This window comes from Elephas maximus, chromosome 3, assembly GCF_024166365.1.
Source record: "Elephas maximus indicus isolate mEleMax1 chromosome 3, mEleMax1 primary haplotype, whole genome shotgun sequence".
Classification (NCBI taxonomy): Eukaryota; Metazoa; Chordata; class Mammalia; order Proboscidea; family Elephantidae; genus Elephas; species Elephas maximus.
In genome coordinates, this window is record NC_064821.1 from 135,838,179 (window position 1) to 135,968,311 (window position 130,133).

General features: G+C 37.1%; 1 protein-coding gene and 1 non-coding gene across 4 annotated transcripts; both read right to left on the minus strand.

The window, feature by feature from the left end:
• Window positions 1-38,996: 38,996 nt before the first annotated feature.
• On the minus strand, window positions 38,997-103,172 carry ODF2L (outer dense fiber of sperm tails 2 like). Of its 3 annotated transcripts, XM_049879676.1 has the most exons (17): window positions 102,986-103,172; window positions 95,314-95,483; window positions 93,046-93,178; window positions 92,225-92,353; window positions 88,300-88,362; window positions 88,097-88,168; window positions 87,375-87,491; window positions 76,346-76,531; window positions 71,005-71,114; window positions 69,728-69,863; window positions 55,417-55,527; window positions 54,070-54,174; window positions 51,474-51,632; window positions 49,972-50,057; window positions 49,728-49,890; window positions 46,401-46,526; window positions 38,997-44,016 (listed from the first exon to the last, which is right to left on the minus strand). In XM_049879676.1, exons 2-17 carry the CDS (start codon window positions 95,424-95,426, stop codon window positions 43,888-43,890), a joined length of 1,938 nt encoding a protein of 645 aa, XP_049735633.1. In that variant the 5' UTR covers window positions 95,427-95,483; window positions 102,986-103,172; the 3' UTR covers window positions 38,997-43,887. The 3 variants fall into 3 exon arrangements, with proteins under 3 accessions (XP_049735633.1, XP_049735631.1, XP_049735632.1); XM_049879674.1 differs by lacking the exon at window positions 51,474-51,632; XM_049879675.1 differs by lacking the exons at window positions 46,401-46,526; window positions 51,474-51,632.
• An 18,481-nt stretch (window positions 103,173-121,653) lies between these two features.
• LOC126074119 (U6 spliceosomal RNA) lies at window positions 121,654-121,755 on the minus strand. Its single transcript, XR_007516927.1, has one exon. It is a non-coding gene; the product is annotated as a U6 spliceosomal RNA (small nuclear RNA).
• Window positions 121,756-130,133: the final 8,378 nt, after the last annotated feature.

A 130,133-nucleotide genomic window follows, 5' to 3' on the forward strand; every position in this document is an offset into this window, starting at 1 on the left:
GAGCCCATCGTTGCAGCCACTGTGTCAGTCCATCTTGTTGACGGTCTTCCTCTTTTTCGCTGACTCTCCACTTTACCAAGCATGACGTCCTTCTCTATCTCTAGGGACTGATTATTCCTGATAACATGTCCAAAGTATGTAAGACGTAGACTCACCATACTTGCTTCTAAGAATTCTACCTGTACTTTTTCCAAGACAGATGTGTCCGTTCTTCTGGCAGTTCATGGTATATTATATATTCTTAACCAACACCACAATTCAAAGACATCGAATCTTCTTCGATCTTCCTTATTCATCTTCCAGCTTTTGGATGCATATGAGCCAATTGAAAACACCAAGGCTTGGGTCAGGCTCACCATAGTCTTCAAGGTGACATCTTTGCTTTTTAGCACTTTAAAGAAGCCTTTTGCAGCAGATTTGCCCAATGCAATGCGTCGTTTGATTTCTTGACTGCTGCTCCATGGTTGTTGATTGTGGATCCAAGTAAAATGAAATCCTTGACAACTTCAATCTTTTCTCTGTTTATCATAATGTTGCTTACTGGTCCAGTTGTGAGGATTTTTGTTTTCCTTATGTTGAGGTGATAATCCATACTGAAGACTGTGGTCTTTGATCTTCATCAATAAGTGCTTCAATTCCTCTTCCCTTTCAGCAAGCAAAGTTGTATCATCTGCATAACAAGTTGCTAACAAGCCTTCTTTCAACAGTGATGCCTAGTTCTTCTTCATATAGTCCAGCTTCTTGGATTATTTGCTCAGCATACAGATTGAATAAGTATGGTGAAAGCATACAACCCTGACATGTACCTCTGCTGACTTTAAACCACTAAGTATCACCTTATTCTGTTCAAAAGACTGCCTCTGATCCATGTGCAGGTTCCTCATGAGCACAATTAAGTGTTCTGGAATCCCCATCCTTTGCAACGTTTTGCATAATTTGTTATGAACCACACAGTCAAATGCCTTTGGATAGTCAATAAAAGACAGGTAAACGTCTTTCTGGTATTCTCTGCTTCCAGCCAGGATCCATCTGCCATCAGCAGTGGTATCCCTGGTTCCATGTCCTCCTCTGAATCCTGCTTGAATTTCTGGTAGTTTCTTGCCAATGTACTACTGCAGCCACTTTTGAATGATCTTCAGCAAAATTTTACTGGCATGTGATATTAATGATATTGTTCTATAATTTCCACATTCAGTTGGGTCACCTTTCTTTGGAATAGGCATAAATATGGATCTCTTTCAGTCAGTTGGCCAGAAAGCTGTCCTCCATATTTCTTGGCATAGATAAGTGAGCACTTTCAGCACTGCATCTGCTTGTTGAAACATCTCAGTTGATATTCCATCAATTCCTGAAGCCTTGTTTTTTGCCAATGCCTTTAGTGCAGTTCGGACCTCTTCCTTCATTACCATCGGTTCCTGATCATATGCTACCTCCTGAAATGATTGAACATTGACTAACTCTTTTTGGTATAGTGACTCGTGTATTCCTTCCATCTTCTTTTGATGCTTCCTGCATCATTTAATATTTTTCCTGTAGAATCCTTCAATATTTCAACTTGAGTGTTGGAATTTTTCTTCAGTTCTCTCAGCTAGAGAAGTGCTGAGCACGTTCCTCCCTTTTAGTTTTTGTCTTAGTTATCTAGTACTGCTATAACAGAGATACGAGAGGTGGATAGTTTTAACAAATAGAAGTTTATTCTCTCACAATCTAGCAGGCTAGAAGTCCATATTCAGGGTGTCAGCTACAGGGGAAGGCTTTTTCTCTCTGTTGCCTCTGAAGGAAGGTCCTTGTCATCAATCTTTCCCTGGACTAGGAGCTTCTCAGCGCTGGGATCCCAGGTCCAAAGGATACACTATCCTTTTGGCTCTTGCTCTTGGTGGTATGATGTTTCCATGTCTCTCTGCTAGCTTCTCTCTTTTATATCTCAAAAGAGATCGGCTCAAGACAAAATCCAATCTTGTAGATTGAGTCCTGCCTCATTAACATATCTGCCATTAATCCCATCTCATCGACATCATAGAAATAGGATTTACAACACTTAAGAAAATCACATCAGATGACAAAATGATGCATAATCACACAATACTGGGAATCGTGACCTAACCAAATTGATACACATATTTTTGGAGGACACAATTCAACCCATGACAGTTTTCTATCTTTAGGTCTTTGCACATGTCATTATAATACTTTTCTTTGTCTTCTTCAGCCACCCTTTGAAATCTTCTATTCAGCTTTTACTTTATCATTTCCTCCATTTGCTTTAGCTACTCAACAATCAAGAGCAAGTTTCAGAGTCTCTTCTGACATTGTTATTCGTCTTTTCTTTCTTTGCTGTGTTTTTAATGACCTTTTGATTTCTTCATATATGATGTCCTTGATATCATTCCACAACTTGTCTGGTCTTTGGTCATTAGTGTTCAATGAGTCAAATCTATTCTTGAAATGGTCTCTAAATTCAGGTGGGATATACACAAGGTCATACTTTGCCTCTTGTGGACTTGTTCTAATTTTCTTCAGTTTTGACTTGAATTTGCATATGGACAACGGTTGGTCTGTTCTGCAGTTGGCTTCTGGCCTTGTTTTGACTGATGATATTGAGCTTTTCCATTGCCTTTTCCCACAGATGTAGTCGATTTGGTTCCTGTGTATTCCATCTGGTGAGGTCCACGTGTATAATCACTGTTTATGTTGTTGAAAAAAGGTAACTGCAATGAAGAAGCTGTTGGTCTTGCAAAATTCTATCATGTGATCTCTGGCATCTTTTCTATCACCAAGGCCATATTTTCCAACTACTGATCCCTCATCTTTGTTTCGAACTTTTGTATTCCAGTCACCAATAATTACAATGCACCCTGACTGCATATTTGATCAATTTCAGACTGCAGAAGCCAGTAAAAATCTTCAATTTCTTCATTTTTGGCTTTAGTGGTTGGTGCATAAATTTGCATAATAGTTGTATTAACTGGTCTTCCTTGTAGGCATGTGGATACCATCCTGTCACTGACAGCATTGTAGTTCAGGATAGATCTTGAAATGTTCTTTTTGACAATGAATGCAATGCCATTCCTCTTCAAGTTGTTCTTCCTGGCACAGTAGACCATATGATTGTCCAATTCAAAATGGCCAACACCAGTCCATTTCACTAGATACTCAATAAATCCATTTTTTTTTAGTCAAATCAATTCCAACTCATAGTGACCCTATAGGACATAGTAGAATTGCCCTATAAGTTTTCCAAGGCTATAAATCTGTATGGAAGCAGACTGCCACATCTTTTTTCCACAGAGAGGCTGGTGGGTTCAAACTGCTGATCTTTCAGTTAGCAGATGAGCAATCAACCACTGTACCAGTAGGGCTCCTTAGATTTCAAGAGATACCATTATTGTGATAATAAAATCCGAACTCTGTGAGCGGCTTTCCCAGGTAACCTTTACATACAGATACACTGCCCAAAGAGAACATCAAAAAAGCAACACCCTCTTCCCCACAAACCTCTATTGAATTTCTTGGCCTCCATCTCCCAGGCTCCCACTTATCTATGTACCCATACAGTTGACTCACTCATCCACCCTCCACTCACCATCGATTCTTTTACCCTTCTAAAACTGACACTATCATAAGAGCTGGATTTCAATTGTTCACAAGACTCAATATTGAGTGATGGCTCCGTTTATCACATCCAGCTATTAATTAGACAAGAATTTACTCCAAAATAATGTTAGCTTAAAATCCGTATAAAACTTTCTCCTCAAAAAGTCACATCTACTTTGTAACAATCACAGGGATGGTAAAAATTTAGGTACATTTGAACAGGGGAATCACTGGGATGTGGGTATTTCCATGTGAGCTTCATCTGCCATATTAAATATTGATAAGAAATCTTTCTATACCTTTGCATGTGTCATTTCCTCAGCTTGGATTTTTTTTTTTTTTTTTCTCATTGAATTGATAAATTCGAGGCCCATTTCACATTTGTACTCCTGTTTGAAACTTCCAGGGCCCTAGATGACTGATCACACCTTCCTCATTGCCAACACTGGTCCTTGTGCACACCTCTGCATAGCACTTTCTACAGCGAATTGCAAAACAAAACAAAACAAAAACGCTTTGCCATCAATTTGGATTCATACTGATCCTATAGGACAGAGCATAACTGCCCCATAGGGTTTCCAAGGAGTGGCTGGTGGATTTGAACTGCCAACCTTTTGGTTAGCAGCTCAGCTCTTAAGTACTGTGCCACCAGGGCTCCCAGGACAGGAAAGGTACCTACTATTCTGAGCTTATATTTTAGTGGGCATAGTTCCTGCTCTAAAAGAGATTAAAGTAATGAACTCCATTGCATATTACTAAATGAAAAAATTCAAGGTGCAAAACTGTTGAGGGATAATTTGTATGTATTTTATGGTTAAAAATATACACATAAGTATTCTGAAAGGATAGCAAAAGACTATCAACAGTTGCCTCTGGGGAGGCATTCTTTTTTGATTAAAAAACAAAACAACTTAAGGGAAAAACAAAACATGTGCTCTTGATCTAGTATTCCAAGACGTACCAAACCCATTGCCGTCGAGTCCAACTCAGACTCATTGCGACCCTATAGGACAGAGTAGAACTGCTGTATAGATTTTGGAAGGAACACCTGGTGGATTTGAACTGCCATCATTTTGGTTAGCAGCTGTGGCACTTAACCTCTATGCCACCAGCATTCCAGGTCTAAGAATTTACCATAAAGAAACAATCAGCCAAAGATTTATATATAAGGGTGTACATTTCAGCCTTATACTTACTAGAGATCAATTAGAAATTAAGTATAAATAATAGGGGATTGATAAAGAATGTTTATATTTATTGGAGAAATCATGATGCAGCCATTAATTGAGGAAGAATATTTAATAACATGGAAATCATGTTAAGGGAGGGAAAACACTTCAAGGGAAGGTAAATGCTTTGAGATAAATGTTTTGACCGTTGGTCTGTTTGTTGGATGTTGGCTCTCAGCAACATTTCCACTCTTCTATGCTCTTCCCTCAATAGTCAGGGCCCAGAAGCCTGCACCTTCTTTCCCAGGCTCCCTTTCCATCTGTCTCTTAGAGAGAATTTTCCAGTGGGAGACACCGGCAGACTGGAGATCAGGAGTATTTCTCAACTTCTGCAAGTGTTGTTGTTGTGTGCTGTTGAGCGGATTCTGACTCATAGTGACCTGAGCTCTAACAAATGTGGCAGCAGTAGCAGGCAAGTCTGAAGCCCTGGAAAGTCTGTTTAGGCAACATGATTTTGGCAGCTGACACAGCTGCAGATGCTCCAACAACCTTAGCAGGATAGTACTCCTGGGATCCAACAATGATGGCAACTGACAGCTCTGGGTTCCTGAACCCCTGTAGCATAGGCAAGAGTGCTGACTCCCAGCTTCCTGTATAATAGTTGCAGCTGAGGTTCCAGCAGCCTCAGGTGCTCAGTGATTGGGGGCTCTGGGTAGCAGCATCTTCCTTCCACTTCTCCTACACTCAGCGTGGTGGTGGCTTTCACAGTTAATATTTATGTAAACATACCTTCCCTTTTTTGTTTCTCCAACCCTTCCAACATGTTTGTAACTGGTTTTCTGTATTACATTCCCTCTGTTGGTTCAAATTTCATGACTAGACATTAACTGATAGAACTGGCTACACCAGCAGAATACGGATGACAACTAGCATTCTCATGTGTAGAAAAGTCAAAGGAGCCATGATACTTATAAAACTGTGAATGCCGGCGGGGATGGGCCCCTTATGTTAAATAGGCCTACACATTGCAAATGCATGTACATTTCTACAGAAAAGAGGCCAGGAGGCTGTCCACTGACTAGAATATTTGCAGTGGTTTCTTCTGGTTGGGAGGATTACAGGTGATTTGTATTTGCGTTTTTATGTGGTAAGAAGTATACAAATACAGGAACCAGCCTACCTAAGCTCAGATCTCAGCTCTGCCACGCACTAGCTTTGGAGCCTTGGGAGAATTCCTTGACCTCTCTCTGCCTCTTTCTCCAAATATCAGATGATTGAAATAATATCTCAAAAGGTTACTGTGAAGAACAAAATGAGTTAATGAATATAAAGAATGTAGAGGAGTACCTGCATAATACTACATAAACCAAAAACCAAACCCATTACTATTGAGTTGATTCTGACTCATAGTGACCCTAAAAGACAGAGTAGAACTGCCCCATAGGGTTTTCAAGGAGCAGCTGGTAGATTTGAACTGATGACATTTTGATTAGCAGAAGAATGCTTAACCACTGTGCCACCAGGGCTCCAGTACTAAATAAGTGGCTTTAAGAATATTTTTCTTTATTTTTTGATAGTAAATGTCTTATATTTAATTTATATGAAATACCTAAAATAGGTGAAGGCATAGAGCCAAAAGTAGATTAGGGTTACCCAGGGCTGGGAGGAGTAGGGAATGTAAGTTATTGTTTAAGAGGTACAGTTTCTGTTTGGAATGATGAAAAATTTTGGAAACAAATATTAGCAATGGTTACACAACATTGTGAATATAATTAATGACAGTGTTTTAGGCTAGATTCTCTAGAGAATCAAAACCAGTGAAGCATGTGTGTGTGTTTGTGTGTGGGGGGGGGTGTGTAGAGAGAGAGAGAGAGATTTATCTCAAGGAAATGGCTCACACAGTTGTAGAAGCTGGCAAGTCCCAAGTCCATGGGTCAGGCTTCAGGCTGGAGGCTTCTCCTGACTTATGTAACTGCATGGGCTGACAAATCCAAGATCAGAAGGTAAGACAGGAGGCTGCTGGCTCACAGGCTGTGGAGGCCAACAAATCCCAAGATTGGCAGGCAAAACAGGAGGTGCTGGCTCAAGTCCAGAGTACCAGAGGTCAGATGATAACGAGCCGGATGCAGGATCCAGAACAAGCAAGCAAGCTTTGCCAGAACATTCATTTATATATTGGATGCAGGCCACGCCCCTGAGGAAACTCCACTTACAACTGATTGATCAAATCAGATTACATCATGGAGGATGACCACATCATTACATAACTGCCAAACTACATCATTACATAACTGCCAAATCACTGAGAATCACAGCTCACAACCAAGTTGACACACCTTAACCATCACAATCAAAAACATACTATTATTGACCAGAAAACATGCCATCTATAAAAAAGAAATATAAATTCTCTTAAAGTTACTAAGCTTGCTAACTTTTACACAGGACATTTTAACACAGGACTTCGAAGTCTCTTAAAAGAGAAACTAGACCCTCTCTAAATTTAAGCAAGGCTATTCTTTTACTTTCCTCAAAGAAATTTCCAGTATCCTGTCATGAAAATATTCATTTTGTTTAACCTAAATTCTTTTCACTATACCCATTTTTCCTTCTTACAAAATCATCAAATTAGGTTTGGAACACTTGATTGACATCAAAGGGTGGATTACCCAATAAGCAAGGTATGCATGGCCTTACTTGACCTTACTTATTAACATGTAGTGCACAATTTCACATGGGTTTCACCACATAAAAAATCCCATGTGAAATTGTGCACTACAGATTAGTAAGTGAACACAACTAAACCCGTGTGTACCTTGCTTACATTTTTTTTTTTTTATTGAGATCTTATATGTAACAATCTTCCCTATATTTAAACACTAAGCTGTATGTTTTCCTATCCACTGCCAGGAGAAATAAGATCATTCTACAGTCACTCACAAAATCTATAGTCACTCACAAAAGGTAAAAATTATATGAATGAATGAATTGGTGAATTAATGTGTTGTGTTAGGGAGAATATTTGTTTAAATTGGAGAAGCCTCCAGTAAGTATACCCCCTGGCCTCTCTGGCCCTCCTTCCTATCTCCCCATGGTGACGGTTGAGTCCCTTCCATGATAGATGCCCATGCGTCTCAGCCCCTTATCAGTCCCCTTAGGGATCTCCCTGTCTTCAGAGAGCATGTAGTTTTACGAGCTCACTCCCCTGAGGGAAAATGGAGGCCTGTGCATAAATTGGTTTTATTCAAAAGGACATGTAAGCAAACTTGTGCAAGTAGCTTCATCAGCAGTAAAGCCTTTGTTTTGCTCTCCATATATTTTATTCCTCCATCTGTCTCTTTCAACTTGTTCTAAAGTCAGGTGGGGAAGGGGTATTACATATTGACCCCCTCAAACCACAACACATTAAATCTTCTTAAAATTTCCCAGGCATTTTAGAACTCTCTATAAAGTTACTTCTATTTTGATGGCATCAAAGTTAGTAACAAACTAAAAATAAAACTTACACTTAAATTGATGGTTCCTTACCTCAGGTACCCTAGTGCGTGCACAAAATGGATGGGAAAAGCACGTCACATCTTTATTTTCACTAACTTCTAGCTGAAGTTTAGCCTTTCCTTCAATTATGAATGTCGATGGCAAATCATAGTAGTATCAGCAGTACATGTGATTTTGTCACCATAAAAATCACAGATATTTTCCATCACCATTAATTGCATTAAGAGTAGAGTTACACAGATGATTATTGTAATCATGCACAATAAGTTGTAAAAAGCAAAACTGGCAAAAGTTGTGTGATATATTTATAACAATGACCAAAAAAAAAGTAGTTGCCAAGTCTGCTTATGTACACCCAAACACCTCATGGGATTTGGTTTCTTGGTTTGGAGGTTTAGGGTAATGATTTCATGTAACATCCCAGTTAATTGGAGTAATAATATGTTTAGTGCTTCTGTTCTACCTCCTAGTTCATTTCGTAGTGCATGCAGTCTTAAAAGCTTGCAAGCGGGCACCCAAGGCACAATTGGTCTCTATTCACCTGGAGCAACAGAAGATTCAGAATGAGAGTCAGGATAGGAGGAGGATATGGAATGTGTGGCTAATTGCCTCCATGGACAACTGCCCTCTTTGCCATGAGTTGGAAGAATTGGATGGTGCCTGGCTACCATTACTGAATATTTTGATCAAAGATTCCACAAGGACCCTGATTAAAGGGGGAAAAATGCAGAACAGAATTTCAAATTCTCATGGGCTCCAGACTTTCTGGAGCCATGGAGGGTGGGTGAACCCCTGAAAGTATTGCCCTGAGATAATCTATAAACCTTAAATCAAAAATATCTTCCGAAGTCATCTTAAAACCGAAAAGGTCTGTTTTGAGCATTATGCTCTTTTAAGATCTACATGGGATCAAATAGACAATAGCAATTCTAAAGATTAGATAGGAACCTTAGGGGATGGTGAGTTTATGTTAATGAGAGAGGAACACCTCAGAAAAAGAGGGTGAGAATGGTTGCACGACTTGAAGAATTATAATCAATGTCAGATATTTTCATATCACCTTACTGTTACAGGTACCTTTTATCATTTATACTCATCACTATTTTGAAATGATCATAGTTATTAAGCTTGCCACTACATTGCACACAATTGCAGTCTTTGTCTTAAATACTTGTGTAAGGTAGCAGGCCTGGTCTCCTGAAACTCTGTGCCTAGTCATTGCTTAATCTCTTGTCAGTGAAGCCACTTCTCAGTTGGTGACCTGGACACCTACTACATCCCCTTCCAGTAGGTGAGCTGTTGTCATTCTTAGAATTTTGCAAAACTGGACTGCTTTCAAACGAGAATTCTTAACTCTCAGTAAGCGTGTGGAACCTTGTGTTAATTCAGCACACGGGCTGAATGCAGACCTGACAAGTTGGCATACATCTGACAGTTCAGATAACTGATGACATGTGAAGTAACTTGTTGTTGCTAACAGATGCCAGTCATACACAGCATTGTAAGGTCTTACCCAACAGAATTAGAATTCTTTCATTTGTGTCCTCTGTACCCCCCCTTTTTGTACACTATTATGAAGTAAAGGAACTCTATGGGACAGTTCTACTCTGTCCTATAGGGTCACTCAGAGTCGGAGTCGACTCGACAGCACTGGGTTTTTTTTTTTTTTGGCTATGAAGTAAAGGCATGTACACTCAGTGTATTGTACAAGTGGTGCTCCTGTCTTTGAAAATACCATGCATTTAAATAACTCCACAAGAAAACAATCACTAATCTCAGAAATGAGGAACTTTACCTCTAAAAAGACACAGAAAGCCACATGACTCTGAATCCTGGAGAGTGCTAAGCCAAGATGAACTTGAGATCCAAAATTCTATCAGTTTCTTTGAGAAGATAAATTTGCAAACACTTGGAAACTGTCCAGAACTCTTTCTAAAGCTACTTTGATTTGATAGCATCAAAGTTAAAGCACCATTATGAATGTTGCAGTGCCCTAAAACTCCACCCAGCCCTTTGTCTTCCAGAGCTAGACTCTCCAGTGCCATGATCTAAATATCATCGACAGGTTTTTATCTCAGCCCTGACTGTTCCCCTCAGCTTGACAAGATTTCATGGCCAATTAGGTTTGTTTGGAGAGCCTGTAATAAATTAGCCTGCCCTATGAATCTCTGAGAGATTGGTGATGACTCCTGCATTTCTTCCTCTAGCCCCAACCTCTTTTATAAGCAACATAGTCAAATATCCAGCTCAGCTTCTCGCATACAATCTTCATATGCAAATATCACAGATTATCTTGAAACCCAGAGGAATGCTTACTCTCAGCTCCCAAATACATAATCCTGTGAATTCTTCTCTGGCTTGTGAGTATATGTTCATCTACCCGGTTGCTTACACCAGATGATGGATGATGGGAATTTTCCTTTCTTGACACTATTCTGTCTCTTGCTGCCTTCCCAGATACACATTTCCAATCCATTATCAAGTCCCATTACTTCTACTTCCATAAAAAAAAAAAAACCATAATACAGCACAAATATGTACACAATTCTATCTCCACTGCCATTGCTGTAATCCAGACTAGAATCATCTCTTATCTGACTGACGCATTCATCCATTACACTTATTATACACTCATTTAGTTCTTGCTATCTGCCAAGTACAACTGTCTCTGTTTTCCTGCATCTACTCCTGCCCCATTATTCATCCTCCACCCCCCCAGCCCCAGGGATTATCTTAAACCTATGAAATCATGATGTAGCTTTGCTTAAAACTGTCCAGTGGTTTCCCGTTATACTTAGAATAAACAAACCCCACACTTACCACAGCCTACAAGGCCTTGGCTCCACCTATTTTGCTTCTTGTAAAAAGACGCCACCTTCAAGAAACCAGGCCCTCATCTCCTTCTCACTCACTATAGTCCAGCCACAGGAGCCTTCCTCTGACCCTTAAACAAGCTGAGAGTTCCCTCCTCCTTTGCACTCTCTTCTTCATCTGCCTGGAATAACTTTCACATTCTAACCACTCAGGTTTCAGTACAACTGTTACCTACTTAGAAAAGTCTTCCCTGATCACCCTCTCTAAAGTCCAGTCACCCTCACTCACTCCTTCATAATGGTTAGCCTTATCTGAAACTGTCTTATTTGTGCATTTTTTTCCTCTCACACTAGAGTAGCAGTTCCATGAAAGATGCATCCTTTCTGGTTTGTATAATATTTTTGTGTAAACTATTCAATGATTCAATAAGTAGCACTTAAATATTAAGGCCAAAAAAGTTTTAATAACAAACATATAAAGTCATATACTTTAATAAGAAAAATATTTATCAATATATGTATATCTATTTCCTGTACCAGAATGTGCTATCAAAAAGCTGTAAATTAAATATTTGTAAGTTGAGTGTTTTTAGAGAACTCCATTTGAAACGCTATAATGAATCCATTTGTTTGAGTTATAATCGACTCAAGGGCAACCAATAACAACATAGCTAAGTAATAAATTATCCCCAAATTTAGCAGCTTAAAATGAAAAACATTTATTGTCTTAAAATGGGAAACCCTGGTGGTGTAGTGGTTAAGTGCTACGGCTCCTAACCAAAGGGTCGGCAGTTCGAATCTGCCAGGCACTCCTTGAAAACTCTATGGGGCAGTTCTACTCTGTCTTATAGGGTCGCTATGAGTCGGAATAGACTCTACGGCACTGGGTTTGGTTTTGGTATCTTACACTGAGGGTCAGCAATCTGGGAGGGGCTTAGCTGGGTGATTCTGGCTCAGGGTACCTCACCAGGTTGGAGTCAAGCTGTTGGCTGGGGCTGCAGTCACCTGAAGGAACTACAGTATCTGCTTCCAAGACCAACCACACTGCTGTTGGCAGGAGGCTTCACTTCTTACCACGTGAGTCTCTCCATGGGTTTATTCACATACGAGGGGGTTACTGAGAGCAAGTAATCCAAGAAACAAAGAAAGCCCAAGACAAAATTCTAGTCTTTTTTAATCTAATCTTGGAAGTGACACATGATCGCTTTTACCATATCCTATTGATGACACAAACCAACCCTGGTAGCATGTGTGAGGGAACACACAAAGGTGTGAATGAGGCAGGGATTGTTGTGGGTCATCTTGGAGTCTGACACCACAATTTTGGATATGAAGACTTTTGTCATGTTTATTCCCAGATTAATTTTTATTCCTCAGTTAGTAATGCCTGCCGTTAAGAGTAACAGAAACCCCAGAAAATGGTGGTTGAAAGCAGGAAGAGGTTTATTTATTTCATGCCACAGGAAGTCCCAGAGTAAGCAGTCCATAGCAAATAGGGTGGGTCATGGACACCCTCAAGGACCCAGGCTCCTTCTGGCTTTCTGCTCCACTGCCCTTTGTGTAACAGCAGTACTTCCAGAGCACACTGGTAGAAAGGCCATGTGTCACCAGTGGATTTCTTTCCATCTCCTTGACCAGAATCCCATCATGCCATTTCTAGCTGCAAGACAAGCTGAAGGATGAGTTTTTTGAATTTTCTCCCTTTTTTTTTTATAATTGATAGGTTGCCATGAATTGGAATCAATTCAACAGCCACTATTTTTCCTTTTTAAATAATAGATGAAAGCAAGGGGAAACAGGTATTGACTATGCTTACAGTATCTGACACATTTCCTAAGTTCAGATTTTGGACACTGCATTTTCATAAGGTAGATTATGATGCAATAATTACTTGGAGCTACATAAAAAAAAGGTACCTGGCCTTACACATACTGGGTGCTCATTAACTATTTCCTGAATGAATGCAGGATGTGGTATTAGGTGCTTAGCATATCTTATAAGCATTAACCTCAGAAAAGGCTTTCTTAAAATGACTTTGTATTTTATTTTTTTAATTAGGAAAAACAGATTTTTCATTACAAGGAAGTAAAAATAGTAAAACAACAGAATGGTTCTATGCAGCTCATTTTTTCCCTAATTTTAGACTTGTATTCCAGGTTTCAAGGTGTGCATGAAATGCTGAGCTCAGTTACACTTTGGTTCTGTGGTTCCCCTCCCACTCTTATCCCCCTAATACCCGCTTTCTCTCCCCTCTACCATCTGATCTCACACATTTCTTCTACTTTCTAGAATAAGATAAAAATAAGGTGATATAGCGAGTTGATTAAATACATTCCCTTTATCAAAAAATTCATGTTACGAGAAGTTACTTTAACTTTGAAAAAGATACAACTCCAAAAATAAACTGCATTCTGAAAATACCATGAAATGCCAACATAGCATTTCTGTATTTCAAAAAAAAAAAAAGTCTTCAACTTTTAAGCCAAAATTGACTTTAAAATTGAAGCTGTTAAAAATACGCACTTAATTTAGAAGCTTTTAATTCACCGGGTCTTTTTCCTGGGTGGGGTTCCAAAGTGGTAAGTTGATTTTGCCACAGAGGAGTATACTGACTCTGTAAAAGTCAGACTTTTTACTAAGAATAGACTTGTGGGCTGCAAGATAATTAAAAAGTGCTTGGCATAATTGAAGTTCTGGTAAGGAGCTGATTAAAGTCATGGCCTTGCATGGTAAGTGTATACAAACTAATTTAAAACTTGGATATTGGAATGTACGGCCATACAAGGATTACATTAAGCTGAAAAACATAAAATACCACTGATATACCATACTTTCATTTTTATATAAAAGTAGATCACTACAATTACATATTGATTTCAAATGACTAGTGAAACATGCTATACCGATTAAGAATACATAGGAAAACATCTTTTAAAAAGGACAGCTTACGTCTTTACTCAAGACAATCAATGGAAAATAGATTACACAAAAACTTGACCATTTCAGCACCACTCAGAGAAAATCTTATTGTTTCTTAAGTCAATATCTCAAACAGTTCATATATTATTCAGTATCTCTGGTTTTGTGAATTACTAAAATTTAAAAGCATTGAAACAAAATTCTTGTTATTTTAGTAAAAACATCTGTTTACTTGGGAATCCCCAAATCACACTTTGAAGTACGGGGTTACAGAATTGCAGTTGGAGAGGGAATTATAACTGGATTCTTTTGCTTTGAACGATTTCAGGGTTGTTAATCAATTTCTGAACTATTTAGGATCAGGAAATTGTTGCAGCCCCAATCCAAGACTCATAAAATGCTAGTATGGGGGCCATAGCCTTTATCATTTCCTATGGCCTAGCCTCATTAAATATCGTTCTGCTTGCCTGATGCTCACTACTAAAATACATGCAGCAGCCCATCATTTATAAGGTTCCCACCACCGGGAGCAACCTGATGCCTGTAAGAGAGTCTAGAGAACCTCGTCATCCTGGATATTCCAATTACCCCAATCTAAGTATTTACAGGGATTGCATGGTCTGTTACACTCTAGCAGGAATTAATGCTGTAATATTAGGTCTTTGGTCTCTCTACATATTTATCATATCACAAAAGGGCATTACACTGAATCAGTTAACTTCTAATAATCTTTTGCTTCACCCCTTGGCTAAATGTCACAGTAAATGCCCAATTTATTATTGATTTAACATTTTATAAACTACTTTAAGTAAAGCATTTTGTGAACTAAACATATTTGTTATCTTCTGAGAACTGTAAAGAGAATCTGCATTCATCAAGTGTAAAGAACTCAGAAAATCATCCCCAGATTTGAAATAAAAAATAACTTAATAAAATTACAAATAAGCATAGCCTCAACTATTACATATCATTTTATGAAATGATTATATATCATCTTTCTTCAGCCATTCCCCCATTACAAATAATAACTTTATCCTATTTAGAGGCTGGAAACCCTGGTAGCATAGTAGTTAAGTGCTGTGGCTGCTAACCAAAAGGTCGGCAGTTCGGATCCACCAGGCGCTCCCAGGAAACCCTACGGGGCAGTTCTACTCTGCCCTATAGGGTCGCTATGAGTCGGAATCGACTCAACGGCAGTCGGTTTCTTTTTTGGGGGTTTTATTTAGAGGCCATACTACACTACACTTCACACAATGTAAACCATGTACTCCTCTGAACGAGAAAAATATGTATATATGGAGATAGATAGAACAGGAGAAAAAGTGAGGCAGTAAACAGGCTGACAAGATGCAAATTTCTAGACTACTCAAAATCTGTTATAAGAAAGCAGAAATGATGTGGATGGAATCAAGCTTTCAGGACCTTCATTTGCTGATGTGGCATGACTCAAAATGAGAAGAAACAGCTGCAATCATCCATTAATAATTGGAATGTGCAATGTATGAAGTATGAATCTAGGAAAATTGGAATTAATCAAAAATGAAATGGAACACAAAAACATCAATATCCTAGGCATTAGTGAGCTGAAATGGACTGGTGTTGGCCATTTTGAATCAGACAATCATATGGTCTACTATGCAGGGGATGACAAATTGAAGAGGAATGGCGTTGTATTCATTGTTGAAAAGAATATTTCAAGATCTATCCTGAAGTACAATGCTGTCAGTGACAGGATAATATCCATATGCCTACAAAGAAGACCAGCTAATATGACTCTTATTCAAATTTACGCACCAACCACTAAGGCCAAAGATGAAGAAATTGAAGATTTTTACCAATTCTGTACTCTAAAATTGATCAAACATGCAATCAGGATGCACTAATAATTAATGGTGATTGGAATGCGAAAGTTGGAGACAAAGAAGAAGGATTGGTCACTAGAAAATATGGCCTTGGTGATAGAAATTATGTCAGAGAACACATGATAGAGTTTTGCAAGACCAATAACTTCTTCATTGCAATTACCTTTTTTCAATAACATAAACGGCTACTATACACATGGACCTCGCCAGATGGAATACACAGGAATCAAACTGACTACATTTGAAGAAAGAGACAATAGAAAAGCTCAACATTATCATTCAGAACAAGGCCAGGGGCTGACTGTGGAACAGACCATCAGTTGCTCATGTGCAAGTTAAAGTTGAAGCTGAAGAAAATCAGAACAAGTCCACAAGAACCAAAGTATGACCTTGAACATACCCCACCTAAATATAGAGACCGTCTCAAGGATAGACGTGATGCACTGAACACTAATGACTGAAGACTAGATGAGTTGTGGAAAGATATCAAGAATAGCATACATAAAGCAAGAGGTTACTAAAAAGACTAGAAAGAAAGAGAAGACCAAAATAGATGTTGGAAGAGACTCTGAAACTTGCTCTTGAAGGTTGAGCACCTAAAGGAAAAGGAGGAAATGAAGTAAAAGAGCTGAACAGAAGATTTCCAAGAGGAGCTCCAGGAGACAAACTGAAGTATTATAATGACATGTGCAAAGACCTAGAGGTAGAAAACCAAAAGAGAAGAGCACACTCAGCATTTCTCCAACTGAAAGAACTGAAGAAAAAACTCAAGCCTTGAGTCGCAATATTGAATGATTCTACAGGGAAAATATTAAATGACATAGGAAGCATCAAAAGAAGATAGAAGGAATACACAGAGTCACTATACTGAAAAGAACTTGTGAATATTCAACCATTTCAGGAGGTAGCATATGATCAGGAACCGATGGTACTGAAGGAAAAAGTCCAAGCTGCACTGAAGGCATTGGCAAAAAAACCAAGACTTTAGCAATTGGCTAACTACCAACTGAGATGTTTCAACAAATGGATGTACACTAGAAGTGCAAACTTGTCCATACCAAAAAATCTGGAAGTCAGCTACCTGGCCAACCAACTGGAAGAGATCCATATTTATTCCTAGTCCCAAGAAAGGTGATCCAACCAAACATGGAAATTATCAAACAACATCATTAATATCACACACAAGTAAAATTTTGCTGAAGATCATTCAAAAGCAGCTGCAGCAGTATATCAACAGGGAACTGCCAGAAATTCAAGCCAGATTCAGAAGAGGATGTGGAACCAGGGATATCATTGCTGATGTCAGATGGATCCTGGCTGAAAGCAGAGAATACCAGAAGGATGTTTACCTGTGTTTTATTGATTCTGCAAAGGCATTTGACTGTGTGGATCATAACAAATTATGGATAATATTGCAAAGAATGGGAATTCCAGAACACTTAATTGTGCTCATGAGGAACCTGTGCATATATCAAGAGGCTGTCGTTCAAAAGAACAAGGGGATAGTGCATGGTTTAAAGTCAGGAAAAGTTGTATCCTTTCACCATACTTATTCAATCTGTACACTGAGAAAATAATCCAAGAAGCTGGACTATATGAAGAAGAACAAGGATGACTCATTAACAACCTGCGTTACGCAGATGATACCACTTTGCTTGCTGAAAGTGAAGAGGACTTGAAGCACTTACTGAGGAAGATTAAAGACCGCAGCCTTCAATATGAATTACACCTCAACATAAGGAAAACAAAATTTCCCACAACTGGTCCAATAAGCTACATCATAATAAACAGAGAATAGATTGAAATTGTCAAGAATTTCATTTTACTTGGATACACAATCAAAACCCATGGAAGCGGCAGTCAAGAAATCAAAAGATGCCTTCATTGGGCAAATCTGCTGTAAAAGTCCTCTTTAAAGTGTTGAAAGCAGAGATGTCACCTTAAAGACTAAGGTTTGCCTGACCCAAACCATGGTGTTTTCAACTGCCTCATATGCATGCAAAAGCTGGACGATGGATAAGGAAGATCAAAGAACTGACGCCTTTGAATTGCAGTGTTATGTTAGTGAATAATCTTGAATATACCATGGACTGCCAAGAGAATGAACAAATCTGTCTTTGAGGAAATACAGCCACAATGTTCCTTAGAAGCGAGGATGGTGAGCCTATGTCCCACATACTTTGGACATGTTATTAGGAGGGATCAGTCCCTGGAGAAGGACATCATGCTTGGTAAAGTAGAGGGCCAGTGAAAAACAGGAAGACCTTCAACAAGATAGACTGACACAGTGACTGCAACAAAGGGCTCAAGCATAACGATTGTGAGGATGGTGCAGGACCAGACGGTGTTTTGTTCTGTTGCGCACAGGGTTGCTATGAGTCCGAAAGGACTCAGTGGCTCCTAAAAACAACAACAACACAGGATACTGGCCTACTTACATATCATCTTGGATTCAAAGGCATCTGAAGTTAGTACCAGTTCTCGCCAAGGAGAAATCAGAAGATGTTCACAGGGTCTTTTGTAAGAGAAAGGATAGAACATAAAGGGAAATTCTAGCAATGAATTTCTTAAGGCAAAGATTCCTAACCAGTGCCATGAATGAGTTACCAATGTGGAGAGATACTGATTTTCTCAATTCTTAGAGTGGCCTAGGCAAGACCTATGCTGACTAGAGTCTGGGGTGAGAAACTTCAGGCTAGAAGAATCCCCTTGTATTTACCATAGTGTGACCTAAAACATATTATTTTCTATGTGTTTCATGGTTTAAAGAGGTTAGGAAGCACTGTTGTAAGGGAAGGAAAGAGGTCTTAATCATCTCTGTATGTTCATTATCTAGTAAAGCATCTAGTACATAATGAATCCTCATGGATGAATGACATAGGCCTTCTTAACTCCTCATTCATATTTAAATTGATTAAAAAGAAAGAAGTCACGATTTCTAACTGTGGCTTATAATCCACAACTATAACTTAAAAATAGATTTAAACCAGCAATTCTGCCATTTTACCTCAATTTGCTCTCTATTTTTAAAAAAATCTACCATGACAATTTGAATATGCAATAAGCAAAGCCACAAATTATCTTATTTTGTTTCATTAATCATCTTAATGACAGCCAACAATTTACTTTCACTATACCCATCAGTTGAAAGGGATTAAGAATTAGCATTTCTTCCCCTTGCCTAAGAGTATGCTGCAATATGAGCAACACTTTCAAATGCTGTAATGGGCATTGTTTTTTTTTTTTTTTTTTTAACTAAACTTCTACTTCTGAGTCGGATGAAGAGGTGTATGGCAGTCCAGCACTACCGCAAATTTTTCCATTGATTAACCATCCTGATTTGCCCAAAACTGTCCTAGTTTTAGCACTAAAAGACTCACATCCTGGGAAACCCCCCAGTTCCAGGTAAACTGGGATGGTTTTTCACTCCATGAGAATAGCAATAAAGGCCAGATCAAATAAAAAATCTTTTTAAAGGTACTAGTGAACTATGGAAGCAGCAAAGAAGAATTAAATTTCAGAGTGCGCTGAGAATTTTTATTTGCATTTTCCTAGAGAGGCTAGATGGTGAGAATCTGGGTGTGGCTTAGCCAGACGGTCAAAGCTGGGGCTCAAACATACTGGCAGAGCCTTTGGAGGTCTCACATGGCTGGAGTGACAACATTGGAGATGGAGAGGAGTTAAACACATGGCTGGTTTATCCTTCAAGATACCTGTCAAATTCTGAAGCTGTGTAAGGTAAGAGACTAAACAGCTAAATAGAAACCCTCTGAAAAGCAAAGAATTTCATGCAGACTCATGCATTATTAAAAAGACGAACCAAAAACCTGTTGCCGTTGAGTTGATTCCAACTCATAGCAACCCTATAGGACAGAATAGAACTGCCCCATAGGGTTTCCAAGGAGTGACTGGTGGATTCAAACTGCCAACGTTTTGGTTAGCAGTCAAGCTCTTAACCACTGTGCCACCAGAAACCCAAAAAACCAAGCCCATTGCCACCAGGTCAATTCAGACTCATAGTGACCCTGTAGGACAGGGTAAAACTGCCCCATAGTTTCCAAGGAGCACCTGGTGGATTCAAACTACCAACCTTTTGGTTAGCAGCCATAGCATTTAACCACTACGCCACCAGGGTTTCCAAAGGCTTTGCTGAAAGACAAAGACCTACCGAAAGGAGGATCCCTTGAGCAAAAGGCAGGCAAAAGTTGAAGGGTCTGGAGGGAGTGGTGAGCTCACACTAATAATGTGCAGCCACTTTTTCTGAGAGGGCAGTTACCAATTCTGGACATGGCTAGAAGGTGAGAATCTAGTCTCGGCCCATGGCAGAAGGCCACTGCTGGGGATCAGAGAAACCAGCAGAGTTTTTAGTGATCAGGTGGTAAATGGAGGAAAAAACTGGAGATTAAAGGGTCTCAAACATGGAGCGTGTTTCCCATTCAGTTATATCCTGAACTCTGTGTGAGGCAATTGGCTAAAATATTAAACTGAAAACCAGTGCAGAAAAGGGCAGAATTACCTGCGGCCATTCAATGCTGAAGAGAAAAAGACCCTCAGGCTCTCCATTCAAAGCCCAAAAGAGATATGCATATCGAAATAGCAGAGACCAGAGGTAGACCAAGTCTTTTCAAAACACTCATCTAGCCTCGAATCAGCTGATTGGATTAAGACGAGCAGACCTTCCTCACTCAATCTGCTTAACAGATAAAGGGTAGGCCCTCCCTGGTGAAAGGTAGGCCCTCTCTAGTGAAAGATAATGTTACCTAGAGCTACATTTTTTTTTAATAGAAGGGAAAGTGGGAGAAAAAATATTTGATCAGAAGAGGAATCAAAGAAGAGAAAAGGGAATATAAAATGAGTGGGTCAAAGAAAAAAATTAGTAAGAAGATAATATAAATCTAACTATGTTAGAAATTACATTACATGTAAACTGGCTGAACATTCTAATTAAAAGAGATTGCCAACTGAAAAAAACAAAATAACAACAGTATGTGACTTACAAGGGATACACCTAAAATATAAAGCCACAGAAAGGCTGAAAATAAAATAGTGGGAAAAGATATACAATGCAAGCACTAAGCAAAATCTGGCATGATTCTGGTATATTAATATCAGACAATGTGGGCTTTAAGACAAGAAGCGTTATTAGAGATAAAGAAAGACAATAATGATAACAGGATCAGCCCTAAGAAAAATATCACTATTTTAAATCTGTATGGATACAAGAACGTAAATCAAAATACATATAGGAAAAACTGACAGAATTTAAATGAGAAATAGAAAAAATACACCACCATAGTGGGATATTTTTATACAACTTTACTATTCAGAAATTTGCTTCCACTGTGGGACACACAGACAACTGCTCTCCAGCCTTAGACCTCCACACCCCCCAACTCTAACCCAACACACAAACACACACACACTGATACAAGGCAAAATTTGGCTGCCATGGGAAAAGAGGAGAAGGAACACTGAGAAACTCTCACCCATGAGGAATGAGATAAATGAATGCCAGAGACTGAGGCTAGACCAGCAAAATTGAGAAAGCCCCTTGCCCTTATCACATGCCTAGCACTAACAAACAACAATCTCAGGGCAGACAAGAGAGTGGAGAAAGACCCTCCCCACTGGTGCAGGTATGCAGGGACTAATGAAAGCTGAGAACAGAAACACTGAAAAAAACAATTTTCCATTCCAAGTTCCACAATAAGTACAAGATAACTGCTGCACGTATCTGAAATCTGTGGTACTCTGAAGGTAAGGATAGCAATAATGAAACCCTGCTGACTAGACTGGTTCACTCCTCCACACTAATGGCCTGACCAAAGAAGAGATGTACCCAAATTTGAGCATAAATACTATTTACATGTTCACTGTTTTTCTGTGCACAATGTTCATCATTCAATCAAAAATTGTAAGATGCACAAGGAAAACAAGACTGTCGAGAGGTAAGGCAACAAAATTGGACCCAGAGATAACCCAGATGTTGGCACTAAAATGAAAACCAAATAATTTTTCAGAAAAAGAAAAGCTGAGAGAATTTATTTCCAGCCTATCTGCAGTACAAGTAAGGTTAAAAGAAGTTTTTTAGGCATAAGGAGTATTATACCAACCGGAAATACGGACCTAGAAAAAGAAGTAAGGAATGCCAGAAATAGTAGGAATAAGGACAGTTATAAAATATATTTGTCTTGTTTTTAATCACTTTGGAAGATGAATGTCAACCAAAAATAGTAATATAGTTGTATTGTGAAGTTTATAACATATGCAGAAGTAAATGTTATGACAACAATAGGAAAAAGGATCAAAGGAAAGCAATAGAATTATACCATTGTAAAGTCCTTAGATTGTATGCGAAATGGTATTATTTTAAGGTAGATTGTAATGACTTAAACACATATATTTTAAATCCTAGAACAACCACTATATACAAAAAAAAAAAGGAAAATACACTACTAAACCAATAAAACCAAGCCACTGCCATCAAATTGATTCCAACTCATAGAGACCCTAAAGGACAGTGTAGAATTGCCCCATAGGGTTTCCAAGGAGCACCCAGCGGATACAAACTGCTGACCTTTTGGTTAACAGCTGTAGCTCTTAACCACCAGAGTTTCCACTAAGCCAATAACTAATAGTGGGGATAAAAATCAAATAATAAAAAATATTTACTCTAAAAGAAGGCAGCAAAAAAGGAAAATAAAAAAACATTGAGACAAAAAGAAAACAAGATGGTAGATTTAAATCCAACCATATCATTAATTATATTAAATGCAAATGATCTAAACACCCCTTAAAAGGCAAAGATCATCAGATTTTTCTGTCTATAAGAAACCTGCTTTAAACATAAAGACATAAATATGTTAAAAATATGGAAAAATTACAGCATACAATCACTAATTAAAAGAAAACTGGAGTGGCACTATTAATATCAAGGAGAGTGGATTACTCAACAAGGAGTATTACCAGAAATGAAGAGGGACATTACAAAATGTGAAAGGAGTCAATTCACAAAGAAGACATAACAATCCTAATTGTGTATACACATAACAATGTTGTTAGGTGCTGTCAAGTTGGTTCTGACTCACAGCAACCTTATGTACAACAGAATGAAACACTGTCCGGTTCAGTGCCATCCTCACAATCGTTGCTATGTTTGAGCCTACTGTTGCAGCCATTGTGTCAGTCCATCTCACTGAGGGTCTTCCTCTCTTTCACTGACCCTCTACATTACCAAGCATGCTATCCTTCTCCAGGAACTGGTCCCTCCTCATAACAAGTCCAAAGCACGTAAGATGAAGTCTCACCATCCTTGCTTGTAAGGAGCATTCTGGATGTACCTCTTCCAAGAGAAATTTGTTCCGTTTTTTTGGCAGTCCATGGTATATTCAATATTCTTTGCCAACACCATAATTCAAAGGCATTAATTCTCCTTTGTCTTCCCTATTCATTGTCCAGCTTTTGCATGCATATGAGGCAATTGAAAATGCCATGGCTTGGCTCAGGGGCATCTGTCCTCAAAGTGACACTGATGCTTTTCAGCACTTTAAAGAGGTCTTTTGCAGCAGATTTGCCCAGTGCAATACATCCTGACTGCTGCTTCTACGGGCACTGATTGTGGGTCCAACTAAAAGGAAATCCTTGACAATTTCAATATTTTCTCCATTCATCATGATGTTGCTTATTTGTCTAGCTGTGAAGATTTTTGTTTTCTTTATGTCAGTTTGTTGTACCATGGTGGCTTGTGTATTGCTGTGATGCTAGAAGCTATGCCACTGATATTACAAATACGAGCAGTGTCATTAATGGTGGACAGGTTTCAGTGGAGCTTCCATACTAAGACAGACTAGGAAGAAGGACCTGGAAACCTACTTATGAAAAAATTAGCCAGTAAAAACCTTACCAATAGCAGTAGAACCCTGATATGGTGCTAGAACATGAACCCCTCAGGTTAGAAGGCACTCAAAAGATGTCTGGGGAAGGGCTACCTCCTCAAAGAAGAGTTGACCTTAATAATGTGGATATCATAAAGCTTTCAGGACCTTCATTTGCTGATGTGGCATGGCTCCAAATGAGAAGAAGCTGCTGCAAACATCCATTAATAATCAGAACATGGAATGTATGAAGTATGAATCTAGGAAAATTGGAAGTTGTCAAAAATTAAATGGAATGCATAAAAATCAAGATCCTAGTCATTAGTGCACTGAAATGGACTGCTATTGGCCATTTTCAGTCAGACAATAACAGGTTCTACTATGCTCAAAATGATAAATTGAAGAGGAATGGCATCACATTTATTATCAAAAAGAGTATTTCAAGATCTATACTGAAGTACGACACTGTCAGTGATAGGATAATATTTATATGCCTACGAGGAATACCAGTAAACATGACTATTATTCAAATTTACACACCAACCTCTAAGACCAAAGATAAAGAAATTGAAGATTTTTACCAACTTCTGCAGTCTGAAATTTATCAAACATGCAATCAGGATGCATTGATAATTACTCGTGATTGGAATGCAAAAATTGGAGACAAAGAAGGACTGGTAGTTGGAAAATATGGCCTTGGTGACAAAAATGACGCTGGAAATCGCATGATAGAATTTTGCAAGACCTATGACTTGTTCATTGCAAAAACCTTTTTTCAACAATATAAATGGCGACTATACATGTGGACCTCGCCGGATGAAATACACAGGAATCAAATTGACTACATCTGTGGAAAGACACGATGGAGAAGCTCATCTGTCAGAGCAAAGCCAAGGGCCAAATGCAGAATAGACCATCAATTGTTCATACACAAGTTCAAGCTGAAGCTGAAGAAAATTAAAACAAGCCCATGAGAGCCAAAATCTGACACATACAAATACAGCTTCAAAATACATAAGGTAAAAACTAATCAAACTGAGAGGGAAAACGGAAAGATCCCTAATTATATTTCGGGACTTCAACACTTCCCTATTGAAACAAGCAGACAGAAAATCAGGATACATTGTAGTTACAGAGCCCTGGTGGTGCAACAAACAGTTAAGCTCTCAGCTACTAACCAAAAGGTTGGTGGTTCAAACCTATTCAGCAGCTCCATAGGAGAAAGACCTGGTGATCCATTCCCCTAAAGTTTACAGCCTAGAAAACTCTATGGGGCAGTCCTACTCTGTCACACAAGGTCACTATGAGTCAGAAGTGACTTGGCACGATCATTGGTATTAAGAATTGTTGGTAATAAGGATACAGAAGACCTGAAAAATATAAACTAATTTGACCTAAAACAAATTTCAATTCATTTAAAAGGATTAAAATCATATACGGTGTGATAGTTAAGGTTGTGTATCAACTTGGCTGGGCCATGATTTTCAGTGGGGGGCAGTTATGATGTAGTTTGGCAGCTATGTAAGGATGTAATCACTTCCATAATGAGATCTGATATAATCACCTCCATGATGAGATCTGCTATGAGGAGCCAGTTCGTTGAAAGGGAGTTTCCTTGGGGGTGTTGCCTGCATCCAATATATGTGGACTTTCTGGAAAAGCTTTCTGGCTTTTGCTGCCTCTGGATCTTGCATCTGACTCATCATTTGACCTCTGGTTCTTGGGACTTGAGCTAGCAGCTGATCTGTCACAGCATGTGAGCCAGAGGTCTGTAGTCTGACCAGCCAATCTTGGGTTTGTCAGCCCCTGCAGGTACGTGAGTCAGAAGAAGGTTCCATCCTGACAAATGGACTTGGGGCTTGCCAGCCTTTACAACGATGTGAGCCATTTCCTTGATATAAATCTCTCTTTCTATTTATCTATATCCTTTTTTTTTTAAAATGTATGTATGTGCTTCACTAATTTTGCTTCTCTAGGGAACTCAGCCTAAGATACAAGGTATGTTCTCTGACCACAAAAGAATTAAACTGGAAACCACTTACGAAAAGATATCTAAAAACTCTAAATGTTTAGAAATTAAAAAGATAGTAAGAACATCCCCAACTGCCTGGAAATTAAAAACCCACTTCTAATAAGCCATGGATTAAATATGAGATCAAAACAAATCTAAAAACATTTTGAACTGAATGATAATGAAGACATGACATGTCACAATTACTTTCGAGATGTAGCTGATCAGTGTGTAGTGGGAAATTTATAGGCCTGAAAATTAATGTCCTAAGATTCTACCTTAAGAAGCTAGAAAAAGAACAGAAAAATCAAGCCAAGATAAATAAAAAGGAAGGAATATTGAAAAGCAAAAATGAATGAAATTAAAGAATATACAAAGAAAAATAAACAAGTGAAAAGTTGATTATATGAAGGTTAATAAATTCATTAAGAAAAACAGAGAAAACACTATCAATATTCAGAATGAAAAGGGGATGTCACCATGTCTTACAGATGTTAAAAGATAACAAGAAGAGATTTTGAACAACTTTATGATAACAATTTTGAAAATTTAGATGAAACCCACTAAAGACATAAAAATTGTTATTAAGAGTTCCCCCCTCTACCAGTAAAAACCCAGACTTTACTGGTGAGTTTTTATAAAGACATAAGCAAAAAATAACATCAATTTTACATAAACCCTTCTAGAGAACAGAAGAGAGGAAATGCTTCTCAATTTTTTTATGAGGTCAGCATAACCTCAATAGCTAAAACATGACCAGGACATTTTTTAAGAAAGAAAAACTACAGTCTAATTTCTCACATTAGCACAGATGTAAAAACCCTAAACAAAATATTAGCAAATTGAATCCACCAATATATTTAAAAGGATAATGTGGAATGATCAAAAAGAGAGAAAAATTATATATATTGAATCATTGTGATATATATTCTAAATAGTATTTCATAAAATTCAATATCCATTTATAATGAAAAATCTTAAACTAGAAATAAAGGAGCATTTTTTAATCTGATAGAATATTTACAAAAAACCTAAAGCAAATAGCATATTTAATAATAAACTACTGAAAGCTCTCCCCCAAATTAGGAACAAGACAACAATATCTGCTCTCCTTATATCTATTCAAAATTGTATCAGAAGTCCTATCCGGTGCAATAAGAAGGAAAAAGAAATGAAAAACGTAAGAATTGACTGACCTTGTATTCAGATACGTTGATAAATTCACTTATTTAAAAATAATACCATTGGCACTAGCATCAAAAAAAAAATGAAATACTAGCATTAACAAATATGTAAAAAGCATTTACAATGAAAACTATAAAACACTGTTGAGAATTTTTAAACTATAAATGGAAAGACATGCTATACTCATGAATTGTAAAGTTGTCAGTCAACTCTCCCAAACTGATCTATAGTTCAACCAAATTACAATCAAAAGCCCAACAGTTTCATTTTTAGATGGACAATGACAACATAATTCTTTAAAATTTGCATTTACTATGGAAAGGCATTTGACTCTGAGGATCATAACAAATTACGGATAACATTGTGAAGAATGGGAATTCCAGAACACTTCACTGTACTCCTGTGGAATCTGTATATCAACCAGGAGGCAGTCGTTGGAACAGAACAAGGGGATGCTGTGTGGTTTAAAGTCAGGAAAGGCATACGTCAGGGTTGTATCCTCTCACCATTACTTTTATTCAATCTGTATGCTGAGCAAATAATCTGAGAGTTCAGGCTATATGAAGAAGAATGGGGCATCAGGATTGGAGGAAGACTCATTAACAACTCGCAGTATGCATGTGATGCAACCTTGCTTGTGGAAAGCGAAGAGGACTTGAAGCACTCTCTGATGAAAATAAAAGACTACAGCCTTCAGTATAGATTATACCTCAACATAAAGAAAACAAAAATCCTCACAACTGGACAAATAAACAATATCATGATGAATGGAGAAAAGATTGGAATTGTCAAGGATTTCATTTTTCCTGGATCCACAACCAATGCCCATGAGAGCAGCAGTCAAGAAATCGAACAACGTATTGCATTGGACAATCTGCTGTAAAAGACCTCTTTCAAGTGTTAAAAAGTAAAGATACGCTCTCAGGGCTAAGGTGTGCCTGATCCAAGCCATGGTATTTTCAATCGCCTCACATGAATGTGAAAGCTGGACAATGATTAAGGAAGACTGAAGAATTGATGCCTTTGAATTACAGTATTGATGAAGAATACTGAACATACCATGGACTGGAAGAAGGAACAAATCTGTCTTGCAAGAAGTACAACCAGAATGCTCCTTAGAAGCAAAGATGGCAAGACTTCGTCTCACCTATTTTGGACATGTTATCAGTAGGGACGAGCCCCTAGAGAATAACATCATGCTTGGTAAAGCACAAGGTCAGTGATAAAGGGGGAGCACCCTTAACAATATGGATTGACACAGTGGCTGCAACAATGGGCTGAAACACAGCAACGATTGTGAGGATGGCACAGGACTGGGCAGTATTTCGTTCTGTTGTACAGTGTCTCTATGAGTTGGAACCGACTCGACAGCACCTAATAACAACAACATAATGGCTAAACCGACTCACGGCGACCCTATAGCACAGAGTAGAACTGCCCCATAGAGTTTCCAAGGAGCACCTAGCGGATTTGAACTGCCAACCTTTTGGTTAGCAGCCGTAGCACTTAACCACTACGCCACCAGAGTTTCTATGAGTCAGAATCAACTCGACAGCAGTGGGTTTGGTTTTTGGTTTTGGTAATGGCTAAACCAATCTTGAAGAACAAAACTGGAGGACTTAGACTACAAGCCATCATTAACATAAAGCTATAATTAAGACAGAGTGGTATTAGGCCAAAGATACACAAATAGAACAGTGGAACAGAACAGAGCTCAAAAAGAAACTCAGACATATAATTTATGACATTTGACTTGTCGGACTCATGACAAAGGTGACACTGCAGTACAGTGGGGGAATATATGGATTTTCAATAAATGGAACCATGTCAGTTGGATATCCACATTAAAAAAAAAAAAAAAAAGAACCTTAATGCTGCTTCCTACAACATGCAAAATGTAGTCAAGATTAGTTGCAGATCTAAATGTGATAACACAGGAGACCATCTTCACTGGCCTGGATCAGGCAGATTTCTTAAACAGGATACGAAAGGTGCTAACCATAAAGTAAGTAATTGCTAAATTGGACTACATGAAAATTAAGAACTTTTAATTATCAAAAATTACAACTAAGAAAGTGAAAAAGCAACCCACAGAGTGGTTAAAAAAATATTATATATATGTGTGTGTGTGTATCCAACAAAGTTTCATCCAGAATTAATTTTATATCAAGTAGGACCCACCTTTTAATTTTTAACAACATAGGATAATCTTAATATAAATGGATAACCAAATAAACACATGTAGGAGAAAATACACCAGCTTCAGGTATTGCTTGAACTGCCATCAATTAAATTTTAATGAGAGAATACAGCAATACTGAAATTATGAATGAACTATTAATAAAGATTTATAATTTCAGAATTCTTTATAGTTTTCAAAGCATGTTCACAGTTAAAACTACAATTGAGAAGATTATCACTTGACCAAATTGAAATTCATTGGAATGTTATATGATTTAATTATTCTCACTAGGTTCCAGGCCTAGTGAGAAATAATGGAGTGGCAGAACAGAAGGGGTCCCTGCCAGCAGCTAATTATTACTTTAGGATAAATGCCTAACTTGCAAATTATTGTAGCAAATGGCATGAACAATCCTGTGTTTCAGGAGCCTCAAAATTTTTCATGCAATTGGATACGATAATTCACATGTAGGTATTTATCCTAAAGTGATCATTAGATGCAGACAGGGATTTATGTATGAAGATATTCACTGCAAAATTATGTATAAGAGAAAACATGAAAACAATCCAGCTATCCAACAATAAAGCAGTAGTTAATATATTATGGTATATTCAGATAATGGAACAATAAGCTCCATTGGTAGTGTATGTGATTTCTTAATTTACTCCATCTTTTCAACAACAGGAATTACCTCCTTAAAATTATTGTAGGGAAAAAAAATAGTTTTAATTTACATTTCTTTATTAGTAAATCTTAACATCTCATAGGCATGTTTTTTGGCCACTATTAATTCTTTTCTTATTGTTAGTTCTTATCATTTAGCTTATCATCTTTTTCTGTTGGACATTAATATTTTATTAATTTGTAAGAGTTCTTTATACATTAAGCAGGAAAAAAAGGAGAGAAACCTTTGAATGTTTATTGTACTATCAAGTATTGTGCTTGATGTTTTAACATGAGTCAGCTCATTTGAAATTAAAATTCTTATTTCTTGAAATGCCTCAATTGCCACATGAATACTATCAGAAAGACTCAATGCTTAGGGGACACTGAGCTTCTCTTCTGTTAGAGGTGATGGTATAATTTGGGACTGGTAAGGAAGATGGTTGAGCACCACGATAAACATGTCAGTGAACTGCACATACGAAGATTGCTGAAATGTCAAATATTTTGTTACATATGTATCTATAGAATTAAAAAAAAAAGGCTAAAATATAACTCTTCAAATAAGCTCAGAATGGCAAAAACCAAACTAGACTTCTAGACTGAAAATGCAAATTTAGCGATCTTTAAGGTAATGAACTGTGTTTATCTGTAAAATTTTTCCTTATCCTTATTACAACAAAATAATTATATAACATAAATCATTACACATGCCTCTCCACCTTTGTTTTAGTTCTTAAAAACAAAACAAAACGAGCCTTTTTTTTTTTTTAATTCTAGGAAAAAATATCTACAAAAAGTTGTGAAAAGTAAACTTTAGGTTTGCAAAAAGCTGTCACCAGTGTACACGTAAAATGTTCCTAACAAAATAATGTATGATAGTTAAGCAGAGGTTTAATATTAATAGTTTCAACAGTAACCTAACTGCTGTCAATATTAACTTCATCTACTAACAAGCCCCACAAGTCTGTCAGTTTGTTGTACTGTGGGGGGCTTGCGTGTTGCTGTGATGCTGGAAGTTAAGCCACCAGTATTCAAATACCAACAGGGTCACCCACAGTGGACAAGTTCCAGCTGAGCATCCAGGCTAAGACAGACGAGAAGGAGGACCTGGCAGTCTACTTCCGGAAAGAATTAGCCAGTGAACCTTACGAACAGCAGTAGAACACTGTCTGATACAGTGCCGGAAGATGAGCCCCTCGGGATGGAGGGCACTCAAAATATGACTGGGAAACGATTCTTCCTCTCCTTACCTCCTCACCCCACCGTGCCAGAGTAAAAAGAAAACAAGATACTTTAGTTATTTAAAAAAAAAAAAAAGCCTAAACCTTACAATGTTAATTAAATGTTATATTAAATTTTAAGCAAAATGCTATTATTATTATTTTACTTTTTTTCTATTGTGGAAGTATTATCTGAAAGTACCACAACTAGTTGTAATGTTAAATAAAACAAAACCACACAAGTTAAACTTGAAATTGAAATGCCTTCCCCAACTTAGTAGTACCAAAGACAAGAAGACAATACATGGGATTTTTATGAATTCTTAGACAAGAAAAAAAAAAATTCCTCTTAAATTATCTGAAGCTAGCAGCTGTAAGGAAAACCATTCCACTTTCCTGACTCACCCTCCCACAAACTCCCTCACATTTTCCACTGGCCTCTGAACACATGACTGATTATAAACAAACTCGCCTGCACCCTGAACCTCTTCTCTGCCTCTCCTCTGCCTGAAAGGAAACCCGACTGCTCCCCAAGAAAATTGTCATCCATATAGCCCTCAGCAGTGAGAGACTCATTCTCCCAGACTCTGTATAATTTCTCCACCTTTCTCAGGCAAACCTTCTCCCCTCTCTTTGAAACTGAGAACCAACTGTAATGTCACCATTCGTCTGTCTAACCATCCAACAAACATGTATTTAGTATCTGATATGGATTCTTGCAGAGCCCTGGTGGTGCAGTAGTTAAGAGCTTGGCTGCTAACCAAAAGGTCAGCAGTTCAAATCCAACAGCCACTCCTTGGAAACTCTCTGGGGGCAGTTCTACTCTGTCCTACAGGGTCGCTATGAGTCAGAATCAACTCGACAGCTCACAACAACAACATGGACTCTTAAGTACTTAACATCCTGGACTCCAGTGGCCTCCATCTACACCTCTAGCAGGCTTCTCTTCGCTTTTTCCTGGTCCAAAACTTCCACATTTGAAAATCAAATCCAATATTTCATACTTGGACCATAACCTCTCACCAATCCCATTCTCCCAACCCTAATACCTATTATGCCTGTCCTCCAACCTTAAAAAATTGTATTTATCTAATTAGAAAAAAAAAATGAAAGTAAAACAATCTCATTAGAATGAGTAAAGTAAAATAAAGGCATACGCATGAGAAGTTATTACTATTTCTCCTGTACACACCAAAGTATATAGACTTCTACACTTTTCTCCATGCTCATACCAACACATGTGAACTTACAGAAACACAGGTGTTTCTTTTTTATTACAAAAATGAATCATACCCAAAACCCCCAGTGCCCTCGAGTCAGTTCCAACTCATAGCGATCCTATAGGATGGAGTAGAACTGCCCCATAGATAGACAAGTCCGTGGCTTTTTCACCTAAAAATAAAAATCATGAACAAATTTCAAGCCAGATGATATAAATCAAATTCATTCTTTAAATAGCTGCACACTATTCCACCTACAGACCCTGCATGCTGACTCAGAAAATCTTGAGGGGACTTTCCAGTGGAGTGAAGTGCTCTTAATCTCTGTAGCTGGGAAAGAACTGCTGCGTGCTATTGAAAATGTCTGGGAGCAGAGTGGTTCCTCATGGGATCTCGGCAGAGCGTAACAACAGATCTCAGAGGTCTCTGACCACTTGGTTTGCTTTGCCCAAGGAATGTGCAAGGCAGACTACTGGCAGGTACTGAGGGAACCACAATCATGAGCAGGCAGGGAAAATTAAATTTAGGAGGCCCCGAAGGAAAGACAGCCTGCTGAACAGAAACAGGAGATGCCTACTGAAATAGAACCAATGGAAGGGAATGAAAATAATTTTAATGAAATTAGAGTATTAAATAAAAGACTTTCAGGAATTAAGAAACATAATTTCTTAATTAAACATTCAACAGAAAAAGAGAATGGCTGCCCTTGAGAACCACATTAGTGGTGAGAAAAATCAGGCGGAAGAAACATTTCACAACATCGAGCAGAAACCCAACAACAGATACCCTGAGTGAAAAGGTAAGTCACATGGAGGTCAGATCCAGGAGACCAAATGAGGAAGAGAAAAAGGAACATGTAGAGAAGTTATAATCACACAGATAATGGAAAAACATTCCCAGAACTAAAGAAAGTCTTGAGGCCCTGAGTATCGAGCATAAAGGGAAAATCCTGCAAGCCTTTTAGTACTGTGGGGAAAAATTATAATGGCATCTTAGCATATATTTAAAATAATAATGAGTATATTGAGATATTTGGTAACTTCAGAAAGTATGTGATTATACTATTACCAAAAACTAAAATCCAGAATGTTTTCCTTTATTGGGATGCTAGAAAGCTAGAAGCACAGACACTGCTCAAGACACCATGGTACTGACCTGGGGCCTCCCTGTTGCTGAGTTTGTTTCAGGTCACACAACAGAAGGGGACAATGTGTGTGCTTAATGCTTCATTAGAAGCACTAAGGACAGAAATTTTTTTTCTTGGATCTGGTACTTTTGTCATCCTGCGTCCCTAGCAGTTTGGTGCCAGCTGTAGGGATTTTGCAGTAGTTTTTTCCCTCCTTCCTTATCTAAAACATTACAGATACCAATTTTTAAATGCCATGTGCAGAAATTACTTTGATAAAAATATAAAAATAGAAAGTATTAACAGATGAGATAAATTCATAAATGCTAAAAGAAAACATTATTTTTATTTATGAAATATATATAAAAGAAGGATAATTGTAGTTAAAAGCAGAAATTCTGGATGCCTGCCACTTACTAGCTATGTGACCTTGGACAAGTCACATAACGTTTCTGGGTCTTAGTTTCCTGAAAAGTAAATAAGATTAATAGCATCTACCTCACCAGGTATAAAGATGAAATGAGTTAATGCATGCACCACACTTAGAGCTGTGTCTGGCACATCCTATTGCCGTGGAGTCGATTCCAACTCATAGTGACACTACAGGACAGAGCAGAACTGCCCCATAGGGCTTCCTAGGCTGTAATCTTTAGAGAAGCAGACCGCCACATCTTTCTCCCACTGAGTGCTGGTGGCTTCAAACCTCTGACCTTCTGGTTAGCAGCTGAGCACCTAACCACTTCCCCGCCAGGGCTCCTTGTGACATATAGCAAGAGCTTAATATATAACAGCAATGCTGCTGCTGGGCTGCCACTGGTGCTGCAGCCGCAAAGCAAAGACAGCACTGTGCCCAGAGCTTTAACTTTGGAGTCAGAGATTTCATTCCAAACGCCAACTTAAAAAGTTAAAAGTTTTATACTATAGCCATGGCAGTTAATCCCTCTATGCTTGTTTTTTCATATCTAAAACAGAAATATGAATCACTTTTTTTTTTACTTTTGTTGACTTTTTAATTAAGAAAAAATATAAAATAAAATACGCTACCGAATATAAAAAGAGTGCAAGTGTAGAGCATGTTTATTAAATGACAATTAATTATATATTGATAGCATAAAAAGTATTCCAATGAACTTCTCAGTTATTTACTTTTCTAAAGAGATTTTTTTTCTGTTCATTTAATTTTTATTGCGCTTTAAGTGAAAGTTTACAAATCAAGTCAGTCTCTCACACAAAAACCCATATACACCTTGCTACATACTCCCAATTGCTATCTCCCTAATGAGACAGCCTGCTCCCTCCCTCCACTCTCTCTTTTCATGTCCTTTTCGCCAGCTTCTTACCCCCTCCACCCTCTCATCTCCCCTCCAAGCAGGAGATGCCAACATAGTCTCAAGTATCCACCTGATCCAAGAAGCTCACTCCTCACCAGCATCCCTCTCCAGCCCATTGTCCAGTCCAATCCATGTCTGAAGAGTTGGCTTCAGGAATGGTTCCTGTGCTGGGCCAACAGAAGGTCTGAGGGCCATGACCACAGGGGTCCTTCTAGTCTCAGGCAGACCATTAAGTCTGGTCTTTTTATGAGAATCTGAGGTCTGCATCCCACTGCTCTCCTGCTCCCTCCGGGGTTCTCTGTTGCGTTCCCTGTCAGGGCAGTCATTGGCTGTAGTCGGGCACCATCTAGCTCTTCTGGTCTCAGGCTGATGTAGTCTCTCGTTTATGTGGCCCTTTCTGTCACTTGGACTCGTAATTACCTTTTGTCCTTGGTGTTCTTCATTCTCCTTTGATCCAGGTGGGTTGAGACCGGTTGATGACTCTTAGATGGCTGCTTCCTAACGATTAAGACCCAGAAACCTTGCTCCAAGGTGGGATGCAGAATGTTTTCTTAATAGATTTTATAATGCCAATTGACTTAGATGTCCCCTGGAACCATGGTCCCCAAACCCCTGCCCCCTGCTCCGCTGGACTTTGAAGCACTCAGTTTATTCAGGAAACTTCTTTGCTTTTCATTTAGTCCAGTTGTGCTGACCTCACCTGTATTGTGTGTTATCTTTCCCGTCATCTAAAATAGTTCTTATCTACTATCTAATTAGTGAATACCCCTCTCCCACCCTCCCTCCCCCATCTCATAACCATCAAAGAATATTTTCTTCTGTTTAAACTATTTCCAAAGCTCTTATAATAGTGGTCTTATACAATATTTGTCCTTTTGCAACTAATTTCACTCAGCATAATGCCTTCCAGATTCCTCCATGTTATGAAATGTTTCACAGATTCATCACTGTTTTTTATCAATGGGTAGTATTCCATTGTGTGAATATACCATAATTTATTTATTCATTCATCCGTTGATGGGCACCTTGGTTGCTTCCATCTTTTTGCTATTGTAAACAGTGCTGCAATGAACATGGATGTGCATATATCCGTTCACGTAAAGGCTCTTATTTCTGTAGGATATATTCCAAGGAGTGGGATCGTTGGATCATATGGTAGTTCTATTTCTAGCTTTTTAAGGAAGCGTCAAATCAATTTCCAAAGTGGTTGTACCATTTTACGTTCTCACCAGCGGTGTGTAAGTGTTCCAATCTCTCCACAACCTCTCCAGCATTTATTGTTTTATGTTTTTTGGATTAATGCCAGCCTTGTGGAGTGTGGCGTAGCGGTTAAGTGCTATGGCTGCTAACCAAGAGGTCGGCAGTTCAAATCGGCTAGGCGCTCCTTGGAAACTCTATGGGGCAGTTCTACTCTGTCCTACAGGGTCGCTATGAGTCGGAATCGACTCGACGGCAGTGGGTTTGGTTTTTTTGGTTTTGTTGGAGTGAGATGGAATCTCATTGTAGTTTTGATTTGCACTTCTCTAATTTTTTTTTTTAATGATCATGAGCATTTCCTCATGTATCTGTTAGCTACCTGAATGTCTTCTTTAGTGAAGTGTCTATTCATATCTTTTGTCCATTTTTTAATTGGGTTATTTGTCTTTTTGCAGTTGAGTTTTTGCAGTATCATGTAGATTTGAGAGATTAGGTACTGATTGGACATGCTATAGCTAAAAACTTTTTCCCAGTCTGTAGGTAATCTTTTTTACTCTTTTAGTGAAGTCTTTGGATGGGCATAGGTGTTTGACTTTTAGGAGCTCCCAGTTATCTAGTTTTTCTTCTACATTATTTATAATGTTTTGTATACTGTTTATGCCATGTATTAGGGCTCCTAACGTTGTCCCTATTTTTTCTTCCATGATTTTTATCGTTTTAGATTTTATATTCAGGTCTTTGATCCATTTTGAGCTCGTTTTTGTGCATGGAGTGAGGTATAGGTCTTGTTTCATTTTTTTGCAGATGGGTATCCAGCACCATTTGTTAAAAAGACTGTCTTTTCCCCATTTAACTGTTTTTGGGGCCTTTGTCAAATATCAACTTCTCATATGTGGATGGATTTATGTCTGGATTCTCAATTCTGTTCCATTGGTCTATGTATCTGTTGTTGTACCAGTACCAGGCTGTTATGACTACTGTGGTGGTATAATAGGTTCTAAAATCAGGTAGAGTAAGGCCTCCCACTTTGTTCTTCTTTTTCAGTAATGCTTTACTTATCCGGGGCTTCTTTCCCTTCCAATTGAAGTTGGTGATTTATTTCTCCATCTCACTGAAAAATGTTGTTGTAATTTGGATCAGAATTGCATTAAATGTACAAATCGCTTTGGTAGAATACATTTTTATAATGTTAAGTCTTCCTATACATGAGCAAGGTATGTTTTTCCACTTACATAGGTCTCTTTTGGTTTCTTACAGTAGTGTATTGTAGTTTTCTTTGTATAAGTCTTACATCTCTGGTAAGATTTATTTCTAAGTATCTTATCTTCTTGGGGGCTACGGTAAATGGTATTGATTTGGTAATTTCCTCTTCATTGCTCTTTTTGTTGCTATAGAGGACTGCAACTGATTTTTGTATGTTTATCTTGTATACTGATACTCTGCCGAACTCTGCTATTAGTTTCAGTAGTTTTCTGGAGGATTCCTTAGGGTTTTCTGTGTATAAGATCATGTCATCTGCAAATAGAGATACTTTTACTTCTTTCTTGCCAATCTGGATGCCCTTTATTAATCTAGCCTAACTGTTCGGGCTAGTACCTCCAGCAAAATGTTGAATAAGAGCAGTGATAAAGGGCATCCTTGTCTGGTTCTCGATCTCAAGGGGAATGCTTTCAGGCTATCTCCATTTACGATGATGTTGGCCGTTGGCTATGTATAAATGACCTTTATTATGTTGACGAATTTTCCTTCTATTCCTATTTTGCTGAGAGTTTTTATCATGAATGGCTGTTGAACTTTTTCAAATGCCTTTTCTGCATCAATTGATAAAAATCATGTGATTCTTGTCTTTTGTTTTATTTATGTGGTGGATTATATTAATTGTTTTTCTAATGTTGAACCATTCCTGCATACCTGGTATGAATCCCATGTGGTCATGGTGAATTATTTTTTTGATATGTTGTTGAATTCTATTGGCTAGAATTTTGTTGAGGATTTTTGCAGCTACATTCATGAGGGATAAAGGTCTGTAATTTTCTTTTTTTTGTGGTGTCTTTACCTGGTTTTGGTATCAGGGATATGCTGGCTTCATAGAATGAGTTTGGGAGTATTCTGTCCTTTTCTACGCTCTGAAATACCTTTAGTAGTAGTGGTGTTAACTCAAATCTGCAGTGAAGCCGTCCGGGCCAGGGCTTTTTTTCTTTGGGAGTTCCTTGATTACCTTTTCAATCTCCTCTTTTGTTATGGGTCTATTTAGTTGTTCTACCTCTGTTTGTGTTAGTTTAGGTAGGTAGTGTGTTTCTAGGAATTCATCCATTTCTTCTAGGTTTTCAGATTTGTCTGAGTATAGTTTTTCATAGTAATCTGATACGATTCTTTTAATTTCAGTTGGGTCTTCCTGTTTTTCTGTTTTCTATTTCATTTAGTTCTGCTCTAATTTTTATTGTTTTCTTCTGGTGCCTGAAGGTTTCTTTTGTTGCTCTCTTTCTATTTGTTCAAGTTGTAGGGATAATTGTTTGATTTGGGCCCTTTCTTCTTTTTGGATGTGTGCATTTATTGATATAAATTGACCTCTAAGCACCGCTTTTGCTGTGTCCCAAAAATTCTGATAGGAAGTGTTTTCATTCTCACTGGAATCTATGAATTTTTTTATTCCAGCCTTAACGTCTTGTATAATTCCATCATTTTTGAGCGGGGTATTATTCAGTTTCCAAGTGCTTGATTTCTTTTCCCTGCCTTTTCTGGTATTGATTTCCACTTTTATGGCATTATGGTCAGAGAATATGCTTTGTAATATTTCAATGTTTTGGAGTCTGCTAAGGCTTGCTTTATGACCTAATATGTGGTCTATTCTAGAGAATGTTCCATGTGCTCTAGAAAAGAAAGTATACTTGGTTACTGTTGGGTGGAGTGTTCTGTATATGTCTACGAGGTCAAGTTGGTTGATTGTGGCATTTAGATCTTCCGTGTCTTTATTGAGCTTCTTTCTGGATGTCCTGTCCTTCACCAAAAGTGGTGTGTTGAAGCCTCCTACTATTATTGTGGAGCTATCTCACTTTTCAATGCTGATAGAGTTTGTTTTATGTATCTTGCAGCCCTGTCATTGGGTGCATAAATATTTAATATGGCTATATCATCTTGGTGTATTGTCCCTTTAATCATTATATAGTATCCTTCCTTATCCTTTCTGATGGATTTAACTTTAAAGTCTATTTTGTCAGAAATTAATATTGCCACTCCTGCTCTTTTTTGTTGTTTGCTTGATATATTTTTTTCCATCCTTTGAGTTTTTAGTTTCTTTGTGCTTCTAAGTCTAAGGTGTGTCTCTTATAGGCAGCATATAGGTGGATCGTGTTTTTTAATCCATTCTGCCACTCTCTGTCTCTTTATTGCTGCATTTAGTCCATTTACTTTCGGTGTAATTATGGATAGTTATGAATTTAGTGCTGTCATTTTGATGTCTTTTTTTGTGTATTGTTGACAGTTTCTTTCTCCCACTTAATTTTATGTGCTGAGTATCTTTATATATTGTCCTTTCCTCATATTCGTTGTCGTTGATTTTGTTTCTGCTCAGTCTCTATTTTTTTTTTCTTTTATTTTGATGAGTAGGATAGTTTGTCTCCTTTGTGGTTACCTTATTATTTACCCCTATTTTTCTAAATTAAACCTAACTTTTATTTCCTTGTATTGCCGTATCTCCCTCTCCATATGCACAATCTATGATTACATTTCTTAAAAAAAAACTTAGTCCCTCTTTATTGTTTTAATGTTGTCTTCTTTTATATAACATTGCTGTTACCCTGTTTTGAGCTTTTCCTTTTTTTTCTTTAATCTTGCTTTTTTTTTTTTTTATTTCCTTGTCTGGGTTGAATTCTGATTGCTCTGTCCAGTGTTCTAGTCTTGAGTTGATGCCTGATATTATTGATTTTCTAACGAAAGAACTCCCTTCAGTATTTTTTGTAGTTTTGGTTTGGTATTTACAAATTCCCTAAAATTCTGTTTATCTGGAAATGTCCTAATTTCACCTTCATATTTAAGAGACAGTTTTGCTGGATATATGATTCTTGCTGGCTCTTTTTTTCCTTTAATTTTTTAAATATGTCATCCCATTGCCTTTTTACCTGCATGGTTTCTGCTGAGTAGTCCGAGCTTATTTTTATGGGCTCTCCTTTGTAGGTGACTTTTCGTTTATCCCTAGCTGCTCTTAAAATTCTCTCTTTATCTTTGGTTTTGGCAAGTTTGATTACAATACGTCTTGGTGACTTTCTTTTAAGATCTACCTTATGTGGCATTCGATGAGCATCTTGGATAGGTATCTTCTCATCTTTCATGATATCAGGGAAGTTTTCTGCCAACAAATCTTCAACAATTCTGTCTGTATTTTCTGTTATCCCTCCCTGTTCTTGTATTCCAATCACTCGTAGGTTATTTCTCTTGATAGAGTCCTACATGATTCTTAAGTTTCTTCATGTTTTTAAATTCTTTTATCTGATTTTTCTTCAAATATATTAGCGCCAACTGATTTATCTTCAAGTTCAGAAATTCTGGCTTCTAGTTGCTCACTTCTGCTCCTCTTTCTGTTGAGTTGTCTACTTCCATAATTTTATTGTTAATCTTCTGAATTTCTGATTTTTGTCTATGTATTTTTCCAGCTTATTAAATTTTTCATTACATTCTTGAATAATCTTTCTAATTTCTTCAATTGCTTTATCTGTGTGCTCCTTGGCTTGTTCAGGATTGCCTCACTTCCTTCCTGATTTCTTAAAGGGTTCTGTATATTAATCTTTTGTATTCTGCCTCTGGTAATCCCAGGAATGCACTTTCATCTAGAAGATCCCTGAATTCTTTGTTTTGAGAGCTTGTTGAGGTGATTATGGTCTGGTTCTTTCTGTGACTTGATATTGACTGTTGTCTCCAAGCCATCTATAAGTTATTGTATTAGTTTATGCTTGCTTACTGTGTCGCCGCTTCTTGCTTTGTTTTATTTTGATATGCCCAAATGGTTTGCTAGAGTGAGCTAGCTTGATTATTTTCACCTTTGGAGCTCTTATGTCCTGTCCCCAGATGGCTAGAGCTGTCATCAGATATATCAGTCTAGGAGTCCATTCACTTTTCTTGTATGAATTCAGCTCAGGTTTCCAGGTAGGTGATCATCAAGTGTGTGGTAGAGACTCTGTCCTACATTCTTAGAGGGGCAGGGGTGATTGGTGTATGTACCGGTATCTGATTGAAGCAGGGGGTCACGCTCTGAACAAGGCAGGAGGGTGAAAACCGACCCCCAAGTGTCTCTGAGGAAAGCGCGTCCCTGTTCCCTAGTGCATGCAGGTGGGTGGGTTCTGCAGACAGATCATGGGCACCCAAGGTTTTTGGTTGTAAGGACTGGGAGGTACAAGTTATCCTTGGACCCCTGTCATGGGTGGCTGGGTGACCTGAGTGGAGCTACCAGTCCTTAGGCCCCTGATGTGGGTAGGTGAGGACCCTATTTAATAGGCAAAGCAATGTCAAACATCAAACACCCACCTCTCCACTGCACAGCTGAAACTGTTAGAGTCTGACAACAAGGGCCTATTCTCCTGAAATAGGCCCACACAGGTCAATGCAGAGGGGAAAGGTGCTCAAAGTCCATGGACCGTTTATGCCTGGACAGGAGCCGCTTCTGTCCTGAGCTCCCCTGGTTAGTGGAGCTGGCAAATTATCTTTTCCCACAGTTGCAAATTTTTTCCGTCTCCAAGGCCAGGAGAATGGCTCTAGGCACTCAACAGTGCCTGTCTCAGGCCCAGGGAATTCACCCGCCAAAGCCGGCCTGGGGTGGGGGAGGCACGGTAAAATATATGCAAGTACTTAGCTTTTGCCGAGAGCGCCGTTCTCTGGGTCTGGAGGTGTGAGTAGGCTGTGTGGTTGGCTGCTTCTTCCTGAAGAACCCGTGGCCAGATGCTAGTACCAGCCCCCTACTGCCGCTCCGGGAATGGTCCCTGAGGGTTCCCCGCGATTCAGGTCCAGTAACTCCTCTCTGCTTCTGAAACGTCTCTTCCTCCCCCTGCCACTCTGTTCATTTTCTAAGCTTGCCTTTGATGCTCAGTGCTCCTAGCTTGTCATAAATATACTCGTTTCACTTGTGTTTTTCAGGTCTTTGTTGTAGAGAAGGCTCGCTGGAAGCGTCTGTCTATTCTGCCATCTTGGCTCCGCCTCCCTCTCTGAATACACTTCAATATCCATCCCTATTTCTAGCCACCAACGTCAACTGAGTACCTACTAGATAGATATCAGGTACTGTGTAGGGGCTGAGATACAAACATGAAGAAGATACAATCCTGGTCTAAGGAGCTCACAGTCACTGAGCAGCCCTCAAGAACCTTAGTTTCCTTTTGTGTGGGCATTTCTCAAGGCAGCCTTGGCTTTTGAAGATGAAGAAAGGACCACAAGGGTCAAGCATGTTTATTAGTACTGTGGGCACTATGATTAAAGGGATAAGGGGGAAGGGGGGAGGCAAACTAATGTTGGTAGTGATTTTTAGGCAAAAAAATGTGACCAGTTTCTGACATTACTGTATTTTGCTATTTTAAGAAAAATACTACGAGCAGTTGGGCGACTGGGAAAGTAAGTCCCTGAAGGATGATAAGGCAGACTTAGGAGTAAGTGGACCAGTGAGGAGCAGGCCCCCATTTCCTATGGAAGAGGACATCCTGGGGAGACTGAATTCTGTTCATAGGCTGAGACTGCGTAGTGCACAGCCTGCCTCTTTGAATGATCTTTTGAGACCTGAGTATTCCTTCCAACAAACAGCTCTCAAGCCATGGTCTAAGAGGAGTCACTATTACTTGACTGCTTTTTAGAGTATTCTGTCTTAGCACATAGGATGGGAGTTACAGAGAACAAGTTCTTAGTATCTCTCTTACTTCATCTTAATATTAACTTATCCTGAAACTTCTTGGTATTAAGAGTGTTTATTCTGATCATGCTATGTGAGATGGCTGTGGAAAGCGCGGAGCAAATTGTTTCCCTTTAATATTTTAGTTAATTTAGAGGCTTTAGATTGTCTACAATAATAATATCAGATAATCACTAACATAAAATAAAGAAAAAACAAAAGAGACTGTGAGTTGTTTGGAGAGCCTGAACGCCTATTCTTTATAAAGAAACGACATACGCCAACATGTTCTTCATCTGCCACTGTCACTTGGCATTTAGTAGCTATGACTTAAAATCCTATATTTAAAACATAAACAGAAATCATAATGGCATCTTAGCATATACGTGAAATAATAAGTATACTGAGATACTTGGTATCTTTAGAAAGTATGTAATTTTACCATTACCAAAAACTAAAATCCAAAATGTTTCCCTTTATTGTATTAACATGTATAGCACCACAGTATAAAACAATTATGTACATTATTTAAAATCCTGTATTTGGCTCATAAGGAAACCTGGTAGCACAATGCTTAAGTGCTCAGCTGCTAATCCAAATGTCGGCAGCTCAAACCCACCAGCAGCTCTGCAGAAGAAAGACCTAGTGATCTGCTCCAGTAAAGATTACAGCCTAGAAAGCCCTATAGGGCAGTTCTACTCTGTCTTACAGGGCCACTATGAGTCAGAATCAACTTGATGGCGATTTCTTTTTTTTTTTTTAATTTGGTCCATAATTGGCCCGGACTAATTACAAATTCACTTGAATGGTGGCCACAGATTGTCATAAAGAATACTTTGGCATACATGTGTGAAATACATTCTGAAAATTCGATATGATTTAAATAGAAATTAAACAAGAGTAAAACTTTTTTTAGAATCATTTAACAAATAAAAAAAAATGTCATAGGCGTTCTTTATTTCAGAAAAGAGTTCTAACATCTCTATCTTGTTTTAAAGTTTTAATTGAATAATAAATTATGTTTCAAAAATCTTTACATAAAAACTCTAATATTATCACCTACAAATCACCAAGTGTAACAGCAGGTAGTTTATTTTTTTACCTAATCACGTTTTAACTCATAGTAAAAACCTATTGCTTCTAGACGATAACAATTTACCCAAACATAGTTACATACGACGTTTTAAGAAACTGCAAGTAATTCTTCATACTCTCATTTTCATTCTCCGACTTCTCAAGACTATGTTGTATTTCTTTTAAACATACTTCCTGGTGTTGTGCTTTCTAAATAAAAAAATACAGATGATCAACAATGACATTCATATCAAAGGGCAATATTCATAAAACATATATGTACATTAACTGAATACGTTCTTTTTAATTTAAAAAAAAAATCCACACTTCTGATGTATTTGTTATTATCTTAGAGCTAACATTTCCTTAAAACCCAGATTAAAGCACATACACGGTTGATCTCTACTGTAATATAGTTTGTTGTAAAAAACATTCACACAGACCTAAATTATTACATATTTAACATGATTAACTTGAGTGGATTTTATTTAAAAGTGTCACAATTAATTTCCATTAAATTAAACATGACATTTTAATACTAGTTTTGTGCTATTCTGTCTAAAAATTCAAATTTTATACCATGGGAATGACTTTTACTGTCTTAAAAATTTATTAAATTCTAGTTTTAATAATGTGAACATTTTGTTTTTAGAATCCTTTAACAAGGAAAAAGAACTATTAATATTATAACCAAAAAAACCAAACCTGTTGCCATCGAGTCGATTCTGACTCATATTGATCCTATAGGTGTTCTTTATTTCAAAATAAGTTAAAAACCTAATACATTTTTTAAACATTCAGTTGCACATAAATTCCTTAGTAGATCTGTTCACTGAAAATGCTTTAGATAAAGACAGGCTGCAAATACCACGTAGCTTCCAACTAAAATGTAGGCACCTTGAGAAGAGAGATTTTTATTTCCTTCATATCAATTGTTCAGTGATACCTGATGTCTTCTCAAACTGAGCTATGCCTGTCAGGGGAAGGGGGGTGGTGTGAAGCAAAGTGCTAAGCTGGGCTGTAAAAAGTCACAGAATGAGCACAGGGAATCTTTATGGAGCACTGATTTTACTCAACAATTTGGAGAGAAAAATATTAACACAAACATGCCTATAATGTAAGGTTGAATGCAAAATGTGCATGGATTTTAGGATAACACATTAAGACTTCAAAGACATCAAGCTTCAGGATGGCTGCTGCTAAGATCACCCTTGGGTCTATTCATTCACACCACTTTCCTTTGGAGGACTTGGACAGAAAATCTGCAAAGACCTGCTATGGTGAGTAGGGCATGTGGAAGACACCAGGATACAATCAACTATGAGAAAGGCTTTCAAAAAAAAAAAAAAAGGAGCTTACAATTCAATCAGGGCTAAAGCAGGTATACAAAATAAATACTGGGCTGCCCATAGAACTGATGACTGCGAGGGGTAGAACACATAGCTCATTGTTCAGCAATGTGAAACCCTGTCATAAGTCTAAATGTATGCTTACAGTTCTAGATTTTTACTACTGCAAAACTCACCAAGTTTAATAAAACATCAGATCTTAAAGCCCTTTATGTAGTAGCTTTAGCCAAGAACTGAAAACATAATAGCAAAATCCACTTAATCTTGGTATACTTATTTTTTTTCAGAGGCTTCAATCACAAAAAGAACATCATACATATTTTACAATATCAGGAACTTGGTGAGTAAAAAAATGTTTAGAAATAAAGGGAAGGCTTGTGCTCAATTAAGTGATAAATGCTTTGTTCTGATTAGATTACTATGAAACTTTTGATTGCAATAAAATTAAACTAATGGTGCATGCCAAAAATCATTTGACTTTTGAACCTTTCAGTTTTTCAACTTTTTAGACATTTGAGAATGAAAAATACTGTTCATGGGGTCTCTGGCTTCTGGTAAAATAAAGTGTCATTGTTCTGTATATCACTGTTAAGTAGATAGTTGTTAAGTAATATAATCATGGATAGTGCTAGCTTTCAGAGTACCTTATACCAATTGAATATTCATAAATATTTAGTAAAAAAAAAAAACATTAGAAGACTAATTAAGCACAGCTTATTTGGTATTCTCATTTCATGGCTGAGTTGACCAAATCATCCATCCCATGTGCAGGTATGATAATACTGAGTATTTACTTAAAACCAACTTATAAAACCAACTTATAGCATGCTAAAATATAAGTCATTACTCAAGACTGATATAAAAATCTAACTTATAGTAATAAAACAGTTTAAATTATATTTATCTAAAAAAATGGAAAATTCAGACCAGGGAGTAAAATAAGTAGATTATACCTGTAACTTTCATTAAGCACCTGTCATGTAAAAGTAATATGCAGCTAAAAGGCCTGATGAGACTTCGAGGAAATGTAATAGATGTTACCAGGGAGGCAGGATAATAAATTCTTTGGCATGATCTTGACATTTTTATTTTTTATGGTATATACTATGTTATTTTTTATGTTATCATTAAAGCAATATCCTTGAGTCTCCTCACTTCTGTAACTATTTCACTAAATTATATGGCAAGGATGTTAAATGCTAATATATTTTATATGATGATATTTTAAGCCATACTAATACTTACGCTGCTAAATTTGCAAGCAAGTTGATTTTGTTCTTCATTTTTCTTTCTAAGCTCAGTTTCCAGATCTAATATTTTAATTTGTAAAGCCCTCTCTCTAGATGACATTTTCTCTATTTCTTCAGAAACCTGTAATTTTATTAAAAGAATAAAATAACTAAATTGCTTTCCTTAAAATATGATTTAAAGCCTTTGACATAGTTATACTGTACCTTTCTTTCAAAAAAAATTAATTGGATGTTAAATAATTCAATAATGTTTAAAGATGTTTTATCTTGAGGAGGCACACGTAAGTATTTAAATTCATCTTTGTAGTGTAAGTACCTGCAAAACTAGCTTGCGATGGAAAAGGTGTATATATTTCCACTATTCTGTGACTTAGGTAGGTGCTTTCCCCAACAGCTTATTTTTATAACATACTGAGACCAACTGCTATGTTTTCACAATATTTATGTTCAGCATAGTATCTAGAGCAGTAGTGAAGAATAAAAAGCTCTTATTAAATGATGGTTATAGGTTTGGATGGACAGAATTTGGGGTGAGGGTGTTGATTCATAAAGTTCACACACACGAAAAAGGAGGAATCATTTCTTTCAAAATGATTAGTGCTTCATTCATTTCCAAAGTGGTCTGAATTTATATATTTCTCTGGTAGCTTATTTTAGAAGCAAGTCCAGCTTAGCTATGTTCATTGTGGATTCAGATATGTGGGAGCCTGTTTGGAAGAACTGTAGGTTAGATCCATAGGAATGATATCGGAAGCATGGACTAGCCCAGGAGCAAGGAGCTAGTGAGGATTGTTCTCTAACTTCACTCCTATCGACTCACTTCCAAGTTACTATAAAGTAAGTTACAAAGATCTCTTCTCCATAAATTCCAAGAGTGACTGTGAGTGAAGGATGCTGGGAGCACCTAAGCTGTGGGAGACAGGACCCTCAGGACAAATATTGGTGCCCTTAGCATTGCTCCATCAGTGTGGACAATGGTGGCCGTGCAGTGATGGCACTCCTCACATGAGCAGAAGCTACAGACAGTCCCATATCACACTGCAGCAGGAGAAAAAGGAGGGCAGATACACCTCTGAAGACTCTGAGCACTTTGGGGGAAGGAATCTGAAGGTAACTGGCATTTCCAAAGTCTACTTAGGCTGAAACATGGATATAGTCCTTTCCTATTCCCTTCTAAGGGCTGATGGAGTTGAGAAATCTGGATTACATTTCTACCATTGGCAGTACATTTTACTACTCAACTTTGATTCTATGATATGTCACCCAAAATCCATTTTAACCAAAAATATATCTGTGATATTGTAACATAAAACCCATATTTCAAGGATATCAGATTTTATCTGACTCTAGTAGAACTGCCATTAACTGGCCTGGGGAAAACAGTAAGTGGAAGAGAGTTTAGAGGCAAGGATTCAGAATGTGGTTTTGGAGATGCCAAGTTTGAGACGCCTATGTTGAGCAGAGGTGTAAGTCAGTAGGAGGATATATGAGTGGATTCAGGGGAGAGAGAGGTCTGGATTGGAAATATAACTTGAGAGTCATTAAGGAATGGATGGCCCTTTTTCGCATCATTCAATTCTCTGAGGAAATGTATCATCCCCATTTTATCTATTAAGAAACCAAGGCTTAGAGAAGAAATAACTTGCCCTGGGTCAGGGTACAACGTGTTAGAACAGAATTCAAGTCCAGTTCCTCTTGTACTCCAAAGCTTATCCTTTCAGGGTTAGATTTTCAAATCATCTCATAAATTTATCTCTTCTTTGAGTTCTTCTTGAACCATTTCTCCTTACCGCCAGATTGAAATAACCACTCCCTCAGTGTATCTTTTACCCTCCCCCTATTATAGCACCTACATGTTTTTGTTCACTTGTTATCTCCCTACTAGATCTGTGAGTATCCTGAGAGCTGAGGCCAAGTCTTATTCATCTTCACATCTCAAGCACTAACAGAATGTCTGACACAGCAAGATATTCATTAACTGTTAACCACGTGGATTTAACTGGACTTTAATTCTTGCATCTATTCATTTATGCAACAATATCTACCAAAAAAAAAAGGGGGGGGGGGAGTTGGGCAGCTGACCGGATCCGATCAAAACCAAATTCTTTAATAATTTGCACAATCACTTTAATTTTATTAAAAAATGATAAAAGGATGCCTTCAGAGTATTTTCCCACTCTGCCCTTTACCCTGCCAAATCAAAAACCCACTGCCACGTCTGGGGTCTTAAACGCTAGCAAGCAGCCGTCTAAGATTCATCAATTGGTCTCAACCCACCTGGATCAAAGGAGAATGAAGAACATCAAGGACACAAGGTGATTATGAGCCCAAAAGACAGAAAGGGCCATATGAACCAGCCACTACATCATCCTGAGACCAGAAGAACTAAATGGTGCCCAGCTACAACTGGTGACTACCCTGACAGGGAACATAACAGAGAACCCCTGAGGGAGCAGGAGCAGTGGGATGCAGACCCCAAAGTTTCATAAGACCAGACTTAATGGTCTGACTGAGAATGGCAGGACCCTGGTGGTCATGGCCCCCAGACCTTCTGTTGGCCCAGGACAGGAACCATTCCCAAAGCCAACTCTTCAGACAGGGATTGGACTGGACAATGGGTTGGAGAGGGATGCTGGTGAGGAGTGAGCTTTTTGGATCAGGTGGACACTTGAGACTATGTTGGCATCTCCTGCCTGGAGGGGAGATGAGAGGGTGGAGGGGGTTACAAGCTGACCAAAAGAGAGAGGGGCGAGAAAGAGCAGGCTGTCTCATTAGGGGGAGAGTAATTGGGAGTGCGTAGCAAGGTGTATATGGGTTTCTGTGTGAGAGACTGACTTGATTTGTAAACTTTCACTTAAAGCACAATAAAAATTATTTAAAAAAAAAAAAAAAAAAACCCACTGCCATCAAGTCGATTCTGACTCACAGCAACCCTATAGGATGGAGCAGAACTGCCTCGTAGGGTTTCCAAGGCTGTAAATCTTTATGGAAGTGGACTGCCACATCTTTCTCCTCTGGAGTGGCTGGTGGCTTTGAACTGCCAACCTTTTGATTAGCAGCCCAGCACTTCAACCACTGCAACACTAGGGTTTCTTTTACCCTACCACATCACCCTGTTTATACCAAAGTAACTCTGATCCACTAATACATCTGTTTTGCTCCAAAAGAGAAAAGCAGGTAAAGAACAAAAAACGTAATTGCTCCTTTCACCCTGTCATCAGGGAAAAACAGTAACTGTAGGTTTGGTAAGATAAGATACTGTTTAAAAAGACAACTCTTTGGTAAACTAATTAAAAAGTTTCTAAATATAAGCCATCTGTACCTTTTGTCTTCCTTCTTCTAAAGCAGCTTCCAGCTGCCTGGCCAATGCTGTATATTCTGCAGATTTCTCTTTAAACTTAAGATTGCTGTACTTAAGACATTCTTCTTGGCTTGCCAGCTTCTTTTCAAGTTCTTTATTTTCTGCATCCATCTGTTCTAATTTTCTTTTTACAGAAAACATACATTTTAAAATTCTAGTATGTTGAAAAAATGTAACACCAACTTTAAGTCAATTTAATGCTTACTGTTTAAGGTTTTCACACTTCAACTGAATAAGATAATTTTCCTCTTCTAGAGAAAGCTTTGTCAGAAGACTGTGATTTCCATCAACCTAAAAGGAAAAAAAACAAATGTTTTCTTGGTTATTTTCTTTATAATCAACTTCCAAAGAAATCTACATACTTTAGTGTAATATAACATAAGAAACAAGAAGGTCAATATTATTATTCCTCCTATATAGAAAGACACCAAGACATACTACATTGTTAAAACACAAGTTTAAATTCCTGATTAACCTTAAAAAACTATATTGCCTCATGGACAACATCAACTGAAAAGTTTCCTGGATAATGATAATGAAAACATTCTGAACAAACTTTTTATTGATAAAAGGACATTTATTTTATTAAGCTGAAATGTGGAACTGTTAAACAGTATTAATCTACTGTTGGACATTTAGCGATTCTTGTATATTTTTCTGTTTCACATAAAGATACTAACTGATAACTGAATATCTATGAAATTGTAACAAGAATAAAAATGGCATTTTTGTGAGAAGCAAGATAAAAACACAAATCAACCAAAGACACCCTTGCCCATGGCAAGACAGAATATACTTCCCATAGCATTTCAAAGGCTGGATTTAAACAGTTTAAGAAGCTTTGATAATAAAAATTTTTTATCATAATTGTTAATTTAGGTTAACCTGCCTAATCTTTATAACCAGATATTTTCTTATGAAAATTTCTTTATAATCAGATATTTTCTTATGAAAATTTCTTATTAGGAATTTAAATTCAGCAAAGTTTTATTTGCATTTTTTTAAACAAGATGCGTTTCAAAATTAAAATCCAAATTATATTTGGAGAACAGACAAGGAATCCTTAAAAATGTCCTTCGAATAAAGAAAAGCACTTCCTACCATCCTTGGACATGGTTTTTTGACATAATATTAATTCACTCAACAAATATTTATTGAGTGCTCACTATGTGCTAGGCATTGAGCTAGGAGATGGCTGTGTGGTAAGTAACAGGACACACATGATACCTGTTCTGTTGGAATAAAAAAGTATATATTGAAAATGTGACTGAAATGCCAATAAACTTGATGCAAAATCTAATTAATTTCTAATTGTTTTAGATTATTTACCTTATGCTGATGCCAAAATGTATATATATATTACATACGTATACATACAAATGTATGTAATGTGTATATATGCATGTAATATGTATATTTTTATATATACATAAGCATAGCTTCACTCCTTCTTACTTGCTATTACTATTTCCTCAAATGTCTAAAGATATATTTGTATGAAAAAACTAAATTAGCAATCTTAATTACCATCAAATACTAAAAGAACAGCTTGGAAAATATTACAGTATCTGCATGAAACTGATATTCTATCAATTGATTTAGATGGAAGTAAAAAGTCAGCCCTAACATGAGTGCCTTCAACTGTTGAAATCATCCCATAGCACTCCTTTAACACATCTAGGACAAATCAGAACGGCCACTGGACACCTGACCCTGCAGCTCCCTAATGGTCTGTGCCTGGTCTGCACATTTCCCCTTGTAGCACTGCAGACTCTCCTGACTCTCGTGAAGCCTCTGCTCGGCCGCCGTCAAGGAATCGCGGATGCGCTCTAGCTCCTTCAGATGAGACTCCATCTGGCCTCTCATCTGAGTTGTAGCATTAGGGGAAATAAGTGCAAGATCACACATTCAGCATTAATATTTTCACTATCTTAAATACTAGATACACTTGTAGTATATAAGTATTTTAGGTATAACAGTTTTAAACAAAAAAGATTCATCCAAACAAATATGAACAAACATTGATTTACACTGCTAAATAAGAGCATATCATAACTCTGAAGTGGGTTGGACTTAATTCTTAACACAGTAATAGTAGGTTGCTGTGAGAATGCCTACTTAGGAAGCAGGCTTTTTTACTTGTCATTTGTATTCAAGCATAGATATTATTACTAATAAAGCTAGTATTGTAGTTTTCTTTTTTACTGTCTAGCCATTAACAGAGTTCTAAAATAATTGTCCATTACTTTAGTTCTAAAATAATTGTCAATTACTTTAGTTATTCAATCTTATAATTCAGACATTTAAATAAATTGGAGCAGCCTTGCTTCACTCGTCTTAGCACAAATCGGTGGGGTTTACTGTGTATTATTTCAAGATAGCTAATATCATCAGACAAGTACCTTCTTAGCACAGTAGGCAGCGAGTCAGTCTCATAATCTGAAGGTCCTGAGTTTGAGCCTCAGAGAGGGCACAGAAGATTTTGGAAACCCTGGTGGTGTAGTGGTTAAGTGCTATGGCTGCAACCGAAAGGCTGGCAGTTTGAATCCACCAGGCACTCCTTGGAAACTCTATAGGCCAGTTCTACTCTGCCCTATAGGGTTGCTATGAGTCGGAATTCACTCGACAGCAATGGAATGGAATATCATCAGTCCTTACTAGACTGTAATTTGATCAGTAATGTTACCAGGAAAAAAAAAAAAAAAAACTCTCTAATTTTATCCAAATTATTGTCTTTGGTTGCTGAAGTTCCTCAGTGTAGCACTTTTGTGGACATGTGGCAAGAAGCAACCTTAAGAAAGGCTTGTACTGCTAATTAGAAAAAATAACCAGACACATGGCACTTAGGATGTTCATAAGGAGGAAAAACAAATGCTAGACTCTTTCCCTGAGACAAGGAACACCCATAGCTTCTGTGCAACATCTGTAACTCTTGATCTTTACAGAATAAATCATTACAGAAGAATAAAACTAGAACGAAGTATGACTCTGTGTCCCCCAAACATCTAACAGCCCACGAAAAAAGCCAGAAGATTTAAACATTGGAAAATGAAAAAGAAGGGTTTCATTAAAAAAAGAAACTTTTCTGGTTTAATGTCCGTAAGAAAACACTATGACATCACAGTATCTGAAAAATATAGGCTTTTATCTGCAGTGTTGCCTAGCAGAAGAGGAGGCATTTGCATTGGTATGTCTGATGAGAAAAAAAGAGGAGTCTAAAAGACATGAAATGGTTTCTTCTCTGACCTGCTAAAAATAAGTACAAGATAATTAAGAAAGTAGCAAGCTGTGGATTTGGTGGGCTATCTTCATTTCTGTCTGATTGGCAGAATGTCTGCTTCGGCTGACCTCTTCTTCACATTGGTGCTTCACTCGGACTTCACAATCCCAAGATAAGGGGGCAACCCAGAGACAGTGACCTTATTACACTTGGTTGGAACTGACCAGTAGCACCTCATGACTTCTCTAGCCAATAGTCAGTGCCTTCTGACTTTCACTGCTTTCTTACCAAACAACATGAAAAGCCCGAAAAAGGGATGAGGTTTCGTTTAAAAACTTAAAAATATTCACAAAAAACATCATAACTTGCCAACCTGGCCTTCTCTTTATTCTGTTGTAATAGGATGAATAAAAGGAAATGATGCCTTTTTTTTTAAAGAAACTATTTCTTCCAAGAAAGTATTTAGCAGAGAACAATTTACTTGCTTTTTTAGATTTACTACCAGAAAAAAAAAAAAGGTGAGATTAAAAATGACATGTATTAAAAACACCAGTCTTAACGTCAAGTTTAAAGAGAAGTGAATACTTAAACTTCAAATTTGTATACTTATGGTTGATAAAGCTTCCAAAAAAAAAAACCTCAGTGCCGTTGAGTCAATTCCGACTCATAGCAACCCTACAGGACAGGGTAGAACTGCCCCATAGTTTCCAAGGAGCGCCTGGCGGATTCGAACTGCAGACCCTTTGGTTAGCAGCGGTAGCACTTACCCACTATGCCACCAGGGTTTCCTGATAAAGCTTAGCAATAGAAAATAATTTTTTTCGAGCTGTTTGTATCTGCTCTTATATCATAAAAATTAAGCATGTTTTATGTCTATTTTCTAAACATTGAGGATAAAGTGAAAAAACATTCAAACATTTCAAGCTTATAAAAAAACATTACTTCCTCAGAAAACAAACTCCAACAGAGGTTAAGAACCAACAATTCCTAGGTAAGAATGATTAAAATAATGGCCAAAATTAAATATTATGTATAATATGCATATAAATAAAATATTTTTATTATTTAAAATTTCAAACTTACTTTCTCTAATTTTTTATTTTTGTTTTTTGTTATTTGGTTATTTTCATGCAGTAAATTTTCACATCTGCTTTTCACTATTTCAGCTGCTTCTTGCAACTTCTGTACCTGAAAATAAAACATCTTATTAGAGCAACATGAGTTATTTCATTATTAGGACCATACATGAAATAAAAAGCTAAAAGTTTATATTTTTAATTTTAAACAAATCATCATTCCCCTATTAATATCCTCATTATATTTATCTGTTATTCCTTCTTTAAATATGGTAATCACTTCATGCTCTACTATAATCCACAATCCTCTTATGATTTATCTGTCTTCTCCCATCAATACTTCTAGACTCTTCACATGAGCTTTGAAGGCTACAGGGATCTATAGATCAACGTCCCTTTAAAGAATCAGCCTCTGGTCCAAACTCCCATTCATTCCTATTACTCCCTCCGTCCCCCCACCCTAAAATAAAACTCTGATAAAAAAAAATATCTGAGCACTATATACAAAGACCAGTGCCGAGAATATGGTAACTCATCCACAGTGTTCTTGCTAAAGGACTAAATCCAAACAATAGCTCAAAAACCTAAAGGACATTTCCAACATGTCCCACAGTGCATCACATTCTCCATTCTAACCTTCGGCCTGGATGACATCTAGCTGGATGTCTCAACTCTATTTTCTCCATCAAATTCATCCAGATGCAGTCCCTTTCTACGTCTAGACTTTATCCACCTTAAATTTTTACCCTTACAGTTCACTATTCTTTAATTCAAACTCTCTCTCTCATTAAGTCAAGCTTATATTGACCAGCTTAATTGTTACCTATCATTCAAAGACCTGAATAAGTCCCATATTTTTCATGAAGTTTTTACTGAATATTAAATTTCTAAAACAAAGCTTTTCTATAAATTACCATTGAATGGATGCTCTATTCCATATATATTGTCGTATGTTATTTTCTAGGTCTTTCAAGTGAGAAAATCATAAGTCATTTTATTTATTGGGAAAGAGTCATTATTGCAAATCAACATCATTAAATATACAAGATGACAAACAAATGTAACCAAGATCAACAGAAATATATATTAAAGTTTATAATATTTTATGTAATTAATTTTAATTTACTTTTACAAATATCCAATACATACACGGTTAGAACTTGAATCAGGAATTGGCAGAATTGTCTATTTAAAAAAGTATTGAGGACCTTAAGAAATATTTGGTACATACTATATTCTATCACAGGATAATAGCCTCACCTTTCTCAATTCTGCTTATTTCAACTGCAAACAAATTAGGTGCATTAAACTGTCTGCCAAATTAAACCAATACTAAAATAAATGCAATGGTCACCTGAGTTTTATATACTTCAATAAGGGTTTTCTGTTGATTTTCTACTTCTTGCAATTCTAAAAGTTCATTTTCGATGGAAGCAGCCTTTTCCTTTAAAGCAGCAAGTGTAGTCTAGCAAGGAATATGTAAAGAGATTTTACAAGTCATTGGGATACATTTACACTCCAGTGTTATAGGATTATAAAAACATAACTCATTTATCAACAGTTAATAAAATAATTACTTATTATATACAATTCCCATCTAAAATTTAAGAATTCAAAACATCTGTGAGTAATATTTATGAACAATTTCAATAAGACTTATGCAGGAGGGTGGACAAGGTAGCATAGTGAGTAATCACTCCCATTTATTCCCCAGCAACCAACCCACTGAGCAAGAAATAAAAACAAACACAGATTGAGATCTTAGAATCCTGGACAGCTGCTGAGGTGGTGGGAGAGTTGAGGTGAGTCTAGAAACAGGGAGAAAAGGATCAGAGGGCACCACAGAAGCTGGGAAAACCTACCCTCTAGCATCTGGAGCACTCACTCACTGAAGCCATTTTTGGAACGGGGTAGGGCAACACCCCAAAGAACACAGAATGGAAGCTAAATTGAAAAAACTGTAGCCTGATTTCTAAGGCTGTGCAAATTGGCCATGGGAGTTTGCAGGCCACACACTTGGAAGGGGGTGAAGGGAGTCCATGGGGTTGTGAGGAAGTGCTATTGAATCTTGCCACCGCAGACAGACAGACACTAGGACCAGGAGGTACTGAAAAGTCACCAGGAAAAGGGGGATACTTCAGACAGGCAACACACAGGAAAATGGCTAACTCCCTGCCCACAGCAGGACACCATAGGGGAGCCTGTGCAGGGGTGCCTGTGAAGGAAAGACATAGAGAGCTCCCCACCTTCACCATGAGAAAATTGAACACCGCCACTTATGTCAGCATCTGTGGCCAGCTAAAATCTGCCACACTTGCACACTGAACTTCAGAGCCCAAGCACCCAGAACTCCTGAATCAGTGCTGAATAAAACATAAAGATACGAGTGTTCTCAAATGGTTCTTAGGAGAATACGGTGGGGTGAAATCAACCAAGTATAATCAGAAAATTTTCCCGTGAAAATCTGAATTTAACCTATTAAAATTAAAAAAAAAAAGATATCAAAATGGCCCAAGTTCAACAACAACTTAAAAGTAAAACACAAAAAAATCAAAAAGGAAGAAGGATCAATCAAAAGGAAAACATGAAGAAGAGGAAATTTCTCCTATGGCAGCCAGATTAATATAAAAAATAGAAAATTTTCAGAGAGTGGTGCTAAATATGTTTAAAGAAAGCAAAAGGAACACAGAAAACAAAATAAATGGAGATCAGGGAACAAATGGAGGAACAAAATGAAAGACTCAACAAGGAAACTAGAAACATAAAAAAAAGAAAAAGAAAACTACTAGAACCGAAGAATAAAGCAACTGAATTAGAAAAAGCAAGAGAAACACTCAACAACAGAGTTGAACAGACAGAAGACAGACTAAGTGAGCTAGAATAAAGAATAACTGAACTTAACAAGTCTCAAGAAAAGAACAAAGAAAAGTGAACAAAGCCAAAAGGAAATATGAGATTCGATTAAGAAATCTAACATTAGAATTATTGGAATTCTAGAGCACCGTGACAACAATACAGGCACAGAAATAATTGGAGAGAATTTCCCAGACCTGGACAGAGAGCCAAGCCTGCAAATACAGGAAGCTACACAAACCCCAATTAGAAGATATATAAAAAGATCAACTCTACACCACATCCTAATAAAATTCCTTAAAACTAAAGACAAGGAAAGAATTCTGACAGGAGCAAGAGAGAAATACAATATAACATACCAAGGGTCTTTCATAAGAATCAGTGCAAATTTCTCCCAGAAATTCTGAGGCCAAAGACAAAGGAGCAATACACATAAAATACTGAACAAAAAACAACTGCTGGCCAAGAATTCTTTATGCAGCAAAGTTTTCATTCAAAAATGAGGGGGAAATCAAGATATCCCCAAATAAACAGAAGCTCTGGGAATCTGCCACTACCAGACCAGCTCTGCAAGTATTACTCAACGAAGTTCTTCAGATGGAAAGGCAAGAACACTAAACAAATACTCAAATCTTTATGCAGGGGGAAAAAAAATGTGAGAACTCCAAAAAACGCAACAACACAAGCAATCATAAGGACCAAGCACATGATATTTTTATGGAATAAACCCAATTATATAATCCTACAACCAATACCACATCAAGATTGTAAGTAATAGGTATAAAGCAAACTTATTGGCTATAGGATGTACAATGATGTTAATGAAAATGCACTAACAAATGAGGGAGGGAGGAGCATATCAGGAATAGATTTATTATGTTAAGGCTGTATGTTATCTGTTGTTCATATGTTAAACATTGTCACGATTGTAAGTTGTGTAATGTAATATGTGTGGTAATCACTAAGAAATCACCAAAAAAAAAAAAAAACACATATGAAAAGAAGGAAGAAAGCAAAAAGGCTCATCAAGAAAGCAGCCAAATGCAAACAAAAACAGAATACAAATAAATAAAGGTGATAGGAAACACTCAAAAAACAAATAGCAAATGAACAAGGTAGACACTTCATTTTCAGTACTAACCTTAAATGTAAATGGTCTAAACTCCCCATGTAAACAGCAGAGAATGGCAGACTGAATCAAAAAAAAAAAAAATTCCAACCTTTGCTGTCTACAAGTAACACACCTTAGAAATAAGGAAACAAATAGACTGAAAATGAAAGAATGGAAAAAAATATTCAATGAACCAGTAAACAAAAAAGGAGATGGACATTATATACTAATAAAAAGGTCAATTCACCAAGAAGACATAACAAGTATAAATATAGGCAGTGTCCGGATTACAATTTCCATTCCTAAGTCTGCCTTTAAGTCAAATTTGTATGTAAGTCAGAACAGTTAGGTATGGATGGTATCTAATGCCAGTTAGTCAAATGGTTGTCTTGGTAAATAGTGTACCTTTCAATGCATAAAAACATTGAAGAAACACTTCCAGGTATACTAAAACATCTTTAACATAATAATACATTAATGATAAAAATAATGTTTTGATGTGCGTTGCAAAGTAGTGCTCGATTGTTTATTACGAACCATTATATATACCTCAAATTTTTAATATAATAGGCTTTACGGGAGTTGGTTCTTAACTACTGGTTGTATATAAGTTGGACGTTCATAATCCGAGGACTGTCTATACACGGACCTAACAGCAATGTTCCAAAATACATGAAACGAATACTTATTAATATGAAAGGAGAAATAGACAATGCCACAACAATAGTAGGGGACTTCAACACACTACTTTCAATTCTAGATACAACATCACTAAGGACATTGAGAACTTAAATAAAACCATAAGCTAAGCCAATCTGACCTTACGAACATATACAAAACACTCCACCCATCAACAAAGCAACGCACATTTTTCTCCAGTGCACATGGATCATTTCCAGAATACACCATATGCTAAGGCACAAAACAAGTCTCAACAAATTTAAAAACGCTGAAATCATACAAAGCATCTTCTTGGATCATAAAAGTATGAAGCTAGAAATCAACAACAGAAAAATAAAGAAAAAAATCAACACATGGAAATTAAATAATACACTACTAAAAGAACTATAGGGTCACAAAAGAAATTAAACATGAAATTAAAAAAGCATTAGAATTAAATGAAAACACAACATATCAAAACCTTTGGGACACGGAAAAAGCAATGCTTAGAGGGACACTCATAGCAATAAATGCCTACATTAAAAAAGAACAAAGACCCAAAATCAATAACCTAAATGAACAACTTGAACAAACAGAAAAGTAAGAGCAAAATAAGCCAAAAGCTACCAGAAAAAAAGTAAATAATAAAGATCAGGGCAGAAATAAATAAAAGGGAAAATACAAAAACAATTGAAAGAACTGACAAAAACAGAAGTTGTTTCTTTGAAAGGATCAATAAAAAAGACAAACCACTGGCTAGACTGACAATAGAAAAAAAACAAAAGGGGTAAATAACCAAATTAAGAAATGAAACTGGAGACATTACAACTGATCCAACCAAAATAAAGAAGATCAAGACAGATTACTATGAAAAATTGTACTCTAACAAATTTGGAAACCTAGATGAAATGGACAAATCTCTAGAAATACTCTACCTACCTAAACTAACAAAAACAGAAGTATGACATCTAAACAGATTCATTACAAAAGAAGAGAACAAAGATATCATTTAAAAAAAAAAAAAAAAAAAGACCAGGACCAGATGGCTACACTGGAGAAATCTACCAAACATTCAAAGAGTTGACACCAATTCTACTCAATCTCTTCAAAAACACAGAAGAGGAAGGAACACTACTGACCCCTTTCTATGAAGCCAACGTGACCCTGATATGTAAACCAGGCAAAGACATCATAAGAAAATTACAGACCCATATCCCTCATGAACATAGTAGCCCTCAGAATTCAGCAACATATCAAAAATTTATACAACACGATCAAGTGGGATTCACATGAGGATTACAAGGGTGGTTCAACATTAGAAAATTATTTGATGTAATCCACCACAGAAATAAAACAAAGGAAAAGCACCATATGATCATATCAATTGATGCATAAAAGGCACCTGATAAAATTCAATACCCTTTCCTGATAAAAATCCTCAGTAAACTTTAATAGAAGGGAAATTTCTCAATATAATCAAGAGCATATATGCAAAACCAACAGCCAACATTACGCTTAATGGAGAAACACTGAGAGCCTTCCCTTTGAAAACGGAAAAGAGATAAGGATGCTCATTATTACCATCCTTATTCAATACTGTACTAGAAGTCCTAGCCACAACAATAAGGCAAGAAAGAGAAATAAAAGGTAGCCAAATAGGAAAGGAAGAAGTAAAACTATATTTGCAGATGACATGATCCTATGCACAGAAGACCCTAAAGATTCCACACACAAAAAAAAAACCTGCTAGAATTAGTAGAAGAATTCACCTGTGTTGCAGGGTACAAAATCAACACACAAAAATCAGTTAGATTCCTCTACAATAACAAGGACTACTCCCAAAATATATATACATACATATCATTTACAAATGTCCCAAAACTATAAAATACCTAGGAATTAACCTAAGTACATAAAAGTCCTGTACAATGAAAATTATAAAAATACTACTACAAAAGACTAAAAGAGACCTACAAAAATGGAAAGACATCCCGTACTCATGGAATGAAACACAATAGAGTAAAAATGTCAATTCTACCTAAAGCAATCTACAGATTCAATGCAATCCCCATACAAATCCCAACAACATTCTTCATTGAAATGGAAAAACTAATAACCAACTTCATATGGAAAGGAAAGAAACTTCGAATAGCCAAAGCAATATTGAAGAAAAAGAACAAAGCAGGAGGCCTCAGACTCCTTGATATCAAAACATACTATACAGCCACTGTAATCAAATCAGCCTGGTACTGGTTCAAAGGTAGACATACAGACCAGTGGACAACTGATTTTCAATAAGGGATCAAAGTCCATTCCATAGGAAAAAAAACAGTCTCCTTAATAAATGGTACTGGCAAACTGGATATCCACTTGCAGAAAAATGAAATAGGACCCACACCTCACACCACACACAAAAATTAATTCAAAATGGATCAAAGACCTAAATGCTAAACCTAAAACTACAAAATTCCTGGAAGAAAACTATGGGATCTGATCTTTTATAAAAATAAGAAAACAAACATTTAACAATAAATGCATGACTAGAAGACAAAATATATAAATGGGACCTCACAAAAATTAAAAACTTATGTTCTTCAAAAGACATTATCAAAAGAGTATAAAAAGAGAACCTATGGACTGGGAAAAATCTTCAGAAATGACAAATCTAGATAAGGGTCTAATTGCCAAAATTTACAGAAAACTTCAACAACTCAACAAAAAAAGACAAAAAACCCAACTATAAAATGGGTAAATGACATGAACAGAAACTTTACCAGAGAAGACATCCAAGCAAAAACAAACACATGAAAAGATGCTCATGATCATTAGCCATTAGAGAGATGCAAATCAAAACTACAATGAGATATCATCTCACCCCAACTAAAATGGCACCGATTAAAAACACTGATGACAAATGTTTGCGAGGATTCAGGGAGATTAGAACTCTTATCCATTGCTAGTGGGATTGTAAAATGGCACAACCACTATGGAAAATGGCATGGTGCATCCTCAAAAAACTAGAAATAGAACTACTCTATGATTCAGCAATCCTACTCCTAGGAATATACCCCAAGGACCTAAAAGTAGTGTCAAGATCAGATATATGCACTCCTATGTTCATTGCAGCTTTAGTCACAATAGCAAAACAATGGAAACAAACAAAGTGTCCATCAGTGGATGAATGGAAAAGCAAAACATGGTACATACATACAGTGGAATACTACACAACCATAAAGAACAATGATGATTCTGCAAAACATATTATGCAGGGCATAATGCTAAGTGAAATAAGTCAAGCACATAAGGACGAATATTGTATGATACCTCTTCTATAAGAAGATAAAAACAGACATATATAAAGACCAGTGGTGTTACCAAGGAGGAGAGGGAAGGGGAAGCATGTTCTAGATTGTAAACACTTGTTTTTTTTTTTTTTTGGTGATGGAAAAAGTAGCATCAAATGTGAGTGTAGTGAACACAGCATGATCAAATAAATGACACCACTGAGAAGCACTCATGAGAATAGGATGCCTGTACCAAAGAATGTGACATATATAAGGAGGCAACAAATCCAACAAAGAACAAAAAATGAGTCTAGGATCATATAAGGATGGGTATAGGCATATATATATACACGGATAGGTAAAGGTGTACATATACGTGAGAACACACAGAAGTAACTACATGTACCTGTAAACACAGACAGATACATATTCATTGAAAACACAACTACAGATACTCATCAGACATAACCAAACGCTTTCCGAGATTGGTTTTCTGGGTTTGAAGGCATAGAACCATAGTTTCACGGGACAATTCAGTTCATAAAGTTTACGTTCTGCATGCTAGTGAAGCGAGTAGCCTCTGGGGTCTCAAAAGCTTGTAAGCATCCATCTAATATGCAACTATTGGTCTCTACTTGTCAGGATCAAAAGAGCAGGAAGGTAACCAAAATCACAGAGAAGAAATAAGCATACAAGGCTGACAGCCTACACGAGCCACAAATTCAACTTTCCTGAGACCAGAAGAATTAGATGGTGCCTGGCTACCACAATGGGCCTATCTGACCGGGGGCATAACTGATGATCCTGGTTATAATGGGAGAAAAATGCAGAACAAAACCCAAATTCTTAAAAATGGCCAGACTAACTGGACTGCCTGAGACCAGAGGACTCCCTGAGGCGATCACCCTGAGACACTCTTTACACCTTGAACCCGAACTATCCCGAGATCACCTCCTAACAGAAAAGCAAAGTGACACATAAAATAAAGGCTACTATCCATTATTGTGCTACTAAAAATACACCTGTATGAGTCCAAAGGGTCAACACTCAATTCTAAGCAAAGATGAGAAGCGGGACAACCAGAACACAATGAGAATGTTGACACGATGTAAAAATGTAACTAATGTAAAAAATGACACTAATGATCAATTTGTGAGGAAACTGTCAAAGGGTAACCTAACTTGCTGTGTAAGCTTTCACCAAAAACACAATAAAATATTATTTAAAAAAAGACTTACGCAGGACATATATTTTAAAATTTACTGGCCAAAAAAAAAAAAAAGGCTTGAAAATAGACCAAGTTCACATATAGGAAGACTCAATGCTATTGACATATCAGTTTTTTCAAATTAAATTAAAGCTTTAAGACAATTCCAACAAAAGTATAATATTTTGTATATGAGAAAATTCATTTAAAATTCATATGGAAGAATAAATAGAAAATACAAGATAATAAAATTTTGAAAGGAATACTAAGTAGGGATCTTAGTACTTTTAGATATTAAAATGTAAAAAGAGCTAAAATTACTAAAAATACGAACAACAAACAACAAAAGATCAATTGAATAGAAAAGAAAAAGATAAAAATAGTATTTAGTATACATACAGGTAATATTTTTAAATCAATAGTGAAAAAGTAGGTCACTAAACAAATGGTAATAAGACTGCTTAACCATAAGGAAAAAAATTTTGTGAAGTATTATTTTTTACCTTTAACTCTTTAATTCATTTTGATTCATTTTTAGTGTTCTGTTGAGGCAAGTAGTTAACCCAACACTAAAAATGAATCAAAATGAATTAAAGAGTTAAATGCCAAAAATAAAGCTTTAAACTTTTTTAAAGAAGGTCTTCCCACATGTTTGAAGAAGCAACCAAACCCAAAAAACCAAACTCATTGCCATCGAGTTGATTCTGACTCATAGTGATCCTACGGGGCTGAGTAGAACTGCCCCATAAGGTTTTCAAGGAGCACTTGGTGGATTCAAACTGCTGACCTTTTGGTTAGCAGCTGAACTCTTAACCACTATGCCCCTGGGTTTCCGAAGAAGGAACAGCAGTTGGAAAATACAGCCTTGATGATAGGAATGACTCATGACATCACGTGATAGAATTTTGGAAGAGCAACTGCTTCTTTATTGCAAATACCTTTTTCAACAACATAAATGGTGACTATACATGGGGATAGCACCAAATGGAATGCACAGAAATCAAATTGGCTACATCTACGGAAAGAGACAATGGAAAAGCTCAATACCATCAGTCAGAACAAGGCCAGGGGCTTACTGCATGTGGAACAGACCAACAATTGCTCATACACAAGTTGGAGTTGAAGTTGAAGCTGAAGAAAATTAGAACGAGTCCGTGAGACCCAAAGTATGACTTTGAGTATATCCCATCCGAATTTAGAGATCATCTCAAGAATAGATTTGACATATTGAACACTAATGACCGAAGACCAGATGAGTAATGGAATGACATCAAGGACATCATACATAAAGAAAGCAAGAGGTCATTAAAAAGACAAGAAAGAAAGATCAAAATGGATGTCAGAAGAGACTCTGAAACTTACTCTTGAACATCAAGTAGTTAAAGCAAAAGGAAGAAATGATGAAGTAAAGAGATAAACAGAAAATTTCAAAGGGCAGCTCGAGAAGACACAGTAAAGGTTTATAATGACGTGTGCAAAAACCTGGAGTTAGAAAAACAAAAGGGAAGAACAGGACTGGCATTTCTCAAGCTGAAAGAACCCAAGAAAAAATTCAAGCCTCGAGTTGCAGTAATAAAGGATTCTATGGGGAAAATATTAAACGATGCAGGAAGCATCAAAAGAAGATGGAAGGAATACAGAGTCACTATACCAAAAAGAATTGGTCGACATTCAGCCATTTCAGGAGGGAGCATATGATCAAGAACGAATGGTGCTGAAGGATGAAGTCCAAGCTGCACTGAAGACACTGGCGAAAAACAAGGCTCCAGGAACTGATGGAATACCAATTGCAATGTTTCAACAAATGGATGCAGCTCTGGAAGCACTTACTCCTCTATGCCAAGAAATTTAGAAGACAGCTACCTGTGGCCAACTGACTGGAAGAGATTCATATTTGTACTCATCCCAAAGAAAAGAGGTCCAACAGAATGTGGAAATTATCAAGCAATATCATTAATATCGCACACAAGTAAAACTTTGCTGAAGATCATTCAAAAGCAGCTGCAGCTAGAAATTCAAGCTGGACTCAGAAGAGGACGTGGAACAAGTGGTATCATTGCTGATATCAGATGGATCATGGCTGACATCAGAGAATACCAGAAAGATGTTTACCTGTGTTTTACTGACTATGCAAACGCATTCAACTATGCAGATCACAACAAATTATGGCTAACATTGCAAAGAATGGGAATTCTACAACACTTAATAGTGCTCATGAGGAACCTGCACTTAGACCAAGAGGCAGTCATTCTAACAGAACAAGGGAATACTGTGTAATTTAAAGTCAAGAAAGGTGTGTGTCAAGGTTGTAATCTTTCACCATACTTATTCAATTTGTATGTTAAGCAAATAATCCAAGAAGCTGGACTGTATGAAAAACATGGCATCAGGATTGGAGGAAGCATTAACAACCTGTGTTATGCAGATGACACAACCTTGCTTGTGGAAGGTGAAGAGGACTTGAAGCATTTACTGACGAAGATCAAAGACTACAGCCTCCAGTATGGATTGCACCTCAACATAAAGAAAACAGAAGTCCTCACAACTGGACGAATAAGCAACATCATGATAAACTGAGAAAACATCGAAGTGGTCAAGGATTTCATTTTATTTGGATACACAATCAACGCCCAGGGAAGCAGCAGTCAAGAAATCAAAAGATGCATTGCACTAGCCAAATCTGCTGCAAAAGACCTCTTTCAAGTGTTAAAAAGCAAAGATCTCACTTTAAGGATAAGGTGTGCCTGACCCAAACCATGGTGTTTTCAATAGCCTCATACGCATGTGAAACCTGGACAATGAATAAGAAGACTGAAAAAGAATCAATGCATTTGAATTATGGTGTCGGCAAAGATAATTGAATATACCATGGACTGCTGAAAGAACAAAAAATCTGAAAAATCTGTCTTGAAAGAAATACAGCCCTAATGCTCCTTAGAAGCAAGGATGGAGAGACTTTGTCTCAGGTACTTTGGACATGTTATCAGGAGGGATAAATCCCCGGAGAAGGATATCATGCTTTGTAATTTTTTTTTAATATAGACCCCACACCCCAGTGCCATCGAAACTGAGAGACCCTCAAGGAGATGGCCTGACACAGAATGGGATTAAGCATAGCAATGATTGTGAGGATGGCGCAGGACCGGGCAGTTTCGTTCTGTAGTACATAGGGTAGCTATGAGTCGGAACAGACTCAATGGCACCTAACAACAACACGAGGAGCCCTGGTGGCTCAGTGGTTAAAATGCTCAGCTACTAGTTGAAAGGTCAGCTGTTCGAACCCACCAGTCACTCCACAGGAGAAAAGATGTGGCAATCTGTTTCTGTAAAGATTTACAGCCTTGGAAACCCTATGGAGTAGTTCTACCCTGTCCTGTAGGGTCGCTATGAGTTGGAATCGACTAGACAGAAGTGGGTTTGGTTTCGGTTTGGTTAGGTTATAGTTGAGTTAGTATTTTTATTAAGGTTGTTATTTTTGTTAATGATCTACTAATTAGAAAGTCAATATAAGTGACTAAACTTGATAAATCAAGAAACAGTGGTAAAAGTATATGATTTAGAGATATGCAGATAACAATCAAGAGATACAAAAATAGAAAACTTTTAAAGAATTAAAACTAGTTTTCAAAAAGTTGCAAATTAAAACCATAGACACCAATTTAACCTGTCAAAATAACCAAAATAAAAACAATAAATGCATTTAATTTCCAGTGCTGATGAGGTATAGAGAACTGATGGCAATACAGAGGATGTAATATTTTCAAGAAGAAATTTGGCAAAGCATGTCAAGACCTTTAAAGATATTCATATTCTTTGACCCAGTAATTTCATATCTAGGAATCTAACAAAGATAAAGAAAACACAACAAAAATTTTATTTACAAAAAAGTTCACCAGAACACTATTTATAAATGTTAAAAAACTGGGAATAAATATGAATGTCCAACAGGAAAGAATAGTTAAGTAAACTACATAATACTTCAATAAGGAATATATATTACAGAGTAATTTTAAATTATCTTAATAAAGAATTTATATTATATATTACACACCCTAATATATTTTTCCATATTAAAGTGAATGAATCAAGATATATTCAGTTTAATAATAACTATGAAAAAAAACAGAAATGTTACAAAATGTGGTTATCTCTGGTAGATGTGGGATGACAGGTTATTTTGTTCTTTCCTTTAGTTTCCATATTCTATAGTTTCCAAGTTTACCATAAAAAAACAAACCCATTGCAATAGAGTCGATTCCAACTATAGTGTCCCTCCATGACAGAGTAGATCTGCTCCATAGGGTTTCCAAGGGGTGGCTGGTGGATCTGAATTGCCAACCTTTTGGTTAGCAGCCAAGCTGTTAGCCACTGCGCCACCAGGGCTCCGAGTTCACCATAATGAGTATGCATTCTTCTTTCCAAAGATAATTCAAGATAATGGACAATCAGAAGTAGGAGGAACCATGTCTATTGAAAATTTTATTTTCTAAAGACAACACAAGAATTTCACATTGCTTGGTAGGACTAAAATGGACTAAAGAAATTTTCTGAAGGAAAAAAAAAATCCAATTCTGAATGTAACTGTTAAAAACTTAATTAAGGTGAGATAACTTTGATTTATCTTTCCCGACAAAATATAGCCAAAAGCAATTACATTACTAAATAAGTTAAAGGTGAGAAAAGTAGGATCTTGTCGCTGGTCATTCAGGAATGCTCTGCTCATTCCTAAGTGACCACAGGCAACAGGGCTGCCAATTTCAAGTCCTCCACTTCAAACTGCTTGAGTTCTCCGTTTAGAACACAACCAATTTGAGACTGACGAGTCTGGCCTTGCCCACTGATCTAAAAAGGAACCATGATGAGAAAAATTACCAACTTTATAAACCAATGGAGGAAAAATATCTTTCAGATTTGGGTAATCCATTGCCTTTCTGTCATATATATTAATCAATCTTTAATTACTACACACTGTACATCTCCTACATAGACAGATCAGTACCTAGAAAATAAGCTGGCCCCTGGGGACATATGACAAAACATACAATGAATAAAATTCTCTCTCTGGTACATGGCACTTTCCATATGTAGTGAAACATAGGTTTAGAAAAAGGTAAAGAGATTTGGGTGCATCTCCAATTTTCTTTTAGAAAATAATCTTTCTAAGTAACAGTTAAGAAACTTAAAGCCTGGAATACCATCATTTTGTTACGATGATTTTCTTTGGTGATAATCTTTTAAATTTCTAGTTTCTTTTTTCATAAACAAACTCATAAAAATAGTTCATTATAATTTTTACATAATGTCAACAAAATTTTAAGCAAGTAATTGTAGTAATTTTTACAAGAAAAAGAAATGAATAAATTTCTAATGTAAAATAAAACTTAACCCTTAAAAGAAATAAAGTCTTAGCATTTCTTTCTTAATACTAAAGGTAACTTTTCTCTCAAGTACCACATAAATTATCTACATTCAAGACTTCTCAGTACATAGAATAAATGCACATTTTTTAAGCTAAGTCTAAATGCAGTGATAAAGTCAAACTATTATAAACAGCAAAACAATGTTAAATGCTTATTTTACAAGTTTCTCTAAAATGTACTCTAAGCGACTAATATACTATTACTAATCCTGTGTACACAAATTTTATTTCACAGTTTAAAAAAATTCTTTTCTGTCTTCTATTTTATGTTCTCTAAAAGCAGTATTATGGAAGCAAAAGTCATGCCATCACCTTTAGTCAAGTCTCATCTGGTTGACTGAAAACTTAAAAATCTTTTTCTCAGAAAGAAAAAGCTTGTTTCCCATCACTTTTCTGTTACACATACAAACTAATCACCCCTTGGGTTTCCGCTAAGTTGGAAAATTCCTTCTGGTTATGAAGAAGCCAAGAACATACTTTCTGGTTTCAAACAGACCAGGCTTGAGGTTGTATCCTATCGTAACCATGACACCTAGAAATAATCTTATACATTAAAGTCAACATGATTTTGGATGATTCACTTAAGTGCTAAAATTAGATAGTAAATAGTTTGTTTTTTTTTTAAGTTGAGACAGAGACGGTTATTTAACTTTCTAAATCTTATTTGGTACTGTTGAAAACAAATTTTTAACATGTATTTGTGTATCAACTACTGACAATGAAATACATATATGTGTGCATGTAATATGGGTATCTAATACAGATATTCAGAAATAGACATATAAGTAATTTTAAAAGTTACTCATTATAATGATATTCTACTACTCTGAGACACATAAAGGACAAAATAAGAGCACTATACTAAACATACTTCATTACTTCAAGCTACTTCTACTAAGTAGACTAAGTTGTTATTACATAATACATGCACAAGTACATGCACATAAATATACGTATAAAAAAGGTTACTCATTATAATGATATTCTACTACTCTGAGACACATAAAGGACAAAATAAGAGCACTATACTAAACATACTTCATTACTTCAAGCTGCTTCTACTGAGTAGACTAAGTTGTTATTACATAATACATGTACAAGTACATGCACATAAATATACATATATATTACCTTTAATTTTGTATTCTCAAGATTGAGAGTTTCATTTTCATGTTCAATGGACTGAAGTTGTCTAAGAATTTCTTCACATGAATTTTTTCCATGGTCTTCCATTTTCTTCAGGTCTTCCAAAAGATTAGTGATTTGCCTTTATAAAATGAATGATACATTTTACAAAAGTCATAGAAATTTTTATTCAAATAATACATTTGATTGAAATCATTCTAATAGGGTACACTGTTTCAAATAGGAAACATGTAAAAAGTTACTAGAATTAATAGAACAAGAGCAATAGGAAGAAATAAGCTAAAGAGTTATCACAGAAGTGACAGCTAAACCAGCTGCTACAAGTCTCTGCTATGGCCACAATCTAAACATCTTTCTTTTCTCTCTCTTTCATTTATCTTTTCTCCATTTCCTTTGCCCATATTTTAATGATGTCTGATAAACACAAAAATAGTTTAAGCAAACTGGTGTTATCTGGAATTAGAAACAACTGCCCATTGATGATGTCAACAAAAAATTATACAATATTCTTTTCTGGATTCAATACCATGTCTGAATTATTACCTACAGGTATGCTTCTCTGTCTGTCTCATTCACACACTTATTCATGTACACACAACAGTTTCAGAGCAAAGTTTAATAAGAGGATCAAGGGAGGCAATAACAATTAATACTTAGAAAAAAATTATATATGCAGGTTTTCAATGATAAAAATAAGAATATTCAGGAAACAAAACATTTAATAATATTCAGGGTTCATTATTGTTAGCTTATCTATAACAAATTTCAAATCACAAAATATATGTATTTTTATTCATTTATTATCTTTGTTATACAGTTTTAAGGAATTTTAATTAAGGAATAATACTTTTTAAGATTTTGAAAGCATTTATACATTATAGTATAAATGTTTTAACATATACCCACTTATTGCACATTCTTATTTAATAGAGAAATATCACTTCCATCTTAAGACAAAATTAGTATTAAGTTACTACATGTGCTAGATGACATACACTCAAATAGCATATACTGACCTACAAGTTCAAAATTTCAAAATGTGAACACCAATGCACTTTTAATGGGTGATTTTTTTTTTTGCATTTTTATAGTAAAGTAAAACAGGAAAAGTTTATAGAATTACAAATAGCAAAAATAAATTAGATAGACAGCACCTTTACCACATGTAACACAGAAGGACGAACATACAAACCATTCAAAATTGAGGAGAACAGAAAATACTAAACAGAAAGATTCTAAGTTTGTTTGTTTTTCCCCCTTACTTTTTCAGTGTTTCGATCTGAACCTCCAACTCGGTTTTTTCTATTATAACTTTCTCGTAATGATTTTTCCAAGCAGTGGAAGCTGAAATTGTTTCAGACAACTTGGCTTCCTAAAAAATACATAAAGTACTCACATTGTAACTGAAGAATGTTTTTGTTTTGTTCAGGGACATAAACACAAATGTATTACAAATAAGGAAATACTCATCCTATAAAGTATAGAGCTTTTATTATGAGAAAATTGCAGTGTACTACTCTAAAAGCAGGAAAGTTTTAAAGTAAATATTAATAAAAACTCTATATTACTAATATGTTATATGCACATAGTGGCACTTGCAACTTGATCATTTTAAAGGATGCTGATGCAACCATTTTCAAATAATGCTTCATATTAATTCCCTTTCTATTTACTGGACTTTTTTTTTTGCCTCCTATATACAGAAGATGCTAACTACCACATAAACATCAGAGGAAGAAAGAAGACCTCTATGGTGTATGTAGAAACTATCATCAAACCCACATCTCCATGGCATTTAACCATACAGCTTATTCATCTTTGTTATAATGACACCAGGCTCTGTTTGGTAGAGGTCACCCTGTCAGCCTTTGAATACTGCTACTGCCAAAAAAAAGAGGTGAACATGGTAGTAGTAACTTATCCAGTTTGAATGTGAGCTCCATGAAGTATGGATTTTGCTTATTTCGTTCACTGTTGTTTTGGTGTAGTGGTTACGAACTCAGCTGTTAACCAAAATGTCAGCAGTTCAAATCTACGAGCTGCTCCTTGGAAACCATACAGGGCAGTTCTACTCTGTCCTATAGGGTCGCTATGTATCACAGTTGACTTGGTGGCAGCAAGTCTGGTCTTTTGGTTCTGGAACAAGTATTTCTAGGATCTCGAACAGTGCCTGGCACACAGTAGGCACTCAACAAATAAGTGTCAAATGAATCAGCCCTTTGAAGATTCACCTAAAGAGCTGTAACCATTGTGCCCCTTGTCTGCATTCTACAGAAAAACAAACTGCACTGAAATGGCAACAGTGCCAGTAATTACTAATCAGAAGACCCAGAAGTAGTAATGACAAAAGCTAACATTTATTGGGTACTCCTTGTTTCCTTCCATCATTCATTCATTTATTCACTGAACAAGTATTTATTGAACATCTATTATGTGTAAGGAAACACTGATGGTGTAGCAGTTAAGTGCTACAGCTGCTAACCAAAAGTTCAGCAGTTCAAATCCACCAGGTGCTCCTTGGAAACTCTATGGGGCAGTTCTACTCTGTCCTATAGGGTCGCTATGAGTTGGAATCGACTTGAGGGCAACGGGTTTAGCCGTTTTTACTATGTGTAAGATATTTTCTGTTTATATTTTTTCACAGTAATATTTTTGATATATTGAAGGTTAGTATTATTTTCATATTTTATCAAAAATAAAATTTAATATACATTATGAAATATAAGTTGAGTATTTAAATTATGATGTAATTAAAATATTTAGAAATTTTATCTTTATAGAAAGCAATTGATATACTACTTTCTCAGGGGATTATAGCCAAAAGGTATGTAACTTACATAGCTAATTAGTATGACATTCTTAGAATGTAGGAACCAGCCTGTGACGGAATCATTTTCCTGGAGACATTCTGAGGTGGCCTACCTTTTTTCTTTGCTTTAAGGAAATGGCACATCTTAGCCACCAGAAGCTAATTTAGAATCCGTCAAATTTTCAAAGAAGAAAATGGGATAATTCTTCAGTGTACCAGATCCCTGTTACAAAGCATTTAACATCCCAGGCTCTTGGGTACTAAATGTCAGAATCAGTTTTCCCCAGCACTTTAAACATCTTCATTTCTTTTTTCATCTGTCCTTGTAAACATGCAGACATAAAGCAAAAGCTCCCTTCACCCTTCCTTCCACTGCATTCAAACTGTACCTGAACTGGTAACTTGCCTTGATTGTTAGCAGTAACCAAGTTGGCCCCCAGCTCATGGAGACCCCGTGAACAATGGGGTGGAACCAGTGTGATCCATAGGGTTTTTACGCATTGATTTTCAGAAGTAGATTGTCAGGCCTTTCTTCCTAGCCTGTCTTAGTCTGGAAGGTCTCCTGAAATCTGTTCAGCATCACAGCAACATGCAAATCTCCACTGACAGACAGGTGGCTGCACTTGAGGTGCACTGGCTCACTGGCTGGGAATTGAACCCAGGTCTCCTGCAAGGAAGGCAAGAATTCTACCACTGAACCACTGCTGCCTTCGAATGGGTTTAATTATCAAAGACCATGGACCTTCGCAAGTCCTCATTCTCCTTGACCTCTCTGTAGTGCTTGGCAAATTTCAGGCATTATGTAGATATGTATTATAATATGCAAATTTGACATCTTTGATATGATCTATTATTTAGCCCTTGTATTGTTGCTAAACTGTTCGTGTCTTTGGACTTAAGACACTGTTTTAAACAATGGCATTCAGAGGTAAATGGGAAAAGTAAATGCCTGCTTCCCAGGGCTTATATTCCAGCAGAGGGAAATAGTTTAAAAAATAAGTAAACTAATTAACAAATGAAATAATTTCAGACTCTAGTAAGTATTAAGTGCTATAAAGAAAATTTAACATGGTGATATGACTAATTGTTGTGGGCCTACTTCAAAAGGAGTGGTCAGGGAAGACCTTTCTGAAGAGATGTCAGTTAAAAACACATCTGAATGATTAAAAAAAGAAGCACTTATCGCCAGCCCAGGAAGAATATTTCAGCTAGAGGCAACAGTAAACAAACAGGGCAAAAAAAGGAACAAACCATTTCTGCTGATGAACAGAAAGGTTACCAGCTGCCATCCAGTTGACGGCAAATATGGCAAACCCCACGTGTGTCAAAATGGAACCACGCTTTATAGGGTTTTCAATGGCTGATTTTTCATAAATAAATGGGCAGGCCCTTCTTTTGAGGTGCCTCGGGATATACTTGAACCTCCAAACTTTCGGTTAGCAGCCAAGCACTTAACAATTTGCACCACCCAGGGACTCAGAAAAGGTGGTTATTATGGCAAAAATGTAGTGTGGCTAGGCACTATGCTTTGACATAGATTTTTTTCATTTATTCCTCCTTGGAGTCGGAATCGACTCCACAGCAACGGGCCTTTTTTTTAAGTGTTAAAAAGCAAAGACGTCACTTTGAGGACTAAGGTGCACCTGACCCAAGCCGTGGTATTTTCAATCACCCCATAGGTATGTGAAAGCTGGACAATGAGTAAAGAACCAGAGAAGAATTGATGCCTTTGAATTATAATGTGGGCAAAGAATACTGAATATACCACAGACTGCCAGAAGAATGAAAGTCTGTCTTGGAAAAAGTACAGCAAGAATGCTCCTTAGAAGTGAGGATGGCAAGACTTCGTCTCACGTACTTTGGACATGTTATCAGGAGGGACCAGTCCCTGGAGAAGGACATCATGGTTGGTAAAGTAGAGGGTCAGTAAAAGAGATGATGACCCTCGACAAGATGGACTGACACAGTGGCTGAAATGATGGGCTCAAACATAGCAATAATTGTGAGGATGGTGTAGGACTGCGCAGTGTCTCATTCTGCTGTACACAGGGTCATTGAGTAGGAACCGACTCGATGGCACCTAACAACAACAACAACAACAACACAATCATACGATAGGTATTATTATTGTGCCCTGTCTTAGTTATCTAGTGCTGCTGTAACAGAAATACCACAAGTGAGTGTCTTTAACAAACTGAATTTTATTTTCTCACAGTTTTCATAGTGACCCTATAGGACAGAGTAGAACTGCCCCATTGGGTTTCCAAGGAGAGGCTGGTAGATTCGAACTGCTGACTTTTTCGTTAGCAACCTGAGCTCTTAACCATGGTGCCACCAGGGCTCCTCTCAAAGTTTAGGAGTCTAGAAATCCAAATTCAGGGTGCTGGCTTCAGGGGAAGGCTTTCTCTCTCTGTCAGCTCTGGAGGAAGGTGTTTGTCTATTCTGAGCTTCTGCTCCTGGGCAGTCTTCATGTGGCTTGGCATTTCTCTTTCCCCATCTGTTTCCTAGCTTGCTTAAATAACTCTTTTATATCTCAAAAGAGACTGACTCAAGATAGACCCTACACTAATCTTGCCTCATTAACATAACACAGACAACCCATTCCTAAATGGGATTATAACCACAGGCATGGAAGTTAGGATTTACAACACATACTTTGAAGGGACATAATTCAATCCATAACATGCCCCATTTTATAAATTTAGAATTTAGAATGGTTAAATAACTTACCCAAAGTCACAAGGTTAACAAGTGGCGGAGTCTTCCTATACTAAAATCTGGGACACAGATGATATTTAAATAGGAAAACTCCAACAATGTTAATGACTCAATTAGTTTTTACCACTCAACAATATCTTCAGATATTTAACCATATCTACAACCTTCTAGACTTTGAACCTGGTCTTCAATTCTTTTATCTAAATTCTTTTGAATATAGGTTAAATATTAGAGCCTTAAAAATGTTAACAATTAAGATTATAAAATATTAAGTTGTTTTGTTCACACAAGCTCTTGTACAAGTCTGTTTTCATTTCTAAAAGCCTCTGATAATTCTATAAGCCTTAACACAAGTTCTTAAGAGGTATGATACCAGAGAGGCATTAAAAAGTGTAAATGTTTTAGTAATTGGCAATTGAATAAATACAATTCATTAAAAACAACAAAGGATTAAGTCCATTTTTCAACTGTATACTACAACCAAAGATATTTTTCACATGGTGTCTTTACGTCAGCATATGGGTTTAAATGCATTACAGAGATTAAATGAAGTAAATTACTGAATAAAGTCATATGGCCTAATAACATAAATCAGCATTTCTCAAACTGATGTTCCTTACAGCCAGTTCCAAGAGTTGTTTTGTGGGAAAAAGAAGAGTTCTGTGGTTAAACAAGTGTGGGAAACTCTTGAGTTCCACAGACTTAATTGCACTGCACTACTGAAGGACTCCTCTGAACCTTTAATATGCTAACATACAATGTAAATTTCCAAGGGAGAATTTATGTGAAGTGTTACCTTTAGTTAGTTGGCCATAGAAGTCTTTTGTGTGTGGGGGGGACACAATTTGATATCTCCTTTAAGTAACATTCCAAAGGAAATGCTGATACAATTTAACACACAAATTTGATATCTTTGAAAATAGGATACTGAAGCATAGAGTGTAAAGAATGTTTGTCTAGTATCAGGAGCATTAAGAGAAGAATAAAATTATGATATTAAGCATCATGACATTAACTACACAAACTTAACTAAAAACAAAAAATATATCTTTAAAAAAAATAATATATATACTCACCTGGTCTCTAATTTGGGAAGTAAGGTTTTCAATGTTTTCCATAAAATGTTCAAGCCTTTTTTTGTAAGCTTTAGATGCCTTCTTCAGAGCTATGGCTTTTTGCTTACTTGATTCTTTGATCACTACAGCCTCACGCTTATTCTTTCTCAATTGTAAATTCCATTTAGCTATCTTTGTTTCTAAGCTCTAAAAAAAAAAAAAAAAAGCAACAATTAAATCATTTTATGACTCTAATATTTATGTAAACATTATAAAAATATGTAGAAAATCTTCCAGACAGATATTATCAAAACAATCATAAGGTTAATAAAAAGCAAAACAGTAGAGAAATATGATTTTACCAATGCTTATTTGTAACCAGTTACAGAATGCATATTTAAAATATATGTCTACACAAAACCAAAGCTACTTATTAAAGACACTAATATTAATGATTACGGTACAAACACTAACTTCATTAAAAAAAATTTTTGTGATTAAATTTTTTTTTCTACAAAACTCTCTTTCAAATATGATGATGAAATTAGTACATTTCCAGATAAACAGAAATTAACAGAATATGTAAAAACCAAGCCAAACTTACAAGAATTATTAAAGGGAGTCCTTCATTCTGAGAACAAACAACATCATAGACTGAATCTAGGAGAGAAGATTGTACCAGCCAGCTACCAACCTAGGAAATGAACTCTCAAGGACTATCCAAAACCAAAAGAATTACAACAAGGAACCAAAGAGGTAAATTTATAAATGACAACAATGTCAGAACAATAAAAGAGGGAATAAACAGTGTAGGTATAGAACTTTCTAATAGCGAGAGAGAGAAAGGCAAGGTGATACCAAATAATAATAGACTGGTTCAAATCTAGGAAGATAAGGGCAAATTTCAAGGTAAAAACAAAGAAAGTTAACAAAACTACGTATCAAAATGAAGAAAAACATAAAATCTCAATAAAAACAAAATCTACAAAAACAAAAGAAATGAAAAAGAAACCCACAAACAAAAGGAATTCAGCACAGGAAAGTAAGAGGAACAAAGACAATGCTAGCACCACAAAAAAAAAGCAATACAAAATGACAGCAATAAACTCACACCTATCAATAATTACACTGAATGTAAATGGCCTAAATGGACCCATAAAGAGACAGAGAGTAACAGAATGGACAAAAAACAGGATCCATCAATATGCTGTCTACAAGAGACACACCTGAGGAAAAAAAATGTAAATTTATTAAAAATCAAATGATGGGAAAAAAATATATCAAGCAAATAGCTACCAAAAAAGAGCAGGAGTGGAAATACTAATGTCAGATAAAATAGACTTTAAAACAAAATCCACCATAAAAGACAAAGGGCACTATATATAATGATTAAATGGATGATCCATCATGAAGACTTAACCATAATAAACACCTATGCACTCAGTGACAGGGCTCCAAAATACATAAAACAAACTCTAACAGCACTGAAAAGAGAAATTAACAGTTCCACAATAAATAGTGGGAGACCTCAACATGCCACTCTCGGTAATGGACAGAACATCTACAAAGAAACTCAGCAAAGATACAGAAGAGCTAAAGGGCACAATCAGCCAACTTGACCTCATAGACACATATAGAACACTCCACCCAACAGCTGCAACACTCTTTTACAATGCACATGGAACATTCTCCAGAATAGACCACATCTTAGGCCACAGAGCAACCTTCAACAAAATCCAAAACACTGAAATAATACAAATATCTTCTCTGATCACAACACAATCAAAGTAAAAATTAACAGGAAGAGCAAGGAAAAAAATCAATTACATGGAAATTGAACAACACTTTATTTAAAAACCACTGGGCAATACAAGAAATCAAAGACTGAATCAAAAAATTCTAGGATCAAACAAGAATGAAAACACATCTACCAAAACCTTTGGAACACAGCAAAGGCAGTCCTCAGAGGTCAATTTGTTGCAATAGATGCACACATCAAAAAAGAAGGGTCAAAACATTAGCTATACAACTTGAACAAGTAGGGACAGAACAGCAAAAGAAGCCCACAGGCACCAGAAGAAAAGAAATAGTAAAGATCAGAGCAGAAATAAATGAAATAGAGAACAGAAAAACAATAGAATCTACAAAACCAAAAGTTGGTTCTTTCAAAGTGTCAACAAAATCAACAAACCACTGGCCAAAATGACAAAAGAAAAACAAGACAGGAAGCAAATAACCCAAATAAGAAATGAAATGGGGCACATTACAACAGACTCAGCTGAAATAAAAAGGATCATAACAGAGTATTATGAAAAACTATACTCCAACAAATTTGAAAACCTAGAGGAAATGGACAAATTTCTGGAAACACACTACCTACCCAATCCAACACAAAACAATGTTGAAAATATGAACAGACCCATAACAAGGGAAGAGATGGAAAAGGTAACAAAAAAACTCCCAACAAAAAAAAGCCCTGGCCCAGATGGCTTCACTGGAGAATTCTACCAAACATTCAGAGAAGAGCTTACACCAGTACTACTCAAACTATTTCAGAACATAGACAAGAAAGGGATACTTCTGAATTCATTCTATGAAGCCAGCATAACCCTGATACCAAAACCAGGCAAAGACACCACAGAAAAAGAAAATTACAGGCCAATATCCCTCATGAATATAGATACATAAATTCTCAACAAAATTCTAGCCAATAGGATTCAGCATCATATCGAAAAAATAATACACCACGACCAAGTAGGATTCACACCAGGTATGCAAGGATGGTTCAACATTAGAAAATAAAGCAGCGTAATCCACCACATAAATAAAAGGAAAGAAAAGAATCACACGATCATCTCAATTGGTGCAGAAAAGGCATTCGACAAAGTCCAACACCCATTCCTGATAAAAACTCTCAATAAAATAGGTATAGAGGGGAAATTTCTCAACATAATAAAGGGCAGCTATGCAAAACCAACCATTCTTAATGGACAGTGGCTGAAAACATTCCCTTTGAGAACAGGAACAAGAAAAGGATGCCCTTTATCACCATTCCTACTTAACATTGTGCTGGAAGTCCTAACTAGAGCAATAAGGCAAGAAAAAGAAATAAAGGGCATCCAATTTGGTAATGAAGTTAAACTGTCCCTATTTGCATATGATATGATACTATACATAGAAACCCAAAAGACTTCACGAGAAAGCTACTGGAACTAATAGAAAGATTCAGCAGAGTAGCATGATACAAGATAAACACACAGAAATCAGTTGGCTCCCTATGGTACAATAAAGAGAAGGATGAAAAGAAAATCATGGAAATACCATTTATAACAACCCCTGAAAAAATAAAATACTTACAAATAAATCTAACCAGGGATGTAAAAGAGCTATACAAAGAAAACTACAAAACACTACTGCAAGAAACCTAAAGAGATCTACATAAATGGAAAAACATACCACCCTCATGGATAAATAGACTCAACATTGTGAGAATGACAAGCCTACCCAAAGCAATTTACAAATACAATGCAATACCGATCAAAATAACAACATTCTTTAAAGAGATGGAAAAACTTATCATTAACTTTATATGGAAAGGCAAGAAGCCCCAGATAAGTAAAGCACTACTGAAGAAGAATAAAGTAAGAGAACTTGCACTACCTGACCTCAGAACCTATTATACAGCTACGGCAGTCAAAACAGCCTGATGCTGGTTCAGCGATAGATGCATTGACCAGTGGAACAGAATTGAGAAAAAAAAAGAATTGAGAACCCAGATGTAAATCTATTCACGTATGGCCACCTGATCTCCCACAAGGGCCCAAAGTCCATCAAATGGGGAAAAGACAGTCTTTTAAACAAATGGTGCTGGGCAAAACTGGATGTCCATCTGCAAAAAAAATGAAACAGGGCCCATACCTCATACCATATACAAAAACTAATTCAAAATGGATCAAAGACATAAATATAAAGCCAAAAACAATTTATTAAGTTCATAGAAGACAAAAAGGGATCAACACTAGGGGTCCTAATACTTGACATTAATAGTACACAAACCCCAACCAACAACACACAAACTCCAGAACATAAGCTAGACAACTGGGATCTTCTAAAAATTAAACACTTACGCTCATCAAAAGACTTCAAAAAGAGTAAAAAGAGAACCTACAGACTGGGAAAGAATTTTTGGCTATTGCAAATCAGATAAAGGTCGAATCTCTAAAATGTACATGAAAATCCAACACCTCTACAACAAAAAGACAAATAATTCAATTGAAAAATGAGCAAAGGAAAAGAACAGACACTTTACCAAAGAAGACATTCAAGGCGCCAACAGACACATGAGGAAATGTCAGCCATTAGAAAAATGCAAATCAAAACCAGAATGAGATACTGTCTCACCCTGGCATTACTGGCACAAATCAAAAAAATAGAAAATCACAAATGTTGGAGAGGCTGCAGGGAGATTGGAACTCTTATGCACTGATTGTCGGAATGCAAAATGATACAACCATTTTGGAAAATGATACGGTGCTTCCTTAGAAAGCTAGAGATAGAAATACCATATGATCCAGCAATCCCACTCCTAGGAATATATCCTAGAGAAATAAGAGTTGTCACACTAATACACATATGCATACCCATGTTCATTGCAGCATTGTTCACGATAGCAAAAAGATGGAAACAACCTAGGTCCCCCTCAACAGATGAATGGATAAACTGCGGTACAAACAAACTGTGGTATTGCACAACTATACAGAACAGTGGTGAATCTGAGAAGCACCTCATAACATGGATGACTCTGGAGGACATTATATATACTGAGTGAAATAAGTCAATCACAAAAGGACAAATATTGTCTGAGACCATTACTGTAAAAACTCATGAAAAGATTTACACACAAAAAGAAACAATCTTTGATGGTCACGAGGGAGGGAAGGGGTAGGGATGGAAAAACACTAAATAGGCAATAGGTAAGTAGTAACTTTGATGAAGGGTAAGATAGTACACAATACTGGGGAAGCCAGCACAACTTGTACAAGGCAAGGTCATGGAAGCTCCATAGACACTTCCAAACTCCATGAGGGGCTGAATTGCTGGGCTGAGGGCTGTGGGGACCATGGTCTCGGGGAACATCTAACTCTGTTGGCATAACATAGTTAATAAAGAATATGTTCTACATTCTACTTTGGTAAATAGCATCTGGGGTCTTAAAAGCCTGTTAGTGGCCATCTAAGATACTCCACTGGTCTCACCCCTTCAGAGCAAGGAAGAATGAAGAAAATTAAAGATACAAGGGAAAGATTAGTCTAAAGGACCAATGGACCACATCTACCACAGCCTCCACCAGCCTGAGTCCAGTACAACTTGATGGTGCCCAGCTACTGCCTGACTGCTCTGACAGGGATCACAATAAAGAGTTCTGGACAGAACTGGAGAAAAATGTAGAACAAAATTCTAACTCAGAAAGAAAGATCAGACTTACTGGCCTGACAAAGATTGGAGAAACCCTGAAAGTATGGCCCCCGAGACACCCTTTCAACTCAGTAATGAAGTCACTCCTGAGGTTCACCCTTCAGCCAAAGATTGGACAGGCCCATAAAACAAAATGAGATTAAAGGGGCACACCAGCCCAGGGGCAAGGACTGGAAGGCAGGAGGTGACCCGAAAGCTAGTAATAGGGAACCCAAGGTTGAGAAGGGAGAGTGTTGACATGTCGTCATGGGGTTGTTAACCAGTGTCATAAAACAATATGTGTACTAACTGTTAAATGAGAAACCAGTTTGTTCTGTAAACTTTCATCTAAAGTACTATTTTAAAAAAATATATACAAAAAAAGAAATTAAAAAAAGTTTTTTAATTTTATTTCCCATCTAGAATATTACACATAGTACTAGTTACTGTAGTTAAAACTGTAGAATAACAACAACAACAAAATTAATTGAGCTTGAGACAATCCAAACACTAGATATGCAAAGCTCAAAGGAATTGGTAGCTCCCAAATTTATTAGGATTCTTTAGTTTAAAAAGATAAAAGGTTAAAGGAGATATGATCAAAACCTATAGATCATGAAGGATATAGACAAGATGAACAGCGACCAAGTTTGAATTTGCTAGAATTAGGGGACGTGCCTTGACACTTGAAAAAGTTACATTAAAGGACAATGCAAACGTTGCTTTACCCAGTAAGCAGTAAATTTGGGGGGCTCTGAAAGTAAACACAGGTTTATACAAATTGACGACTATCAGATCAATAAGCGATACTGTGCTGAGTTTGATGGTGTTAACTGGCATGGCCATGTCCTTGATGCATCCCTTGGTGACATAACAAGAAACAGAATATTAGGCTGGGTGAATGACAGATGTAATTTAGCATGGTAAGTCTCATGTTTTTATTTCAAAGTATTTTAAGATATTTCTTTAACACTTTTACATTTTTTGAAAGCTGTGTAATATTGAAGAGAAAATGAAATTATTACAAAATTTAGATTCTGACCTCCTATTTCTCAGTCATTTTAATCAAAAATATTTCAAAGGATTTTCAGTTAAAAAAAAGGGGGGGGGAGCTTTTCTACTTAACTATATAATTAAAAGGAAACCCTGGTGGCATAGTGGTTAAGACTTTGGCTGCTAACCAAAAGGTCAGCAGTTCGAATCTACCAGCAGCTCCTTGGATTAGAAAACATATATATGCTTCTTCACTTGCAGTAATACTGAGATATTTTTTCTCTTTGAAGATAGACTAGGTAGATTAAGAACCAACACGTTCTTAACTTGTCTTTAAAGACATACCTTAAACTAAAAACTCCCACAAAACATTTGAATAAGTATTTGAGAGAAAACAAGTAAGAGCAGCGTAAGTCTACATGAGAGAAGCCAAGACTCTACAGGGAATACAACTGCCATTCCTGCAAGAAGCCACAGGGTGTCACTATCACACCATTAATAAGAGTTGCTACACAGGTGGCGCTCTAGCAGCATAGTAATTAAAAGGTCCGAAATTCTAATCCGCCAGCCACTCCTTGAAAACCCTGCGGGACAGTTCTACTCTTCCTATAGGGTTGCTATGAGCTGGAATCAACTCAACAGCATTGGGTTTAGTTTTGGTTTTACACTTAAATAAAAAGCCTTTTTAAATTCCAAAGGTAAAGTGAATTTTTTTTAACAAGGTTCAAGCCAAGCCTTTTCTCATTAGATTTATGAAATCCCACACTAAAGCACTGTTAGTTCTTAAATAATTTAAAAAAACTTTTTTTTAGTTTCAAAATAATCTCTTACAGTCTTTTGCCAAATGAATGGACACATATTTAAAATCAACTATTTGATTTTTCCTACTTCCAAACAACTAAATGTGTTGCACATTATAATCATTCTCTGTCTCCCACAAAAATACAAAAAATATTCTCACTCTAATTGCTGCATTACAAAGATCTAGAAAGGGAAATTGGTTCAAAGTATTATATGTCTCTCTGAAATAGTTGTCAGAGAACTACAATGTAATTCAAAATTTTAAAAGGCCCAATATAATGCACTGACTTAATAATTTATGTTTCCAAAACTAAGAATTATGCTGCAAACTGAGTTCAGTCATACTCTAAAAACATTTTGCTAAAACTAAATCAAGGAACTGAATTCTGAACCCCATTTATTGCCTTACATTCCAAAAATGTGTGTGTGAGAGGGAATGCAGAAAAACCAGTAACCTAACACAAGTTCTTTTAACCATTTATAAACAGTAGCATTTTTATAAAGGAATCTGAACTTAAAAGAATTAGGAGAATGTCTTGGCAAAATCTTAGCCTTACGGTCTTTCTCCAAATAATTATAGATATAAAAAATAACTCTATAAAAAACAAAAAGCCAAACCTATTGCCGTCGAGTCGATTCTGACTCATAGCGTCCCTACAGGACAGAGTAGAACAGCCCTGTAGAGTTTCTATGGACCACCTGGTGGATTTGAACCGCTGACCTTTTGGTTAGCAGCTGTAGCTCTTAACCACTATGCCACCAGAGCTTCCAACTCTATAAGACTTACTTTTAAAAAGAATTATGTAGTCTTTTAGTTTTAGTTGAAGAAAATATGCTCAAGAACTTCCTCAATTGCTATTTTAAGACATAATTAAATGTTGTGAAAAGAAGATAAACTGTGGTAGATGATTATCTGTTAAACCACATGAACTGCTCTTGTATTTACCATGACAGAGGAATACAACACCAACTCCAGGTCTTCTGCAGTGTCCTAGGACACCGATGCCAAAGGACACAGGGAATCTAAGAGGGAAAGTGCTTAGAAGATCATGTAGGGGAACAAAGGACACACTTTACATCCTCCATAGGTCTGTTTAGGATCCTCTTCAAGGACAAAAGCTTTTTGCAAAAAAAAAAAAAAAATTACCCTGAGTGCAATCTTCAAACATGCGCCAGGGGGTGCAGAAATCTGCTATGATTCAGGAGTACAAAAGCAAACAGAAGTCCTCACATTCTGGGCAGGGAACTATGGTCTCAGGGGACATCTAGCTCAACTCTAGCTCAACTGGCATAACATAGCTTATAGGGAAAATGTTCTACATCCTACTTTGGTGAGTAGCATCTGGGGTCTTAAAAGCTTGTAAGCAGCTGTCTTAAGATACTTCACTGGTCCCACCTCATCTGGAGCAAAGGAGAATGAAGAAAATCAAAGATACAAAGCAAAGATTAGTCTAAGGGACTAATGGACCACAACTACTGCTGCCTCCACAAGCCTGAGCCCAGCACAACTAGATGGTGCCTTGCTACCAACACCAACTGCTCTGACAGGGATCACAATAGAGGGTCCCAGAGAGAGCTGGAGAAAAATGTAGAACAAAATTCTAACTCACAAAAAAAAGACTAGACTTACTTGTCTGATAAAGACTGGAGAAACCCCGAGAATATGGCCCCTGGACACCCTTTTAACTCAGTACTGAAGTTACTCCTGAGGTTCACCCTTCAGCCAAAGATTAGATAGGCCCATAAAACAAACAATAATACATGTAGCTCAACCATGTATTCAAGACTAAATAAGCACACTAGCCCAGCAGCAAGGATGAGAAGGCAAGGGGGGACAGGAAAGCTGGACAAATGGAAATGACAAACCCAAGATCGAAAAGGGGAGAGCATTGGGACACTGGGGCTGGCAACCAAGGTCACAAAACTGTATGTGCATTAATTGTTAATGAGAAACTAGCAGAAGCAGCGGTCAAGAAATCAAACAATGCATTGCATTGGGAAAATCTATTGCAAAAGGACTCTTCAAAGTGTTAAAAAGCAAAGATGTCATTTTAAGGGCTCAGGGGCACCTGACTCAAGCAATAGTGTTTTCGATCGTTTCACAATGCATGCAAAAGCTGGACAATGATAGAGGAAGACCAAAGAAGAATCGATGTTTTTGAATTATGGTGTTGGCAAATAATATTGAATACACCAAGGAATGCCAAAAGAACAAACAAATCTATCCTGGAAGAAGTACAGCCAGAACGCTCCTTAGAAGCAAGGATAGTGAAACTTTGTCTCACATACTTTGGATATATTATCAGGAAAAGGACATCATACTTGGTAAAGGGGAGGGTCAGTGAAAAAGAGGGAGACCCTTAATGAGATAGACTGATAGGGTGGCTGCAACAATGGGCTCAAGCATAGCAACAATCATGAGGACGGCACAAGACCGGGTAGTGTTTCATTCTGTTGTACATAGGGTTCCTAAGAGTCGGAACTGACTCAATAGCACCTAACAACAACAATTTGCTCTCTAAACCTACATCTAAAGCACAAGAAAAAAAAAGGTTCTCATGCTCAATGGGGCTTGAGTCTCTATACACTTCTCTAAAAGTGGGAACACTACTTTCTTTTCCTTTGACAAAAATAACGACAATTACTTTGTGCCTGTGTCATAGCAACCTCAGTTATCTCAAGTAAATGTGAGACTTCCAAAAGAGTATTTAAGCCACTCAGTTTAAACTAAAAAAAATTCCTCTTGATAATATTGCTAAAAACTTGTAAAAGCTAGGTTAGCTGATTGTAAAGTATTATCATTAGTTGACAAACACAAAAATAAAAAAACACTATTGACTGTTTACTAAACATGTATGAGGTTATGTATGTCTGCATGTATAGATGTAGTAAAAAGAATGGAATCTACACTGGGCAGATGTACTACAAAAGATTTCTTTAAAGTGGTAAAAAGCAAAAATGTCACTTTCAGGACTAAGGTGTGCCTGACCTAAGCCATGGTATTTTCAGTCGCCTCATATGCATGAGAAAACTGGGCAGTGAATAAGGAAGACTAAAGAACTGACACCTTTGAATTATGGTGTTGGCAAAGAATATTGAATATACCACGGACTACCGGAAGAATGAACAAATCAGTCTCGGAAGAAGTACAGCCAGAATGCTCCTCAGAAGCAAAGACAAGCGAGGCTTTGTCTCATTTACTTTGGACATGTGATCAAGAGGGACCAGTGCCTGGAGAAGGACACGATGCTAGGTAAAGTAGAGGGTCAGCAAAAAAGAAGGCTCTCAGTGAGATGGATTGACACAGTGGCTGCAATGATGGGCTCAAACATGGCAACGACTGTGAGGATGATGCAGGACAGGGAAGTGTTTTGCTCTGTTGTACAAAGGGTTGCTTTAAGTCAGGACTGACTCAATGGCACCTAAAAACAACAATAACAATGCTGACAGTGGTTTCAGTGTTTTTAAGTTATTCTTATTTTCTTTTATATTTTGCATAATTTACAAATTTTCCACAATAATCATGAAATAACTATAAAATGGGGAAAATTTTTTTTAAGTAATTCAATTTCTACAAATCGTTCCTGCATTGGTACTAAAAAGAGTATTTTTATATTGAGATCTGAACTCAAATCTTTAGATGAGCCAAAAATCTTAAGATTTGCCTAAAATATGCATTACACATGGCAACACTTAAAACTGGATTTTTTCAAAATCACCACATTCCAGGATTAAAGAAGAGCTTTATAGCCTTGCATTAATTTTATCACATAAGCTATAAAAATGGATAAATATTTATAACCTTTATATATTCTTTTAACTTATCATTCTCTGCTTCCTTCTTATTAATTTGGAGTTGCAGTCTTTCATGTACTACTTTTACTGACTGTGAAAAACGGTCTGCTTTCAAAGCATTTGCCTGTAACATAGAAGAGAGAATAAACAAAAAAAAATATTATTCGATGTATTCCAAAAATAACTTTACCTCTATTTACCCACAATCTATAAAGCTGATAAAAAGCAAAGTATTTTTTCAAGTAATTACACCCGCCCTCCCCTCTACAAGTGTATTGCTTGTAAAACGATGGGGAGGTTTTCTCTTCACTCCCTTTATTTAATGGCTCCTCATAATTATCTTTAAAAAAACTCCCATCTGTTCTCCAAAGTACAATTACGGGTATTTCAAAAATGCCCTTGCAAACACCAAAATTCTTTAATGGCTTAAATTATCCCCAAATTGAAGTTCGACACAAACTTACACACAGTTTCTAATATAAAGTGACTTATGCCAAGTACCCTGACTGAAACACCACATAATCTAAAAAACTTTTTAAAAAATGATGTTACATTTGATACATAAAACTTGTAAAGTATCCAAATAATCTGGGATTTCAATAAATCCTTATGTGTTTATTTCTGAGAATATGGTGGCTATGTGGATGGATAAGGTGGTAAGAAGGGAAAGAAGAATCAATATTAAGAAAAAAATGATTAATTTAGCTCAAAAGGTCAAAACTTGCTTACCTTTTCATTCTGAAACAAACTAGAAAGGTCTTGGATACATGTCTCCTTTTCAAGTAACTTCTTCTTAAGATTCTTCAGCAAATAAAATGGAAGAGTTAGAAACATCACACCCTGATCACCCTGGCTAGTTTTATAAAACCAAGAAGCATACAAACAACAACAACAAAAATCAGAGAGAACAGACACCAAGTGTAAAGACTTACAGTATTTTCACCTTCATTATCAGTTAGCTTCTCTAATAACATGCTGGATAACCTGTCCCCTACCTGTGAAAAAAGGATGTCATAAATCAGTGTTCACAAAATATGATTCTCTATATAAAAAAGTAGAAAGTGGAATAAGCATCAATCAAGAAACTAATATATACAGTTCAGATTTTTAAAAAAATTAACCATCAGAAGGCTTTTTGCCTAAGTGTTCCAAAGCATTTTTGTCCACAATTTATGAAATTAGAGATTCTAAAGAATGCATCAGAAAGTATAAATCAATGACATATAAAAATCACAAAAATCCTGTATAAACAACCTAGGTCTCTGGGTGGTATGAATGGTTTGTGGTTAGCTACTAACTGAACGGTTGGCAGCGATGTGGAAGGCAGGCCTAGCAATCTATTTCCATAAGATTACAGCCAATGAAAACCCTACAGAGCGGAGTTCTCCTCTGACACACATGATGTCCCCATGAGTTGGAAATGACTAGACAGCAACAGGTATAAGATTAGTTCAGTGTTCAAAAATTGAACAATGTAACTCACTATATTAACAGGATAGAAAAGGAAAGTCATATGATTACATCAATTGATACAGAAAAAATATAAACAAATTCTAGCAGCAAGAAATTTGTTAGTGAATTACAGTAAATCCATAATAGAATTCTATATAATCATTTTAAATAAGATTGCAGAAGAATGGTTATTCGTTTTTGGGAGACCTACTCCTACTTGGGGGCCCTGCTGGCACAGCAGTTAAGTGTTTGGCTGCTAACCAAAAGGTCCACAGTGTGAATCCACCAGCCACTCCCTGGAAACCCTATGCGGCAGCCCTACTCTGTCCTATAGGGTTGCTCTGAGCCAGAATTGACTCGACGGCAATGGGTTTGGTTTCTTGTTTTGTTTTGTTTTGCTTTTTTGGTTTACTCCTACTTGAGAATCTCAAAGAGCTATGAATCCTTTTCACCCAAAAGCATATATGCATGTACATATAATGCAAAATTTTACATACAATTTCAGAGGGTTCATGGACTCCACAAAGCCCATTCTTGGACTCTGTAAGGGTCCAGAGAGTTCGGGTTAAGAATCTCTCCTATTTAAAAAATATTTAATATAGCAGACAGTATTGATGGTATAGTGTTAAGTACAAAAGTCAAGTTACAAAACAATGTGAAGAATATGACACTATGGTTTTAGCAATGTACATAACACATATATAGGCAGAGAACCAAAAGCTGGAAAAGAGATACAAAACAAAATTAATAATATCTAGTGGAAACCCTTGTGGTGTAGTGGTTAAGTGCTACAGCTGCTAACCAAAGGTCAGCAGTTCAAATCCACCAGGCGCTCCTTACAAACTCTACAGGGCAGCTCTACTCTGTCCTATCGGGTTGCCATGAGTTGGAATCAACTTGACGGCAACAAGTTTGGTTTTGGTTTTTGGTAGTGCAGTGTTAAGACCTCAGCTGCTAACCGAAAGATCAGCAGTTCAAATCCACCAGCCACTCTCTGGAAACCTATAGGGCAGTTTTACTGTATCCTGTAGGGTCGCGACAAGTCAGAATCAACTCGATGGCAACCAGTTTGCTTGGTCTTTTGGATAACAGTAACTTTTCACTGGGTTGTGAGATCACAGGAGCTATTATTTCTTCACTTATCTAAATTTTCTATCATGAGCATGTAAAAAATGTAATATTAGATCATTTTTACAATTTTGAGAAAATGTCACCATAGGAAAAAACTAAAAGGTAGGTAGGCAAAGAATAATTTTGTTATGAGCTCAAGATTTTTCAGCCTATTACAAAAGTTAATTTGTCCTAAAACTCAAAAGAAATGATAATCACAAAGAAATAAAAATTATCAGTATAGAATTCTAGTATCTAATCAACGCACACAAAATTTCAGGGGATTCACAGACCCCAGATTAAGAATGTTAGGTTAAGAATCTTGACCTCACATAATTTCTTTATTCTACAGGTTAAATATAATAATAGAGAAGAAAAATGATAATTTATTCTTGTAAATATTTTTAAATAACAATATACCATACCTGACCACGTGTCTATAAAGTTAAGCTTTAGTTTTCGTGAATGTTTGAGCAGAAGCTGTAAATCAGGTTTTTCTCTTCAAAACGAGGCACCATTCCCTCATCCCACTTTGACCACCCCAGGGTTTGGTGAGATGGGCGGACATACTATGCATGCAAACCATGTAGAAGCAGGAAAAAGGTGAAGAAGCATTCTTCATAGATCAGAGGGAAATAAGTGTGAGCTGTGTATCTGTACATGTAAACAATATATGTATGCTAGCAATCCCACTCCTAGGTATACACTCTAGGGAAATGAAAGCATGTGTCCACACCACAACTTTGTAAGTGAATGTTCATAGCAGCATTATTCATAATAGCCAAAAGGTGGAAACAAGCCAAATGCCTATCACCTGGTGGGTGGATAAACCAAATGCGGTATACCTAAACAATGGAGTATCATTCGGTAATAAAAGGGAATATAGTACTTGTACGTGCTACAACATAGATGAACCTTGAAAACACTATGTTAAGTGAAGAAGGGAAACCACAAAAGACCACATATTATATGATTCCATTTATACGATACGTATAGAATAAGCAAGTCCACAGAGACAGAAAGTATATTGATGGTTGCCTGGGGTAGGGTATGCAGTGGGGAGAATAACGGGAGGTGACTGCTAAAGGGTATGGGGTTTCTTTTTGGAATGATGAAAATGCTCAAAATTTGATTAAGGTAATGGTTGCACAACTCTGTGAATATACTAAAAACTACTGCGTTATACATTTTAAATGGGTGAACTGTATGGTATATAAATTATATCTCAGTGAAACTATTATAAAAAGAATATACATATGTATAAAAATAATGGACACAGGAGCTTAAATTCTAAGAGTTTTTATTTTGTTATTCGCTAAATGAAGTATAACTGTGATGGTTACTTTTATGTATCAATTTGGCTAGGCTACGGTTCCCAACGGTTTGGCCAAACACTAGAGTAGTCGCTGTTCCATAATGTAATATAACGAAATATAATTACCTTCTATAATGTAATCAATCAGTCTGTTGAAAAGGGAGTTTTCTTAGGGTATGGTCTGTTTCCACACTATAAATAGATATTTTGGCAGAACTCACTCTCTCTCTCAACTCTGTACTTCCCCCATTGTCTGACCTATGGATCTTCAGATGCAAGCCTGCAGAAGTTTCCAGCCTGCTGCCTGACCTACAGATTTTGGCCTTGCCAGCCCCCATAATCACATGAGCCAATCCCCTGAAGTAAATCTCTCTCTCTCTCTCTCTCTCTCTCTCTCTCTATGTATACATGTACATATGCGTGTGTGTGTGTGTATACATATATCTCACTGGTTCTGTTTCTCTAGAAAACACTGATTAAGACAATAACAAATAATAAAAACTTTTGAGATAGAAAATAAAAATATTTATTTTTCTATAAAAACAATGTTTTCATATAGAACTATTTATGAAATATTAAAAGAGTTAATTACTGTCATTTCAAACAAGTAGTTATTTCCATTTCAAATATACCAATTGTCTTAGTTAGCTAGTGCTGCTATAACAAAAATATCACAACACCCCCCTCCATTTGTGCTTGCTTGTCTCTATGCCTAATTTGCTCTTTTTATATCTCAAAAGTGATTAGGTTTAAGACACACCTTACACCAATATGGTCTCATTAGCACAACAAAGAAAACCCTACTTCCAAATGGGATCATATCCACAGGTATACAGGTTGAGATTCCAATACATATTTTGAGGGTGGGGGGGGACACAATTCAATCCATAACACCAATATTTTAATTTAAACAGTTTAATAATATACCCTTGAAGTGAGAAATATCACTATTAAATGAGTGCTTAGTGTTGGTGCCTTACTTGTTTGTATTCTGTCCGTCCAAGTAGATGTTCTAATGTTTGCTTTACACGTTTAAAAGTATCTAATTCCTTTGTTAATATTGCCTTCTGTTTAGAAATCTCCTTCAAATCGGATGCAAAAAGATTAGCCTGACAAAATATAAGAACCATGTATGCATTTTAATATATAACATTAAGTAAAACACTCTAAAATACAATATTAAGGTTCTTAAAGAACTATTTTTCCTAACAACAAATCATTCTGTTGCACATAGTGATAATAAAATTTGCCAAGTTTATTAATAGTAAATGGGATCACACAGCACATTAAAGTAGAATGAAATAAAAATAAACTCATATCAAGGGCTTAAACTTTAAAGGTATCTCAGGCATTTATTCCAATAAATGCAAGAGAATACAATCCATTTTTCGAAGTCATGAACTCAAACTTTAGTATGCTGAAATTTCAGAATACAGAATTTTCTATTCCACATAACACTATAGGAAATAGGTATATTTCATCTCTCAGAATATTTTAGTTTTAAATTCACTCTTGAGAAAAGCTGATCCAGTTCAACTCTGGGTAAACCAAGCACCAAGATACAGAGTTTCTGATTTAATCTCTGATCAAGTGCCGGCCTGAGGTTAATTTTTCTCAACACCAACAGTAGGGTTTAGATTACATTTAATGAGAGAGAAATAAAGAACACTGATAAACCCCCATTTTCAGTATCAGAAAACAGTATGTGAGCATACCCACCTAAGATATGAGACTTCATTATGCATTCTAATTATTACACTAGCTTTTCATTTTATTAAATGTTCATATGTGAAATACTCACATTTTCAAAACTAATCTTTTCAACAGTTTCCTTAAATAATGGCAGAAGTAATTCCACAGAACAGGTTGCTATCTCAGCTTCCTCAAGTGTTGCTTCCAATGCAGTCTTTTCACTTAGGATGTCTTGCTTCAGGCTAATTACACGTGGACAAATAAAATTCAAGTTGAATCTGTCACATCAGCTAGTGATACATTCATGCAAATATACCATATACCAAAAAACAAAATCCATTGTCCTCGAGCTGATTCCGACTCATGGTGTCTGGCTGCTAACCTAAAGGTAAGCAGTTCAGACCCACCCAGTGGAAAACTGCTTCTAAAAGATTATAGCCAAGAAAACCCTATGGGATAGTTATATTCTGTTCTATAGGGTTGCTATAGGTAGGAATCAACTTGACGGAAATGGTTCCACATTTCTTTCTGTACCTTCTATACATGGAAAAATAGTTTTGAAAATGTTAAGATGTATAAAACACACAGACTACCACAATCAATGTTTCATTGTGCTATGTTTCACAGGTAATTATTCAAAACCCCTTTCTGGTTTGTAAAATATGTAATGTCTATATGTCTTTTCTTCTTTCTTTCCTTTTCCCCTACTCCAAACATGAAAGATTTGTCTTTCTAGACCTTACTACCAAATCCTTTCTTGAAACTTATTTTCCTTTACAATGACTTCCTCCAGAAGAATGAATAAGCTAAACAAATGGAAAACAAAAAAATTAAACTACTCAGATATCTAAAAATTCTTCATATATGGCTTTAAAATATATTATTATTCAAAACAAAATTAATACTATTTGTCTTTGTTATTACATTTTGCCTAGGTACTACTATGTATCATTTTAAGATATATTTTCCCCCTCACATTTTTACATTCTGAAATCAGGAGGCTTCCTACAGTCCTTTTCAGCCAAGACGCAGTCTTGATCTGTCATTGCCTGCACATACCCAAAACTTATAAAATGGGTGTCCAAAAGCTTGAAGAATATCCCAGAGGTAAGGGTGCAGTATTTTTTTTAATTCTATTAACAAAGAGTCATGGGAAGGGGTGAAAAAGTTGGTGAAGCAGAAAAGTTTAGCAACATTCTAGAAGCAGGACTCCAGTTATGTAAGCTTGCTCTACATAATTGAGAGCCCAATAAATTTTAATGCTAAAATTTTTCTTCTAAGAAACTGTATTACCAATACTCTTACTAGTTAAGACAACTCTGAGTTAAAAATGGGCTCAGAAGAGTTGGACTTTTAATATAAAACGTTTAGGGAATATGTTAACTAATTTAATTTCACTTATATTTTACTTTTACATAAGAGTTATTTGGATTAAAAATCTACGCCTAAACTTGAAGAAACTTTTACAATATGTATAAATAAACTGATAAGAAAGCATGCTGTCGTTTAATTGACCTTTTTTTTTCCCCCCCCTGTTTTGGAACATACTATAATGGCTCATCTTCAATTGATGGCATCTTAAAGGTAATGTCAAAAGGTGGATTGTGTTTTTAAAGCAGCACTGGCTGAAGTGGTGGCTTAGGAAGACACTGGTTATAAATGACACTTGTCCATTATTAAAAACTATGGGCAGAAAGCCAGGAATGATTACATATGATGAAATATAACTTTCACTTGCAACAAGTATAGGGAATATACTATCCCTAGTGACAATAATGTTATTTAAAGATCATTTGGGGCTGGGGGGGCGATGACCCATATAAAGGAGCCGTGGTGGCAAACTGGTTAGGCGCTTGGCTCAGCAGTTTCAATCCACCAGTCGCTTCCTGGAAACTATAGGGCAGTTCTACTTTGTCCTATAGGTTTGCTATGAGTTGGAAACAACTCAATGGCAATGGCTTTTTTTTCATGACCCATATAAATAACAAGTGTATTCCCCATTCTAAAGAACCAAAATATGACAGGTATCTGTTACATAGCAATATACCAAATAACAATGAATTAGTACTCATTAAACTACAGTTTCAGTATTCTGTAGTATTTATATTTTCATTTACCTTAGTAAAAAGCTTTACTTTATAAATTCTTACTAGGTAAGGTTTCCATTTGTAACTCCTTTCCCTAAGACTCCACGAAACTAGCCAAGTTCTGCTAAATGAGTACATTTGTAATCAGATTAAGTAAATATTGAAATACTAGATTTAAAGAAGACAGTCTTCAAAGAAAGCTGTATTTGATTCAAATAATTTACATTACAAAGAAAACATAAAATCCTAAATTCAGAAAATTATAGTTCCCCTGCTTTGGATAAGAATACCAGCTGAGATGACTTTCACTGGCACGCCGTGGTAGGTGTTCTTTCTCTGATCTACTTTTAAGATGGAAAAATAATTCTTCTGAATGACTTCCATCATTTGTAGGCTTCTCCATAAATTCAGCAACTGGATTTATAGGTGGCTTCCACAACTTTTCCACATAAGCTGAAAGCTGTGAAATATTCCAGTTATTAAACTTAGCATTTCAGTAGCTATACTTACTTTCTGTCATTACTCTGTAAGATAAAGATTCTAAAGATGCATCAAAGGAAAACATTTCAAAATAAAAAATGTAATTCCTATGCATTGTGAAACTAATCCCAAATAGGATCAAAACTGCATAGCACATACATTCAATAATTGCCAATTTTCACAAATAATCTCCAAAAAAATCAGCTGTTTTCTACATAATCACGAGAGTATAGAAAGTTTTTATTAGTCACTTTCTGAAGTTACACAATAATATGTTAATCCAGTAGTAGTAGAAAAGGGATATAAAAACCCTACGGTCCTCAGTTCATTAGGTCCAACCAATAAGAAAAGTATGCTATTTACGCCAAGAAATGTGGAAATACACATACTTTTTAAAAAGTATTTGGCAACAATAGCTACAAAGACAACAGAATTATTCTTTTGAAAGTAGATCTTTTAAAATTAAATTCATTTATTCCCATGTCTCAATCTAGGATATCCCTTTGGTGATAATGAAAAGAATATACAGATGATATTGCTTCCAATTTTTACTAAATAATCTAATCATTTTCACTCAAACTTGGGGATGTCTTTTTTAAACATGAATATTCATGAATTTCTTCAAAATCGTTCCATTTTAAGTAAGGAGTGAGAGCCTTAGCAACCATTAAGGTTGTGTTTTCACCATTTTAATATATGGTGATGTGTTTCCCTGACTTTTACGTTTATATACAATTCAATGTTACATATAAAGGTTTCTTTACATTTTTTCAGAGATATTTACATCTTCATAATTTATTTTTATATTTCTATAATACAAAATACATCATGTTCAAGAATATCTAATACTTTAGGTAGATGTGAAATTATAGGTCTAAAGCAAATTCAGAAGCCTTCCAAAATGTCTAAGAATTCATTTGTTTCTGTTGGAAGATTCTGTAAATATTTAGTATACAGGCCATTGAAAAGCATGCTCCTATTTTTGAAATACCAGCAACTGATACACAAAAGGAAGTGTTAAATAACCTACAGGTAGTCTAAGATGATCCACTTGGACGCCGCAAACATGCAACATCTGTTATTAGGGAGTAACAATATTCTGAGCTATTGGAAGTCTAGAAGAATTACAATATACAGATACACAAAATCAAATGAAAAACTAAACCCAAAGATTAAGAAGTATAAAATCTGGATAAGACACTGCAAACAAGAGCACTAGCATCTACTGATTTGTTCAGTTGCAATGGCCACCCTACTCAGAGAGAAATTGATATTTATCATGTTTAAATACTTGTGTCTTGTAGATTGGAATCTCGAGAAAGGTTGTCTTATTTATAGTTGAATCCTCACCACCTACAAGCCAAAGGTAAGCAATAATTGAAGGAGAGGACCTAAGGCTTTGTTAAGCACTCAGCTGTTAACCGAAAGGTTGGTGGCTCAAACCCACCAGCCGCTCCACAAGAGAAAGCTGTGGAAGTCTGCTTCTGTGAAGATTTACAGCCTTAGAAACCCTATGGAGCAGTTCTACTTTATCCTATAGCATTGCTATAAGTAGAATGGACTCTACGCCAATGAGTTTTTTGTTGTTGTCATTGTTTTTACTTATTCATCCCTTGAGTCATCTTTTCAGGAATCATTAAAGAAAAACGGTTCCTACATTTGGAATAAAGTTCTATAACACAATGTAAGGGAACAGAGATCTTGAATTTGTAGTAAAAAGTTTATGTGATTAGATTCAGCTTGGTATCAGTATTTTAAATGAGTTCTTAGTTGGCTTTGCAGGCTATTGGCAGCTACATAAACATAATTTTTCTAAAAATCTTACAACAAAACAAAATGATAAAACAAAATTCCTCTGCTTTATCCCTATAATAGGTAACTATATCTTATCTTAAAGGATAAATTAATAAATAAAATTTACACGTTACAAAAACAGGGATTTTAGAATGACTTTTGCCCAACATCTTAAAATGTCATTTGTCTTATTCATTACTTAATGCTCCAACCATGAGGCAGGAATGTATAAGTCAAATCTTGGATATTTTCCATAGAAATTATCACCAATCATATTCTTATAGTGTAGAAATCTTTTCCACGATAAAGGTTTTTCAGAGGTTCCAAGGCACTACACTATTTTCATGTTGTGACAATACCACAACCAAAAAACATATGTGTACAGCACAAAGCTATTTTCTTTAGCATAATAAGTCCTACCTTCATAAAAAATGCTATCATTTTAGTGAGCCAAATGTGTTCCTGTATGGAAAAACTGGTATTTCACAGGAAAATGTTCTCAATTGTGTGGAATACACTGCCAACTGCCAGATGTATTTTATACTTTCATACAACTTGTAAGAGGTGAAACAAAGACTTTGTTCTGCACATATTTAATGGTTAAATCCTTAAAGATTTTCAATTTCAAAACATTCTTAAATGGTTAAAGACTTGGATTTCTTATACAGAGATGACTTTTACCAGTCTCCTACCAAAAAGGCAGGTACTTAAAGCTTTTTCCAGGAGTGGTCACGAGTTTATGTTGATCCAGCTACACTCACTAAACTACATTCTGTTTTGGCCAGAAAGCATCTGAGGGGTGCCTATTCATGAACAGTGATGCTGGCCATGGTCAAAGAAAAGAAAGAACGTGGTCCAGGGCCTTCCTTAGCATCTAGAGTGGCCTGAGTAAACCAACCAGCTTGAGACAAATATGTACTTAAAACTAATCTCTCTGAAGAGAAAGGCATTCAAATCCTGCAGATTCTAGTTTGTTTCTCCAAACACTAATTCTTGGACAACTAGTTCCCACTGGCTTCAAACGAAAACACACAGTTTTCACTAAAAAATTTAGCATGAAAAATTCAGCAAGGAGCACAAAGTAGATGCAGGAATACTGCTCCTTTTTTCCACCATGCCAGACATGAGCCAAAAGTTTACTAGAGAACTAACTGTATGGCATTTTAGACTCCATAATGAAAAAAGTAAAAATGGCAAAGAGTAAAAATAGCTGGAATATAGAGCTTATGAGTAAAAGCCACCAAAATCTGAAAAAAACATTTTCAGAATACACAGAGGCTAACTTAGACAATTAATTAGGTAATGCCTCTCTCCACTGAATAAAGAGAAATTTAAGTTTAAAAGATGGGTTGCAGATTGAATGACATGGGGGAGAAAGTCAACAGCAAGACCGACTGGTCTCTAAGTACAGGCTATATACTAATCCTTCAAGGTCCAAGTCTCACCTCCTTCTCAAAGCATTCTCCGGTTACTCCAGTCACCAGGGACACTAAATATCTAGTAGTATTTTCAGAATCACACAGTTTAGAATTTAATTTCTCCATACCCAGAAAAAAAAAATGCTCATATTTTAGTTTTCTTTTAAACTTGCTACTAACTCTGTGAGAGCAAAATGTCATAGCCATCACCTACACCCTCAAAAATTACCTAACACAGTCGGGGGCAGAGAGGCCCAGCCTGGGTTCTCAAATACAACCTAGGGTGATTACGTCATTTTTTCTTAAAGTGAGGCACTTTTGAGATGAATGGGGGCCCCAAATAGAGCCCAATTATCCAGTAGAAGATTGGACCAAATTTTTCAGGTTCCTTCAATCCCACGGGTGTTCAGAATATTGTCCAATTCCAAATAATTAAATCAGCATCCTTCACCAAATGGTGAAGAAACTTTCTTCCCTACCTTCAATATGATAGTAACAATTGCTACCATTTATTGAACAAAGTACTGACTGACCTTACAAGCATCATCTCATAAAAGCCTTACAAGGTTGCTATTAACGTCCTTAAGCCACAGATGAGGAAACCAAGTCTTAGAGGGGTTAAAGGGCTTGCTCAAGATTACAAATAAGGAAGTGGTGGAATTCAGTTCATGAGATGCTGAAAATATAAATCATCATAAGAATCTGAAGCAGAAAGTAACTCACAAGCTTGCCTTAATTCAGTCAGCTTTTTATACCACTCATCAATTTGTATTCAAAAAAATACAAAATGTTCTGTAAAAGGAAATGAGGGATGAACAGATAGAGCTCTTGCAGACATAGATAGGCTGTAAGTCTAAAGAGAGAGCAGTGACTAGACCACTAAATCCAGTGAGCTGAAGGCTGTGACAGGAGTATCATGGGGTCCCATAAGAGCACACATGAGGATACCTAATGCCTACCAGCACGATCCTGGAAGACTTTCCCAGAGTATTGCCACTGTAAGCTTTTTCAGAAAAAGAGTGAACCCTAATGTAAACTATGGAGTTTAGTTAATAATAATGTATCAATATTGGTCCATCAATTGTAAGAAATGTACCACACTAACGCAAGATGTTACTAACAGGAGAAACTGTGTGCAGCAGATGGGGGGCATATGGGAATTCTCTGTACTTTCTGTACAATTTCTCTGTAAACCAAAAACGGCTCTAAAAAATAAAATCTATTTTTTAAAAAGTATTATTTCTTCCTTCTTAAACAGAGTACAGATAGTACAGATAGACTGAACATAATCATTCTTTGATGACCCAGAGGCAGCCACACTTGGTCAGACTTACAAAATATCAGTCTTAGTTCTTATTAGCTACCTGACGTGAACTGCCCTTAGTTACTGGGCTCGGTTTTCTCTTCTATAAAATGAGAATAACCTTTGCCAGTCAAAGTGGTAGTGAGGTTCAGACAGAGTGAAGTAGTAGCACTTACAACTTCTTTTTTTTTTTTTTTTTTTAATTTAGGACTCCTTTGGTACAATTAGATACTCCTTTGGTACTCTAGGAAGCCCTGGTGGCATAGTGGTTAAGTGCTACGGCTGCTAACCAAAGGGTCGGCAGTTCCAATCGGCCAGGCACTCCTTGGAAACTCTACGGGGCAGTTCTACTGTCCTATAAGGTCACTATGAGTTGGTATCGGCTCAATGGCACTGGGTTTGGTTTTGGTTTTGGTACTTTAAGGGGGCCTGTGGTGCAGTGGTTGAAGAGCTCAGCTGCTAACCAAAAGGTTAGTGGTTCGAAACCACCAGCTGCTTTGCAGGAGAAAAATATGGCAGTCTGCTTCCATAAAGATTACAGCCTTGGAAACCCCATGAGGCAGTTCTACTCTGTCTTACAGGGTCGCTGTGAGTCAGAATCTACTTGACAGCAACTTTTTTTTTTTTGGTGCTCCGTTGAGGCTGCTTTCCCACCCAAGTCTTCTTACTTTAATAATCATCCTCAGTCCATCACCATTCCTGAAATTGCTTGTAGGCCTGAGTTACTTGTATAGAACAAACTCAATCTTCAAAACGATTCTTTCAAGATCTACTCCTTTCAGAATTGTTACAAAATCATATTCAATATAGTCATAAATTGGCTGAGTACAACTGAACCAGAGCCCAGGGAAAACCACTGTTGATTCCTAACAAATTTGTGCCCTGTAGGCAGATGCTACTTCCATCTTATTTCTATACCCAGTAACTTCAGTCTGCTTCATTTGTACAGACCAAACACAATGAAGAACAGCAATGCAAAAAAAGCCATTTTCTTATATCTTCAGGTGCTCAGGATACAAAACTATACTATTGATACACATCAATTGTGAAATGAGCAGAAGCAAAAGAGAAGCAAAAAATGGATAACTAGCTGTTAAAGAACTATGGGCACAACATTCTTATTGTAAGCAGAAGAGTATCAAAATAATTTTAAAAGCAGACAAGCTTTCTGTGGTTTGTTCCTTTAACCATAACTAACCAAGTGTCCTGGTGGCACAGGGGTTAAAAAGCTCAGCTGCTAACCAAAAGGTTGGCAGTTCAAATCCACCAGCAGCTTCTTGGAAAGCCTTATGAGGCAGTTATACTCTGTCCTGCTGGGTCACTATGAGTTGGAATTGACTTGATGGCAATGGATTTGGTTTGGTTTTGGTAACCAAGTGCTAAGGAACCCTGGTGGCGAGTGATTAAGTGCTGGGCTGCCAAAGGAAAGGTTGGTGGTTCAAACGCACTAGTGGCTCCACAGGAGAAAAGACCTAGTGACCTGCTTCCATAAAGATTATGGCCTAGGAAGCTCTATGGGGCAGTTTTACTCTGTCATATAGGGTCTCTGTGAGTTGGAAAAGCAGCCCCGGTAGGTCAGTGGTTAAACAATCGGCTGTGAACCCAAAGGTTGGTGGTTCAAACCCACCAGCCGCTCCTCGAGAGAAAGATGTGGCAGTCTGCTTCCATAAAGATTACTGCCTTGGAAATCCCATGAGGTAGTTCTACTCTGTCCTGTAGGGTTGCTATGAGTCTGAAGAGATCTGAGGGAACACAACAACGTAACAACCAAATGCTGCTTAGAACTACTGCAAAAACCTCATTCATTCAAAAACACTTGAAACTGTACTATGTGTCAGGTGATAAGGAAACTAAGATGACCCATTTGTCCCCAACAGATTTTCTCCCCAATGCCAGCCAGAGTCTTGATATGGTTATTCCCAGTAAATAATAGCACCACCCACTGACTACCTATATTCAAAACCTAGATACATTTACTTGATCCCTTTTTATTGCAACCACATGAAGGTGACTATTATTGCCCCCATGTTACAAATAAGGAAACTGAGGCCAGAAAGTTTAAGTGGCCTGCCCACGTCCACACAGCTAGGTCTGACTCTACCTTTTTCCACAACACTATGCTAGTTGTGTGCACTGAGGGGGTCTCCTATAGCGTCTGGAACCTAGAAGAGCCCTAGAGGAGGAATTATTTTCTGAGGCTTCCCGATGTATTCTTCACTTATGAAGTTCCTGGTCCTACAGCAGTCTGGTATAAGATGGGCACTTACAAGCCAGTTGAATGAATAAGAGGACAGTGTTTCTGAAAGAGGAGTCCCTGGATAATGCAAATAGTTAAGTACCCAACTGCTAACAAAAAGGCTGGATGTTTGAGTCCACCAGAGATGCCTTGGAAGAAAGGCCTGGTGATGTACTTTCAAAAAATCAGCCTTGAAAACCCTTTGGGGCACAGTTCTACTCTGACACAAACGTGATGGCGATGAGTCGAAATCCACTCAATGGCAACTTACTTTTTCTGAAAAAAACACCATCACACCCAGGGACTGCCAGGCCCGGGATTAGGTTCTGGACAAGCCACCTCGTGCTAAGATCCACTCTGATGTACCAGGGACCACACCCTTCATAAGAGTATGAGCCTGCCTCTCTCCCAATCCGGGCAGTCTGGGGAAAGTGCACCCAGAAAGTGCGCATAAGGGGGCAGACGCCGGCCTCTGTAAGTTCACTTCCAGGACCCACCACCACCCTGGCCCCCGCCCCCCAAGAACAGGCTGCTAGATAACTGCCTATATGCACCCCAGCGTTCCCCACAAAATAAGCTCCGACTGCCCCCAAAAACCGCGCAAACGCCCGCCATGCGTCAGCACGTCGCCGTGACGTCAGCCCGTCGCCGCGCCTCTATACATAAAAGAACCCGAGGGGCCACAGACAGTAGCGCAGTGTTACCGTTGGTAGGAGATCCGCGAAGCGTACCTGTGCTATCCTGCCCTGGATCAGCTAGGTGGGAGCGGGACCAGTGGGCAGCGGGTGAAAGAGTAAGAAGGAAGGCAAGAGACGTGAGACAGAAGCCGGCGAATTCCTAGAACTGCTTACGGTGGAAGTGTGCCCGCCAAAGAACAGCGACACAAAAGAAAGCTCAGCTAGTAACCGGCAAGCGGCTTCTGTGGCAACGACTGCCCCGCCCCTTCCGTTGAGCCCATTGGTCCTTTTCTGGAAAGCGAGCGCCAGCGCCTGTAGCTATTGGCGGGGGTGAGGAGGCGGGGCTTGGGAGAGGCCCTTTTTTTTGTCTGTTAGTTTTTATTTTGTGAAAAGGGCGCAACCTGTGTATAATTAACGAAAAGTGTTAGTTGAGCTCACCGAAAAAGGGAAATAAGGCCGATTAATTCCGAATATTAATTCCCAAAATATTAACGCTCCTGAAGAAACCCTGATCCAATACGAAGGCCTTTAGTCAATGGCTATTTAACATTTGAAAGGTGACTCTTCCTCTTCCGAACTGAGATAATTTGTAAGTGCAAAATGCACACTGATTTTGCATATAAAAAAAAAAGAATTGGAAAATATCCTAATTTTTGTATTGAATACACGTTGACATGATGGATATATAGGGTTAAATGAAATATATTATTAAAATTTAATTTTATTTCCTTTTACTATTTTACTATGACTACTAGAAAATTTAGTCACATTTATGACTCATTTCTATAGGACAGTGTTTGTCTAGAGGAATAAAGTAATAACAGTGAGTTATACGAAAAATCAGCAATGCCTTATAAATTCCTCAGGTGAAGTTGTTTCAGAATTTTCAAGACAAGACCAGCATTATAAGACTGGGAAGGAAAAGTTCTTCAGACAGCAGAAAGCTCTCTAGGGTTTGTGTGTTACGATGGCAGAACCACTGAAGCCCACATCTCCATAACACTTCTCAAGATCCAACTCCTTCCCAATCAATGTCTTCATTTTTCACATAACAGCTGGTGAAGCTGTTTATTCTGCTTACTTTTTAAGTCAGCTCTTCACAACATCAGTACTTGATTTGGATATGTCATGCCAGCAACTAATAAAGATAAAAGTGTAAGGCAATCATGGAAGCTCTGTGAACCTCTGAGCTTATCATATTTTTCTTTAAACATTCTGTTGTTGTTAGGTACCTTTTAGTCGGTTCTGACTCATAGTGACCCTATGTACAATAGAATGAAACACTGCCTGGCCCTGAGCCATCCTCACAATCATTATGCTTGAGCCCATTGTTGCAGCCACTGTGTCAGTCCATTTTATTGTGGGTCTTCCTCCTTTTCGCTAACCCTCTACTTTACCAAGCGTGATGTGCTTCATCAAGTACTGTTCCCTCCTGATAACATGTCCGAAGTATGTAAGACAAAGTCATCCTAGTGCAGTCATAAGTAGCAAACCCACCCCACAATATTTGTATTTTTCATTCCTGCCATAATAGATCTGTAGCCACTAGGTCCATCAAAGGCTTGTCTTCAATAACTAATTCATGAGTTTTAAATTGAGATATAATTTACATTCACTAAAGTTTTAAAGTGCACATATATTAAGTGTTCAGAATATGAGTTTTGACGATTGTATATACACGTGGAATCATTACCCAAATAAGATCTTGAATATTTACATCAACACAGAAAGTTTCCTTGTATGTTTTTCTCCAGTTAACCAAAACTACCCTCATACTCCCACACCGAAACAATTACTTTCTAATTCTTGTCACCATAGGTTACTTTCAAGCTGTACCAATGTACAACTCAATGGCACCTAACAACAACAAATAGGTTAATTTTGCCTGTCCTTAGTTTTACAGGATATGAGTTGGAATCAATCTGACGGCTATCGGTTTGGTTTTGGGTTTTTGATTTTCATAAATATGGAATTGTGCAGCATATATTCTTTTGTGTCTGGCTCCTTTCACCCAAAATAATATTTTTAGATCAACCCATGTTGCATGTATTAGTAGTTTGTTCCTTTTTATTACTGAATGTTGCCATTGTATGACTGTATTAGACTATATTACAATTTATTAATCAGTTCTGTTGTTGATAGACATGTAGGTTGTTTTCATTTATTGTAAGTAAGGCTGCTATAAACATTGTTGGAAAAGGTATTTTATGAACACATGTTTTCATTTTTCTTACTTAGTGGTGGAATTGCTAGATCATGGGGTATATATGTATATTTATAAGAAAATGCCAGCCCCATCTCCAAAGTGGTTGTGCCAGCAGCGTATGAAGGTTCCACTTGCTTCACATTCTTGTCAGTATTTGTTACAGCCACCTTTTTTATTTTAGCTATTCTTTTTTTTTCTAGTGGGTGTGAAAGGACCCCTGGTGGCGCAGTGGTTAAGTGCTTGACTGCTAACCCAAAGATGGCAGTTCAAACTCACCAATTGCTCCTCCGGAGAAAGATGTAGCAGTCTGTTTCCATAAAAATTACAGCCTTGGATAGCGTATGGGGCAGTTCTAGTCTGTCTTATAGGATTGCTGTGAGTCAAAATCCATTCAGCAGCAAAGAGTCAATGGCTTTAGTGGGTTTGAGGTGGTTATCTCATTGAGATTTTAATTTGCATTTCCCTGATAACTAATGATGCTGAGTGCCTTTTTTTTTTTATAGTTAGTGACCATCTGTATATCTTTTATGAAGTGTTGTTCAAGTCTTTTGTATCTTTTTTTATTGACTTTTATGTTCTGAAAAAGTCTTTTGTCAGATACATATAGTGAATATTTTCTCCCAGCCTGTATCTTGTCTATTCATTTTCTTAATGGTATTTTAATAAGCATAAACTTTAAATTTGGATACAATCTAAATTAATATTCTTCCTTTTATGGTTAGTGGTTCACCACTGCAAGTTTGTAAAGATATTCTGTGTTTTCTTCTAGAAGATTCATGATTCTAAGCTTTTATATTTAAGTCTATGATTCATCTTGAATTGATTTTTTATAAGGAATGAATTGGGGTCAAGGTTCATTTTGGTCTATACAGATATCCAGTTGTCCCACCACCATTTGTTTAAAAGATTTTCCCCCATTGAACTTACTTAGTGCTTTAGTTGAAAATGATTAGACCACATATGTGTGGGTCTATTTCCGGACTTTTCATTCTGTTCCAATAATCAGTAACCTAAATGTATGCCAATATCATATTCCCTTGATTACTGTATTTTTACTTAAGTGTTAAAATTACATTGTTGTTGTTAATTGCCATCAAGTCAGCTCTAACACATGGCGACCTTCTGTATAACAGAGTGAGGCATTGCCCAATGCTGTGACATCTTCACGATTGTTAGTATGTTTGAATCCACTTCTGCTGCTATTGTGTCAATCCAACTCACTGAGGGTCTCCCTCATTTTTGTTGGCCTCTACTTTACCAAACATAATGATCTTGTCTAGAATTTGGTCTTTCCTGATGATGTGTCCAAAGTAAGTGAGTCAAAGTCTCACCATCCTCACTTCTAAGGAACATTCTGGTTGTTTTTCTTTTGAGATTGATTTGTTCTTTTGGCAATCCACAGTATATTCAATATTCGTCCCCAACACCACAGTCCAAACACATCAGTTCTTCTGTCTTCCTTTTTCATTATCTGGCTTTCGCATGTTTATGATAAGGCCATGGCTTGGGTCAAATGCACCTTAGTCCTCAAAGTAACATCTTTAGACCTGATTTACTACAACAGTGATTGTCTACAGGGTAAGTCAAGCAAGGACTCTGCAAAGTCCTGGGGAACAGACAGACATCTCTTTTACTAGAGTAAATAGGTGCCTATTGTTGAAAGGAGGTCCTTACTAAAACGAAGCAGAAGGGCAACTACCCCAGTTCTGCACTAGCAATATACTTTGGGGGTGGGCTGGGGGTGGCATGGTGTTGGGTTGAGATGGATTATTATATAACGTAGTAGTTAACAGTAAGGCTTTGGAATCAGACCAACCTGTATTCATGTTTTCTAGGTACAAGTCTTAGGTAACTTAGTTTACTTTTTTGGACATTGTTTTTGTCATTAAAAATATTAAAGAGGGGGGTGGACCAAGATGGCAGAATAGACAGATGCTTTTGTCAACCCCTCTACAACAAAGACCCGAAAAAACAAGTGAAATGAGTATATCTGTGACAAGCTGGGAGCCCTGAGCATCAAAGGCAAGCTTAGACAATGAACTAAGGGGCAGGGGGAGGAAGAGGCCGTTCAGAAGTGGAGAGGACTTACCAAACCTGAATTGCAGGGAGCCCTCAGTCACCATTCCCAGAGTGGCTATGGCTGTGGCGGCAGTGGCAGGCTGGTCCTAGCGTTAGGCCACAGTTTCCTCAGGGAGAAGCAGCCAGCCACACAGCCCACTCACACCTCCGGAACCTGAGAAAAGTGTGCTCTCGGCAAAAGCTAAGTACTTGTGTATGTTTTACTACACACACACACACACACTCCCCCCCCGCCCCCAAGCTGGCTTCCGTGGCTGAATCACTGGGCCTGAGATAGACCCTGGTGAGCACCTAGAGCCATCCTCCCGGCCTTGGGGAAGGAAAGAACTTGAAACCAGGGGGAAAAGATAATTTGCTAGCTCCATTAACCAGGGGTGCTTAGGACAGAAGCGGCTCCTGTCCAGGCATAAACCATCCGTGAACCTTGAGCAACTTTCCCTTCTGGAGGGACCTGTGTGGACCTATTTCAGGAGAATAGGCCCTTGTTGGCCAACTCCAACCATTTCAGCTGTGCGGTGGAGAGGTGGGTGTTTGACATTTGCCATTGCTTTCCCTATTAAACAAGGTCCTCACCTATCCACAACAGGGACCTAAGGACTAGTAGCTCCACTCAGGTCACCCAGCCACCCGCAACAGGCATCCAAAGATAACTGGCACCTCCCAGTCCTTACAACCAAAAACTTTGGGTGCCCATGGCCCATCTGCAGAACCCACCCACCAGCACGCTGTAGGAGACAGAGATGCGTTTTCCTCAGAGACAATTGGGGGTCGGTTCTCAGCCCCCTACCTTGTTCAGAGCGTGACCCCCTGCTGCAATCAGATACCGGTATATACGCCAATTACCCCTGCCCCTCTAAGACTGTAGGACTGAGCCTATACCACACACTTGATATCAGCTACCTGGAAACCTGAGCTGAATTCATACAAGAAAACTGAATGGACTCCTAGACTGATATACCTGATAACAGCTCTAGCCAGCTGGGGACAGGACACCAGAGCTCCAAAGGTGAAAATAATCAAGCTAGCTCACTCAAGCAACCCCTGGGGTATACCAAAACAAAACAAGCAGCTATGACACAGTAAGCAAGCATAAACTAATACAATAACATATAGATGGCTCAGAGACAAGAGTAAATATCAAGTCATGTAAAGAAACAGGCCATGATCGCCTCAATGGGCTCTCAAAGAATCCAGGGATCTTTTACATGAAACTGCATTCCTGGAATTACCAGATGCAGAATACAAAAGTTAAATATACAGGACCCTTCAAGACATCAGGAAGGAAATGAGGCAATACGCAGAACAAGCTAAGGAACACAGATAAAGCAACTGAAGAAATTAGAAAGATTATTCAGAAACATAATGAAAAGTTTAATAAGCTAGAAAAATCCATAGGCAGCAATCAGAAATTCGTAAGATTAACAATAAAATTATAGAATTAGACAACTTAATAGAAAGTCAGAGGAGCAGAATTGAGCAAGTAGAAGCTAGAATTTCTGAACTCGAAGATAAATCACTTGGCACTAATATATTTGAAGAAAAATCACAAAAGAATTCAAAAAAAAAGAAAACTTAAGAATCATGTGGGACTCTATCAAGAGAAATAACCTACGAGTGATTGGAGTACCACAACAGGGAGGGATAACAGAAAATACGGACAGAATTGTTGAAGATTTGTTGGCAGAAAACTTCCCTGATGTCCTGAAAGATGAGAAGATATCTATCCAAGATGCTCATCGAACTACATATAAGGTAGATCTTAAAAGAAAGTCAGCAAGACATATTATAATTAAGCTTGCCAAAACCAAAGATAAAGAGACAATTATAAGAGCAGTGAGGGATAAAAGAAGTCACCTACAAAGGAGAGCCAATAAGAATAAGCTCGGACTACTCGGCAGAAACCATGCAGGCAAGAAGGCAACGGGATGACATATTTAAAAAACTGAAGGAAAAAAATTGCCTGCCAAGAATCATATATCCATCAAAACTGTGTCTTAAATATGAAGGTGAAATTAAGACATTTCCAGATAAACAAAAGTTGAGGGAATTCGTAAAAACCAAACCAAAACTACAAGAAATACTAAAGGGAGTTCTTTGGTTAGAAAATCAATAATATCAGGTATCAACCCAAGACTAGAACACTGGGCAGAGCAACCAGAAGTCAACCCAGACAGGGAAATGCAAAAAAACAAAGCAAGATTTTTTTTTTAAAAAAAAAAGCCCAACATAGGGCAATGGTGATGTTATTATATAAAAGAAGACAAAATAATAAAGAGGGACTAAGAAATGTAATCATACACCTTCCATATGGAGAGGAAAATACGGCAATACAAAGAAATAAAAGTTAGTTTTAAATTTAGAAAAATAGGGTAAATAATAAGGTAACCACAAAGGAGACAAACTATCCTACTCATCAAAAGAAAATACAAGGGAAAAGCACAGACTAAACAGAAACAAAATAAACAACAAATATGAGGAAAGGACAATATATAAAGAAAATCTCAGCACATAAAATGAAGTGGGAAAAAGAAACTGTCAACAACACACAAAAAAAGACATCAAAATGATAGCACTAAATTCATACCTATCCATAATTACCCTGAATGTAAATGGACTAAATGCACCAATAAAGAGACAGAGAGTGGCAGAATGGATTAAAAAACAAGACCCAGCTTTATGCTGCCTACAAGAGACACACCTTAGACTTAGAGACACAAACAAACTAAAACTCGAAGGATGGAAAAAAATATATCAAGCAAACAACAATCAAAAAACAGCAGGAGTGGCAATATTAATTTCCGAAAAAATAGACTTTAAAGTTAAATCCATCATGAAGGATAAGGAAGGACACTATATAATGATTAAAGGGACAATACACCAAGATGATATAGCCATAATAAATATTTATGCACCCAATGACAGGGCTGCAAGATACATAAAACAAACTCTATTAGCATTGAAAAGTGAGATAGACAGCTCCACAATAATAGTAGGAGGCTTCAACACACCACTTTTGGTGAAGGACAGGACATCCAGAAAGAAGCTCAATAAAGACACGGAAGATCTAAATGCCACAATCAACCAACTTGACCTCGTAGACATATACAGAACACTCCACCCAACAGTAACCAAGTATACTTTCTTTTCTAGTGCACGTGGAACATTCTCTAGAATAGACCACATATTAGGTCATAAAGCAAGCCTTAGCAGAATCCAAAACAATGAAATATTACAAAGCATCTTCTCTGACCATAAGGCCATAAAAGTGGAAATCAATAATAGGAAAAGCAGGGAAAAGAAATCAAAAACTTGGAGACCGAATAATACCCTGCTCAAAAAAGACTGGATTATAGAAGACATTAAGGATGGAAGAAAGAAATTCAAAGAATCCGATGAAAATTAAAACACTTCCTATCAGAACCATTGGGACACAGCAAAAGCGGTGCTCAGAGGCCAGTTTGTATCAATAAATGCACACATCCAAAAAGAAGAAAGGACTCGAATCAAAGAATTATCCCTACAACTTGAACAAATAGAGCAACAAAAGAAACCCACAGGCACCAGAAGAAAACAAATAATAAAAATTAGGGCAGAACTAAATGAAATAGAAAGCAAAAAAAACAATTGAAAGAATTAACAAGACCAAAAGCTGTTTTTTTGAAAAAATCAACAAAATTGATAAACCACTGGCCAAACTGACAAAAGAAAAACAGGAAAGGAAGCAAATAACCCAAATAAGAAATGAGATGGGCGATATTACAACAGGCCCAACTGAAATTAAGAGAATCATATCAGATTACCATGAAAAACTATACTCAAACAAATCTGAAAACCTAGAAGAAATGGATGAATTCCTAGAAACACACTACCTACCTAAACTAACACAAACAGAAGTAGAACAACTAAACAGGCCCATAACAAAAGAAGACATTGAAAAAGTAATCAAAAAACTCCCAACAAAAAAAAGCCCTTGTCCAGATGGCTTCACTGCAGAGTTCTACCAAACTTTCCACGAAGAGTTAACACTACTACTACTAAAGTTATTTCAGAGCATAGAAAAAATGGAGTACTACGAAACTCATTCTGTGAAGCCACCATATCCCTGATACCAAAACCAGGTAAAGACACCACAAGAAAAGAAAATTATAGACCTATATCCCTCATGAATGTAGATGCAAAAATCCTCAACAAAATTCTAGCCAATAGAATTCAACAACATATCAAAAAAATAATTCACCATGACCAAGTGGGATTCATACCAGGTATGCAGGGATGGTTCAACATTAGAAAAACAATGTAATCCAGCACATAAATAAAACAAAAGACAAGAATCACATGATTTTATCAATTGATGCAAAAAAGGCATTTGACAAAGTTCAACACCCATTTATAATAAAAACTCTCAGCAAAATAGGACTAGAAGGAAAATTTCTCAACATAATAAAGGGCATTTATACAAAGCCAACAGCCAACATCACCCTAATGGAGAGAGCCTGAAAACATTGCCACTGAGATCGGGAACCAGCCAAGGATGCCCTCTAACACCACTCTTATTCAACATTGTGCTAGAGGTCTTAGCCACCGCAATTGGGCTAGATAAAGACATAAAGGGCATCCAGGTTGGCAAGGAAGAAGTAAAAGCATCTCTATTTGCAGACGTCATGATCTTATACACAGAAAACCCTAAGGAATCCTCCAGAAAACTACTGAAACTAATAGAAGAGTTCAGCAGAGTATTGGGATACAAGATAAACATACAAAAATCAGTTTGATTCCTTTACACCAACAAAAAGAACATCGAAGAGGAAATCACCAAATCCATGCCATTTACAGTAGCCCCCAAGAAGACAAAATACTTAGGAATAAATCTTACCAGAGATGTAAAAGACTTATAGAAAAAAAAAACCACAGTACACTTCTCCAAGAAACCAAAAGAGACTCACGTAAGTGGAAGAACATACCTTGCTTGTGGATAGGAAGACTTAATATTATAAAAACGTGTATTCTACCGAAAGCGATCTATACATTTACTGCAATTCCGATCCAAACCCCAATGACATTCTTTAATGAGATGGAGAAACAAATCACCAACTTCATATGGAAGGGAAAGAGGCTCTGGATAAATAAGGCATTACTGAAAAAGAAGAACAAAGTAGGAGGCCTTACTTTACCTGATTTTAGAACCTATTCTACTGCTACAGTAGTCAAAACAGCCTGGTACTGGTACAACAACAGATACATGGACCAACGGAACAGAATTGATAATCCAGACATAAATCCATCCACATATGAGCAGCTGATATTTGACAAAGGCTCCAAAACAGTTAAATGGGGGAAAGATAGTCTTTTTTAACAAATGGTGCTGGCATAACTGGATATCCATCTGCAAAGAAATGAAACAAGACCCATACCTCACTCCATGCACAAGACTAACTCAAAATGGATCAAAGACCTAAATATAAAATCTAAAACGATAAAGATCATGGGACAAAAAATAGGGACAATGTTAGGAGCCCTAATACATGGCATAAACAGTATAGAAAACATTATAAAGAATGTAGAAGAAAAACTAGATAACTGGGAGCTCCTAAAATGCAAACACTTATGCTCATCCAAAGACTTTACTAAAAGAGTAAAAAGATTACCTACAGACTGGGAAAAAGTTTTTAGCTATGACATTTCTGATCAGCGCCTGATCTCTAAAATCTATATGATACTGCAAAAACTCAACTGCAAAAAGACAAGTAACACAATTAAAAAATGGGCAAAAGATATGAATAGACACTTCACTAAAGAAGCCATGAGGAAATGTTCATGATCATTAGCCATTAGAAAAATGCAGATCAAAACTACAATGAGATTTCATCTCACTCCAACAGAAGAAGGCTGGCATTAATCCAAAAAACACAAAATAATAAATGCTGGAGAGGCTGTAGAGAGATTGGAACACTTCTACACTGCTGGTGGGAATGTCAAATGGTACAACCACTTTGAAAATTGATTTAGGACTTCCTTAAAAAGCTAGAAATAATACTACCATACGATCCAGCAATCCCACTCCTTGAAATATGTCCTAGAGAAATAAGAGCCTTTACACGAACAGATATATGCACACCCATGTTTATTGCAGCACTGTTTACAATAGCAAAAAGATGGAAGCAACCAAGGTGCCCATCAACAGAGGAATGGATAAATAAATTATGGTATATTCACACAATGGAATACTACGCATCGATTAAGAACAGTGAGGAATCTGTGAAACATTTCATAACATGGAGGAACTTGGAAGGCATTATGCTGAGTGAAATTAGTCAGTTGCAAAAGGACAAATATTGTATAAGACCACTATTATAAGAACTTGAGAAATAGTTTAAACTGAGAAGAAAACATTCCTTTGTGGTTATGAGATGGGGGAGGGAGGGAGGGAGGGAGGGAGGGTGGGAGTGTTCACTAATTAGATAGTAGATAAGAACTAGTTTTTTTTTTTTTTTTTTTTAAGAACTAGTTTAGGTGAAGGGAAAGACAGCACACAAAACAGGGGAGGTCAGCACAATTGGACTAAACCAAAAGCAAAGAAGTTTCCTGAATAAACTGAATGCTTCGAAGGCCAGTGTAGCAGGGGCAGGGGTTTGGGGACCATGGTTTCAGGGGACATCTAAGTCAATTGGCATAATAAAATCTATTAAGAAAACATTCTGCGTCCCACTTTGAAGAGTGGTGTCTGGGGTCTTAAACGCTAGCAAGCAGCCATCTAAGATGCATCAATTGGTCGCAACCCCCCAGGATCAAAGGAGAATGAAGAACACCAAGGACACAAGGCGATTACGAGCCCAAGAGACAGAAAGCGCCACATGAACCAGCGACTACATCATCCTGAGACCAGAAGAACTAAATGGTGTCCGGCTACAACCAATGACTGCCCTGACAGGGAACACAACAGAGAACCCCTGATTGAGCAGGAGAGCAGTGGGATGCAGACCCCAAATTCTCGTAAGACCAGACTTAATGGTCTGACTGAGACTGGAAGGACCCCGGTGGTCATGGCCCCCAGACCTTCTGTTAGCCCAGGACAGGAACCATTCCCGAAGCCAACTCTTCAGACATGGATTGGACTGTATGATGGGTTAGAGAGGGATGCTGGTGAGGACGAGTTTCTTGGATCAGGCGGACACTTGAGACTATGTTGGCATCTCCTGCCTGGAGGGGAGATGAGAGGGTGGAGGGTGTTAAAAGCCGGTGAAATGGACAGGAAAAGAGAGAGTGCAGGGAGAGAGCGGGCTGTCTCATTAGTGGGAGAGTAATTGGGAGTGTGTAGCAAGGGGTATACGGTTTTTTGTGTGAGAGACTGACTTGATTTGTAAACTTTCACTTAAAGCACAATAAAAATTATTAAGAAAAAATATTAAAGGATAATTTTACTCATCTGATAGGATTGTTGTGATGTCTGAGGTCATATTTTTTGATAACTGTTAAGTGCCCTATAAATGGTAAGTTTTAATAAGCAGTGATTGTTTTAAAGTGCAAAGTCCATGATTTAAAATCAAGAATGATCATCTGTTTTCATCCAGGTATTTTCCATGGAAGTTGGAAATTTTGAAAAAAGGAAAATAGCATATGTGACCCTACTTTTCATTATGAACTACAAATGATTCCAGTAATTGCCATAGCCTGCAAAAATCCAGAATGTTTAGCCAGTTAAATAAACACTTTCAAAATTTAGCCCAAGCTGTAGTATATGTTCAGTGTCTACACTCAAGGAAATTATTACCTCATGTATGAAACATTTAATATATTACACAGCCAATTTTTAGATCAGAAAATAAAACTGCTTATTCTTATGTTTCAAACTCAATATTTTATCTTCTGGGACATTGGTATTTCTTTGTCTGACCAAGGAAATTAACTCATGTATGGAATACTTAATATATTACATAGGCAATTTTTAGATCAGAAAATAACACTGCTTATTCTTGTGTTTTAAACTCAATATTCTAACTTCTGGGACATTAGTATTTCTTTGGCTGACCAAGGGAAAATGATGCCTGAGTATGAAATTTCCTTTTTAAAATATATTACTGTTTGGTTCTGTTTAGCTATTAAACACCTTAACAATATAAAGTAAGCAATTTAAGTCTCATGGCATAAAGATGCCATGTGGTCATAGAGCATATACCAAACCAAAAAACCAAACCCAGTGCCATCGAGCTGATCCTGACTCATAGCGACCCTATAGGACAGAGTAGAACTACCCCGTAGAGTTTCCAAGGAGCGTTTGGCAGATTCGAACTACTGACCCTTTGGTTAGCAGCCGTAGCACTTAACCACTACGCCACCAGGGTTTCCATAGAACATAAAAACCCACTGCGGTCGAGTCGATTCTGACTCATAGCGACCCTATAGGACAGAGTAGAACTGCCCCGTAGAGTTTCCAAGGAGCGCCGGTGGATTTGAACTGCCAACCTTTAGGTTAGCAGCTGTAGCACTTAACCACTACACCACCATAGAGCATAGAGACACTATTTTATTCTGGTATTGCTTGAAAATTCACTAATGTACCCAGAAATTAATTTGATAGTTAACCATTTAAGGAAGCCGCAGAAAATCATGGACTCCTAGGTACCAAATATGAAGACAGCTATTCACTAGAAGATAGAATGTGATCCTTTAGAGACATAAGCTTAAATAGAAATTAGCATAGTGAGCACATGAGAAAGGCTCACAAAAGCTAGAGAATTAGCATTGATTTTTCTCCTTTTTTTTAACAAAACAAAACAGGCTTGTCTACTTTGGACAGGCATTTTTCAGTAGGTCTTTTTTCCCCTTCCTTGTTGAGGCCAAACAAGATTTTTTGTCTGGAAGAGAAAATCAGTCAGTGATCAAAATTTTGCATTGGGGCTGAAAATACTACTAATTTGTTCATCAAGATATCATTTAGTTTATAGATTAAGCCAATTTATGTGCATGTTTCCAAACATTGATTGGCACTTTCTGAAAATGCCAGTGCTATTTTCTGAAGTATCTTTTTTACTTAATAGTTGTGGACTGGCAGTAACAGGATACCCAACTAAAGATGGCTTAAATAATAGGAGCTTTCACTGCTTCACACAGTAAGACCTTAGCAGTCCTGGGGTTGGCTCAGCAGCCACCAGTGTCATCAGGGCCCCAAGCTCTTCTTACCTTTCAGCTTTATTACCCTTTGCTTGTTAGCTGCCCTCCTCAACTTTCACCTTACAGTCACAGAGGCTGCCTCAGCTTCTGGCACCATTACAGGAAAAAGGGAGGGGGTGGATCTTTCTAGACATTTCTCCTTTTTTTAGGGAGAAAAGTCTTTTCCATAAACCGTAGCAACACTGCCACCTCCTTCTCCTGTAGCTCCCTTCTGCCAACAGAGTATTCCTTAGACCCTGTTGGCCAGGGTCAGGTTAAATACTCATGCCCCAACATGAGGGAGGTTTGGAAAAATGAGCATTGGGCATTTTTGGCTTCTGAAGTGGAAGATGAATTCTGCCTGCAAGAAGGAAGGAAGGAGAATGGCTACTGGATAGGCAACTAACAATGTCTGTCATGGTGCCTAAACAGATGCCACACACACCAAAGAAAGGCCATAAATGATAGAGATTAACATTTATTAAGCTCTTACTGTGACCTAGACACAGTTTTAATCTTTACACATAGTATTTCATTTCACACCAATTTTACAGATGCAGAAACTAAGGCATGGAAATATTTAATAATTTGTGAAAGGCTACATAGCTAGGAAGAGGCAGAGCTAGGATTTCAATCCAGGACATCTAACTCCAAAGCCCAATCTTTTAACCATTTAACCACTGCTTCTACATGATTATGGCAATGCAAGATTATAAGGTGAATGGCAATAAAATGTATATGACTGAAAGGAATACAGAAATGGCGGAAATAATATTTTTGCTTTACATTTCAGTAAGTAACTTACAATGCATGACTCAGTGTTATACTCTATATGACAGTCTATCCAAGAGGAGATAAAACATGTATGTGAGAAAATGACTTTAGGGAAAGTTGACACTAAAAATATTCATTCTTTTATTTTTGGCTACAAAAGACAAAATGTACCCTAAAAAGTTTCTTTTCAAAAACTTGTCAGTTATATGTGACCATTGATTTTAAAATACTCTTAATATTTTAAAAATAATACTTGATCTTGGCTAAAATGTATCACCCATTGTACATTTTTTGTTTTTATGTTTTTAGTAACCAATTACAGCATTATATTAAGGAATTGATTGGTTTTTCCTTTTTCCTAGTTACATGAATCCCTACTCAAAAACATCACACTATCTAATAGAGAAAAAAAAAAAAAAAACTATATAGTAAAAGAGGCATACTAACAATGAAAAGTTATTCCCCAGTTTTTCTCAAGGAGAATAGAAAAAGGCAGAGGAAAAAGTACTCATATGGGAGACACACAAAAAGAATTGGTAAGTAAATACTAGTTTAGAAAAAGGAGATCAAAGACCACCTCAGTTTAAGCAGGGGCCTTCAGTAGAATGTTAAAGCAAGCCATAGCCAAAAATCTTGAGGAAAAAAAATTCACAATAAGAGGTTATTCAAGAACACGGGATCAAGGCGGAGTGTTAGGGAATAACTCTGGGACCTTGGCCATGCCCAGCTAGTTAAAGGGAAAATACCAACTTGAAAATAGTAATGACAAGTCACAAGGAAATGAATGGTAGAGGAGTAAATATGTTGACTTTGACTTCAGAGGAGAAGAAATAGGAGCTGGAGTAGCTTTTGAAGGTATTTGGGAAGATGAGTGTCTAAGTCAGAATAGTCATTAAAAACTTTGGCCAGGGAGAGGCAGAACCAAGGTGTAGATAAAGAACTTTCAAATGGAGAGGAAGTCAAGGTGATTATCAAGGAATAAAAGACTGGTTCAAACTTAGGAAGATAAAGGTAAATTTCAAGGTAACCACAAAGAAAATTAATAGACCTACTTACCAAAATAAAGAAAAACAAAGTCTCAGTAAACAAAATCTACAATAAGGAAAGAAACAAAAAGAAATTTCACAACCAAAAGGAACTCAGCACAGGAAAGTAACAAAACAAAGAAAACATCAGCATCACAAAAAAAAAAAACCCAAAAACACTACAGAATGATAGCAATAAACTCACACCTATCGATAATCACACAATGTAAATGGCTTAAATGCATCCATAAAGAGAGAGTGACAGAATGGATTAAAAAAAGAAAAAAAAAAAAAAAAAGCACTACAGAATGATAGCAATAAACTCACAGCTATTGATAATCATAAAATGTAAATGGCTTAAACGCACCCATAAAGAGTGACAGAATGGATTAAAAAAAAAGATAGTGATCCACCAATACGCTATCTACAAGAGATACACCTCAGACATAAATATACTAAAAATCAAAGGATGACAAAAATATATATCAAGCAAACAGCAACCAAAAAAGAGCAGAAGTGGCAATACTAATCTCAGATAAAATAGACTATAAGACAATATTCACCATAAAAGACAAGGAACAATCCACCATGATGACATAACCATAATAAATATCTATGTACCCAACAACAGGGCTCCAAAACATATAAAACAAATTCTGACAGCACTGAAAAGAAAAATTGACAGTTCCACATTAATAGTAGATGACTTCAACACACCACTCTCTGTAAAGGACAGGGCATCTAGAAAGAAATTTAGCAAAGATACAGAAGATCTAAAGGCCACAATCAACCATCGTGATCTCATAAACGTATATAGAATATACCACCCAACAGCAGCAAAGCATATATTCTCCAATGCACATGAAACATTCTCCAAAATAGACCACATCTTAGGCCACAAAGCAACAGTCAAAACATTGAGATAATACAAAGCATCTTTTCTGATCACAATGCCATAGAAGTAGAAATTAGTAACAGGAAGAGCAAGGAAAAAAATCAAGTACATGGAAACTGAATAACACCTTGCTTAAAAACCACCAGGTAATAGAAAAAAATCAAAGATGGAATCAAAAAAACCTGGGATCAAATAAGAATGAAAACACAGGATACCAAAACCTATGGGACAGAGCTAAGATAGTGCTCAGAGGTCAATTTTTAGCAATAGGCACATCAAAAAAGAAGAAAGAGACAAAATCAAACCATTAGCCCTACAACTTTACCTAGCATGATGTTCTTCTCCAGGGATTGGTATCTCTTGATAACATATCCAAAGAACATGAGACAAAGTATCCCCATCCTTGCTTCTAAAGAGCGTTCTGGCTGTACTCCTTCCGAGACAGATTTGTTCATTCTTCTGGCAGTCTACGGTATATTCAATATTCTTTACCAACACCGTAATTCAAAGGCATCAATTCTTCTTCAGTAGCCTTTATTCATTGTCGAGCTTTCACATGCATATGAGGTGATTGAAAATATGGCTTGGGTCAGGCGTACCTTAGTCCTCAAAGTGACATCATTGCTTTTTAATGCTTCAAAGAGGTCTTTTGCAGCAGATTCGCCTAATGCAATACATCATTTGATTTCCTGACCAAAACTTCCATGGACATAGATTGTGGATCCAAGTAAAATTAAATCCTTGACAACTTCAGTATTTTCTCTCTTTATCATGATGCTGCTTCTTGGTCTAGTTGTGAGTTTTGTTTTCTTTATTTTGAGGTGTAATCCACCCTGAAAGTTGTAGTCTTTGATCTTCATCAGAAAGTGCTTCAAGTCCTCTTCACTTTCAGCAAGCAAGGTTGTGTCATCTGCACATCACAAGTTGTTAATGAGTCTTCTTCCAATCCTGATACTGCGTTTTTCTTCACATAGTCCAACATCTTGGGTTGTTTGCTCAGAAAAGATACAACCCTGATGCACATCTTTCCTGTTTTTTAGTATCTCCTTGTTCTGTTCACAGGACTGCCTCTTGCTCTATGTATAGGTTCCTCATGAGCACAAGTGTTCTGGAATTCCCATTCTTTTCAATGTTATCCATACTTTGTTATGATCCACAGTAGAAAGCCTTAGCAAAATCAGTAAAACAGTTAAACATCATTCTGATATTCTCTGCTTTCGGCCAAGATCCATCTGACATCAGCAATGATATCCCTTGTTCCACGTCCTCTTCTGAATCCTGCTTCAATTTCTGGCAGTCCCCTGTTGATGTACTGCTGGAACTGCTTTTGAATGATCTTCAGCAAAATTTTACTTGTGTGTGATATTAATGATATTGTTTGATAATTTCTGCATTCTGTTGGATCACCTTTCTTGGGAATGGGCACAAATATGGATCTCTCTCAGTCGGTTGGCCAGGTAGCTGTCTTCCAAATTTCTTGGTTTAAACAAGTGAGCACCTCCAGTGCTGCATCCTTTTGTTGAAACATCTCAGTTGGTATTCCGTCAATTCCTAGAGCCTTGTTTTTTCACCAATGCCTTAGGTGCAGGTTGGACCTCTTCCTTCAATACCATTGATTCTTGATCATATGCTACCTCCAGAAATGGCTGAACACTGACCAATTATTTTTGGTACAGTGACTCTGTGTATTCCTTCCATCTTCTTTTGATGCATCCTATGTCATTCAATATTTTACTCATAGAATTCTTCAGTATTGTAACTTGAGGCTTGAATTTTTTCTTCAGTTCTTTCAGCTTGAGAAATGCCGCAGGTGTTCTTCCCTTTAGGTTTTCTAATTCCAGGTCTTTGTACATTTCATTATAACACTTTACTTTGTCTTCTCAAATCTGTTCAGCTCTTTTGTGTGATCCTTTCTTCATTTCATTTTAGCTACTCTACATTCGAGACAAGTTTCAGAGTCTCTTCTGATACCCATTTCGATCTTTTCTTTCTTTCCTGTCTTTTTAATGGCCTTTCCTTTCTTCATGTATGATGTCCTTGATGTCATCCCACAACTCACCAGTCATTCACGTTCAATGTGTCAGATCTATTCTTGAGGTAGCCTCTAAATTCAGGTGGGATAAACTCTAGTTTGTATTTTGGCTCTCATCGACTTGGTCTAATTTTCCTCAGCTTCAGCTTAAACTTGAATATGAGCAATAGATGGTTTGTTCCTCTGTCAGCCCCTGGCCTTGTTCTGACTGATGATATTAAGCTTCTCTATAGTCTGTTTCCATAGATGTAGTCAATTTGATTCCTCCGTATTCCATTCAGCTAGGTCCATGTGGATAGTCACTGTTTATGTTGCTGAAAAAGGTATTTGCAGTGAAAAAGTCACTGGTCTTGCAAAATTCTATCATGTGACCTCCGGCATCATTTTTTTTTTTCATAGTTGACAGAGGTTTGTCTTTTTTTTTTTTTTTGTATTTTAGATGAGGGTTTACAGAGCAAATTAGTTTCACATTAAACAATTAATACACATATTGTTTTGTGACATTGGTTGCCACCCCCATGACATGTCAACATATCCCCTTCTCAACCTTGGGATCCCCATTAGAAAAATATGGAATACTTCATGGCTTTTTGTGTCATCCTTGTGCAGGGGCCCTGCTATTCTTCTCGTATCATTCCAATTTTAGTATGTGCTGCTGAAGTGAGCACTCTGGTGTCACTTTTATCACCAAGGCCATATTTTCCAACTACTCATCCTTCTTTGTTTCCAAATTTCACTTTCCAAACACCAGTAATTATCAATGCATCTTGATTGCATTTTTGATGAATTCCAGCCTGCAGAAGTTGGTAAAGATCTTCAATTTCTTCATCTTTGGCCTTAGTGGTTGGTGTGCAAATTTGAATAATAGTCATATTAACTGGTCTTCCTTGTAGGCATATGAATATTATACTAACACTGACAGTGTTGTACTTCAGGATGGATCTTGAAATGTTCTTTTTGACAATGAATGTGATGCTATTCCTTTTCAACTTGTCATTCCCAGTGTAGTTGACCATATGATTGTCTAATTCAAAATGGCCAATACCAGTCCATTTCAGCTCACTAATGCCTAGGATATCGGTTTTTATGCATTCCATTTCATTTTTGACGATTTCCAATTTTCTTGGGTTCATACCTTGTGCATTCTACTTTCTGATTATTGACCAATGTCTGTAGCTGTTTCTTCTCATTTTGAATTGTGCCACATCTGCAAATGAAGGTCCCAAAAGCTTGGCTCCATTTATGTCATTAAGGTCAACTCTATTTTGAGGAGGCAGCTCTTCCCCAGTTGTATTTTGAGTGACTTCCAGCCTGAGGGGCTCATCTTCTGGCACTATATCACACAATTTTCTGCATCTATTCTTAAGGTTTTCACTAGCCAATTTTTTCAGAAGTAGATTGCCAGGTCTTTCTTAGTCTGGAAGTACCACTGAAACCTGTCCACCATGGAGGACCCTGCTGGTATTTGAGCTACTGGTAGCATAGCTTCCAGCATCAAAGCAACACTCAAGCCACCACAGTATGACAAACTGACAGATGAGTGGTGACTGAGAAAGCAGAAAAGGTAAGTAAGATAAATGTACCCATTAAAACTATCTTACTATAGTTCACATAATGACCAAAAGTAACTGCATAAGAAATGAAATTTGAGGCAAAGTCTTTAATAATGAAGAGGTGACTGAGTTTCAAGAATATAAAGCCTACTTATCTGTTTCCAAAAACAAAAAAAGAAAGAAAAGAAAGTAAAAAACAAAACATTGCATTTTTTTACAAAGAATATTTAAACAATCGTGTCTTCATAAAAATGTATAATTAATGTGTCTTTCCCATAAAAAGGTAAAAATATTTTCTAAAGATTATACAGACTGCCACTTTCTGGTGTAATAGATGTAATAATGGAATTTAAAACCCTGGACATTCCCACCAGAGCTCTTCTGATGCAGAACTACTCCAAGTGTGGTCTGAGGACCTTGGTGTCACTTGGGAGCTTGTTAGAATTGCAGAATCTTGGCCTCACCTTGACCTACTAAATCAGAATTTACATTTGAGCAGGGGATTCTCAGGTATATTAACATTTGAGAAGCACTGCTCTAGGTGGTACTGGAAACCCTGGTGGTATAGTGTTTAAGTGCTATGGCTGCTAACCAAGAGGTCGGCAGTTCGAATCCAACCAGGAGCTCCTCGGAAACTCTATGGTGCAGTTCTACTCTGTCCTATAGGGTCGCTATGAGTCAGAATCAACTCAATGGAAGTGGGTTTGGTTTTGGGGGGCTCTAGATGGCATTTGGTACACTCTGGGAGGAAGAGACTGTAGATTCTGTTTGCTGAGGGTTTTCTCTGAAGATTCACAGCACCAGATACTGCACCCCAAGAATGGAAGAGGGAGCTCTACCAGAGAGGTATCTAGGGCATGGCAGCTATGGAACATGCCATGGGTGTCACTTGAGGGGACAGGGTACCAATGAACAGTTTCTATTAGCCATCCAAGTTTCCATCACCCACTGGAGAAATCATTCAACAATTTAACACTAATTGTTATTTTCCATAGATGCGCTTCTGGCTCTAATACTCCCCCACCCCGCCTGTTGCCAGCTCTTTGTTGGATTGCTTCCGGTTCTTCCTAGGGCTGGAGCGATGAAATCGAGTACTACAAGCATCAAAAGGAGACGAAGAAGAAGAACAAAGACGTGCTACCTCTTCTCCTTGGAACTGCAGGCAGCAGGGCAATCTGGCAGGGCCTTTGGGTGTCAGGGACAGATTAGGGGCAGAGTTGGCCCAGGAGGGAAACAGAAGGAGAGACTAGGGAAGAATAGAGTCAAGACCTCATGTTTCTACTTCTATTTACTGTTCTCTGAGTCTCCCTGGTTATTTTTCATTTCTGTAAACAATTTCTTTTACATTTCTGCTTTCTCTTTTTATTTCTCTTGAAAAACAAGATAACATCTCACAACCACATGGTGCTATGTACTATTTTATACATAATAGATATAACAATATTTTATAGAAGTCAATTTTATACCTGTTTTCCAAATATTGTATACCCTTTCGTTATTGAGTTTTCACTAAAATTAATTCTTTTTTGCCATTTATTTCAGCAAATTTTGGAGGGTGTCTTAGTTATCTAGTGCTGCTGTGACAGAATTACCACAAGTGGATGACTTTAACAAACAGAAATTTATTGTCTCACAGTCTAGGAGGGTAGAAGTCCAAATTCAGGGCATCAGTTCCAGGGGAGGGCTTTCTCTCTGTCGGCTCTGGGGGAAGGTCCTAGTCATCAATCTTCACCTGGACTATGAGTTTCTCAGCAGAGGAATTCCACGTCCAAAGGACACGCTATTCTCCTAGCTCATGTTTCTTGGTGGCATGAGGTCCCCCGTCTCTCTGCTCACTTCTTTCTTTTATATCTCAAAAAAGACTGGTTTAAGACACAACCTAATCTTGTAGATTGAGTCCTGCCTCATTAACCTAACTGCCATTAATCCCATCTCATTAACATCACAGACATAGGATTTACAACACACAGGAAAATCACATCAGATGACAAAATGGTAGGCAATTACACAATACTGGGAATCATGGCCTAGCCAAACTGATACACATGTTTTTGCGGGACATAATTCAATCCATGACAGAGGTTTTATTTTTCCCCCCACAAGATTCCCTGCAGAGTTATTGTAACAGTGAGTTGAATGAGGAATGTGAAGAAAAATAATAACACTAAGTAGATCAACTTCCGTATTTTACAGATGGTGAAATCAAGACTCAAGAGTTTAAATGATGTGGCCAGCGTCTTGTAACAGATGAGTAAAACCAAGATCTGCTACTCCTTAAGTTACACAGTATACTGATATGCACAGAATGGACTTTAGAGAACCCATCGGCCTCGTATCTAAGTGAGGCTTCATTTAGATAGTCCTCAAAAAATAAAAATACCTTTACTGTTCTTAAAAATAACTGCCATAGGAAAGTTCACAAGTTCCTGCGACTCATAAGGTAATGAATGTAAAAGTGCTTTGAAAATGGCAAACTTGAGGAATTGTTTCTAGTAATGTCTGGTGCCTTCTGCAGTATGAGATAGTCCCTGTTTTGTTCAATTTTGGAATCTTTTCACCACCAGGCCCTCCAGCAATTACCTCTGATAGCCACTTGGTTTATTCTGATGTGCTCAAGTCTGTATTTATGTCTGAGTGCGTTTCACCTTTTGTCCTCAATCTCCATGCTCTGGGACACACCTGTGGCATGGTGGTGACTCAGCAGACACAAATGTCTTCCCCATTTGGACCATCCACTTTGCTGCTTTGCTTTGAAAATGACCATAAATTTGAATTGAATGGAAAAACGGAGATCTGACACGTGTCATCTACACCCTTGGCAAACTCCACGTTTTGGTCAAATTAGTCATCTTTACTATTTGCCTCACTTCTTATTTTGATTTATTTCACAAATATTGTATAAACTAAAGTGGCCCATAAGTTTTGTAGCCTAATCGCATGATGGAATATACTTCCCTCTTCTAAATGGGATTGCTGAAGAGTTGAAACAAAATCTGAGAGGAAATAATCCAAACATTCTTTGGCCCTTCAAGATGTCAAATCCCATGACTTATCTGACATCAACTGGATGTTTCATTTACTTTGACTGTAGGTCTATACCAGCAGACTCCATGAAAAGAAACAGAGAGACATTCTGGGGCCAAGTTGAACATAGATCCACTCAGCGAACAAAGGTGTGCTTTAGATTCTTCAGTTACTGAAATTGAATAACTCTCATTTTCTCGAAACCAGATAAAAGCAGAGCGGATTCCTAGAGATTATATAACTTTGAAATAAGCACTCAAAAATCGAATTCCCATTTTTTTCCCACTTCGGGTATATTTTATTTCTTAGATATCACAAAATCTAAGGATGTTACCAGTGAGTATTTTTTTAATGAAAGGATAAATTATTATTTTTGTTAATGACAGTCACACTTTCTCACAAGCAGACATTCTGCCTAGGAATGGCTCTTAAGTCATTCATTCAGACAAGTCATTTTTCTCAAGCCTTTTAGTTTTGTCTCCTGTAGCATCAAAGAGTTTACCGAGCTAGGTTCTGGAGATGTAGTGAATTAAAACAGAGCCTTTCTTCATATACCCTTGGTCAGAGAAGAAGGCAGTAGGAAAAGGTCTTCAACTGACCAGGCCCCAGAGGCGGAGCTGGACCTGGTTGCTGAGAGCAAAAGGGGTTCTGAATTGTAGATCAGGACAAAGGTTGTGGGAAAGCCTCTGGGGAATGAATATAATTCCTAAGACATGGTCAGAGAATAAATCAGCACCTGGGAATCTCTAAAGGAACAGACAACAAGAGCAGAATCCAGTAAAGTGGTCAAACCTAGGGATTAGGCTCCAGAACGAAGAAGCCAAAAAGCAGACTGACAGGAATGGATGTCATGCCTAAATTCCCAGCCCAAAGTAAGCAAGGCTGGGGTGTACTTGTTCAGATTTTAGCCCAGGTGAAATTAGACAAGATGGTTTACTTATGGCTATTCTTTATAAAGCCATGTGCACTCTGTAGCCAGTATTCTCCACCCCTACATCCTAAGGGAGCCATTGCAACCACTGATCTAAATAATTGGAGAGAGAGCTGGAAGTCAGTCCACAATTGCCCTCTTTGTATGTGGTAGCAAGAAGAAACTCTTCCTTGATTGTTGGCAAGAATCTACTCTCACAATATGGTTTACAAATTTAATTTTAAGCATATTGTTTTGCTGATGGTAATTTTTTTCAAGATATTGGCATAAGAAAATAAACTGCAAAGGAAAGGTAATAATACAGTGCATTGTTCTACTCAGTGAGTCACAGTTACAGGCAGAGCCCTTGGAGCTGCCCAACCGCTGGTTTCCACTCTGTAGGCACAGTGTGAGCAAGTGGGAAAAAGCCACCGCTGATAATCAGCTTCAGAAGTCAAGATAGTTAACTCTTTTGTTACTATTGTATTAACAGAACACCAGCCAGTTTTTATGCCTCTGGACCTCAGAGGGAAGGCATTATTCCCTTGAAGTTGAGTGTTCTATTAGGTGATACTTCTTGGATGTGTTAGTTTTATAAACTTTTGCTTTTTCCCCTTTATTTCTGTGAGATAACGATTGCAAGCATAATTATGGCTTTCTTGTGTGATAATTAGGAAGTCTTGACGGGTTCATTTTGGTATTCCTGTGTCATATTTGAAAAACCAGAGGTTCCCCGTGTAACCTAATGGGAAAAAAAAAAAAAACCCCATTGCCATCGAGTTGACTTTGACTCATAGTGACCCTATAGTAGACAGTAGAATTGCCCCACAGGGTTTACAAGAAATGGCTAGTGGATTCAAACTGCTGACCTTTTGGTTAGCAGCCAAACTCTTAATCACTGTTCTACCAGGAAGGCACCTGCAATAAATTATCTATATAGCTCTCATTAGGGTATTGTCATACCACAGATCAGTGGTGCCACAGTGCCACTCACCTCATTGGTGGTGTGTATTACCAAATTATATTTCTCAAAATCAGTGTTACCAACCAAAAATTTAAACATGCTCAATTAGTAAGCATGCATTCCAACACTGAAAACATATGCCATTAAAAAATTAAGGAGAAAAAATGTAACAAAAGGGTTTAAGATGACTTCTGAGCTGTAGGGTGAGCAATTTTGGCAGCCACCTGGTGACCAGTGGCATCCCATTTTCCTACATATCTGGGGTAAGGACCAGTACCAAAGGGCATCTGTCAGGAAGGGAGCAAGAGGGAAACTGTCTATACCAGAAGAGATACCTCCTGAGGAACAAAAGGAGAAAACAGCATTTTCACACTGTAATACAGAGCTCCTTTATGATCTGGTTTTTATTTACTTCTCATTTGATTCATTCATTTATTCATTCAACAAATACCTATTGAGAGTTTACTGAGTTAGGTGCTAAAATGTAGTGAATAAAAACAAATCTTTTCCTCATATACCCTTCAGATAGTCAATTACACACACACACAAATAATGTGATATTGTAATTACACTTCAAAGGAAGGTATCTGATGCTATGAAAGCATGAAATAAGGGGACTTGACCTAACTAGGGAAGGAGCCCTGGCGGCACAGTGGTTAAGTGCTCAGCTGCTAATGGAAAGGTCAGCTGTTTCAAATTACCAGCCACTCCGTGAGAGAAAGATGTGGCATTCTGCTTCGGTAAAGATCACAGCCTTGGAAACACTATGGGGCAGTTTCACTCTGTCCTATAGGAATCTACTTGATAGCAATAGGTTTGATTTTTGGTTTTGGACCTAATAAGCAAGGGCAGGGCAGGCTTGTAGGAGAAAGCTGGAATTTGAATGAAAAACAGACGAGAAAGAAGGGGTCCCAAGTAGAGGCACCAGCAAGAGAAAAATTTCTCTCAATCCCTCTCATTGTTGAAGCTCTTACACTTTATTTCTAGTTTCTTGAATTCTCCTCCATACAATCTTTCACCACCTCTAGGCTTCTGCTATTAATCCTCCTCTACCTCCACCCTCACCCCATTTTTCTTTGTTAACACTTGATCATCCTTTTTGTCTCAGTTTAGGTGTCACTTTCTTTGCAAAATCTCTCCTGAGCAGCCCTAGAGCCTGGTTTAGATACTCCCCAGTGCTTACCCTTATATTACCTATGTTTTTGCCTCCATCTTACCTGTTAGGTCGCGAGCTCCTTAAGGCAGGGACTAAACCTTGTTTATGATATCCTCAAAACCTACGACAGTCCATTGAGTTAATACTCAATAAATATTTGTAGAAGGATTGGAGGAAGGAAAGGATGGAAGGAAGGATAGAGGGAGGGAAGGAAGGAAGGAGGAAAGAAAGGTAGGTTATATAAGTCAACTGATTGTAGTAATAATAATGATAGCTAACACCCGTCACTATGTACTATGTATACTATTCTAAGCACTTTAATATTTTAACTAATAATTTTGTTCTCTCAACAAACCAGTAAGGAAGATACTGTTATTTTCTCCATTTTACTGAACCTCTCTAAGGTCCAGTTTCCTCATTTGTAAAAGGGAGATGGTAATAATACCTACTTCATAAAATATGTGAGGATTACAGTAAATAAGCAATGTGCCTGTACTGGTAGATACTGGAACTACTGTCTGTATTAAAACTGTTTACCAGGGCAAAGGCAGGGGGCTGAAGCCCTGGTTCAGAAGATTCCAACCTTGTGGGGAGGAAGAATGTTATCTTGCTGACCCTGAAGATGGCCAGTAGAACAGGAAAAAAAAGACTCTTGTGACTGTTGTAAAATCCCTGTTGGGAACAGGGACAGATCCTACCCTGCCTGCTGCACTCCCATCCCTAGCAACCTTCAGAGAAGGGACCCACAGCAGGGAAGAGTGTGGATGTGGCCGAAGTCTCAAGATTTGCTTGCTGTGGAACCCTGACCCGGTGAATAAACCTTTCCTTTTAATTTTAGGCATAGTTTTGCAATAGCTTTCACTGTGTGTAGTGCTCTTAAAAACAAAGATAGGAAAGAAAGTTTTTAGGATAATTTGCTGAGAGAAACCATCATATTGTGAAAAACATTGGAATTTGGAGTCAGTCAGACATGTGGTATCATTCTAGCTCTGTAACAGTACTTGTACAACTTGAACAAGTTACTTAGAGTTTCCAAGCCTTAGTTTTGCCACCCCAAAAATAGACATAATAAAACTTGTCACTCAATAAATTAGTTTCTCCCTCCATTGTCTCATTTTCATAATCTTTCTGAGAATCTGTTTCTTCATTTGAGAAATGGGCATAAAAATTATACCTGCATCAGAGAATTGATATTTAAATGAGTTAATTTGTAAACTCTAAAACATTACATAAATGTCAAGGGTTATTCATCAGTCATAAAATAATTGTGAATTCATCAGTCATAAAATAGTTGTGAAGCTTACTGTATACCAGATCCTGTGATAGGTACTGGGGAAATGGAAGGTTGACTGAGGTATGGCCCTGCCCCCAGGAAAGAGTTGCTGACAGAGGAATCCATCCTTCTCCCTGGTCCAGAGAGAGAAGGCAGCAAGGCCA

What these genes read in the sequence shown, in the direction of transcription:
- ODF2L (XM_049879676.1), bottom strand. Translation starts at nt 95,426, where the DNA reads ATGGAGAAGCCTACAAATGATGGAAGTCATTCAGAAGAATTATTTTTC. An exon ending in TTGAAGTATATAAAACTCAG is followed by an intron (nt 54,175 to 55,416) that starts GTGACCATTGCA and finishes TTTTATTTTCAG; the next exon opens with GTACAGAAGTTGCAAGAAGC. An exon ending in AAGTGTGAAAACCTTAAACA is followed by an intron (nt 49,891 to 49,971) that starts GTAAGCATTAAA and finishes TTCTGTAAAAAG; the next exon opens with AAAATTAGAACAGATGGATG.